Source organism: Sceloporus occidentalis, unplaced genomic scaffold, assembly GCF_023333645.1.
Source record: "Sceloporus occidentalis isolate IW3139 unplaced genomic scaffold, rSceOcc1.0.p SCAF_92, whole genome shotgun sequence".
Classification (NCBI taxonomy): domain Eukaryota; kingdom Metazoa; phylum Chordata; class Lepidosauria; order Squamata; family Phrynosomatidae; genus Sceloporus; species Sceloporus occidentalis.
This window is the reverse complement of record NW_028317072.1, coordinates 3,148,195-3,272,714: the sequence shown is the minus strand read 5'-3', so window position 1 is coordinate 3,272,714 and position 124,520 is coordinate 3,148,195. Positions and strand designations below refer to the sequence as shown.

At 42.3% G+C, this 124,520-nt stretch overlaps 3 protein-coding genes across 3 annotated transcripts; 2 read left to right on the top strand and 1 right to left on the bottom strand.

Annotated features, from left to right (window-relative positions):
- The first annotated feature begins 4,939 nt into the window (after nt 1-4,939).
- On the top strand, nt 4,940-90,664 carry LOC149284484 (SH3 domain and tetratricopeptide repeat-containing protein 2-like). The gene is made up of 18 exons (XM_089496674.1): nt 4,940-5,006; nt 42,440-42,559; nt 46,244-46,348; nt 48,012-48,139; nt 49,086-49,191; nt 50,453-50,596; nt 53,801-53,996; nt 55,192-55,265; nt 57,276-57,471; nt 64,680-64,828; nt 65,820-65,861; nt 65,961-67,676; nt 67,930-68,110; nt 75,490-75,640; nt 78,872-78,994; nt 81,269-81,419; nt 85,405-85,601; nt 86,564-90,664. The coding sequence occupies exons 1-18, from the start codon at nt 4,940-4,942 to the stop codon at nt 86,753-86,755; spliced, it is 4,038 nt and encodes a 1,345-aa protein (XP_089352800.1). The 3' UTR covers nt 86,756-90,664.
- A 4,274-nt stretch (nt 90,665-94,938) lies between these two features.
- LOC149284483 (uncharacterized) lies at nt 94,939-96,653 on the top strand. The gene is made up of 2 exons (XM_089496672.1): nt 94,939-95,200; nt 95,540-96,653. Exons 1-2 carry the CDS (start codon nt 94,939-94,941, stop codon nt 96,451-96,453), a joined length of 1,176 nt encoding a protein of 391 aa, XP_089352798.1. The 3' UTR covers nt 96,454-96,653.
- Nucleotides 96,654-98,105: 1,452 nt separating this feature from the next.
- LOC149284482 (uncharacterized) lies at nt 98,106-99,623 on the bottom strand. The gene is made up of 2 exons (XM_089496671.1): nt 99,429-99,623; nt 98,106-99,257 (listed from the first exon to the last, which is right to left on the bottom strand). Exons 1-2 carry the CDS (start codon nt 99,621-99,623, stop codon nt 98,553-98,555), a joined length of 900 nt encoding a protein of 299 aa, XP_089352797.1. The 3' UTR covers nt 98,106-98,552.
- Between the last annotated feature and the right edge of the window lie 24,897 nt (nt 99,624-124,520).

Here is a 124,520-nt window from a genome sequence, read left to right as displayed (position 1 = left end):
GTGTTCTTTGTTGAAGACTAATAAGGAGTTATACATTTCGTTTAGAAGACACTGGTGTTTATCACACAGAGGTTTTTGCAGCTCAGATCCGGGGTGACTCCTGTTTCAGCTATGCAAATTCACGTTATAACATGAATGTCTTATCACACCTGGTTGCCCTTCTGTTGCCCTTCCAAATCGAGGGGGAATCGAATCCAAGGTAAGTCACATGATGCGGATTCACGCAAAGCAGAGTGAGTATACATGGTATTACTACACCGGTGCATACCATGTGGATTCAACAATTCCAATTGACACCCTTAAACATGCTCAATGGGGTTCTGAACGCATTGTGACCTTGTATGTTTCTGGGGTGAAAAGGGGCACAAGTTCTTGTTCCCTGTTTCATGTAATTGCGTGACTGCGTGAATATTTGCCTCATGAATATTTCTGTGTTTTCTTCATCCCCTTTTTTAATTTCCCTTCCATTTCAGCAATTTCAACACACACATAGATAGATAGATAGATAGATAGATAGATAGATAGATAGACAGACAGACCGACCTGTATATTCACATTCACGCACATACACACACACATATATATTCCCCAAAAATGAGTTGCCCTGAAAGTTGCCCTGAAAGTGAAAGGACCACTGAAAGGAAATGGGGGGAAATTGCAGCACTGCATCATGGGAAATTTGCAACCCAGGGGGTTTGAGGTGGTGTACCAGAACAGAAGCAAAGTTGCATTCCACATCAGACCAATTCAGAGTGAAATCAAAGTGAGCTTGAAAGTGAATTCTGTGAATTCACTTTTTTCCGAATTCATCAAAATGAGGGGTCACTTTGGAATCACTGCAGAAGTGCCATGGAAGGAGCCCCCATAGAAAGGAATCACCTGAGATAACACATCACGCTATCGCGTGAATTTGCATCGTTGGACCCGCAGTCATGTCGGATCTGAGATGCAAAAAGCTGCAAAAGCCTCCGTGTGATAAGGCTCACTGAGCCACTGCAAGTATAGCAAGAAGTGATTAGCTACAAAGATCAGTCAGTGAATCTAGGCTGGGTGGAGAATTCTGAATCAGAAATGCTGGGAGAGCTCCTGGTCATGTACAGAGTAATGAGACAGCATAGAATCACTATGTCCTCTTTACTTTTTCAGTCACAATCAAGGAGGGTTTACAAAGATCAATGGTAGAACATATATTTTGTGTGCAGGGACCAATGAGCCCAAGTTTTATCTGTGGTATCTCTGCTTTACAAAACCAGGTATCATATAATACTACTATTATCGTCTCATCTGAATACTTTTGTTTAAATCTCATAACCATGTTTGCTGTTATCTCCCTTCAGGTAGTTGCCAACTTATGGTGACCCTAAGGCCACTCTATCATGGGGTTTTCTTAGTAAGATTTGTTCAGAGGAGGTTTGCCATTGCCTTCCCCTGAAGCTGAAAGAGTGTGACTTGCCCAACATCACCCAGAGGGTTTCAATGACCAAGCAGGGAATCAAATCCTGGTGTCCAAAGTGTACTGTAAGACTCATGTAATAGTGATATTTGGATTCATTCCTTCTGTTGTCTGTTTTGACTCACATGATACATGTGAATGCTTGTAACAAAGATTCTGGAAGGAATCAAAATAGCCCAAGAAGTAGCAGATACGTGATTATTAAAACAGCCCACAACATCTACTCTGTAAGCCTGGTGTTGCTAGCCTGCTCTCGCCAAGCCCTAAAATCTCCTGACTCCATTCTTATGACTTAAGGAAAATCGGCTTATTAGAAAAGAAGGCAGAAATCCAATATCCATTTACCTGGGAATAAGCTTCACTGAACTCAGTGAGGTCTACTTCTGAATAGACATCATTGTCATAGTCAATAACAATAATATACATTGAAAAATAAGTCTCATCAAGTTCAGTGAGGCTTGCTACCAGGTATGAGGATACAAGACTTTTAGAAAAGATAAAGGCATGGGTTTAGCTAATAGTAGCTGTTTCATTTTGATTCATTTTCATTTTGATACTAAATATCTTGTTCCATACTAAATACCTTGTTCTCCAATTGCTCAAAATAAATAAATAAATAAATAAATAAATAAATAAATAAATAAATTAGCAACTCCGACCAAACTCCTCAGAGTCTGTGACTCACTGAAGGAGGGAATTCAGAATAAGAAGGGTGTGGAGAGAAAGACACAGGATGAGAAGATGAATGTTTGGTCTGAGGAATAGTTTTTACATAATATCCAAGTGTGTATCACTACATGAGCAGGTATTCTAAAGAAGCATAAATACATTCATTGCAACTCACCCCAAATAATAATATACAGAACCAGAAAATACAATAAATTTTAAAAAATAGAGAACTGAAGTGGCTCACAATCTCCTCCTTCAGTTGTCACCCTGAAAAACTTCAGTAACTATCATATAGCCTAATAATTCAGCCTTCCACTGCAAATGGCTTGTCATTCTGAAACAGGTGCTTGATGTCTTCCTGCAAACACCCTATCACACATTTCAGGCAGGGGCTTCTTGATCTCCATTCTCTTGCTTCTAAAATCCATGAACATCTAACCACCTGCACAGAACCATGTGATAACATGCCCTTCTATCCTAATCTTTCTTCCTCTGAGGCCCTCCTGTTTTAATGTATCTTTCAGAGAGATCAACCGCAGCCTCTAATGAATTCAACTAATGTATTAAAGTCCAGGAATAATTACAAGGCTATTCAGGCAGTCTATGGAGTTCGGCCATACTGGGGGAAATCTAACAAAGTAACAATCCAAAAAAATAATTTAAAATTGATTTTTTTCAAGGAGTGGTCACGTATAATGATAAATTTGCAGGAATGCATTTGATCAGTCACAGTTATTAGTTCATCCATTATTAATGATCAATTACTTAATGCAATAAATTTTCCCTTGAATAAAAAAAAAATAAACCATAACATCAATGCAGTGCTGGCCAATCAGATCAGAGGTGTCTATTTTATGCGTGAAATGAACATTTTTCTAATATATGATTCAGCAAGATGGTGCACATTTGGTTAGATTGTGGATGACCTCTGAGCCTCCAAGCCCAGTGACCCAGGTAGCCACTTGGCCATCCATCTCTAAATGCAGTCACTGTTCAGACAGAACAAAGGCATCATGACTGTGACCTCTTCCAAATAGAAACTTGATGAAAAGGTGGTTTGCTTCAAGCTGAGTTGGTGGATTGAAAGGAGAGCTTTGAAGCAGATTGGAGTCTTGTGCTCAAAATCAGAGCTACAGCACCATGAGAGTTTTTAATTTAATGGGAGTCCTGCGGAAGTCCCATGTCAGATGACCAAGGGCTTCTACAGCCCTGGTGGCGCAGTGGTTAAATGCCTGTACTGCAGCCATTCACTCAAAACCACAAGGTTGCGAGTTCAAGACCAGCAAAAGGGCCCAAGCTCGACTCAGGCTTGCATCCTTCCAAGGTCGCTAAAATGAGTACCCAGACTGTTGGAGGCAAATTAGCTTACTTGCTAATTAGCTTACTTGCTGTTCACCGCTATGATCTTCAGAATAGCAGTATATAAATAAAAAAATTATTAATTATTATTATTATTACCTCACTTTTTAGAGCAAGCTATAGCAACATCTTACTTATATACCCTGAAATCATAGCATCATCCTGACTTTAGAAACCAAACAGAATGTCCTTCATCTGCCCTGATACTGTACATATTTCTCTTGCATATACAACTCATGCTATTATGTACTTTTAAAATGAAAATACTAGAATGAACAGCTGTAGCAATATATATAAAATATAAAATGGTTTAAAAATAATACCCTAAAAAATAAGAAGAAAGGACGCTAGAATAAAGAACACCAACTGCTGGTATGGGACCTTTTTGCCTCTGCCAGCACATGTTTTGCTCTCGGACAGGTCATTTGAGAACCCTCCCCAAGACTGTGGGACCTTGGATCTGGACATTGTAACTTCTGGGACTGGGTTGATAGTTACAATGACTACTCCATCTGCATGCTTCAAGATAAAAGTTCCCTGCCCCCATCACCACTTCTTGGCTTAACTTCTATATCATAAATCTCTACCAATCTTTGCTCCAAAGGAAACTGATGTTCTGAAGGCTGCCATGAACTTCCCATAGCTCAGGAAAGAGGAAGCAAAACAAATAACAACCCTTGAAAATAAACACTTTCAAAAACTGACAGTGTGCCAGCTTTTGACTAAATCTAGATTTTGTGAACATTGGGGGCGGGGGGAAGGGAGTAGAGAAACTTGAACAAAAACAACCAAAAAAAATTTCCCCCAAATACTCAGCAGGAAGCAAAGGCATGGCGCTCCAGGTCCAATCAAAGCTCTCTTTGAGATGTGGTTTATGCGTACAAGAACTGAGAACTGAAATTGAAAGTGTATTCATTTTGCAGATAACCAAAGTGAGGGTTGAATCTTTCTGAAAAAGTGACCTCTGGTTTCCTCAGAATTTCTCTTAGCAGGTCTCTATTCTCTCCCCCCCCCCAACCCCACATATCTTGCACAATGTGTAAGAATTGGCTTTTTGATTACCTGCCAATGGATTCAAAACAGAGATCAAGGTGAAGATTTATTAAGTTATTTTTATAATATTTCTTGCTTATCAGAAATCCTGTGAAGGTTGTCTAAAGGGAGGAGGTACCTTCTTCTCAATACAGGAAGCTGCAAACAGATTCTGTTCCTCTCAGCTGTGGAAATCTACTCTTTGACAAGTAATTCCTCTTTTACCACTGAGTGATATCCATTTTTATGTTGTCTTTTAAAATGGTAGGTAGGGACCAGAGCACCAAGCTTTCTCCAAGGCTTCTTTGAGATTCATTTTATCCTACACATACAGCTGCTAACCATCTGTACCCCTAAAGGTTTTTTTTAAAAATGTTGAAAATGGAGATCCTTCCTTAATGAAACTATTGCTGATTGCATGGACAAATGGATTTACTACAAGACGTCTTGCCTATCTCTTCAGGAAATATTCAGATACAGGGCATAGCAGCAGGTAAGAGGAAAAATTGTATCTTATTTTAAAACATTAATATGTTTTGATATTATTTCACTGATTCTGCAGTGAATATTTCATATTCTGCCTTTTTTATTGTTGTCATTGATGTTATGTGGCTTCACGTTGACTCCGGTTTATGGCTTACTCTCCAACTGTCCCAATCTGAGAGGCACAGACCAGATAAAATCTCTGTTTATCTCATTTTAGACCTGGTTTTAAAGTGTCCCAGTTTCTCTCTCTCCCTCTTGCTCTTCCCCCTCTTCCCACTTTCCATCTTTCTTCTCAATTGCTGCATAATGAGTTAAAACAGTTTGCACCCAGGACTTTATCACAAGACCCCTGTTCTCACCATGATTCTGTTAATGAAGGGAAGTACATACAGACTAGACTAGGAGCACTCTTTACCACACATTCCTTCCTTACTAGGACTGGCTGTTGCTGACCCCTGTGCTTAATTCTGACCTTGTCCTTTACCCTCCCTCCTGGCCCGGTGTGCTACCCACCATGCCTTTTGTTTTCATGTGTGTTTGGGTTTTCAAACACAATTCCAGATTTGTGCTAATGTTGTTTAATTTAAAAAATAATAAAAAAATAATAAAACAAAGTAAAACAAAACAAAACAAAAAACCTGACTGTTCTGGAATAGCGAAGGGGTAGGAGGAGAGGAGGAGACACTGACATCACGTGACTGTGCAATCCCAAAGATGCCACAGGTTAATTGACTGCACCTGAGGACTAGTGCTATACCAGTGTGTTTGGGAGCTTATTGATGGTTTTCCCCATCAATGGCATGGTGCAGGCCTTATCATGATTGGAAGACAAGGCAGTGACAAGAGGGAGATGGCATCATGCAATAGGTATCACCAAAGGCACTATGATCAAACTTTTGTGGCAATTTAAAAGCCATATATCATAAAGCACTCTGTTAATTCAGGAGGCGGAGAGGAGAGGATCTTGGCTTTTTAGTAGGCTCAGGCAAAATCAAACTGCTGCAACCTCTCCTAGCTTGTATGTTAGCAATAGCAGCTTCATTTATATACCACTTCATACTGAACTAAGCAGTCTCTAAGTGGTTTACAACTGTAAGCTAATTGCCCCCAACAAGCCAGGTACTCATTTTAGCGACCTCAGAAGGATGCAAGCCTAAGTTGAGCATGAGCCCTGGCTGGTATTGAACTTGCAACCTTATGGTTTTGAGTGAGTGGCTGCAGTACAGGCATTTAACCACTGTGCCACCAGGTTATATTCTTCCTCATTAACAGCTTTTACCATCTTGGCCACACTCTGATGTTGTTTGGCCTTATGTGTTCCATTTTCATCTGTGAAATGTTGGAGGGTACATCATTGTGACCCTATCCTAGAGTTTCTTGGTAAGATTTATGCAGAGGAAGTTTGCCATTGTCTTCCTCTTGAATGTAACATGCTGTAGTACTTCTGCAGCTGTTTGATGTGTGGACAGTCAAGGTTCCTTCCCCCATGTGCCAGGGAGTGGCACCATATTTGTGCCTATTGTGTACAACTGTTTCTTTCCTGGGAACTTACACCAGAGTTCCAAGGACCACTGCTTTGAGTAGTATTGGCCTATTGTACCTTGTATTCCCCACTGATTTTCTTTCCAAATACTAAACGGGTCTGGCCCTGCTTAGCTTTCCAGATCAGACAAGATCTGTTACTTGGAAATAAACCCCACTGAACCATGTGGGATTTACTTCTGAGTAAATGCCATAAGACTGGACCATTGAAAGACTTCTGTTTCCATATTTATGAAAGGTAATGTAATTTATTAGAATTACTGATATGTTACTATTCTTTAAAGGAACAAGTATATACAGACAAAAGGATACTAGGGGAAAGGAGGGAGACAGCACAATTATTTTTAGCCCTCTTCATTTGCAAACCATGGCTCTGGCATGTACCAGATGCACTTAAATATTCTTAGGATGCCTCTAGGTGGATGATTTAGAGTTCTACAGTCAAAAGTCACTGCATACCCATTTTCTCTTTACTTCCATAATGGATTTTCTGTGTAAAGAAAAACAACAAAAGAAGCTGTAGGGAAACATGAGATGGTTACAAATGTTTGAACACCTTGTACACACAGATGGAAAATTCCATAAATTAGGAAGGGTTATATAAACCGTCATCTGACAACACTTAGAGTCTTTTCTCCAGCTTCTGTTCTCTTGCTTCAGTAGATTGTGGATCTTAAACATCTGAACTGCCTTGGGCCCAGCTCCTCAGGCCCAGTAATCAGTGCCTAAGTACCAATAATTATCGCTCAACTCTTTTGCTGTCATTTCAGATGAGTTCCCTTCTCTCAACACTATCACATGGCACTTTCTTCTGGCATACATCACCACCATACAGACAACTTTTGTTGTGTCTTTAATGATTACATAGTAGTGGTAGCAGTAATTCTCACTTGTTTGTGATTTTGAGAAATAACTTTCTTTGTACTGTTCTTTGTATGAAAAGGAAGAAGGCTTCTTCTTCTTAATTTTATCTTTTAGCTAATATATATATATACTTGTGTATAAGTTGAAAATCTTTAATTGACCCCAAAAACCTGGGTCGACTTATATACGGATCAGTATGGCAATTTCCCCAACCCAGCTGTCTTCTGAAGAGACAACTGGTCTGGGGAAGAGGAGGCAGGGTGAGTGCTTGCCCTCCAAGCCTCCTCCTCACCTTGGCTGGCTCCCTGAAGGACAGCCGGGGTGGAGAGTGAAGGGCAAGCACTGGCTCCCCAACCCTACTCCCCACCTTAGCTGCCTCTTGAGAGACAGCCAAAATGGAGAGGAGGAGGCAGGACAAGCACTTGCCCCCCAAACCCTCTCCCCACCTCGCTGTCAGTCGAGGGAACAGCTGGACTGTGGGAGTGGGGAGGAAGTGCAGGCACTCACTCCTTAAGCTTCATCCCCAGCCCAGCTGTCTCCCAAGGAGACAGCTGGACTGCAGAAGAGGGGAAGGAAGGGTGGTGAGTTTTACCCTCTACTTATCCATGGGTCATATCAAAATCCCTCGTTTTGGCTCCCAAAAGCTATCCTCGACTTATACATGAGATAGACTTTTAATTGAATACGTATGATAAATGAATTTTTCTGCTTCAGTAGCTCTTGGTGTCCATCCTATTCCTGCTGCTTACCTCTAAATAATTTTGGCAGTGATTTTTTTTAATTTTCACAAGCTTAATCTTTTGCAAACTGCTCTTATGGTGCTTTATTTTCTTTCTGGGCACTGCTTTTCATTTACTCTTGTGTTTAACAATTTTGTTTTGCTTTAATTTTAATTCTTGTGATACCTGCTCCAGGTAGTTATTAAAAAGGTGAGAGTAAAGTAAATTCCTAAAGTAAATAAACAAGCATATAAAGAAATCAATAGATGTAAACCAACATTTTATCTTCAAGTACTGATATTTCACTGTAAAGATTACAGTTCCCCCCAAAAAATATAATAGCACTTTGTAAAAGTATTAAGTTCAATAGACTATGGCTGTAATAACTATATGGTTCAGTTTGGTTGAGCCATATACTACTACCACTCCCAACTTATGAAGAGCCTCTGAAGAGCGCCACAGAGCCATTCCCTGCCTTGTTGGGAGCAGGTAGGATTGCAAAAACTTCTGGTTATGTCCCTGTAACCAGATGTGAAATGATTAAAGCAGCAATGAGAATGCTAGATGACCCTAAGGGCACTGATGTCATCATTTTGCATCTGACTATGCAATGATACATTTGTGATTCTTCCCACACTGCTTAAACTGCAGCATGGTATTTGGTAAGTCAGGGGAAGGTTTTGGGTGTTGTGGTAGGAGAAAGAGAATACCTACTCCCAAAGCACTCAACAAAGGACATAAGGGAAATGTATGCATGTATATGTCCCCAACAGATTCCAGCTATGGTTTGGTAAATTAAAGTTGCTATTTGAAGACAGTCCCATCTACTATTTGCATGTGCTAGTGATTCCCAATCATTAGGGATTTTTTTTATTAAAATATATTTATTACAAAATGTTACATATATTCATTCCATTCCATACATCAAAACTCAAGATTATCTTTCAATTCCCCCCCCTTTGTTTCCCAACATCATTTATTTACAACAAAGGGAAAAAAACGAGATCAATCACTAGGTTTTATCTGCCAGGGCTTTTAGACCTCTCCTCTGAGAACTGTTGGTTATGCTGCCCTGGGCTCCTGATAATGGTCCAAAATTTTGGAGGACTGAAGTTTGAGAACCCCTGTACTAAGGAATCCACTTAGTCAAGATAAATGCCTCTCATCATAGTGAATATGGAGACTGCTACAATAGTGGTACAGAAGAGCAGCCCAAAATTTGAGGGAACCCTGGCTTGATGTCAGCAAGTGGTGTGCCAATGCATCTATTTCATTCACACCTGCTTCTGTCCTCCCACTAGCATGATTGACTAAACAAACCAGACATGATTAGCATGTTGTCTGCACTTAGGATCTTGACTTGGTTCTTCCTTTGTGAGCCTAGATCATATATCAGAATTTGTTCTTGATATATGAATCCTGGCTATTGTGGAAAGCAAAAATCAAGGATCCTCAGTTCAGGTGATTTGGCTGAATATGCATAGGACTATGCTATCTCATGTTCTCTGGTTTGTCTTGGGCAAGAAGCAAATCATTCCATTGTCTTTCAGGACAATCTGACCTTCTTTCTGAATTGTGGATGTGGTTGATCCCTGACTCTTAAGACAAAAAGTGTATCTTGAACCCCTATCCCATATCAGTTCCCTCTGTTATATCTGTTTACCTGAATAATGAAGTTACTTCTCACATGAACCATAGATTAAAGAAGTCAGCATCAGTTTGTTATGTGTACTGGAAGAGACTACAGCTGCTAGGTGGAATTGTTATTCAGTGAATTTCTATGTTTGCTTTATTTCTCATTAAGCAGCAAAATTCTCTTGAATTTATAAAGGACATGCTATGAATATGTGCATAAACTGGAATGTTTTAAGTCTGCATAGTGTTCTGGTAAAGTTCCATTTCATGCTGACCCTAAACAAAATGGGCCTTTCCCTGTCACTGTCACTTAGGGTGCACCTTAAAAAAGTTCAGCTATGCAGGTTATTGCCTGCATTCTACCTGCATCAAAAGGCCATTGATTACCCTGAATTATTTATGGATGTAAGGGTACTTAGCACTGTTGAAGATGCAAGATAGGGATATTTCTAGCAAGGCTTCATAGGAAAACAAAATAGCCCAAGAGTGGGAAATGCTACTATGTGGTGGGGCCAGAGTGAAGGTGGGACAGAGCCTCCTTTCCTTGGCAGCTGCTACTTCAGCCATGGGAAATCAACCAGTTGGGAGCGATTCCTCATCCACAAGACACTTTTTCCCTTTTCAAGCAAGGCAAAGGTTATCTGAGCGCTGGAGGGGCCCCATGTTGACCTGTCCCTGCCACCCAATGGATGAAAGCCAGGAGGAAGAAACTGAAAGTGGAAGAAATGGAATCCACCCTTCTCCTGAGAGGAAAGGAATTGACACTCTTCTTCCCACTGAAGGCAAGGCTGCCTGGAGTTTTCTTTCCTTCTGTGCTTCCATGCCTGTTGTGGCCTAATTCTCTTTGGAGAGGAAAGGATGTTCAATGTGCATATGTTCTCCTAAGGAGAGGCCTGTTCTGTTAGAGAACCAGCTATTCGGCAGCTGGAATATAAGAATATGGAAGCACTGGAATGTTATGTGCATTCGGGAGAGTTCAAACATCTGTGTATGTAATAAAGGGTGGTGTCAGGAAGCTCTGTCTGAAGATCATAGTACCGTATTGAAAGGGAGGTGCTGAAGCTACAGAAAAAGAGGGTGGGGGTTGCCCTGGTCTGAACAATTTGAGTCAAGACAAGGGCTCCATTTTAGGTTTCTGGGAGGAGGTTCAGCAAGATTCAAGGTAGGATTCAAAGCTTAAACTGATAGATACATTCAAGCTTTAATTTCCCAAGAGCAGTGCACTTTGAGGGCATGTGTTACATTATGGCTACTTTTTAATATTTCATAATAACTGAAGATATAAGTGCTCCTGAGGAAGAATAATCAGCTGTAGGTTTGGAGCATGTGCTGAAGAGACCATAACCTTCTCTCTCAAGGCATTATTCAGTTTGGAAAGGCTGTGTCAGGTGTATTTTCTGCTGATTAACAAGATAAGTGTGCAGCTTTCCAAACACTCTATAGTGGTATATATACACTCACTATTGATATTTATGCGTCAGTCACCATATTTGGCAGCAAATTGTCCCAACCATCACTGCAACTCGTGTGTAGTGTTTGGCTGCACTTTTTATTTTTTGCAGTATCTCAATATATTTGTCTGAGCAAGGGGGTCTGCAGACTTTCACCTTGAACTTTTGTAAACATGTTTCCAAAAGGAATCTTTGGTGTGTGCATGTTTGATGGTAATAGCAGTAATAGTTGTTTAAAGGGTCTATATTAAATGTTTTTACACACTCTTATCCCAGTTATAGATTCAAGTATACAAGGTACACAGAAAGACTACTAATCTCCTCTAACATCTTAATTTTCAATTGCTTTAAAGATACTATTTATTTAATTGCTTGCTTAAAAAGCAATACATAGTGAGTGAAGTAAGTAAAATTATATTCAGTCATTGACCAATACAAAAATTGACAGTATAACAATTACATAGTGAGTGGATATATGTGTATATGTGTGTGTGAGAGATGTGGATCCTCCACAGCTTTCAAACCTTTCCAAGATGGGAAGGGCACATGCTGTTGGTTTTTCACTTCCATGACCTAAACAGATTTTTGTCCTCTCACCATCACTACCAGTGGAGAAAAATTAAATATTAAAAAGAATTTCCTGGTGGTAAGAACTATCCATGAGCAGGATGGACTATCTTGGAAAGCAGTACATTCTCCCTCATTGGAGGTTTTCAAAGAACAGTTGGATGGACACCTGTCAAGATTTAGCTGTGTGTTTTTGTGCTGGCAGGGTTGGATCAAGTGATATTTGAGATCCATTCCAATTCTGTAATTCTATGATTAAGTTAAACTCTTTCATTTGGACTACAATTGGCCAGTTTTGTCTGCACTCTCTATAGAAGTGGGCTTTTGAGTATTAGAAGGAAAGAAATATGTCTACCAATGGGTTCATATTAATGGGGTTTTTTTTAGATGACTCCATCCAGGAGAACCAGTGAGAAGACATATGATGCAATCTGTCCCCAAAGGTGCTGCTGCTGTTGTTAACTGCCCTCAAGTCAACTTTGACTTATGGCAACTCTGTGGATGAGATATCTCCATGACCTCTGTCTTCCACTGCTTGGCTTAAGTCTTGTAGATGCTGTGATCTCCCTAATTTTGTCTAGCCATCCGGCTTTATACTACCCTCCACCTTTCCTAATATTATTGTCTTTTCTAATGGGTCATGCCTTCTCATGATTTGGCCAAAGTATAACAGCCTAAATTTTATCATTTTGGCCTCTAGGGATAGTTCAGGTGTAATCTGTTCAAGGACCCATTTATATGTCTTTTTGGCTGTCCACAGTATTCTCAGTACTACATATTAAATGACTTGATCTTCTTTATATCCTCTTTTTTCACTATCCTGCTCTCACATCTGTATTTAGTGATGGTATATTGAACCATGACTTGGATGATTCTAATTTTAGTGCTCAATTGCATATATTTGCTCTTTAAGATCTTCTATAGCTCTTTCATCACTGCCCTTCCAGTTCCTAGACTTCTTCTTATCTCTTAGTTGCAGCCTCTGTTCTGATCAGTATTTAATCCAAGGTATGAGAAATCTTTATCTATTTTGATTTCTTCATTGTCTAGGTTGAATTTAAATAAGTCCTCCATGGTCATTATTTTTCTTTTCTTTATGTTCAGCACCAAGCCTATCTTTGCACTTTCTTCCATGACTGTCCTTGGTAATTGTTCCAAGTCTGTGATGTCTTCCATTAGTAATATGGTGTCATCTGCATATCTTAGACTGTTTATGTTCCTTGCTGCTATCTTCAGTCCTCCTCCTTCTGCTCTTCATATGAAGTTTTCTGTATACAAGGTGAACAAGTAGGGTGGTAAAATGCAGTCTTGTCTGACCCTCTTGCCAACTGGGAATCATTCTGTTTCTCCATTCTAACAGTGCCTTCTTGTCTTGAGTACAGATTTCTAATCAGAACTATTAAATGTAGTGTGACTCTCATGTTTGAGAGCATTCCATAACTTTTCATGATCGATGCAGTCAAAGACTGTGCTATAGTCTATAAAACACAGGCAGATTTTCTGTTGGAATTCTTTGGTGTGCTCCATTAGCCGTCATATGTTTGTGGTGTGGTCCTTAGTGCCTCTGCCTTTCCTGAACTCTGCTGGCAACTCTGGTATTCTATCTTCATATGCGATTGGAATCTGTGTTGCATAATTTTAAGCTAAATTTTAAGCATAATTTTAATTGTGTTGGAAGTTAACAGTATGATACTATAGTTGCTGCAGTCTTCTATGTCTCCCTTTTGTGGATGGGGATGTATATTGAACATTTTCAGTTTGTTGGCCAGCATTTTGTTTTCCATAGTTGTTGGCATATTTTGCTTAACACTAGAGTTGATTCTGCATGTATGAACTGTAGCAGTTCAATAAGAATATCACCTGTTCCTAGTATTTATTCTCCCCAATTTTCTTATTGCAGTTTCCATCTCACTTTCTAGATTTTGGGGTTCATCATCATATGATTCTTCAGTCCATGTGTCATTCATTTTTTCTTCTTTTTTGTATAACTCTTCTGTGTATTGCACCCATCATCTTTTGATTTCTCCTTGATATTGTAGTATGTGCCTGTTCTTATTTTTTTAAATATTTTTTATTGAGAATTCAAACAACACAACAACACAACAAAACAACACAATAAGCTTTAAACTAAAGACATCTCTAACTAAATCTAACCTATATCACACACACACATATAAACACAAAGACTAACAAATAACGTCTACTCTAACTCTACACATTCTATTGCCCTAATAGCTACCTAAACACATTGTATTACTTTTGACTAAAACAATCCTTCCAATCTTGTACATGAGAATAATATTTATAATTTCATTTATGATCCTTTTTATCTTCTCTTCTGAATTCTGTATTTTGTATGCTACATCTTAACAAAACCTATTTTCTAATAAACTCTAACTTCATGTCTGATTTCTTGGCCATTCTATCTAAACATTAATCTATATACATATACTTGTCTTGTTTCTTATTACATTTGTTACTATTTCTTTAAGTCCATTAATCTTTAAATCCTTCTGTAAATAGTTCATCTCCTTGTTGTTGTAAGAAGGCTATCACATTTTCCCAGTCTTTAAAGAAGTCTTCCATATTCTCATCATTCAATAACCGTGTCAGTTTGTCCATTTCAGCCAACTCCTATATTTTCTCTATCCATTCCTTTAAATCTGGTATATTTTCTTTCTTCCATTTACGAGCCAATATTATTCTTGCTGCAGTGATTAAATAAAATATTATTCTACCATGTTTTTTTTCTAACTTATTATCTATTATATTCAACAAATAAATTTCTGGTTTAAATTCCATTTTTATTTTCAATATATTACAAATTGTTTTATGAATTTCTTGCCAATATTTTTTGACTTTTGGACAAGACCACCATGAAAAAAGGTTCCTTTTTCTTTTAAGCATTTCCAACATTCATTATTAAATCCATATATTTTGGCCAATTTTTCTGGTGTTAAGTACCATCTATAGAACATTTTATAGTAATTTTCTCTGATATTTTGACTTTGTGTATATTTTAACCTTTTGTTCCAAGTGAATTCCCATTGGCTTAATTCAATGTTATGTCAGATATTCTGGGCCCAAATTATCATGTTGCTTTTAATTACCTCTTTTTCCAGTTCAATTTTTAGTAAATATTTGTATAGTTTTGAAAGTAGTCCTTTATTATTAAAATTTAATAATTTCTCAAGTTCTAATTCATCCTTTACAATTAAATTTTCCTTCTGATCTACTTTGAATCTTTCCTTTAATTGCCATTTTAAATACCAATGTATTTTATAGTTTTGGTTCATTATCCCTTCTTCCGATTTAAATCTATAATCGTTAGTATCCTTAACTAATAAATCCTTATATCTTAACCAGTTCAAATCTGACAAATCTGATCTCTTTCTTTGATGAAATTACTAGCTTGCTAGATGAAGGGAATGCTGTGGATATAGTATATCTTGATTTCAGTAAGGCCTTTGACAAGGTTTCCCATGACATTCTTTCAAACAAGCTTGTAAAATGTGGGCTAGACAAGGCAACTGTTACGTGGATCTGTAATTGGTTGACCGGACGAACCCAAAGGGTGCTCAACAATGGCTCCTTTTCATCCTGGAGAGAAGTGACCAGTGGGGTCCCACAGGGGTCTGTCCTTGGCCCAGTACTGTTAAACATCTTTATCAATGACTTGGAGGAAAAAATTGGGGGAATACTTATCAAATTTGCAGATGACACCAAATTAGGAGGAATAGCTAATACTCCAGAGGACAGGATCAAAATTCAAAATGACCTGAATAGACTAGAAAGCTGGGCCACAGCTAACAAAATGAACTTCAACAGAGAGAAATGTAAGGTACTGCACTTAGGGCGAAAAAATGAAATGCACAGATATAGGATGGGGGACACCTGGCTTAAGGAGACAACATGTGAAAGGGATCTAGGAGTCCAAGTAGACCACAAGTTGAACATGCGTCAACAGTGCGATGCGGCAGCTAACAAGGCCAATGCGATTTTAGGCTGCATCAATAGAAGTTTAGTGTCTAAATCAAAGGAAGTAATAGTGCCATTGTATTCTGCTTTGGTCAGACCCCACCTGGAATATTGTGTCCAGTTCTGGGCGCCACAATTCAAAAAGGACATTGAGAAACTGGAGCGTGTCCAAAGGAGGGCGACTAAAATGGTGAAAGGTCTGGAAACCATGCCCTACGAGGAACGACTTAGGGAGCTGGGGATGTTTAGCCTGGAGAAGAGAAGGTTAAGAGGTGATATGATAGCCCTGTTTAAATATTTGAAGGGATGTCATATTGAGGAGGGAGCAAGCTTGTTTTCTGCTGCTCCAGGGACTAGGACCCGGAGCAATGGATGCAAGCTGCAGGAAAAGAGATTCCACCTCAACATTAGGAGGAACTTTCTGACAGTAAGGGCTGTTCGACAGTGGAACACACTCCCTCGAAGTGTAGTGGAGTCTCCCTCCTTGGAGGTCTTCAAACGGAGGCTGGATGGCCATCTGTTGGGGATGCTTTGATTGTGATTTCCTGCATGGCAGGGGGGTTGGACTGGATGGCCCTTGTGGTCTCTTCCAACTCTATGATTCTATGATTCTATGATTCCTTACCACTCCTTTCTCTCTCCAAAGAAATGCTTCTTGTGGGGAAGTTTCTAATGTAATTTTTTTCGCCAATTTTTTCTCTGACTCTTTTCCAAATCCATAACAGCGGTTTCCTTACACAATGATTATTAAATTCTTTGTCAACTTTTTCTTTGTTGTAATATAGGTATGTGTGCCATCCAAAAGTCAGTTGCTTCCCTTCTAATCTTAACAATTTTCTGTCTTTTAATTCTAACCATTCTTTGATCCAAACTAGACATGTTAATAATAATAATTATAATTATAAAAACTTTATTTATATACTGCCTTTCCACAGTGATCATAGCGGTTCACAATACCATCAAATACAATGTTGCATGGAAATAGATTTTTAAATCTGGAACAGCCAATCCCCCCCTTTCTCTAGCGTCTTGTAATGTTTTCATTCGGACTCTAGGTTTCTTTCCCATCCAGATAAATTTTGTTAAATCTGTATGTGCCTGTTCTTATCATAAAGCAGCCATGGCATACCCATGGCACAGAGGTGGCATGCAGAGCCTTCACTGTGGTCACATGTGCTGGGCTTCCAGGGGGGCCCTCAACTTGTTGCCACACACCATTTTTATTGCCGGTAAACCGGCATGTGTACAGAGCACCCTCCCTCCCTTCCAAGTGCTGGTTTATTCATGAGTAAAATGGCGGTCGGGAGGGAAGAAAGGTGCCCAGAGCATCCTCCTACCCTCCTAAGCACCAGTTTATTCGTGAGCAAAATGGCGGTTGGGAGAGAGGGAATGTGCCCAGAGCATCCTCCTACCCTACCAAGCACCGGTTTACTCATGAGTAAAATGGTGGTTGGGAGGGCAAGAAGGTGCCCAGAGCACCTTTCCTCTCTCCCAAGTGCTGGTTTACTCACAGGTAAAATGGTGTGCAGCAACAGGGGGCATGTCCTTTTGGCCCTTATAATTTGCCTCCATTTCTGTCAATGCAGGACTGAAGGAGAAGGGCACATTGGGGTGGCATGTGGAGAAAAAGTCTGACTTATGGCGGCCCTAAGGTGAAACTATAATGGAGTTTTCTTAGTAAGTTTCATCAGAGGGGGGTTTGCTTTGCTAGCCTGAGGCTGAGAGACCATGCCGTGTGTGTGTGTGTGTGTGTGCGTGCGCACACCTTCAAGCCATTCCTGATGACCTTAAGGTGAAACTATCATGGCTCAAGCTTCATCAGAGGAAGATTTCCATTGCCATCCTCTGAGGCTGAGAGAGTGCGACTTGTATGTGTGGTGCCTTCAAGTTGTTTCTGACTTATGGGGACCCTAAGCTGAAATTATCATGCAGTTTTCTTGGCACGTTTTGTCAGAGGGGGTTTGCTATTGGTAGCCTTAGGTTGAGAGAGTGTCCCTTCGGTTTTTCTCCCAGAAATCCCATCCCCCAGAAGTCCCACCCCTGTAAGGTGGAAGTCCTGCCCTCGAAGGCAGAAGTCCCACCCCTTGGAAGTCCCACCTTTCCTGGAATGCCACCGAGTTTGAGCACTCGGTCTCTAAAAGTTTCACCATCACTATCATAGAGCATCCTGGCTTTTGGTTTGAACTTCCCTTATCTTGTAGAAGAGATCTCTCATGCTTCCTTTTTCGTCATTATCTTCATTTCCTCTGCATTGTTATACGTAGTAGTCCTCTTTACCTTTGTGCACTAGTCATTGAACAGTTGTGTTTATGATTCTGATTTGGTTCTATTGCCCTTTTGTTTTGTTCTTTCCTTAACTGCTTGAAGTATGAAGCCAAAAAGAAAGAGAAGAGACAATGGGGAACAGATGAGTTATCTATTGTATCTTCTCTTCCTGCATTCTTTCTTTAATTGGTCACTGCCTTCTGACCATAGTTCTTCTGGTTCCTGATTGATTATATTTAATAGGTCAAATCTATGCTGAGATGTTGTTCAGAACATATTTTGGTATGATTACTGTTTTTTGCTTTCTTCTTCAGCTTTAATCTAATTTTTGATATAAGTAGTTCATGACTCATACTGTAACAGAAATTTCAGGAAACTTAGATTTCTAGGATTTGCAGAGCAATAGGATTGGCAAGGATTGGCAAGAGGACCTAGTAATTGAAAATCCATAAGTTTATTTCCAATTGTCGACAAAGGAAAACAATGAACTCAGTGGAATTCAAGTTCCAAAAGCTGAGACCCCGAACAAGACAAAATGGCTCTTTTTATATTATTCAAGACAAAGAAGCTTCTTCTATACACCTGATTGGCTAATTACAATTTAAACATACAGAATTCTTACAATCAGAACAGAAATACATGCATACATTAAAACTGCATCATCACTCCTTACCCCCTCCTGTAGGAATTCAGTAGCTTTCCTCCTAACCTTGCTTCTGAATGTCAACTATGTGTCCTTATCTCAGTAGTTTATGTTATGTCTTTTTACTGGTGCCAGCTTCCATCCAGGTCAAGATGCACTCCTTATTCCTTTGCTCTAGTTTCTCCTAAACTCCAAGCCTTTATTTCAAAAACCATCTCTCTGGCTGACAAAGGTGACTCCATCTTTCTATAGCTTTTTATTTCAACAAGGAATATTTCCACCACAATACCACAGTCTCCACCTGGTCTAGTTTTGGCTGCAAGAATAGAGCTTCTTCATCTTCTGCTTCCAATTATATAGCCCATCTGGTGATGTTTCCTCTCGTATGAAGTAATCCCCCGAGTTACTCAGCAAAGTTTTCCCTAGCTGAGGCAATAGGTTTAAAAAGTTACCCAATCTTAACCCATTTATTCTAGATTTTTATATTAAACATTGTATTTCCATATCTTCGTTCAAACCCCTTAATGTTAAAGTTCAAGTTTCAAAATCCATTTATCACTTTCCTCTTTTAAACAATTCTAAATTTTGCCACATAGCCTCTCCAGTACCAAAAAGCATGGATCAGTTGTGGAATATTTTATTTGTTCAAAAGGACCAACTAGAGGGGATTCTATTCTTTTTTCTAATTGGACAAATGTTCTGCTAGTCTATGCTTGACTAGTCTTGATGTTTTTCCAACATATAATTTCTTACATTTACATTAGGTGGCATAAATTACAAAATGCTGTTACAAGTACTGAAATTGGACAGATTATACTGTTTTTGGTCTACAAAATTATTAATTTTTTTCATTTTCATTGTGTATTTGCATTATACACAATTGTTTTTGTTTTGTTCCTGTCCAATCTCCAGATATCCAAGAAGGGGAGAGGCTTCTGCCTGCATCGATATTCCTCCAGACCATTTTAACTGGCAGCAGAAGTAACATTTGAAACAAAATGAAGGCCTGTGACTCTATCATCACTTTTCCCCTCTTTTATTAATTTTAGCATCTTATTTTATTTTATTTATTTTTATTTATTTTATTTTTATCCCACCTTTCTCCCAAAGTGGGATCCAAGGTGGCTAACATACATAAAACACAACAGTTAAAATTGTACAATTAAAATCGTAAAAATATAAAAATTACAAATATAAAATTTAAAACATACAAAGTTAAAATTAACAACCCAAGACCATCCCTCTCATTCCTCAATAAAACCAAGCCTGACGAATCTCAAAAGGCCTGTTTAAACAAAAATGTCTTTGCCTGCCTACAAAAGGCCAACAGTGAGGGGGCCAGCCTAGTATCCCATGGAAGGGAGTTCCACAGGGTGGGAGCAGCCACTGAAAAGGTTCTCTCTCATGTCCTCACCTGGTGAATCTAGGATGGTGGTGGGACCGAGAGAAAGCCTTCTCCTGAGGATCTCAGGGCTCTAGGTGGTTCATATGGGGAGATACGGTCTCTCAAATAGTCTGAACCTAAGCCATGTAGGGCTTTATAGGTCATGACCAGCACTTTGAACTGTGCTCAGAAATGAACCGGTAGCAAGTGAAGTTGTTTTAATACAGGAGTTATACGCTCTCTTTAACTGACTCCGGTCAGCATTCTAGCCACAGCATCTTCACCTAATGAAGAAGCCAGTGAACCTTTGAAAGCTTTCATGATGTATTTTGTTCTGTTGTGTTTTGTTGTATAGTCACACACACACACACACACACACCGGGGATACCAAAATCTACAGATGCTCAAGTCCCATTGTCTTCAATGATGATGCAACCATGCAACCGCACCACCATTAGGGACAATGGGACTTTGCTTCACTGGCCAAACAAAGCCCACTTGCTGCTCTCATCACAGTGGTCTGCAGGGGGCTGCTTCCTCTTCCTCCTCTTCTTCCTCCCCCACCATGGCCTCCTCCTCCTCCTCTTCCTTCCTCCTCCCTCTTCCTCCTTCTCTTCCTTCCTTCCTCCTCCTCTTCCTCCTCTTCCTGCTGCCACCTCCACCTCTTTTTTTCTCCTCCTCTTCTCCATTGCCTCCCCACCTCTTCCTCCCTCCCTCCCTCCCTCCCTCCCTCCTCATCTGCCACCCCCCTATGTGGGCTTGCCATCCACGGATGCTGGAATCTGCAGATGGCAGGTCCACAGATATGTATTGCTTTGTGAATTTTGGATTTTGTTGTATTATTAGGTACTGTATGTCATGTTGAGGCTGGTATTGAAGAGGTCCCTATCTTTCCCTTACACAGATTTTAAAAAAACATTTTTAAACCCAGCTGCCCTTAAATTAAATGAGTTTAAAAGCCAGATTAAAAATGAGTTTTAAGGTAAAAAAAAGCCATACATCTGTGAAAAGTGTTGTGTATATAATAAGGATCTTTATGGAACACAGTCCCCTCCCTTTCCTGAGAAGACTCTTTGCAGATAGGGGTGGGTGAGACATATGGACTTCTACATCCTCCTCTTTGGATCAGAGAGCCAAAATTGCTCTGTTAGTGCAGTTATGTGCTGAATTGTCTCCCAGTGCAATCTACACAGTTTATCTTTTATAACAGTGATTTACTGATAAGAATCATGTTGTAAAATAAAGGAACAAGGAGCAGAGAAGTAACAAGGAAATTTAAATGTAGTACTGTACTCTCATATATTAGCCAATAAAGTCAACATGCAGCAAACAAATGAAATGGCTGCTTCAGGAACCAGTTCTGGAAAGGGAGGAGCAGTAACTGAGCAAAGGGGAGGGGGAGGACTGCTTAGTCTTTGTCTCAGGTTCCTCCTTCACTGGGGAAAGTACTTTAGAATGGATGGAGGGGGGAAGAAAGAGCCAAAAGGTAGATGGTCCCAGGTGTGCAGATGGAAGAGGCTTTGAAGACAAGCCAGTACTGTATCTTCCACAAAGAGAAAAAAATAGCAGACTAGAAGGTTGTGATTTATTAATGGGACGACTATAATATTTGAGTATTGGATTGGGACTGCTGCCACATTGCAGAATTAATACAGTTTGTCACCGCTTTAACTGTCATGGTTCCACCCTATGGAATCCTGCGATTTGAGGTTTGTTGTGGTACTAGAGTTTTTTGACAGAGAAGACAAAATATCTCACAAAACTACAAATCCCAGAATTCCATAGTATTGAGCCATGGCAGTTAAACTGGCGACAAACTGTATTAATTCTGCAGTGCAAATGTAGCCTAGTACTCTTGGGAGAACTATGTGAGGTTGAAATGCAACTGCTTGTTCCCACTACAATAGACACATTGACTCACTTAGTGAATGGTAAATCAACACTTAAGAACCTCTTATTGATTCAGTAGATTTGCTTTTGTTGAGACTAGCAAATGGATTTAGGCCAGAATCTCACCCTTATGCTTCCTGAATAGGGGCAAAATAGTTTAAGCACCATTCTTTTAATCAGTTTTTATAAAGCTTTTTATAAAGCTGAAATAAAAAATTGGTTTGTATTTATGAAATAGAAATCTTCTGACCTTGTATTTACAAAATTATTCAAAGCAGTTGTGATGTTTTAAGTCTTTAATAATTTACTCCAAACTGACTCACTGCTTGATGAGATATGACTGCCTGCAAACATCAGGCTTCACCACCGAGATTATCTGTCTGTCTGTCATCTATCTATCTATCTATCTATCTATCTATCTATCTATCTATCTATCTAATCGTCTATCTATCTTACATGGACACTTTGTTTCCCAGCTCCTGCACCAGATGGTACAAGTGCCCACCCTCATCAAAACAGCAAGATGAATTCTAAGGTTGTTTTTGTAATGTTTTTGATGCAACAAAACAAATAGGTTCTCAGCTCCATATAGGAGAAACAGAAATGTTAAACTCAGTCAAATTTATGTTTGAGCAAACATTCTGTTTACTAAGAGGTAAATAAGTTTAACATTCCTCAATCTCTAGTATGTCTGCCTACAACTGGAGCCTTAATGCAGGAATAAGAAGAAGATCCCTTGTCTGCACCTAGCTCTTTTGACATATGTGTTACAAAAGATTTAGATTTACATGTATGCTGTTTTATTATCTTTCCAACTGATTTGAGTGGGAAGCATCATCATCTAGCTTGGTAAGACTGCCTATGTGTTGGGGGAAAATGCCCCCAGTTTGTTACTAAAGAGAATTATGGAATCTCATGCTTCAACACAAAATATTGCTTAAATGTGTTTTATTTCCCAGTAAACTAGGAGTGGACATGGTGTGGCCTTCTTGATATGGTTGAACTGCATTTCCTGACAGCCCTAGCTGCCATAGTCAATGGTGAGGAAGGACAGGAGTCCAATACCATCTGTATGGCAATGCATCTTCTAGCACTGCTGCAAACTCTGTATATATTAAAGATGTTACAGCTAACATGGGAGCATGGCAATATTTAAATAATAGCAGAAGCAACATGTGTACAGAATTAAAGAACACTTCTTGGTGTCCTTTAAATAAACAACCTTTTATGGCATAGGCAGCTTGTCAGTTCTTCAGTCCTTCAGGATACTGTCACCTTAAATTACAGGCTGTTCTTATATCTGGTCTTTTAAAAGCTGTCAGGAAATCCCTTCCCCCTTTGAGTAATCAAGGGATATCTTTCCTGTTTCCTCCCCTTTCCCTTTCCCCTTTGCTCAATCTTCCAAGCAGCTAAACTTACCCATGTTACTGCAACGTGTGCAATAGATATGATGAATGCTGTGTTGCATTCTTTAGATTCCTCCTGCAAATATGTCTGCCAAAGGTCGGAATGCCAGGTGAGCCATAAATCAAACAACCAGGCCCTGCTCTTTTTCACTTGCAATGCTCTTGCAGTCCACTACAGAATCTCCATGGAGGACAGGGAACATTTTGGAGCACGTACATTGCCCAGCATCAAATGATACTGGATTTGACCTGCATGAATGGTAGGCTTGTTTTTGTATATAAATTTAAAAACAGATTCATGTATTTTGAGGATAGACAGGCAAATGCTGTATTTATAATGTTTCGGTTCAAAGAGATTGTGTTAATTAATCTATTTTTCATACTTTAAACTTACAGTTTTATGGGGGATGGGTATCCTAGCTACAAGGCAGGATGGATGTATTTTTCCTCTGGGATCAGAGGCAGTATACCACTGAATACATACCACTTGCTGAGGAACAAAGCAGGAGTATTCAGTGAACAGTGAAATTGTTGGCTTCAAGCCTTTGATTTCCCATGTTCTCAGCCACTCCTGCAGAGCTACTGACCCTTCAAGGGACCATCCAGAGCAATTAGGGGATATCAAGCATCATTTTAAGACAAAACTATATGCAAAATATGATGCAGTAGTTTGAATATTGGAGAACAACTCTGGAGAACAGGATTCAAATCTCCACTCTGCCCTGGAAACCTCCTGGGTAATCTTAGGCAAGTCATACTCTCTCAGCCTCAGAGGAAGGCAAAGAAAAACCGCTCTGAACAAATATTGCCAAGAAAACCCTGTGATAGGTTCACCTTAAGGTTACCATGTCAGAAATGACTTAAAGGGACACAACAACAGCAGCAGCATATAATAATTGGCATGCATAATGTCCATGCTCACAAGTTGCTGGAAGAAACATCAAAAATGAAATTTGCATATTGATTCTAAAATGACTACTCCAGTAATGAGTAAACAGTGCAATTAACAGCTGTTCATGGGATTTTCATATTCATTAAAAGTAGTGGCAGAAGCGATAGCTACTGACCAGCCACAACATTGTGCAATAGGATCCTGCCATTACAGTGAGAATCCTGCTTTTATTCCACTATTTAAGAACAGTGCGATAATCTCCATAGTTGCCTTAGGAATGCTATAAGTCAGAATTCACACATAATGACAAAAGGCAAAACCCATTCAGAAACAGGAACTCATGACAGTATGCTATTTTACAATATTTGAGGTGAGGGAGGCTGTAAGTGCTTTGGCATCCTATATATCAGTAATATAAACGTTAACAGCATTTCCAAATGAGCGTGGCTTAACTTTAGAAGAGATTTGGGGTTATATTTGTTTGGTTATAATCATTTAGTATGATGTTTGGGTAAAATGATTGTTCTAACTAGTATTGTTTCAAGCATTTGTTGTATGGCTTTGATTTAGATTTCCTGCATGGCAGGGAGGTTGGACTGGATGGCCCTTGTGGTCTCTTCCAGCTCTATGATTCTATGATACTTCAGTAGTGCATGGTTGTGAATGCTTGTGACAGCAGTTAACCACATTGATATACCATCAGTATTGCAACCTAATAGGATGGTATGCTATTGCAGAAATTCCACAGAGGGTCTAAAATCAAGTGAAATCTAGTGGTTATAGTGGTTGATTTAGCATGGGTATGTGTGTCTGGTGTGCACATTGTTACTCTTTCATAACTCTTAAGTGACATTGGCCCAGTTGTTCCCTCTCAGCCTAGATAGCAGAACTCTCTCCCAAAGGAAGTCAGGTTTCCATTTCTGTTTTGACAGATGTTGTTTTTGTGCACCTTCAAGTCATTTCTGACTTATGCTAACCCTAAGGGGAACCTATCATGGGGTTTTCTTGGCAAGATTTGTTCTTAGGCGGTTTGCCATTGCCATCCTCTGAGGCTGAGAGCACAGGACCGGCCCAAGATTATCCAGTGGGATTCATGGCTGGGCCAGGAACTGAACCCAGGTCTCCAGAGTCACAATCAATGCTCAAACCCCTACACTACATTTTCTCACTTTCTAGCAGGTAGCCTGAGATATATTATTTCCTAAGGCTCACTTTTAATCTGGCTTTTAACATCATTTAATTTAAGGCCAGCTGTTTAAAAATCTATTTTAAAATCTTTTCTTGGGAACTGGTGTGGTGTAGTGGTTTGAGTGCTGAACTAGGCGACCAGGGTTTGAATTCCAGTTTGGCCATGTAAACCCACTCAGTGACCTTGGGCAAGTCCCACTGTCTCAGCCTCAGAGGAAGGCAAAGACAACCCCCCTCTGAAGAAACTTGCCAAGAAAACCCCATGACAGAGGGTCACCGTAAGGAGTTTATCACATGAAGGAGATCGGGAGTTTGTCCTGTGAATATCCTGGAAAAATTGTGTAATTATGCAAAACGATTTCACACAATGTCACACAAAACCTGCCATTAAAGTGGTCATAAAGAAGCATTAACGCACATCTTTTTACTTGTGGGATTTGAGAGACAATGCATTTCCGATACCACTTCATTTGCGCAGTTGTGTGCGATAATCATTTGCACAATTACTTGCCGTTTTTGCTTTATTTGTGGGATGCTTTCAATGTGCTTTGATCTCTCTTTAATGCCGAAATGACCCCCGTGTGATAAACTCCTAAATCAGAAGCAACTCGAAGGCCCCTTCCAACAACCGAGCCTTTTCTATTTGGGGGCCCTGCTTTGGGATGGGCTGAAGAGCAAGCAGGAGAGAGGAGTAATACCTTTCAAAAAGATATGTTTCAGAGGGTTGTTAGGAATTCTGGGAGTTGGAGTTTCTTGTGGGACACAGAGCTGTGTCTTGTTAACAGGCAACAGGGAAACGGCTTGAACTCCTGCCCCACCTTCGCAGACACCCACACCCCCCTCCTGGGTTCTTTCCTTTCCGAGCCAATGGCAGGGAGCAAAGCCAGCTCCGCAATCTCAGTTGATGGTTAACCAGCAGTCAAGGGCCCGCTTTGCTTCAAGGGCAAAGAGAGAGCGAGATGGAGATTGGGGACCGAGCAGGAGCAGGAGCAGGGAGCGCGCAGGTGGCAGCTGGACCAGAGGCGCGGCAAACTGCCTGCCCCCCTTCGCTCAGGTAGGAAGGGAGCCAGAGGAGCAGAGAGCCCGGCTGGCTGGGGAACTCGGCTCTGGCCCTGCCTTGGCCCCTCAGCCTCGCTGGCCCTGAGGCGGCTTCGGCCTCCCTCGCCTTTCCTCTTCAGCTCCGGGTTCTTCTTCCTCCTCCTCCTCCTCGTCTTCTTCTTCTTTCCTTCCTTCCTCCTCTTCCTTCTCTTTTCTTCCTTCTCCTCCCTCTCTTCCTCCTTCTCACTCTTGGGTTCCCCTTCCCCTCTTCAGGCAGCCTCAGCGAGCCTTCCTCCCTGGTCTTCCTCTCTCCTCAGGCCAGGCGGGGCAGGCCCTCCTTTTGGGGAAAGCACTTCTGGGCCTTGGCAGCTTGTGCTTTGGCAAACGCCAACTCCCAGAACAACAACAAACTCCACAGCCTTGAGCCGGAAAGAGTTAAAGCGCTGCCAAAGCGGGTTCATTTCCCAGTCTGGATGCAGCCCTGGTTCCTTCTAACTCAGCCACATCAAGCCAGAGGAGGGAGCTCTCCTTTGGAGCCGGGTGGCCAGATGGCCTGCTGCCACCGAGGAGGACAAGGAGGCGCCAGAAAATGGAGGACGGTCAAGGGAAAATGTAGACCCTTCCAAAAGAACAGCTAAAATGCACAGATGAATCTAAACTCATTCCACGGGGTTTATTGACAGCTGCCTTACGCAGAGACTGCATTTTGGCAGCCTTTTTATTGTTTTTACTGTATCGGATTTTATTGCCCTGCTGCCCTGTCCATCCCCTCCTCCTGTTTGCTGCCAGGACAGGCTGCCAAGTCGATGCATTTCTCAAAGGGGAACAAGCAAACCTGGTGTTACTCAGTGGGCTTCTCAGCCATGCTCAAAATGGAGGACATGCCCAGGATTCCTCCTGGACCAAAGGTTGAAATGTAGGACATGTCCTGGAAAAAGGAGGATGTCTAGTCACCCAGGAAGTCACTGGATGAGAGGAACTCTCCTGGAGCAGCAGGGTTTTGTGTCTCCAGACTGCAGCCCAGGCTCTCTTTTCTGGCCTTTTGCATTCTTTCTGCCAGGGAACTTATGCAGCTACTGTATTTCCAACTTTTGAGCCACATGCATGTCCTGTGTTGTGATCTTCCCCTTCTCTGGACTTCTTCACATGGGGACCTAGGTGCTTCCATCCTGAAAATGGTTAAAGTGCTGGCATCCCGGCAAAGCAAATCCATTTGCTAATGGTTATCACACACAAGAGCACAACAAGGGGTTAAAGGTACATTAAAGTGGGTCCAATGTGAATTTGGGTATCAAACGGAGGAGGACAAACCCCCATTACTAGTAGAGAAATACCTTTTCTGTGCATGCTCCAAACTGTCATTTCCACAAGTGCATACACACCCACATGCTCCAGGGAGGGAAGAGAAACCGGGAGGAAAAAACTCTTTGCCCCCAAAGCCCCAGAAGCTGCATCACAGGGAGGCAGGATGAGGCTTCCCTTTGCAAACTCTGTAAAACCACACAAAGACATACACACACTTACACTTCTCTCTGCCTTCTCCCAGCAGCTGTTCCCTTATTAGATAGAGTCTGCAGGAGGAAGGAGAAAGCAGCCAGGCGAGGGAAGTGTGTGTATCCCTTGAAGAAGAAGGCTTTCTCCTTCTCCCTGGCACAGCAAAGGACCCTAGGAAATCTGGGAACAGGAGGCATCTGGAGGCTTGGTTTTCAGATGGCTGGCATTACGTGAAGAGAATGAATTCACAAGCAAAATGTAAATGTAAATACGGTAGTTTTGCAAATTTGCTTATTTCCTGATTCACCTCACATTCTGTCTGGAGTCTGTCCTGATTGTGTGCAGCGTCATGTGGAAAGCAACTGCAAACTTGTCCCTGATGGCCTGGATGATCCTGCATTGGCATCAGTATAACCTTCCAATTTTCCCCGTGTGAAAAAGTGATCTGTACAGTTGGCAGTGAACCCTCCAGGTGTTGTTGGACTCCAACTCCTATCAGGGGTAATGGATGATGGGAGTCAGCATTCCTCAAACCCTGGAGCACTGCAGGATAGTTAGAGTAGCAAATCAGAAAAGAATCTCAACTTGAAGACATTCCTCCTCATCACTGAATCACAGGCGTATCTTTCAAGAAATCAGATTGGTATACAGGAAGGCCTCCTTACCTCTGTCCCCAGCCTCAACAACCCTGGGACCCTTCCACACTACACAGTTATAGTCTTATGCATCCACTTTCATTGTCTTGGCAACATCCTGGAGGATTTGGGGAATTGCAGCTTGGGGAAGAGCTTTTACAAATCTCAGCCAGAAAACTCCTCTGGAGCCTCTGACTAAACTATGACGATCAGAATTCCATAGAATGCAGCCATGGGAGTTAAAGTGGAACCATAGGCCCTTATCACATGTGAAATTTGAACTAAAATCCAGAGCCAATTCAAAGTGAAGGGGAAGCAGAGTCAGTTCGAATCCAAGGCAATTCACATGATGAATTATCACACGTGAAGAATGAAATTGTGGTCATTCCTGAGTCAAAGTGGAGCAAGTGCACATTAAATTACCACACAAGTACATACATGCGGATTCACCAATGCGAATTGGGACCCTTCGCATGCTCAGTGGGGGTCTGAATGCATCGAGAACCTTTACACTTCCGGGGCAAAGAAGGGGGCCACTTCCTGGTTCCAGTTTCACGTGAATGCTAGCCTCACGTGAATGACAGCTTCATGTTTCCTCTTCCCTTCTATTTTATCCCCCCTTAAACATCCAAATGTGCCATCCTTGCCAGCCGCCAAAACCCTCCCAGCATCAGTCCGGCCAGAGAGAGGAGAAGGAGAGGAGCTGCTTGGCAGCCATTTTGAGACCGTGTGCTTGAGACCGTGTGCTCGTTCCTGAAGGGGCGGAGCTTCTGTGAGTCACATCTGTGAGTCACAAGGGGGCGGAGCTAGCAGACTAGCTTTATATACCACCTTCCAGAGCCTTCCAGAACAGTCCGGCCAGAGAGAGGAGAAGGAGAGGAGCTGCTTGGCAGCCATTTTGAGACCGTGTGCTTGAGACCGTGTGCTCATTGCTGAAGGGGCGGAGCTTCTGTGAGTCACATCTGTGAGTCACAAGGGGGCGGAGCTAGCAGACTAGCTTTATATACCAACTTCCAGAGCCGTGCGCCGCTTTAACTCAACAACTCTGCTCAAGTGGCATCAGGTTAGAATCAGATATTGAAACAGAACCTTCCCTTTAAGTGTAAGATAGCAGCCAGTACTTACCTTTAAAGAAGTATTCCCAGTAGATTGACTGTTATATTTACTACTAAAGACTTTGCAGTATGGACAATGAGGGATCTGCCGCAGTCACCTGCAACTCTTGTGGGATGTTTCTCTTCTTGCCTACAGAAGTGGAGAACTTCACATGCACCAAGTGCAAGTTGGTAGCACTCTTGGAGGAGAAAGTGCAGCAGCTGGCGTCCAGAGTAGCTACACTTCAGCATATTCGGGAACAAGAGGATTTCCTGGACACAATAGAACTAACCATCTTGGATGAGTACCACGCAGAGGAAGATGCTAGGGTGGAAGAGGTCACTTGCCAAACAGAGGAGGCAGACAGCTGGAGGAATGTCACAAAGAGAAGTAAGCCAAGAAGGAATTGTTCGGGGAGCTTGCAGCTAGAGAATTGATTCAAAGCTCTTTCCCTTATCAAGGAGGATGAAGAAGAGCAGCATGGACAGACTTCAGGGACAGAGCAGGGGAGCCTGAGAGTCCCACCCGAGGGAACAGTCGCTGCTAAGCCTCGGAGGAGGCGTGTGGTCGTAGTGGGGGACTCCTTGCTGAGGGGTACAGAAGCAGTGATTTGTAGGCCTGACGATGTCTCGAGAGGTGTGTTGTCTTCCAGGTGCAAAGATCCGTGATGTGACAGAGAGGCTGACAAGACTGGTCAAGCCTACTGACCAATACCCCTTCCTTTTGGTCCACGTGGGAACTAATGATACTGCAAGACACAGCATTCAGAACATCAAAAGGGATTACGAGGCACTTGGTAGGAAGCTGAAAGGAATGGATGTACAGGTTGTCATCTCATCTCTTCTGCCAGTTGAAGGGCATGGTCCAGGAAGGGAGAGGAAAATAGCAGATGTGAACAACTGGCTTCACAGATGGTGCCGCCGAGAAGGATTTGGATTCTTCGATCATGGGCTGCGGTTCCATGAGGAGGGACTTCTTGCAACAGACGGGTTGCATCTCACGCCAGTTGGAAGAAATGTTTTTGCCAGCAGTCTCAAGAACTTGATCAGGAGAGCTTTAAACTGAGTTCCGAGGGGAAGGGAGACAATATTAAGAAAGGCGAAAGGGATGGCGAAAATAGTCAAACTGACATAGAGGAAACAAGGCAAACAGTGCAAGGACCCAACAATGGGAGGCAAAAAAACTTGCACAGGCAGCAAGTAAAAGGGAACCATGGTCTGCGATGTCTCTACACTAATGCACAGAGCATGGGAAATAAGCAAGATGAACTCGAACTCCTAGTACAACAAAGCAAATATGATATAATAGGCATCACTGAAACCTGGTGGGATGAGTCTCATGATTGGAATGTGGAAATAGAGGGGTATAACCTTATTAAGAGAAATAGGCCAAACAGGAAAGGAGGAGGAATAGCACTGTATGTCAGAGATATTTACACCAGTGAAGAGATCCTGGACATCAGTCATGGAAGCCAGGTGGAGAGCATCTGGATAAGAATCAAAGGGGAGGGAAACAACAAGGGTGTTACGGTGGGAGTCTACTACAGACCCCTAAGTCAGACTGAGGAATTGGATGATGTCTTTCTAGAACAGATGACCACACAGTCAGAAAAGAGAGATGTAGTAGTGATGGGCGACTTCAACTATCCTGATATTTGCTGGAAGTCAAACTCAGCAAAATCCTCAAGGTCTAGCAAATTCCTCACTTGCCTGGAAGACAATTTCATGGTCCAAAAGTTGGAAGAGGCAACAAGGGGGTCAGCTATTTTAGATCTGATCCTAACCAACAAGGATGACTTGGTTAATGGGGTGCAAGTGGTGGGATCATTAGGTGGAAGTGACCATGTTCTCCTGGAGTTTGTAATACAGTGGAAAGGAGAAGCCAGGCAGAGTCAGACACGCATCCTAGACTTTAGGAGAGCGGATTTCAGTAAACTTAGAGAAGTACTGAGGGCGATTCCATAGTCAGAAATACTAAAAGATAAAGGAGTTCAGGACGGATGGGACTTTCTCAAAAGGGAGATACTGAAGGCACAATTTCAAACAGTTCCAGTGAGAAAGAAAAACGGGAGGTGTCTCAAGAAACCAGGATGGATGACTAAGGAACTTTCAACTGAGCTAAGTTTAAAACGGAACATGTATAAGAAATGGAAAAAGGGGGAAATCACGAAAAAGGAATTCAAAGAAATAGCAGGCATGTGTAGGGGTAAAGTCAGAAAAGCTAAAGCGCAGAATGAACTCAGGCTTGCTAGAGAGGTTAAGAACAACAAAAAGGGGTTTTTTGGATATGTCCGCAGCAAGAGGAAGAAGAAGGAAACAGTAGGGCCACTGCGTAGAGAAGATGGCAAAATGCTAACAGGAGATAGAGAAAAGGCAGAATTACTCAACACCTTCTTTGCCTCAGTCTTCTCAGAAAAGGCAAAGGGTGCTCAACCTGAGGATAATGGAGCAGAGGACAGAATAGGGGAATTTCAGCACAGAATAAGTAAAGAGATAGTAGAGGAACACCTTGTTAATCTAAATGAATTTAAGTCTCCGGGACCAGATGAACTCCATCCAAGGGTATTAAAAGAACTGGCAAAAGTAATATCGGAGCCATTGACAATCATATTTGAAAACTCCTGGAGAACAGGAGAGATCCCAGCAGACTGGCGAAGGGCAAACGTTGTCCCCATCTTCAAAAAGGGGAAAAAAGAGGATCCTAACAATTATCGTCCAGTTAGTCTGACATCAGTTCTAGGAAAGATTCTGGAGCAGATCATTAAACAGAGAGTCTGTGAACATCTAGAAGGCAATGCCATAATCACAAAAAGTCAACATGGGTTTCAGAGAAACAAGTCATGCCAGACAAATCTAATCTCTTTCTTTGATAAAATTACCAGCTTGGTAGATGAAGGGAATGCTGTGGATACAGTATATCTTGATTTCAGTAAGGCCTTTGGCAAGGTTTCCCATGTCATTCTTGCAAACAAGCTTGTAAAATGTGGGCTAGACAAGGTAACTGTTAAATGGATCTGTAATTGGTTGACTGTCCGAACCCAAAGGGTGCTCAACAATGGCTCCTTTTCATCCTGGAGAGAAGTGACCAGTGGGGTCCCACAGGGCTCTGTCCTGGGCCCAGTGCTATTCAACATCTTTATCAATGACCTGGATGACAGAATTGGGAGCATACTTATCAAATTTGCAGATGACACCAAATTAGGGGGAATAGCTAATACCCCAGAGGACAGGATCAAGATTCAAAATGACCTGAATAGACTAGAAAGCTGGGCCAAAGCTAACAAAATGAAATTCAACACAGAGAAATGTAAGGTATTGCACTTAGGGCGGAAAAATAAAATGCACAGATAATAGGATGGGTGACACCTGGCTGAATGAAACTACGTGTGAAAGGGATCTAGGAGTCCAAGTAGACCACAAGTTGAACATGAGTGAAAAGTGTGATGCAGCAGCTAAAAAGGCCAATGCTATTTTAGGCTGCATCAATAGAAGTATAGTGTCTAGATCAAGAGAAGTAATAGTGCCACTGTATTCTGCTTTGGTCAGGCCCCACCTAGAATATTGTGTCCAGTTCTGGGCACCACAATTCAGAAAGGACATTGAGAAACTGGAGCGTGTCCAAAGGAGGGCGACAAAAATGGTGAAGGCTCTGGAAACCATGCCCTATGAGGAACGACTTAGGGAGCTGGGGATGTTTAGCCTGGAGAAAAGAAGGTTAAGAGGTGATATGATAGCCCTGTTTAAATATTTGAAAGGATGTCATATTGAGGAGGGAGCAAGCTTGTTTTCTGCTGCTCCAGAGAACAGAACCCGGAACAATGGATGCAAGCTACAGGAAAAGAGATTCCACCTGAACATTAGGAGGAACTTCCTGACAGTAAGGGCTGTTCGACAGTGGAATGCACTCCCTCGGAGGGTGATAGAGTCTCCTTCCTTGGAGGTCTTTAAACAGAGGCTGGATGGCCATCTGTCAGGGATGCTTTGATTTGGATTTCCTGCATGGCAGGGGGTTGGACTGGATGGCCCTAGTGGTCTCTTCCAACTCTACGATTCTATGATTCTATGATCAACCAAACATGCCCTCTTTGACAGTCCTCCATTCCTCCCTGAAACATCCAGCACTCTATCTATGGGCTTTGGAGTCTGTTTTTTCATCCTAACCAGCAGCCTTTTCTGTGGGCTTTGGAGTCCGTTTTTCATCCTAACCAGCAGCCTTTTCTGTGGGCTTTGGAGTCCATTTTTGTATTCAAACCAGCAGCCTTTTTGATGGGCTTTGGAATCCGTTTTTTGTATCCTAACCAGCAGCCTTTTCTATGTGCTTTGGAGTCTGTTTTTTCATCCTAACCAGTAGCCTTTTCTATGGGCCTTGGAGTCCGTTTTTCTATTCAAACCAGCACCCACTGCCCACCCTCAGCTCTGTCCATGTTAAAACGTGAATACATTCATTCCCCAGTAGCTCTCTGCCCTTTCCCCAGCTGCATTTCCCCCTTGGCAGCAATGGAAGCAGATGGAGTATCGGAAGCAAATGGAGTAAAATTGCAGCGCCACATCATAGGAAATATGGGACCTTGGAGGTTTGGGGGGTGTACCAGGATGGAAGCAAAGTTGCATTCCACACCAGACCAGTTCGGATTGAAATCAAAGTGAGCTTGGAAACAATTTTTGTGAATTCGCTTGTTACCGAATTCACAAAAATGAGGAGTCACTTTGGATTGACTGTGGATCTGCTCAGAATGATCCCCCTATAGAAAGCAATCACGTGTGATAACACATCACGTTTTAATGTGAATTTGCAGGGTTGGACCAGGAGTGACTCTGGATCTGAGCTGCAAAACCCTCCGTGTGATAAGGGCAACAGTGCTACAATAAGTAGTGTTAAAAGGCCCTCTGTGAGACAGATTAGGGTTCAGAAAGAGTGTACCTGTTGTTTTTTTTTACTGCCACCCACCAATGAACTACTTCATGCCAACCAGCATCCTTCTGCCCTAACACTTCCAACAATTGTTGTAGTAGTAGTAGTAGTGTGCCCTCAAGTTGTTCCCAACTTATGGCAACCCTAAGGTGAACCTATCATGGAATTATCTTAGCAAGATTTGTTCAGAGGAACTTTGATAAAGAATTTCGGGAGAAATCAAAAAGTTGCACACTTTTGTGCCAATTTGGTTAGTCCTAAGAAAGGTACTTCCCAATTTGAGGTTTTGATAGTTTTTGTTGTTGTTGTTGTTAATGGGTCAGCATGATTATACCAATTCAGAAATTATTTTGCTACTGCTTACAATGGTGATGCTTCAATGATTTTATCTGCATCAGTATTTGTCAGCAAATTGGACGTCACAATTTCTCTAAATTTTCTCTTTCTTTTCCTTATACTTCACATGGAGAAAATTGGATGGTTAAACTGATCACAATGCAGGGCATTAGAGACAATTTCACAATTGCTTTTCAGTTTACGCTGTGCACACACCGGTCAGAATCCATATAGAAAGTGAGGTTTATTGGGGAATAAGCATTTTTGCAAAAATACTGTGTTTTCATTTCCAGTTCACAAATTTGCCTTCTTCCTGTAACTGCAGCAGTCTGAAAACCATGTCCTCAATTCTCCCTGTTCCCAGATTTCCCAGGGTTCTTGCTGCACCAAGGAGAGGGAGGCAGCCTTGTTCTTAAAGGGATACACACACATGTCTTTCCCTCACGCGGCTGGTCTCCTCTAATGGAGCCTCTAAGGCAATGCTTCTCAATTATTTTCTGTCATGCCCCCCCTAGGAAGAAGAAAACATTTTGCGCCCCCCGCATGACTGTAAATAGTATCATTTGTCTATAAAATTGTTATACGTACACCTCTGCATAACACTGTATCCTGAGCCTTGTGCCCCCCTTTACGGAGCCTCGCGCCCCCCCTGGGGGGCCCGCCCCACTATTTGAGAAGTACTGCTCTAAGGGAACAGCTGGTGAGAGAGCAAGAGAGAGGAGGTTTTGGAATTTCTCCTATACAGGAGGGAGAAATGGAGGCTATGTCCGGGAAAAGGAAGGCATCTGGGAGCCCTCACTGAAACCAGGCAAGTTTATGGACCAGCCACCTCCTCTTTCTCTCTAGTGTGTGTTTATGTGTGGTTTTATGGGAGTTTGTAAAGGGAAACCTCAGCCTTCCTTCTTCTGAAACAACTTCTGGGGCAAAGAGAATTTTCCTACCCATTTCCCTTTCCTCTCTGGAGCATGTGTGTTTATGCACTTGTGGAAATGACAGTTTGGGGCATGCACAAAAAAGTTATTTCCAAGCTAGCAACTGGATTTGTCCTCATCTGCCTGAACCCCAAATTTGCTTTTGACCCACTATCTTTCCTAAGTAAAGTGCTTTTAACCCCTTGTTGTGCTCTGTGTGTGATAAGCATTAGCGAAGTTACTTGCTTTTCTGGGATGCTAACACTTTGGGATGGAAGCTCATAAGTCCCAGGAAAAGTCCTGAGGGGAGAAGAGTAGTGTGGAAGTGGCTCTGAGGTTCTAATGCCCATACTTGCAGCAGAGAACCCGAACACAAAAGGGAAGCAGCATCACTATATAGTCTACTTCCTCAGCTGCATGGAGTGAACTGTTTGTTGCCTTTGAGGAAATAGACCTAGTCTATGAAAGCTTTTGCACATAGTCCCAAAGGTGCTACAAGATCTCTCTGCATACTGAGATGAAGGAATTCTACTGAATTAGGTTTGCATTGGATTGGATTTGCATAAAAATTGTGCCTCATTTGCACAATGTTACAAATGTATGCTACTGGGACACGTGGTTTATCTATGCCTGTCTTTAAGTAGAAGCCAAACCAGACTCACAAGGGATTTTTCTCCACCGCCCACCATAGCTCAGAATGCCAAGAATGTGTTGCCTGGCATTTGTGATACAATCTGAAAAGGTGGCAGCATGGAGGGGAAATAAGCCATTGAGTTTGAAGAGTTGACATTGGGCAGTCGCTGCTTCTTGGTAGATGGGGCCAGCTGCACCTCCCACCTTCCAAATGCAGAGCAGCCATCAAAAGATGCATTGTGCATTGAGAGGCTGTTTCCCAAAACTAACTAACAAAAACACTTTTGAAGGACTGTGTGGTGGACGACACTGTTCTCATCCTGGTGCTTCTAGAAAGGATAAACTGCTGGTTTGGGACTGGATTGGATAGTGAACCCATGGGCTGTTGTTTTAGTATTCCCTTCCACAGGAAGTTTTCACTGTGGTCTGCTGGTGAGTTGCCCACAGCCTTCTTCTAACTATACTGCTCTTGTCTTTCTGTGTATATGCTGTATAATTACCCTTAAGTTTCCTACAACTAGTTGATACGAATAGCTAAGCAAAATTATAGAATAAGGTCTAATAGGATCTGTCATCTTATCAGTCTGCTCCCCTCCCCAATCTTATTTCCTGTGTTTTTACCAATACTTAAGGGGGTAGAATATTCCATAAACAGGAAGTGTAATGTATTTACTTTATGCCTGTGATGCAGGAAGCTTACTGTTTCCCTAATGGAAAAAACACCACACACTCCACTTCCATCTTTCCTGCCTTCATGCTTCTGTGCCTCATAATCTGGTTTGCAGAAGGTATTTTGTAATGAGGCTAGATTTTATTTTACTTTTTATTTAATACCAGTTATGTAGAAGAATTTAGTTTCTTGTATGGTGGAATGATGGAGGTGTTCTAGAGCAAAAGGAGCTGTGCATTATAGTGGTTTACACAATTATGGATTGTGCCGACATCTGCACACAATATTCTAAGTGTGCAGCCACTTATATAATGGTGTAATGGTGTATACCATTTTATTTTCACCCTGCCTCTGGGTCATTACCAATGCTGAATTTTCTGTTTTCATGACAGTAGCACAGTGATTTGTGTTTTTCGATTGTGTCTTGACAGTGAGAAACTCATCCCCCCGCTTTAATTTATTGTGGTTTATAGTTTATAGTTATAACCTGAAAGATCCTGGGATACTGGCTGTTTTCCCAGTTGTAATTAAAGTTGGGCATGTGAGTCAATTATTAATAATCCAGATTAGAGAATAGTAAGGATACCCTGTTTGTAATATGTATCATAGGAGTTCTACTATTGGAAAGAACATGGTGCATGGGATAACAGTTACTTTGTTTTGTGATTTTTGGATATAATTCAAATACAAGTTCAATTCTGTTTGCTTTGCCTTCTGTTTCACTTCTAGCAGTGAGAAGGGCTTGGATCAAATTATGGTTCAAGTAAGGATGTGTTTACATATGCTTGCTCATCTCTTGATTTAGAAACCATTTCGGTGGTATCTGTGCAGTATGAATGCCCCTGTGAATTTGCCTTCTTTCTGCCACTTGAGTAACATCAGAAGCCTTGGGCCAAGTGGGAGAACCAAGAGCAGGGGTCGGCAACCCCTGGCCCGCGGGCCATATCCGGCCCGGCGAGGTCTTGGGACCGACCCGAGCCCAGTCCTGCCGCCGATTGCCAAAGGCCCTGCGCCGGTGGCAATTGGCGGCAGGACCGGGTCTCTTGCGTGGGGTCTTTGGCCTCTTGTGCAAGAGGTCAAAGGCCCCGTGCCCTCGTGCGAAAGGTCAAAGGCCTTGTGCGCGAGCGGCCCTCAGCTGGCAGACAGGCAGGGCCAAGGAGCCTCGCTTCAGTGAGGCTCCTTGTCCCTGCCTGGTCCCTTCCGCTGGTGGGCGGGCAGGGCCAAGGAGCCCTGCTGAAGCGAGGCTCCTTGGCCCTGCCTGGTCCCTTCCGCCGGCGGGCGGGGCGGGCAGGGCCAAGGAGCCCCGCTGTAGCGAGGCTCCTTGGCCCTGCCTGGCTCCCTCCGCTGGCAGACAGGCAGGGCCCCTCCGCTGGCGGACAGGCAGGGCCAAGGAGCCCCGCTTCAGCGAGGCTCCTTTGCCCTGCCTGTTCCCCTCCGGGCAGGGCAGGAAGGGGGCGGGGGTCCTCCTCCTCCTTCCCTCTCTTCCCGCGGCTGCCAGACATCTGCGGGCAGGGAAGCAAGGGGGTGGAGGAAGAGGAGAAGGAAGAGGAGCAGGAGGAGGAGGAAGGAAGGAAGGAAGGAAGGAAGGAAGGAGGGAGGGAGGGAGGGAGGGAGGGAGGAGAAGAAGGAAGGAAGGAAGGAAGAGGAGGAGGGAGGGAGGAAAAAGGAGGAGGGAGGAAGGAAGGAAGGAAGGAGCAGGAGGAGGAGGAGGAGGATGAAGAAGAAGAGTAGCAGCAGGAGGAGGAGGATTTCCATTCCATTTCTACAGTTCTGCTTTGTTTTAACAATGATAGTGGTGATGGTGATGGTGATGGTGATGATGATATCAGTCAGTTTCTGAGACATGCACTCACTCTTTCTGAACGTGAGACAGTGTGACTTTCCAAAGTGCATTTCTGTGTATTTTCGGTGCTTTTAATGCTAAAAGGTCTGCTTTAACAATGATAGTGGTGATGATGGTGATGGTGATATTGATATCAGCCAGCTTCTGATGCCCAAATGTCCTCCATTTTAATCATGCCTAACAAACATGCATTTATATTAACTTTTTAAAAAAATAATCAAATTTTTTCGCATGTCCTCCATTTTTGAAAAAGTGTCCTACATTTGAAAATGTCCTATATTATTTAATTATTTATTTTCTGGCTCCCCCCCCCCCCCCCCCCCAGTTGTCTGAGGGACAGCAGCCTGGCCCCCGGCTCAAAAAGGTTGCCTACCCCTGACCAAGAGCAAGGAAATGTTACCTTTTTGGTAATATCGTAGGAAATCTTCTCTGGCTTTAGTCCAGACTTTTAAAAAGACTGCCCAAGGTGCTGAAGCCAATCTCTCCAAATAGATATGACATGTTTGAAAGTTCAGACTTAAAACCCAGAACAGATTCATAGTCCTACTGACATTGGAGCCAGCAGCCTTCTTTGGATGACAACTCCCCAAATCTCCCAGACAGCATGCCCATTGGAAGTGCTGGTTAGGGTTCTGGCAGTTGTCCAACCAGAAAGGAATTGACTTCTCCTTTCCATCCTTGACTTGCCTCAGTTTTTATAAGAGGTGTAGTTTGCATGGGAAGGAGCTGTAGCCTTCAGAGTCTTCTTGTGTCTGATTTAGGGCCTTAAAGTTACCTGAGTGTCTTAATCAGGACCTAGTGGCTTTTGAATTGCAAAGGTAATGTCCAAACAGATCCTCTATTGAGCTGAATTGCATGTATGAATGAATTATCACATGTGTAACCACAAACCCAGATTCTCCATATCACCCTCAAAGCTCTGGTTTTCCCTTTAGTCTATTGACACATCCAGTTTCAAGTCATTAAGTCCACAGTGACTGATTATAAAGTAATCTAGAGTAATCTGATTATAAAGTAAACTTAAGAACAACAAAAAGGGCTTTTTTGGATATGTCCGCAGCAAAAGGAAGAAGAAGGAAACGGTAGGGCCACTGCGTGGAGAAGATGGCAAAATGCTAACAGAACACAAAGAAAAGGCAGAATTACTCAACACCTTCTTTGCCTCAGTCTTCTCAGAAAAGGCAAAGGGTGCTCAACCTGAGGATAATGGAGCAGAGGACAGAATAGGGGAATTTCAGCACAGAATAAGCAAAGAGATAGTACAGGAATACCTGTCCAACCTAAACGAATATAAGTCTCCCACACCAGATGAACTACATCCAAGGGTATTAAAAGAACTGGCAAATGTAATATCGGAACCATTGGCAATAATCTTTGACAATTCCTGGAGAACAGGAGAAGTGCCAGCCAACTGGAGGAGGACAAATGTTGTCCCCGTCTTCAAAAAGGGGAAAAAAGAGGAGCCCAACAATTATCGTCCAGTTAGTCTGACATCTATACCAGGAAAGATTCTAGAGCAGATCATTACAAAGAGAGTCTGTGAACATCTAGAAAGCAATGCCATAATCACAAAAAGTCAACACGGGTTTCAGAGAAAGAAGTCATGCCAGACAAATCTAATCTCTTTCTTTGACAAAATTACCAGTTTGGTAGATGAAGGGAATGCTGTGGATATAGTATATCTTGATTTCAGTAAGGCCTTTGACAAAGTTCCCCATGATATTCTTGCAAACAAGCTTGTAAAATGTGGGCTTGACAAAGTAGCTGTTAAATGGATCTGTAATTGGTTGACCGGCTGAACCCAAAGGGTGCTCAACAATGGCTCTTTTTCATCCTGGAGAGAAGTGACCAGTGGGGTCCCACAGGGCTCTGTCCTGGGCCCAGTGCTATTCAACATCTTTATTAATGACTTGGAGGACAAAATTGGGGGCATACTTATCAAATTTGCAGATGACACCAAATTAGGAGGAGTAGCTAATACTCCAGAGGACAGGATCAAAATTCAAGATGACCTGAATAGACTAGAAAGCTGGGCCAAAGCTAACAAAATGTACTTCAACAGGGAGAAATGTAAGGTACTGCACTTAGGGCGGAAAAATGAAATGCACAGATATAGGACGGGGGACACCTGGCTGAATGAAACTACATGTGAAAGGGATCTAGGAGTCCAAGTAGACCATAAGTTGAACATGAGTGAACAGTGCGATGCAGCAGCTAACAAGGTCAATGCGATTTTAGGCTGCATCAATAGAAGTTTAGTGTCTAAATCAAAGGAAGTAATAGTGCCATTGTATTCTGCTTTGGTCAGACCCCACCTGAAATATTGTGTCCAGTTCTGGGCACCACAATTTAAAAAGGACATTGAGGAACTGGAGCATGTCCAAAGGAGGGTGACTAAAATGGTGAAAGGTCTGGAAACCATGGCCTATGAGGAACGACTTAGGGAGCTGGGGATGTTTAGCCTGGAGAAAAGAAGGTTAAGAGGTGATATCATATGATGTTTAAATATTTGAAGGGATGTCATATTGAGGAGGGAGCAAGCTTGTTTTCTGCTGCTCCAGAGACTAGGACCCGGAGCAATGGATGCAAGCTCCAGGAAAAGAGATTCCACCTCAATATCAGGAGGAACTTCCTAACACTAAGGGCTGTCCGACAGTGGAACAAACTCCCTCAGAGTGTAGTGGAGTCTCCTTCTCTGGAGGTCTTTAAGCAGAGGCTGGGTGGCCATCTGTTGGGGATGCTTTGATTGTGATTTCCTGCATGGCAGGGGGGTTGGACTGGATGGCCCTTGTGGTTTCTTCCAATTCTATGATTCTATGATTCTATGAATCCAGTGACACATGTGACTGAGTGACCCAGTTGTTGGACCGATGTGAGGTTGAAGATATTATTTTCAGAATATCAACTCCCAGAATCTCCCAGTTAGTATGGCCATTGGTTGGGGGATTCAGGTAATCCCAAATATGACAGTACCAAGCTCTTGTCTAAAGCAATGGCATATGTGTCCTCTATCTTTTCCCTCAAGTCACTCTTAATGTTTAATTCATATAGCCAAACAGTAAAATTAGACCATGAATGCTTCATAAACCTGTTTCAGGAAGCAATTGCAAAATCCAATTTCAGTGTGGCCAGCTTCTAATTGCTTGTGCAAACTCTGAAACTAGTTTCAATTCATCTATCTAAACATGACTACTTAGTTCCCCCTTTCAAGGCAGTCGGAACTGAACTAACTGTGGTTGGCAGAGGTAACAGACAGCCTTAATCCTCTTGGTCATACAGTCTTCCAGCGGGAGCGGAAGAAAAAAATCACACTCATTGTGACATCAAGCAGTTAACACTCTTTCTTTTGTCATTGCTGATGTATGAGAACAAGACATCCTGAATGTTCTCTATTCCACACAAGCTTTTATCCTAGGTGTCATCTGTTGTCTGGCTTCATGTCTTCCCCAGGTGAAGAGTCATCCTCTAGTTCATCGGCCCAGCCTGCATTCCTGGCCAGTTGGTCCAATTTGCAACAGTACTCAGTGGAACCCCGAGAAAAATGTTTCCAAAAGGAGAAGATGGCCTCAGGTACTGTTTAAAAAAGCAAAAGATTACTCGCTTCTCAGGAAAGTGTGTTTCTTTCAGGGGGAGAGGGTACTTTTGTATACAGTGTGCCTGTGTCATACACGGGTGCGCCATACGTGGCTTCCAGCATACGCTGGAAACTACGCCTGAAAGACTTTTCCCACACTCCAGAAGAAGCAATGGGGTGCGCGCTGGGTGCACGCCACAAAAACAAGCTCCACTAGTTGTAATTGGGGTTAAATTTATACGTTTTTCCCTTACGTGGTGGGGTCTGGAATCGATCCCTCGCGTAAGGGAAGGGCCAACTGTAGTAGCAAAGCTGGGACTGCCCTGCTGGTTGGTAGATCATGTACTGTAGAGTCATGGCTTTCAACCTTTGACCTTGTTGGTGTTTCAGACTTTGACTTTCACATTCCCTAGTTAGCAAAGCAATGGTCACGGAACCTGTGAGTTGAAGACTGAAATATATGGATGACCAGCAGTTGAGAGCTACTGCTGTTGAATAAATCTGAAGGTCTAGCATGGGACTGGTTCACTCTGCAGAAAACTACCAGTCTTTAGAATGCCTAAGGCACACACTAAGAAGACAAACTGACATTGGATGTGTTCAGGATGTCTTGTTCTCATACATATATATAAATATACATATATTTATATACATATTTATATACATACATCTTTATATACATACATATACGTAAAATGAAAAACTTAGAATGATGAGTAAAACTACTTTCCTGCTATGGCTGTGAATTTAATGACATGCTATAGCCTTATCAAGATTTAGATTAGGGCTATACCAGTATTATACCAGTTTCCTGTAGTACATGCACCAAGTGTGAAAGGCAGGGATACATCATTAGATATATGTGAGCAAATACTGGGAGCTTGGTTTGTCATGGCTCTGCAGTGTACATTCAGTACATTTTTAGGGAAATAGTATGCCCTTAATTCCTGTACTGGGAAATATCAGATGTTACTCCAATCTAGTCCCAGCAATCATAGTTGCCACATAATACATAAAATCGCCTTTTGGCTCACAATTCAGCAGTCCAGGTTCTTTTTCTCTAGAAGGTGACAAAGAGGCAATGTGCCAAAAGAACCCACCCTAGCAGTCTTGGAGTATGTCTTGCTAGTTCTCTTTCAGGCTCTACAACCAGCCGATTTCATGTACAGCCAGCCCTTCATATTCATAAATTATTTATCCATGGATTCAACCATCCATGGTTTGGAGATATATATGTATATATTCCAAAAAGTAAACCTTGATTTTGCTATTTTAGGTATGGGACATCATTTCACTATCCCATTGTATATAACAGGACTCGAACATCCATAGATTTTGGTATCCACAGGGTGGGGTGGGGTCCTGGAACCAAATCCAGATACCAAGGACCCACTGTACTTGACAATATCTCCCATCTGTAAAATGAAAATGGTGTGAGCCACTCTTGAGAATCCCCATAGGGGAAGCAAAAAGCAAAGGGAAATTCCACGCTGTTGTAAGAAAGGTCTGTTGAATGACCATCCACTAAGCTCTCTTTTTCACTTTGGTGTTGTAACATGGTTCACACTTCCATGTAAATCAAATCAGTTTGTTTTACAGAGTCACAAAGTTCATAACAGAGAGGGAATGTTTAAGTGAATCTACTTACAAAACCAGTGCCACTATTTACAGCCAATATTTCCTGGCATATATTTTGTCTTTTAAATCCCCTTTCCCTGGCACAGCTGGAGAGAAGAACCTGCTGGGTTTTTAAAAAATGGGTTACTGTCACCAGTAAATTCTTATGATCTGATTTGTCTTTATTTATTGAAACCATTCACATCACATCTCCACCCTTTGCTCAAGGCAGTTTACAAGAAGAATATATTGTATATATCAAAACAAACAGGAAAGAGTGAAACTAAAAAAGTTCAGCAACTAAAATTACCACCGCCATTGGCTACTGTCAGCTCTGTTTAAATCACCTTTAGCAGCCATAGCCGGTTCAACTTACAAACAATTGCTTAAATAAATAGAACATAGTATGCCTCCTTAATTTTAACACAGGACTACATTGGGCATACACTTTTTCTGAAGAGTTTGTTCTAAAGCCTTATGGTACAGTATGGACAAAACTGCCTGTTCCTGGGTGTTGTAGTGTTGCAGCATTTTACTCATAGTTCTGTTTCATTCAAGTTCTGCATAGATTGGGAAGCTGCCTCAAAATACACATTTAAATAATAATTTTAAAATATATTCATATAATATTTTAGTACAAATTTAAATTCATATATTTATGGAATATGTATTTAACAGTGTAATTCCTCTGAAGATCCCTATTTAAATGTATGCATACATTCAAACAATCAATGTAATAGAGAAGCGTGAAATCTAGTGGTCACCTAAGCTGTGATCCACACATTAGCCTGAGAGTTAGAGACGTTTCCCCACTCCTGCTGTATGAAATCTCCAGATTTTGTTGGACTGCAGCTTCTGTAATACCTGATCATTGGCTATGCCATCTGAGGCTAATGGAAACTACAGTCTATCAACATTTGGAAAGCCCACGTTCTCCTGTCCTGAAATAGAGGAATTCACGAAGGTTGAATTCCTTAAGCATTTCTGGGCTGAGTGGAAGACCTTTCTTTAACAGATACAAGTTATTTGTTACCATCCTTCACTTATATCTCCTTGCTCCCATTCTTGGCAGAGTACTTTAATGGCCATTATAGGTGTTTGAAAGAAATGTAACAGCAGCTAAGGCAGCCTCATCTTTGCATTTACTGAACAACCACCAAATAGCCATCGTTTTTAAAAAAATACTCTGAGAAATCTGGGAGCAGTAGTGGTAATATTATAATAATAATAATAATAATAATAATAATAATAATAATAATAGGATTTATTTATATGCCTCCCAATCACTGGGAATCTGGGCAGCTTACAACAGAGGCGATAATAGATAGTTCCCTGCCCTCAGGCTTACAATCTAAAAAGACACGACACAAAAGGAGAAGGAAATGGTGGGTGGGGAGGGGATATAATCTCTTTACATCCCCTCAGGCTGCCCTGGGTGCTGTGTTGAAAGTTTTCCAATTCATGAGTGCAAAAGAACTGTTAAGATAAGGCTGAGAGTCAGAAGAAGAGACCCTTTTGGAAGGGATGGGACTGGCTGAAGAAAATTTTACTCCTGAGGTATAAATCAAAGTCCTTCACAAATCAAGGTCCATAGTCATAAGAGTTACTTCTGGGGCAGAATGACCCACAAGCACCCCTCCTGGCAGTAAAAATACAAAAATAGCATAATAAATATCATTTTGCTGTCCTTCTATGACAATCTGTGTCGCCTCATTTTTCTAATAGTAGGCCTGGGAGGGAACAGTTTGTTGCATCTGTGCTTTGATAAGGGATACAGTCCCGGGCTACCGACAGGATATGCTTGGATTTATATCTAGGCTCTAGGTTCCATACCCATCTTCAAAGTCCTTATGTTGAGAAAGACGTCTGCTTCTGTTTGAAAAATTAGGGAGTTGTTGCCACCCCAGTGTAGAATCTCTGGACTTGATTGCCTAACTGGACTTTTGGCTGTTTGGCAGTTCGTTACATATCCCTCTATCCCCTTTCATCACATCCTTGCTTTCCCTCCTCTTAAGAAAAAAAAAGTTGACAGTGGTCCTTCTGCCTGCATGGTGACTTCTTAGGTAATCCCAGGGAACTGAATCCAGGAAGTCAGCCTGCACAGATAGGAGAGGGAATTCTGGAAACTGAATCGGTGTCACTGGCTGTAGGGGAAGGGTTTCCAAATGGTAAGTTTTTTGTCTAATTGCTGTTTTATATTTTTAACATATGTAAGAAAGAAGCCAGTCCTCAGCATCATATTCCTGGAAAAGATTATGAACACTCAAGATAGCTTACATTATATTGTTATCAGCAGAAGATTAATATTAAGATGAGAAAAAGGAAGAGAGCAAAGAAGAACAGAGTTTCCAGAGTCTTTGATTCCAGATGGTGATTCAGAAGATACCAAAAATGAACAAGTGGTGTGCTGCTATCCTATACTAACCAATGTATTTCCAACAATTAATATCATTTGAAGCTTTTATGTAAAGACCATGTAGGTTTACTGGGGAGCCTGTGATTTGATATAGAAGGACAACAGTCTCAGATGGATCTTCAAACAACCACCATTTTCCTTGTGAGGATGTTCTATGAATTTAGCCACAAAGAAAGGTTGTGTGCAAGAAATGTTAAGCAAATCTGTGTTGACAAAGCTGCATAAAGAGTGTTTCTGAGTGCTGGTGATGGTGGGAAAAACATATCAAAAGCTAACAGGATTCATTTGGAGGTAGGGGGAGAGATCAGTAGCAGTGACCCTTGATGCGGATGTAATACTAATCAGCTGATGTAAATATTAATCTCTTAAAATGGCTCACAATAATTGTGAGAGGTTAGAGGAAAATACATGTCTAAATGGCCCTCATATGACTTATGGTACCTTTATAGTTTATTTCAGGAGAGGTAGGAAAAGAAGCTCTTTGTCATACAGGATATAGTACCCATTGAATGGACCTTCATGTGTTGTGTTGCTTCAGGTTGACATGCCCTTCTTGGGCCCTGGCAGGCATTTCATGAAACGGTCCCTTCTGCCTGTTACCCAAGGGAGAGGTCTTGTTAGTGATTTAAATTGGTTACAGAATGTATTTCAACTCCTAGTGCATGAAAGTTCTGAAACAAGTGAAACACTGAAAGTGGCAGACGTCCCAATGTAAGCACTGACAGAGGACAACCCTACATGTATCTAGAAGCTATTCCAGCTATTTTCATACTACAACTGTCAAATTCACCTCACATCTTGCCTACCAACATTTGCTGCATAAAGCATGTCATCAACAAAGTCTTCTAAAGCATAGTATCCAGCAGTTTGAATGCGTCCCAAACTTAATTCTGTACCTTTCAGCATGATAAAATGTCTTATATGATGACCATTTTAGAGCCATCATCTTCAAAATCCTCACTAGATCTCACAATTACAGTGAGTGAGGGCAACTACATGCAAAAAGATGGGAAGGAAAGAAAGTGGGAAATGGTAGTTCCAAATCAGGAGTCTGCAGTTGATGAATTCCTGCTGAATTCCTGCCCACTGCCAGCTGGGACCAGTGTGTTTGCACCATTAATGGCAGTTTGGGGAAGAGCAATCACAAATTGAGTCACTTAAAGCACAAAGGTTTAACAGACTCCTTCCCCACTTCACTCATTTTAAGCAGGATCCTAGGACGGTGTAGGGTGAACCCCATCCAGCAATCCCGAGTCCCCTCACCATGTGTTCTAATCTGTCTCTGTTAACAGCCCTCATTTCTCCAGCTGAGGCTGGCTATAACCATTGAGACTGAACAGACTGTATCCATGATTTAGATAGAGTATAGTCTCTCCTTTAATTGCCCATTTCTATTTCCATTTTGAATTTTGAAGAGATCGCCCTCTCATTTACTGTCAAGAGTCGTTCTGGACAGGGCCACAATCCCCAGCTACAGGAAGCAGCAAGAAAGAAGCTGTGGGCCCTGGAAAATGACAATAAAGATGTCTGTGCTCTTTTCAAGGTAAAGCTATTATCATTATCTACTTTGACCAGTTCTTGAATAGGTCAAGCAGAGATGCTTCTCAAGCCTCGGATCTTAGATCTTTATAGTTAAAAACATCAAGTACTGGACACTGTCATAGTGCTATTATTCTATTTTTACTGCTACAGCTGCCTCCTGCAAATCCTGGGATTTGCAGTTTAGGGAAAGACAATTAGAATTCTCAGCCAGAGAGCTCTTGGGCCTCCTAAACTACAAACCCCAGAATTCCACAGGAGGCAGCCGTAGCAGTAAAGTGGAATAATAGTGCTATGACAATGTAGTATGAGATTGACCCTAGTCTTTAGTGTTTGTAGTTGTGCATGCAATGCATAAACCAGCCAGAGATGTGGTGTCATTTGCTTTCATTCTTTAATGTGTTTTTTGTGCCTTCAAATTGTCTGTCAACTTATGGGGACCCCATGAATTTCATAGCATTTTCTTAGGCAAGGAATTCTCCGAGGTGGTTTGCTTGTGGGAATCCTGAGGTATCCTCCCCACACACCAAAAAGTCAAGGGACCAAACCTAGTCCAGCTGTGTGCCCAAGGCATGAGAGAGGGTAATAGTGGGGAGGAATGTAAGGAGATGTAAGGAGAATGATTTAAAGTATTTTGAAAAGGGACTGGGTTGGTATATTGAAGAAGAGCACTCAACATTGCAATATTGTGGTGCAGGTCTCACTTTTGGGACTGAATTGTTAATTTTCCATTACATGTAGCTGGACTAAGTTGCATTGTCCCTGCTGTAGCCCTGACCTTGGGCATAGAATCATGTTCTAAAATCCATGTTCCAGATATGAGGAATCAGGCAAAATAGCATTATGAAACATGATAATTATTTATAATTTAATGTGCCAAGAAAAGTATTGTTTCAGGATCTCTCTGCTGAACATCTGGAACTTCTCATCCTTTTTTCTTTGTTTCACAGGAGCTGTCAGCCAGGCTGGTGAGCATCCAAGCCCAGGACAACCGCTTTCTACTCTCCTTCAAGACTGTAGAAGAAATATGGAAGTTTTCAACATACCTGGCTCTTGGTAGGTCATATCGAATTGAGGGATGACTGACATTCCAGTAGGTTAGTAGAATGGTGGTGATTGTAGGGGAAAGGTGAGTTTTAAAATAAGACCTCCACTGTCATGGAAGAATAGACTGGTCCCCTCTCAGTCTCAGCTCTCATTCTACCTCCTGGCAAAGCCCCTTTTATTTAGTCATGCTTTGGGCAATTAGCTGGTTGATTGAGAAGGGTTTTGTAGAACGGTGGCTTTATTTTATTTTCATTGTTATGTTTTAAATGCTTTTAAATATTTTTAACATAGTGCTCTTTTTAATAGAATAGCTTACTTGTACAGTGGTGGCCCACTGTATTGTTTCATTATTATGATTGTCGTTTTTAAGCTTTCTTTTATTTTAATCTATGTTGTGAGCATCCTTAGAGCCCATATTGGAGAAAAGTGGAATATAAATGAAATCAAAAGAATAAAATAAAGATAAATAAATACTAATATATGCTTTAAGTCAGGTGTGCAATATCAGAGCCATGGGGCTTCTGTGTGTCTGTTTCCCTGATTTGCCTTCTAAGGCCTGGTTTAGCAGGCTGAATGCCAAGAGCCAGTAGATCAAAGTGACATCCTGGGTTTCTTGTATCAAAAGAGGTTCTACAAGGAAAACAGGAAAAAGGAGACAGGGTAACAGAGGGCTTCATCTATAGGAAACTTGAAAAAGAGAAAGACTGATGGCCCAAGATTATGAGTTTCATCAACCAGGTCTATGAGGCTGAATGTGTAATTCATTTATTGATTAGTTAATTGATTGGATTAGTCACAGGAATTTTTAAAATATCTTTGAAGTTTATCATTTATTCATTGCTATCCAGTTTGGAATCTTTTAGTCTTGAAAACTGAACAGTATCCAGTTTCAGCTCTAATGGTGTGTGATGTGGCCAATTACAATTGCAGACATTCTGTCAGATGTTTATCTCAGACTAGTGTATGTGTGAGGATTATAATATATGTTTGAACATACCTGAACAGTATAGTGGTTTGAATGTTGGACTACAACTCTGGAAACATGGGTTCAAAACCCTGCTTAGCCATGGAAACCCATTGGGTGACCTTGGACTCATTACAGTCACTCAGTGTCAGAGAAAGACAAGGGTAACCCTCCCCTCTGAACAAATCTTGCCAAAAAAAACCTCATGATAAGTTTGCTTTTGGGTTGCCATAAGTCAGAAACGAATTGAAGGAATACAACAACAATATTACATGTTTTCTTTCTTCCTTTGGTGTGGTGAATTAGGCTATGTGGGCTGCTGCTTGGAGCATCTTCTCTTCACTTCGGATTATTGGTTGAACTGTGCTCTGGTGGAGGACACTGAGATCACTGTCACTGTAGATGAAGACCACATGACCACTATGTACCTAGGTCTTTTGCTCCAGGAAGGTGAGAAACATGAGCCCAGTCTCCTTCCTATTACCATATTACCAATTAGTAATAACTGTGGAGCCATTTGATGTGATAGTGATGTTCATAGAATCAGTTGGAAAGGTGTAAGGGCCCTTTAGTCTACTCCCTGCCATACACAACTACAGCATTCCTGAAAGATGCCCAACTATGTTACTTAGCTATATAATGACTTTCAAATAGAGAGGGGTAATAAGGAGGAGGAGAAGAGAGTGGATTCCTGCTGTGGATTCCTGTGATAGACCTTGTAGTGGGATTATATTTGTTCACGAACTTCCAAAGTAGATCTTGGCAGTGGGGGGCATGTGCACACTCCCCTGCCCAGCAAGGATTCTTCCTAGCAGCAGAGGGCAGTTTGCAAATACTAATTCAGAGTTAGGAATATGGGAGGGAAGGGATTCAGTTGTATACAGTTGGTATCCTTCAACCAACTATATGGAGGCTCAGCTTCATTCCACAGCAGTATCTTTCAAGGAGAGTCCACCCTGAAGCAATCGTTAAAACAGTCAGGATCCTCCTGACCCAGACAGTTCTGCCTCAGATGACCCCCAATTGTCCCCTCTCAAACGACAGTTTCATAACAGGGGATGATTCTGAACTAGCTGAGCTTCTCTTTCTCCTCTGAAATAGTCACCATGGGGAGATATATGCCTCAAGTGCTTTAATTACAAACCTTTCTCTAAAACATTACTGCATTTAGTAATGAAGCTTCACAGTGCAGTATTCTGAACATAGTTTGACATCATGTTGTGCCACATTGAAACATTAAAATCCACACCATCATGTAGTGATACACCACCTGCTCCTGAAGAACTCAATTTGGGGTATATCTGAATGTTCAACCAGTACCACATGATGTCTGAATCAGGTTTTTATTCCTGCCGTGCATGTGATTGTATATATTTCTGCATCAAACCTCCTCTTCCACTGGCTGTTGAAAGGCTTCTGAAATGGAGGTGTCCCTTCAGAACTATCATTCAACGGCCTTGTTCCCACTAAGGTTTAAACCGGATCAAGATTTTAAATGATCCGATTCAAACCACCATGGTTCCCGCTCAATTTGAATCACTGATGCATTTGAAAAGGGGGCATGGTTTTTACCCATTTAACCCGCATCAAAAAGATGCTGGTAAAATGGAGTGTTTTTGGGGCTGAATCAATTTATTTGGGAAATAAATTGATTCAACCCAGTGGAAACCACGTGGATTCGAATCCGCACCCCAGTGCAAATGGGAACCAGAGAGGTGGATTTGAATCAGCAGGAGGGGTCAGCTGCAAGGGCCCCAGCCGTCTTCCCTGTCATTGGCCTCCCTGCCTCCTTTGTCTCTCCTTACCTGGTCCACCGGTTTCTCCTTGGCTTTCTGTGTCCTCCTTCAGCTTCCCTGTGGGCTTCTTCCACTCTGTGACCTCCTTCCCAAGCTTCCCCACTCTGCGACCTTCTTCCTCTTTTTGTGGCCTCCCCACAGCCAGGGAAGCTGGGAAAGAGGTCACAGGAAAGTTGCAGGTCTTTCCCGGCTTCCCTGTGGCCTCTTTCCCAGCTTTCCTGGCCACAGGGAGGCTGGGAACAGAGGAAGAAGGTCACCGAGCGGGGAAGCTTGGGAAGGAGGTCGCCAAGCAGAAGCAGCCCACAGGGAAGCTAAAGGAGGACGCAGAAGGCCGAGGAGAAGCCGGTGGCCCAGGTAAGGAGAGGCAAGGGAAGCAGGGAGGCTGGTAACAGGGGACATGGCCAGGCCTTCCCACTACATTTGCGTTGCTCCTCTTGGTCCTGTGGAAACATAGTGGGAACCATACTTATTGCTGAACCGATTTCTGGATTCAGTCACAGAAACAAGTTCAGCAATAAGTGGGAATGACCCCAATGTGTGTATGGGGTGGGAGGTGGGAAAAGATCATGGCAGGAAGGGTCCAGTGTCAACAGTTTTTTATTTCCTTCTGTGAATGTGAGTAACTGAGCCAATAAGCGTATGCACTCTCTCTTCCTTTCCTTCAGTTTATGCCACATTTAAAGTTCCCCACATGAGCTTTCCTCAAGATTAACAGGATTCTTAAAAAACCTTACTGTTGCTTTTGATGGGCAAACTGGATTTTAACACCCATTTCTTGTGACAACCCACCACTGAGTAAGCAAGGGGAAGATTGTTCTCTCCCCCAGTTTGAACAGGTGCCTTTCCCTTCTGGGCTGCTCACAGTGAGAAGACTTTCCAGTGGGGATAAAGGGGAGGCCACTTTTCAGTTGCAGGAACAATCACCTGACCACCTGGGGAAGTTAACACCTACAGGGCCCACCTACCATTTCTAATTTGGAACTCAATTTGGAATGAGGCACGCATATCTCAAAAACCTGGGTTTTCAGTTGACATCTGGAGTATTACAGGGGTTATTTAAAATCAGTTTAGGACCTAAAAGGAGTGGTTTCCCCTTGAAAATGGCTGAATGTTGTGTGTTCCAAAAAGGCCAGAATCAAATTGAGTACTCAGTTTTTTTCAAGTGCAGATCAGACCATAGATACAAATCAGGTTTCAAACCAATGTAACAAAACTCATATCCACTAATATAGTTATCAAGAATAACCATAATTAACCATCAACCATATATGAGTTCAATTTGAAATGACCATATGAGATATTTTCCAAGAATCAAGTCTTCATGATCTTCATGGAAGAAGTATCAAAGATTGGACCAAGCTAGTCTCCTAGGATTCAGGAAATTCTCTCACTGTAGCATATGATAAAAGGAATCTTACTTTCTGTGGCTAGCCTTTAAAAGTAACAGCACATGGACTTCTTCCCAGGAAAATCTCTGAGTACTAGGAGGTTCATCCATCTGGAATGGGTAACATATAGACCCCCAGATGTTTTTGGGCTGGAGTGCTTGTCATTCCTAGCCAGCCTAGCAAAAGGTGAGCAACTTTGCAAGTTGAAGTCCCAACAACATCTTGATGTCTATTCCTAGAGGTTGCCAGCATCCTGAAACTTGGTATCTTTCATGTTTTGGACTTCTGTTACTGTCAGATCCAGCAACCTGGGCAGTAATCAGGGATTTTGGGAACTGTGGTCCAGAACAATTGAAGGGTGTCAAGTTAGAGAATGTCAGAAGGACGTGCTCCTGTACTGTTGGCAAGATTTTTTAATAACCATGACTAAGCTTTCTCCCCTCCCCTTCTCCTTCTCTTTTTCTGCACAGGAAACTTCTTTGCCAGGGCAGTGTTCAGTGTCTTGGTAGAGGAAGAGGAGGAGGATCTGAAGCTCTGCAAAAATGAGCTAGTCCATGTGAAAGATGTTGGTCATGAAACAAAATGGGAAGGGATATCCCTCTTGACTGATCAGAGGGGCCTGGTCTCTGTCACCGCCATAGAGCCGTTGGCCCATCCCTTTTACCAGTAAGTAGGCTGGCTCTTTTAGTGTGTAAATGGGACTGATGTGTTGGGCCATCATGGCTATATGTGAGCTTCTCAGTGAATAAAAAGAAGGTGCCTTTCATATCTCTGATATTAAGATGGGCTGTTTTTAATCTTACCATTTTGGGGTCATAAAAATGTTTTATTGTAACCTTGCTTTAAAAACTTATTTTCCACCTCCATTTCAGGCCATCATACCCAACACCTTCAGCAACTGTTTTCTTAGAGGGGTAATTTTGGATTTTGCTTCTATACACAAGAATTTATCTAGGATTTTTTGGTGCTGAGTTTCTAGCTCTTCATCTCAAATATGCAGCCACAACACAGTAAGAAGAACTTCAACAGCAGACCCTGTGATATTCCCAGAATGGAAATCCCTCTTGTAGTGTGCCAGATTCATCAGAATCGAGGAGACTGTGCAAAAGGCCATTGTTTCTATATCCATTGATAGCACATTCTCTTTTCTCTGAATTGTCACAAACAATGTGTACAAATTACCTTGCTAGGTCAGACCAACATTCTTTCCATTAGTAACTGCCTCATACCAGCTGTAACAGTTTACCTATCTAGATCAGCACTGTCTATTTTGACTGGCAGCTGCTCTCTAGTACAGGTCTTTCCCTTCCCTTGCTACTTGATTTTTAAAAACAAACAAACAAACCAGGAGATGATGGGGATTGATTTCGGGACCTTCTGCATAGAAAGCACACTTCAGGACTTAACTATAATCTGAGACCAAGGGTCCTTTCATACTGTACAATTATGGAACTTGTGATTCCACTTTAATTGTCATAGTAGTAATATCCTGTGGAATCCTGAGATTTGCAATATTGGGAGGCGTATGTAGAATTTTTAGCCAGAGAAGTCTACAGAAACTTATCTATCAACAAACCCCAGGTTCAATAGGATGCAGCCATGGCAGCTGAAGTGAAAACATAGTACAGTAATTGTGTGAATAGTGTGAAAGGGCCCTGCTGCCTCTAATAGTGGCACATGGGCTAATTTGGTGTTTTCTTACATCCTGTGGCCATGGATTCCATGTGTGAATTATACAAGCTGCAGCATGAAAATTGGGAAGCACTGAACACACCAAAGGACCTGTTTCTCTCTAACATTGAACTCAATGCAAGTTGCCCTCTGAAAGAATGAGATGGTTCAACACTGTTCATCTTTGCAGGTGGTTTCTGAAGAACTATCCTTTGAGCTGTGGAATCTCCAACCAAGTCAGTGGAGCTGATTTTTTACAGATTAGTGAGTAAGACTCATTGAGTAAGACTCATTGAGACGGTGGTGGTGGTGGGGAAGCCCAAGCTCACCTGCTCACCTTGCTTAAGACCTCTTGTCTTTCCTTTATATATGGGCAACCCACTACTCATGGCATGCAGATAGCCGTCATGAGCCTTCCCTGTGGGCTAACTGGGGCAGGTGCTCAAATTGCTTCCTGCTACATTCCTCACTGCCAGTGATAGTGAGGATGGTCCTTAGGGAAGTCATTTCTATACATCTTCCAGTGAAGATTGCACACCTCTTCGTACACTAAACACTTGCTCTTTTGTATTCCAAAAGGGGCAGCTTATGAAATGCACAATTACATTGGTTCATTTCGGTGTATAAGATTTTAGATTTTAAATATTCTTGTTCCTGTGTGCTAAGATGTGGAGAGATGTGTGTGTGTATGTGTGTGTGTGTGTGTGTGTGTGTGTGTGTGTGTGAGAGAGAGAGAGAGAGAGAGAGAGAGAGAGAGAAAGAGTGTGTGTTTTAGGGGGGCAGATGCTGACAGGGAGGGCTGTTCTTGCATGTGCAGCCCCTAATCTGAGAGTGAGGAAAATTAAGCAGTTAGAGTACATGTGACTCCTTGACCCTACTTGTGCACCACTAACCCCCAGTCATAAACCACTCCGTTTTTTTTCATCCAGATGTGTACAAACATGCCAAAAACTAAAACAAAACAACAGGCAGTCCTCCCCAAACCCAACAACTTCAAAATATCCACTGCCTATCAACATATCCACTGTCTTTTCTCTCTGTTCCTCCTTCAAAATCGTGGCAGAAAGTGAGATGGTGTAATTTCTGGATATCATTTTGAAAGAGAAATGGAGGGAGAATGAAGTATTTTGGTGCCGCCTGGGAGGCTATGGCCTTGGGGATGAGGGGTGGATAAGTGAAGGAAAATTGGACCACGCAATGTTGACCACCGCCAGCCTAATCCAGTACCCATTACATCATATACAGAGGCAAAAATATTGCATGCCCCAGTTTTGTTTGTTTTGAAAAAGGGAGTGGAGTTTGTAGAAATTGTACCATATGGAATTTGGAGTTGTACAATATGGAATTTGCATTATTTTTTACATTATGGAAAGGGGGAACAGATATTGTACAGTCCGCCCTCCTCATATGCAGGGGATCCATTCCAGACTCCCCTGTCTAAGGGAAAAAGAGCATATGCTCAAGCCTCATAGAAAATAATGGAGCACGTGTTTGTGGCGGCACACAGGCTGCACAGTGTGAGTATGTGCCCCATTATTTCTGCCAGGGCTTGCCTCCTGCATAAGCTCAAAGCCACAGAAGGCAAGCCCGCCTATAAGGAGGCCTGATTGTAACATGCTTGGGAACTGCACAATAAGGAATCTGCATTTTTTTTGGGGGGGGGGAGGGGTATTGTTTAAATTAAAAATGGACCCTTCAGGCTAACCTAGTTTTAAGAAAACTGAGGATTCTTAAAATCTATAAAGATCCTGAAAAAAAAGTTTCAGTATTGTCTAGATAGTGTCATGACATCATCACATTTACCATGTATTCCCCAACTTACTGTGAAGAAAACAAACTAAGGAGGCAAATGGTGCCAAAACAGCAGAGAAAAGAAGTGCAGTAGGAAATAAGCACAATAAAGAGAAAAATTTCTCAGTGAGGCAAGGGTTTTTTTAATTATTATTATTATTATTATTTTGAAAGGGAATAATTCATCCTATTACTCACGCTATTTTGACCATGAAAACTGAAATAAGTGCCTTGTTGGTCCTCTCAGAAATCTCAGTTGTCTATGGAGCAGCCAGTTGCTTAGTATTAAGAAAGACAAGCTGTGGTTTCAGGTGAAGCCCCCAAACAAAACAAATGATATATGACACAAAGGGACCTTGTTTTCATACTCAAATCATAAATTTGCCCTTCCTTGTCACTGTGCACTGTGCTTCCAGAAAAGAATGGTACAGTTGTTCAGGGTGCTGAAGTGAGGGCTGTTGCATTTTGTTTTGTTTTTTTCAGGCCAAGGGAAGTGCACTGCCATAGAGGATCACAGAGGGAGAGGATGGGACGAGCTGAGCTTCTACAAAGGTGACATCATAGAGGTCATTGGCTTTCTCATTCCAGGCCTTCAGTGGTTTATAGGAAAATCAACATCCAGTGGGACAATAGGCTTTGTCCAAAGCAAATGTGTGACTGCCGAGACTGCTGATTCAATGTAAGTGTGATGTACCCATGTAAGCTGGTAAAAGGGAAGTGGGTAGACTGAGATCCAGGCAATGTTGGTATTCATTGTGTGTAGAGGTTCCATTGGGTTTCATTTTTGCGTGTGTGTGTTTGCATCTGTGTGTGTATAGTGGTTATGGGGATGTAGGGAAGAGTCACGAAAATAGTTCTCGCTTCTCTTTTTGTTTTGTTTAAAACATATGATTAAAAACTGTAACGTAGGAAAGATTTATTTTGACTTGAATGTATGGCGTGGTACACATCGGCCTTTTGTGCCATACCGATGCTGATTCTAGGGTTAGGGACCGTGCAGCAACCACACGGTCCCTAACTCTAGCACAGTGCGACGGCATAACAATGGCGGCGCCCTGTGTACATGTAAGCACTGGGCGGCATTCGCATGTTGCTGCGCAGCCCTTATGTTGTGAGTGTGCCATTGGTGTACTCGCGAGATCATTGCGGCACCGGAAAAAGAACCCGGTTTTTCCTGGCTCTTTTCCCTCCGATGGCACGCCATTTGCGGGCTATGCTGTCCCTGTGGATGAAACTCAGTCGCTGACAGGCCACCGTTTCTCAGCAGTCTGTTCCGGGCCTATGTTTGTTTAATAGACTAGTATTCCCTCCTCTTCTCTAGTCACAAAATGACTTAATGATCCGACCATTCCTATCATTGATTTCTCTGAGAGAAATCAAGTCCTTGAAGAAATTGAGAATCCTGGTCAATGCTCAATGAATAGCTATTTACTTTTTAATCTAGTCAGTTACATTTTAATTCCCTTTCCCCAGTTTTTGTCTCTTGTTTCCCTGCCACCAATGTAAAAAACCTGGGCTTTGGTTTCTTTGGTTTTAGGAGATTTTATTTTCATTTGTGTGTGTGTTTTGCTTTTGCTTTTTGTTTTGTAGTCTCAGTGGTCTCCCATGTAAGTGCTCTGTATTTCTCAGAGCTTTATTGGGGACTTTCTAACGAAAGAGGCAACATTTTAGTAGACCACTTACTCCCATCCTAATGGGTGATCAGATCGTTCTCTTTTCTGATAAACAGAAAGAGCTTCTGTCTTACTTCAGAGCCCTTTAGTGACAATTTCCCCTGTGGCACAAAGCTGCATGAGACATGGATATAAGCCTTAAATGCAATCTTTGTAGTAGTTTGAATTTTGGAATAGCACCCTGGAGAACAGGGTTTGAACCTTCACTTGATCATGGTAACCCACTGTGCAACCGTGAGCAAATCACACTTTCTCATCCTCAGAGGAAAGTAAAGGGAAACCCCCTCTGAACAAATCTTGTCAAGAAAACCCTGTGATAGGTTTGTCTTATGGCTTGCCATAAGAAAATGACTTAAAGGCACACAACAACAAAGGCACCCTACTCTCAGTGAATTCTCAGAAAATGAGTATAAGATTATACACTTCAGCCTTCAAAAAATAACTATGGCGACTGAATTTGTTCCTTGTTAAAGTGAAGATGGAGCTTTAGCATGTTTATGAAATTATCAATAATATCACTTCAGGTAATGAGAAAACAGATTTTGAGATACAGTCATCACAGTTAATATGTATCTTAGGTTGTTTTGAGGCAACTTTAAATGATCAAGATATGCTAGTGCAGGTAATGATGCATCTTGCCCTCAATTCCAGTTAACTAACAGACAACAGTGTACAAAACCAGCAGCATCTGCTCTGTACAAAAACTGGCATAAGGCCACCATAATGCAAAGAGGACTGGGATAGTTGCTCTAGTCCAACACCTCTGTTGTTGATGTGGAAGTTCTGGAGGAAGTTCTATATCAGCAAACTATGCCTGTATCACTTCAGTATTGGGGACAGTTCTGTCTTTATGCATCTCCAGTGAATCCATGGCATCTGCCCCAATATTGATCAGAATGAGGGAACCATCCACGGAGGGCCATCCCTGGTGCAACAGACTCCATGTGGCTTTGGCTTTACTTGTTATGTCCACAACTCTCAAGGCTAAATACTGGGATGATGCCTCATGGATGGCCTTGCAGCTGAAAAAGTACCATATAGTTTAGGGATCTCCCAAGCTTTTGAAAGTGGAACTAGAAAATAAGGATGTCAGAAAGAAATGGCTTGGCATGTGGTAAATGTTGCCATGTGATGGTGTTAGATATTGGACCAAAAGTTGTTTTCAAGCCATCATTTGCTGTAGGATGACTGAGACAATATAAAGTACACCATGAAGATACTATCATTTAATAGCAACAGCCTTTTGTTTGTAAGACGTTAAACTTATGAGTGTGAAGATTTATCATGAAAAAATAAGTTGTGAGGGAGAGAGATCGAGCAAATATTGCTATAGCACTCTGGCAAACATTGCTCCTACCAAAATCTCATAAACTTGCCACAAAGGCTAGTTAAAAATGCCTCAAAGAAAGATATATCTGAACTATTACCATTTTACAGACTTTCAGGGCAGAAAGTAAAATACTGGAAATTGATTGAATCCACTTTACTGTAAGAAGTTCACATAACTAGCAGCACTCTTTTCAGATGAGATAAAGGCTTATATAGGAGAAAAGAGTGCAGCATGGGATTTTGGAAGAAGCAAGATTTGCCATAGTGCTCTAGTTAGAGCCAATATGCACAATCTGCAGTTCTGAGGCCTCATGCAATGTTTAACCCTTCAGTCTTTGTTTCTCAACTGCCCATCTCACTTTCCCTCTGGAACTTTCCCATTAAAGATTGTTGAAGAACTTCAGAAGAGGCATCCTTTTTCAATTTCTAGCAATCCCACTGCCAAGGTTACGGTTTTCCCACCATTTGTACAGTGCATATGTGTGTGTGTGGACACATGGATTCAGATTTTATTCATTGAGGGGGAATTTGGAAATGGATTTAGTGTAGGAAGTCAGCAAGTATTTTAATGCAGTATTTTAATGCAGTTTGTTCTGGTTTTTAGCTTTTCGTCTCTCCTGTAAGAAAAGGTGAGCAGTAACCTTACTTTACAGAACTGTCATATGAGACATATGTCTAACAGAGCTTTTCAAGTCCAGTCAGATGAATCTTACCTCCTTACTCCTCCTCTTTCTTTCTTTTCCTCCTCCTCTTCTCCTTCATCTTTTTCTGCTTCTTTTTTCAGATTCAGTTAAAAACTTGGTAGATAATATATAGATTTCACAGGCTTTTGATAGGGTCCACAATGATATTCTTGCAGACAAGTATAGGAAAATGTACGCTAAAGATTCTAAAGTTAGATGACTGTGTAGCTGTCCAATGGACAAAACCCAGTGAGTGTTCATCAGTTGTTCCTTGTCATTCTGGAGACAAGTGACTAGTGGGGTGCCATAGGGTTCTGTTCTGAACCCAGTTTTGCTTATTATCTTTATAAATATTTTGGGTAACAGAATAAAAGGCATACTCATCAAATTTGCAGATGACACCAGAATGGAATGGAAGTGTTAGCTAATTCTTCAGAAGACAGAATCAGGATTCAAAATGACCTGAACAGATTGAATTAATTTCAACAGGCATTTGAGTAAAACAGAGATTTGAGTAAGGGACTTGAGCATCCACAGATTTTGGTATCCATAGCAGGTCCTGGAACCAAACACCAGCATATACCAAGGGCCCACTGTACATTTATCCAGGAAAATCAGATGCAAAAATATAAGGTAGGTGACATCTGCCCTTGATAGCAGTGCTAGTGGAACATGTTTAGTGTCTTGGTAGACCAGATGCTAAACAGGAGTCAACAGTGTGATGCAATAGCAAAAAAGACATTACAACCGAAGTATACTGTCCAAATCAAGGGGAAGTATTCACTCTATTCTGCTTTGGTCAGACGTCACCTGGAATAATGTATCCTCTTGTGGGCACCACAGTTCAAGAATGATATTGACAAGCTGGAAGATGTCCAGAGTAGGGGGACTGAAATGGTAAAAGTTGTGGAAACAGCGCTATGTGGAATGATTGAGGGAAATGGGTATGTTTATTCTAGACAAGAGATCAAAACATGATGTGATAGTCATCTTCAAATATCTGAAAGACTGTTATTTTCTGCTGTTCCGATATAACTAATGCAGTGGTATTCAGACTTTTTTACCCTTGAGACCCCCCCCCCCCCCTTTTACATCTATAAGTGGACATCACACACACCCACTAGACGTAGTATTTGAATTTTTTTTGTTTATTTAGTGTGAATTTTTTCATTTGCACATTCATGTAAATTCATATTTTAACATTTTATAAAGAAATAACATTGTTCAAATTAGAATAGTTTTATTTAAGTAAATTCAATATTTAACTCAACACATGTGTAATTTTCACATATTAAAAGGTTTGGGAAGAGGGGAATTAGTACCTCCAAGTTTTGCATCCTCCTTGAGCAACTCTCATACTCAACTTAGGGTGCCCGCCCCACAGATTGAAAACCACTGGACTAGTGGATTCAAATTACAAGAAACAAAATTCTGACAATACATTAGGAAGAACTACTTGTTTGACATTGTTATAGACTACCCCAAAAAGTGATTGACTTTTCTTAATTTTAGTTTGTTTGTTTTTTTTAAAAAACAAACAAACAGGAGATTGACCATCTCTCAGGTGTGCTTTAGCTGTGGATTCCTTCATGTCTGGAAGGTGGATTAGATTACCCTTTGACAAAGGGGAAAGGCATTCATTTTGCTCAGAGCTACTTTTGTACAATTACCTAAACTGGACTGGAAATTAAAGCTCTCCTTGGAGTTTATCAGTCAAGGGAAATTGGAAGTATAATCCAATGGCAATCTGAACACAATCATGAGGTTTCACGTTATTACGTGATAGACTACCACATGCAATTTCAGGCAATAGGAAGTCAGTCCGAGCACAATCATGGGGTTTCACGTTATTGCGTGAGAGATGATCACACGCAATTTTGGGCAATGACAAGCTATTTTGGGGCAATGAGAAGTCAGTTCGAATACAATTCAAATTCACGTAAAGTCACTGAACTAGCGAATTCACGTGAATGTGTTCTGGCCCCACTTTCTTTTCATTCGAAATTAAGAGAAATTCCTCCCGTGTGATAAACTCCCTTGTTTCACTCTTACACCTGAAGTGAAAACATTTGTGGACACTGATGTTTATCACACTATGCTCTTAAAGAGGTACTATTCCAGTGTGACTCCTCTAGCTGCCTCCTGTTGCATGCTGGGATTGGCAGTTTTAAGGAGGGGTATTTAGAATTCTCAGGCAGAGAAGTTCAGCTCCTTAAAACTGCCAATCCCAGCATGCAACAGGAGGCTGTGTGATAAACATCAAAGTCAGATTCTTATTCAGAATTAGAAAATGTATGAATATTCTTCACATCCCTAATGGGAGACAAAACTCCAGGAAAGGTAGAATTTGTTCTCAGTTGCTCGACTTTAATTGCAGATTGTTACCTTTTACTTTAATTAAAGTCTCTCCTTTTCTTTGTAACCACTTTTTCCTGTTGGGCTGTATAGAATCTTTCCACAGTATATCTATTGTGATTGTATTTTGTGTCACATGAGAACAATGTTAATACAGAAGATTGATCAAAAGAAGAATACACATGCCACGCAAAGCAGGTTTATATTTGTGCTGGGAAGTGGTCTTAGTTCTGCCTTTTTGTGAAAACGGTCATTGAGTATTTGCTTATAGTGAGACATGTGTAAGTTTGTAGTGTCCACAAGATGTCACCATTATCTTCTTCAAGATTTCAACCACACTAAATATCCTAAATATCCGGAGACCAGTGTTCATATCCTCACTTGTTCATGTAAACCCCCTTAGTGACCTTGGGCAAGTCACATTCTCTCTACCTCAGAGGATGGAATTGGCAAACTTCCTCTGAAGAGACTTGCCAAGAAAACCTCATGATAATTTTGCCTTAGGGTTGGCATAAGTCAGAAACAACTTGAAGGCACATAACAACAACAAAATCCTAAAAGCACAAGATCCAATCTGAACTTGGAAGCTAAGCAGGGTCAGTTCTTGTTTGCACTTGGATGGGAGATAGCCAAGGAATAGCAGGTGCTGTGGGTTATATTTCAGAGGAAGGAACTGGCTAAACCATTTCTGAGAATTCCTTCCCTGAGAAAACCCATATGAAACTAATGGGGTTCACATCAGTAAACAGGTCTCTCTGTCACACACAATTTTCTTTTTCCTCTTGAAATTATACTTTTCCTGCGGTTTAAATGGGTGGCGAGTGACATAACTACTGATTGTGCTCCTTTTCTGCCTACTCAGAAGTAAGACTTGTTGAACTGAGCAGGATTCACTCCCAGTTGAGTATGGAATTGTAGCCTACATGACTGAGGCTGAGAGTTTGAGGTTGCAATCCTATACCGATATATCTGGAAGTAAGCCCCATTAAACTCAATGGGACATGCATATTACTGTGCTGTAAGGGTGTGATCTTAAATGCATTTCTTTGGGAGTATCCATGATTGGAAACAATGGGATGTAAAATGCATAATAAATGTGAACATACTATACGTGCTCTTTCTGCTGCAAAAGGGACCCTTACTATATTTTTTTCATAGTCATGCTATTTGATAAGGTGTTTTAACAGATTATAATATAACACAATAAATTTTAAAAATCTCATAAAATTCAAAACAATTAAAATATCTATATCCAATATAAAATCACATAAAATATATAAAAGTTAAAAACGTAATCTAAAAAAAACCCCAAATAAAAATAAAACCGAGCTTGCACGATTTTAAAAAGCTTGCTTGAATAAAAATGTTTTTGCTGGTGCAGCAAACCACAAATGATGCCAACCACAAAGGAATTCAGCTTACCATATGTATTGTCTCTTCCCTATTTTATCTTCACAACAACCCTGTCTTGGTTGGGCTGAGAGATAGGAATAGGCCTCGAATAAAGCACTGACCTTCATAGATGTGTGGGAAATTTGAACCTGGAGTTTCCACCCAGTCCTAGTCCTACATTCTAACACTGCTATTCATGATACAGTAATTATCCAGTAGTTTTTCAGAATACAGGCATGCTGTTCCTTCTATAGTCAGAAGAGAGACCTGTTGCCAGTTCTGTGAAATGCACTTTTGTTGTCTGAACTGGAATTGCCCTGGAATGCAAGACAATTTCATTACATATACCATTTCATTGTTAGTGTCGAATACTCTTCTACTTCCAGTTCCTAGCAAGAAATAACTAGACAAGATTACAGACCTGAAGCACTGATTGGCTTTCACCCATGTTTCAGTCACCAACATAGGAGAAAGAGCTCTGTATTTTTCAGTGAAGAAGAAGCCAGCAGCTTTTTGCAGGTTCCTTGGAATGGCAGTGAGATGCATTACAGTAATCTTCTCCATGAATGGGCAGAGACAGACATTACCTCCGTGTACAGGCTTGGTGAGTACATGCTTGGTGGACACATGCTTGATTCTAGTACAGGTGTGTACAACTTTCTGGGACTGTTGTGGAGTTGTATTCCCACCTGCCCAAGAATCTTTTGGAAGCGACATTCTCTTGCATGTTCTGCAAGCTTGATGCTCCTGTGCTTCCAGATATGCTTATGGTGTGTGAGGAGCATGCACCTTGTTTCTCAACAAAGTCATACTGTCAACAATCTGCTGTAAGTGTGGTTGTTATGGGAAACAATATGCACATCATATTTCCCAGGAAAACCTCTGAGATTCTTATGGAGGTGACAGAAACTCTGATGGGAGAGAGGTCCGGGGGGGGGGGGGGGATATAAATACAGAATGACCCCTGTTTTAATGTCTCACTGCTCCCATCATTCCTGAGTTTTCTGCTTCTGTCTGTATGTTCACTCTATTGCTGTTGAACATGAGAAGTAAATGTATAAGAAGTCACACTGAAAACTTACACATGTCGTAGCTGTACTTTTACGAGTACAGTCTAAGAGTGAGGTGAGGTACAGTAAAGTATGGATGCAAATCTTTGCAGCTGTATGTTCTTGAAGTTCTCAATTCGTTTTGAGCTGTATCCTTTCCCGAATATAAGTTGAATTTTTGGTCCTATAGAGCTCGAACAGACAGGCCAAAATAAAGCTGCTTCTGGTCACTTTGGAGGTATGCTTTTTAAATGTTGCATGTGTCCTAACAGACCAGAAGCCACTCTAAAGCCACGCTCCAGTCCTAAAGACTGGAGCACAGCTTTGGTGCAGCCTCTGGCCTCTTAAGATGTGTGTGTCATTTAAACAGCATACCACCAAAGTGACCTGAAGCAGTTTTATTTTGGCCTGTCTGTCCCATAGTCACATAGTGTCTTGTAGATGAGTCAACAAAATCTCTTGTTGGCCATGCAAGATTTGATGTATTACTTTAAATTTCCCATGGCTTCCTTTTCCATGTTTTCCCCATTTCTCTTTGTCCTATAGATGGCTTCGAACCTGTGGCCATGTACCCACAGACACCATCAGGTGAGTATGTAGGAAGGGGAAAATGGGAAACTTTTTGTGTTCCTGCAATATATCACCTTGAGGAGAAGTATCTCCTTGTGCCTTATCTGTCTCTTTCAGATGCAGTTGTAGAGGGACTTAAAGATGGCTGGATGTTCGAGGGTTGGGGGAAGCAGTCTAGTAATAACTTGTCCACTCCTAGTGATTCCGAACAGTCCAGCCCAGTGGGTGAATCTTCACCTTCTACTCTGGAACTACTTCTGCCAGAACCAGATGACCTTGATGACCCCAAGTTCTTTATTGACCTGAATACTGGCCACATGGAAGACTCTGATGTATTTGACCCTATACTGACTTTCCTCAACCAAAGCAGCTATGTGACCCATTTCCAAAGTCTGTATGACCTCTCTTTTTCATTCCTTAGTTCCACCTTCTATGGCTTCTCCAGTGAGGAGGAGCTGGTCTTATACCTGGAAACATCCAGGAACTGGGCCAAGAGGGGTCAACTTGATTGGGCTCACATCCGGATATGTTTTCTCCTGGGCCGACTTTGTGTCAAGAGGGCCAAGTTCTCCCAAGCTCGGGTCTATTTTGAGGAAGCCATGAACACAATGGACCATGGGTTTGAAGATCTGCCCCTCCTCACCTCATTGCACATAAACCTTGCTGCAATTTATCTGAAGCAGAAGATGAAGCAAAAGTTCTTATCTGTGGTTGGGAAAGGGGTGGCCCTCCTGGCCTGCTTACCTGGGCACTGCTTCAGCTCAGACATTGAGCTTGAGGTGGTGCTGTACATCCTAAGGGAAGCCATGGCTACGGGCAACAATGCTTTGGAAGCTCGTGCCTGTCTCCTTGTGGTCAAACTCTTCCTGCAGCTGGGCAAGTATGATGAAGTCTTGCCTTTTGCAGAACGTTTACAATGCCTGTGTGCCAGTTTCTCCAGTCAGGACTCCACTGCAGCCTCCTTAGACACCATGCCTATTCTAACCTACCTGTATGACAAGAAGTACTTGCCACACATTGCCTTGGCATCTGCAAGACTGTTTTCCCCCAACAGTATTAAGGGGGCACTGACTCCCATTTGGAGAGCTGGATTCATCCTTTTGAATTCATCAAAGCTTCTTAAAGTCCAAGAGAGAAGCACCACAAGTACTAGCACCCCTGCTTTGGCTTGCCTTTATTTAAATCATGCATTGGCCTTCTCCCGTGAAAATGGTGCTATGTCCACAGAAAGAGCCCTGTGTGCAGTTTTATCCAAAATGTACCTCAAGCATGGCCTGCTGCAGGGAGCAGTGCATTATTCAAACAGAGCTGTTCTTCTTGGCAAAGCAATGGGTGAGGAGGAAGCGTTTGAATCCTCCCTTTTCTTGGGGTGGATGCATGCTTTGAACAGTCAACCAGAAAAAGCAGTGGAGATCATGATGCACCTCCTGCATTCTTTGCAACAGACAGACAGTGTCACACAGGATGGGGTGGTCCACAACCTTTTAGCTATTGCCCTTAAAGGAGAAGGACACGTGCAGAAGGCAGCAGAAAACTACTTATGGGCCTTGAATAAAGCGCGAGAGACTGGCAACAGGCGGAACCAAGCCATTGCATTGTCCAACTTTGGGTGTTTGGCTGTCTCTTGCAGGGCAAACTGCTTAGCAGGGCACTATTTTATCCAGGCCATTGAGTTGTACTTTGACCTCCAGGGTGGAGATGATGTACAGTTGGAGTTGGTGCAGATTCTGCTGTGGTTGGCCCAAACACGGGTTGTGAAGCATAAAGTGGAAGAAAGCAAACTGTTTTACGAACTGGCCTTGGCAGTTGCCTTGAAGACACGGAGTGTGATGAGTGAGTAGTTTGCTTTTAAATAAGTATGGGTTGCGGAAACTGGCTCTTTCCTTCACTCCCTTGGAGTGTAGTGGAGTCTCCTTCTTGGAGGTCTTTAAGCAGAGGCTAGATGGCCATCTGCTGGGGATGCTTTGATTGGGATTTCCTGCATGGCAGGGGGTTGGACTGGATGGCCCTTGCGGTCTCTTCCAACTCTATGATTCTATAAGTATATGTAAATGTATCGTGTAATGCAGAATCCCACTTCACACAGGTCAGCTTCATGCAACTGAGTCTCTCTGCCATTTCTATAGTGAAATGTGTCCAAATACTGAAGCCTCTATTATCTACCATGAACACCAAGTTCTTCTAGCTCAACAACTCCAGGACAGAGAAATGGAAGGGCAGCTTCTGCAGTCTCTCAGACAGCTCTACCAGAGTGTAAATACAGCCAGGTGAGTATGCATTGTGTTCAGCATGAAACCCTGGAAAGATGATCGACATTAAAGCTGAAAGAGGCATTTTGGATATCTGTTTCCAGACTTTAGGGGTGTTTTTAAAATCTCTCAAAATTTAATTAAAATGTATTTCAGTTAAAAATTAATAGATAAGGGTACAAAACACACTGCAGAAATAATCCAGTTTGAGACCGCTTTAACTGTCCTAGCTCAGTGCTCGGGAATCCTGGGAACAGTAGTTTATTGTGGCACCAGACCTCTCTGACAGAGAAGGCTAAATGTTTCACAAAAGTACAGTTCCCAAAATTCCCTAGCATTGAGCCAGGGCAATGAAAATGACCTCAAACTAGATTATTTCTACATCATGTTTTGGACCTTAGAATACTAAAATACCTCAGAGACCAGAATAGGATTGTTGTTTGAGTGTTGGATTAGGAATCCAGGTTTGAATCCCCACTCGACTCTAGAAACCAGTGCCACACTCTTTCAACTACAGGAAAAAAGCAATGGCAAGCTTCCATTGAACAAATCCTATCATAGGGTTGCCTAAGGGTTGACATAAGTCAGAAATGACTTGAATGGACAAAAGAGCAACAAAATGCCTCTGTTATGTTGAGAACCATGTGACATGGTTCTGCACAGTGCATTGCTCAATATATCCTAAACCAAACCTGCTTTAAAACATATCCAAGCATATTTTTAATGTCTTCCTTATTTTCTGTGTGTATAAACTGCTTTTAGCATTTGGAAATACTTTATAAAATAAATAATACTATTTTATTGAAGGTTTACTAATATGTGTTGTTTTAGAAAGATGATTAATTGCAGAAGGGGAGCCATCTTGGTCTCTTCCATAACCTGCAAAGATTAGCACCTCTAATACCTTACATATGTTTTGTTATTCTGGTATAATTTTTTGTGGCCACCTAAATAGATAAATGGAAGGAGATATAGATCTTAAATACAGAGAGAAAAGGAGAAAATATGCACAGCAAACTCTTGGTTTTAAAAATATGTAATGGATTAGATGTTTTCTCGATTTGCTTCAGGTCTTAAACCCGGTCCTGGCGATCAGATGGATGTGTTAGACATGCCTTCAACTTGGAGAAATGTATTATAAAACAATGGAATGGCCTTTAATTTAGATTGTTCATTCTTGCCTAGGAGAGGAGAATTAGTGAACACTTACATCTTTTTAAGAACTCTAACTTGTCTCTCTAGGAGTAACAAAAATGTGAGGATGTAATATAGTTATTGTTATATTGATCTAACGATGGGACTCAAAGTGGATTACAAATTATAAAAACCAGTACAGATTAACTAGTACAGAGCCAGTGTGGTGTAGTGGTCTGAGTGTTTGACTAGGACACTTGGAGATCAGGGTTTGAATCCCTTGGCAATGGGACAACCCCTCTGAACAAATTCTGCTGAGTAAACCTTGTGATAGGTTCGTTTTAGGGTCACCACATATCAGAAATGATTTGAAGGCACGCATCAATGACAGATTAAAAACATCACTAATATATGCATATATAAATTATTAAAAATATAATTAAAATCTATAGCATTAAACCCAGTGAAAATTAATAAAAATACACTATTTTAAAAATCAACGAAACAGCAGACCATAAAAATCCATCACAGTCAATCCTGAAAAACCTGCTTGAATAGGAACGTTTTCGTTTGCCAGTGGAAGAAGAGTAAGGAAGAGACAATGTGGCCTCTCCAGGGAGGGAGTTCCAAAATCTGGGAGTAGCCACTGAATAGGCCCTTTCCCTTGTTCCTACCAACCAAGCCTAAGGTGGTAGGACAGAGTGAACAATCTCTCCCAAAGACCTTAGAGCTCTAAAAGTCACATATGGGGTCAGTTACTGGTAATTTGAAGAAATGGCAAAACCTGGTGAGGATATGTTGCCCTGAGGTCTTTGAAGAAAATGGTGAGTGGCACATATACTAATCTTATATACTATGTAAGATTTTTTAGTGGTGTGTGTGTGTGTATGTCAGGAAGGAGATGCGTGCTGGATTCCCAACCCTTGTCAAAGCAAACTCAAGCAGAGTTTCTGTGCGCAGACAAGATGCCCAGAAGAAGGTCTGTGAAGAATCTTAGTTGCATAGGCAGACTTCCTCTCACACAGGAATGAATCTCTGGATAACGAAGTTTCTCTCAAGAAGGGTTCTTTAATCTTTGTTACATAACTATTTATGAAGATTACATTGAGTATCAGACATCTGTCTTGGATACTCCTCAAGTTACTCCACCAACCAACCATAAACACAACCTCTGTGGCAGCCACAGTAACACCACCTGTCTCTCTCTCTCAGTGACAGTTACTTGGCGGTTGGCAATTGCATCAACATTTCAATGACGCACTGTTTAAATGCTGACACATATGTCTGCCACTAGGACTATAGTACGTCTCGCTACAGCTCCACCTTGTGGCCACATCATTGTCATTTTATCAGACCTGTTTAACATGGTCCTGACAATATATATACAGTGGGTCCTCGCCTTACGCGGGGATCTGTTCCGGATCCCTCCGCGTAAGGCGAATTCCGCCTATGCTCAAGCCCCATTGGAAACAATGGGGTTCGTGTGCGGTGGCGCGACGGTGCAGCAGCGTGCAGGGCGCAACGGGCGCGCACGTCCATTTAATTGAATGGGACGCGCCGCCCCTTCCGCCCCCGTGCGCGCCCCCGCAGCTTGAGCATGTATGCTCAAGCTGCGTAAAGCGCGCCCGTGTATGACGCGGGCGTGCTGTAAAAGTAAATGTGACTGTCCATTTAATACTTGCAAAGTGTCACTGCCCTGCCTGTAACACTGATTGTGATTGCTCAGTCATCTAGATGCTAACCTTCCATAGCAAGGTCAGAGTGAGCTCAGAGGGAAGGAATGTAAAAAACAGATGCCTCTCCTGTGAGCTCAATTTTTCATGTTTAACAGTAGTGCCTTAGTCTTTGAATGAAAACAACAGCTGGAACTCACCAGCTTTGACACTTTGTGGCCAGACAAGCAAACAAGCAAAACAAACAAACAGGGCAATAAGATTGTCCAGCACACTAGTTAGTAACATGGCATGGCAGTGTTGTCCCCTCCTCTGGATAAACATGTGTATCCACTTGATTTTGGTGAACAAGAATGTTACATTCTAGGGGCTAATACTAATGGAAGATTTTTGTCTTTGGGGGAAATTAATTAAAAATGGCAGAGGAAAGATATAAATGTGCACAATAAATTAATGAGGAGAAATGACTTTCTGGTCAGTTTCCATGCTTGATTGAAGGTGTTTCTGCTTAGCCTACAAAGCCCCAAATAACTCAGGACTTAGTTGTCTGAATGCAGATGTCTCCTACATCAGCCTTCCTTGCATTAATGTCATCTTCCAGTGTTCTCATCCCAAAGCCCCACCATCTTTAGCTAATACTGTTTTTCCCCCCTCCTCATCTCTAAAAAGGCTCACTTGATGCCCGTGCTTTTTGGCACCAGAAGAAAAAAAAGCAAAGATCCCTTTCTCAGGCTTTTAGAACTCACTGTTAAAGTTTATGTTGCTTTTAGTTTTCACTTATGCCTTTTATATGGAAGAGTAGGGTTTTTATTGTTGTATTTAATTTTTATTTCCAATTTTTAAATGCCCTAAAACTGGTGTTGATTAGAGACACAGAAAGATTGTAAGAAATGCAAGTATAAGAAGACAGTGATCCTTAGACTGTTTTCAGGATTTGGCAAAGGTATCAAATGAGGCAGAAGGATGACCTGTGTTCTTCTCATACCTGATACTGTTCAGTTTTTCAAATTCAGCTGTCCAATTGATACATGCAAAGTGACATTGCTCTGCCTGTAGTGCTAGTTGTGGTTGTTTTGGCATCTAGATGCTAACTTTCCTGTTCAAGGTCAGAGTTAGGTGAGAGGGAAGGAATGTAAGAAGCAGGTGCCTGTCTTGGGAGCACCATTTTTCAAGATTACAAGTTTCACTGGAGAAATCACACTATAAATTTCTTACCTGTTTTCTCCTGCCACTTCATTTTCATTTTCCTGCCCTCTTTCTTCACTGTTTTCTGATACGCTTCCTGTGAAGGATCTATATCTCTTCAGTGTAGTATACCACAGTTGTTTACAGCTTGTCCTCCAGATGTTTTGGATTTGAACTCCTGGAATCCCTGACCTTTGTCCATGTAGGTTGGGGTGTCAGGGTACTGAAGTCCAAAACATCTAGAGGACCAAAGATTGAAAACCACTACTGCCAAGCACTTAACACTGTGTTAAGTTCAGTAGTCATACTCTCAACCAATATTAGTGCATAATATATATCCAGTTAGTGCATAGTGATATGCACACCCTCATAGGCATATTATTTAAAGTAGGAGTGGGAAAAGTGTGGTCTGTGGGTCACAGGCAGCTGTGGTGACCCGAGTGTGTGGCCACAGAAGCCCCCAGGCCCCCAATTAAAAATTCATTTAGTTTCAGGTTGTTTGGGGTTTTTTGGTTGTTGTTTTTTCACCTGCAACCCAGCCAAATGCACCCCAAACCCACTGCCCATAGCCTTCAACCCTCCGCCCAACACAAAACTGGCTGAAATTTGCCCAAAAGTGCAGCCAGTTTTGTGTTAGGCGGAGGGTTGAAGGCTATGGGGAGTGGGCTTGGGGTGCATTTGGCTGGGTTGCAGGTGAAAAAAATGGGGAATAGGTGTGGTGGGAAAATGACCCCCACTCCCTCTATGGTTGCTCTCTCAAAGGAAAGAGAAAGACTGATGGTCTATGTGTCCATGTATAGCTACCTACCTCGATGTAAAAAAGAGATGTTGTACCCAAGTCTTCTTGCATAGAAGTAACAGTTATGTCCATGTGCTCCTGGCTGCCCTAGTGAAAGAGGGCCTCTGTTTCTTTATAAGAAACACAGACTGCTATCTGCTTCAATGAGAAAGGAGGTGGGGAAAGAGAGAGAAATTGCTGTGCTTCCATGTCAGTGCTGCCTTTCTGAAGGATTGAAACAGACTGGCCTTTGAACCTCATGGTGATGCTGCTTGTCTGAAGGTGAGAAGCCAACCATTATGATCTCATATTAATGGTTCCTGGCTACTGTGCTATCTGTCTGAAAGTGAGAGATTCACCATTATGACCTCATGCTGATTCTGCCTGCCTATCAGCAAGAGAAAAAACTAGCCATTTGCAATTATGGTGATGCTTGCCACAAAGAGAGAGAACGGCATTGTGATCTTATGTTGGTGATGGTTATCTAAAATAGATTGGCCACTGTAACCTCATGATGATGCTGCCTACTTGTTATAGAGAAATTGTTCATTGTGACCTGTGCTGCTGTTCCCTGCCTGCTGTAGACAAACTGGCCATTGTGGCCTCATAGTGATGTTGTTCAAAAGTTAATACAGCCAAAATGAAGAATGTTTCCCTTGCCTATGTATTACACATCACTTTGTTGAGAAAGTGTCCTGTTTCACCCAAGATCAGATGAATTTCTTACCTTATTTCTTAGGCCCCATGGACGTAGCCAAGGGGGGGGGGATCTTGGGGTCCGGACCCCCCCCCCCTTCCATTAGAAAAATGAATGGTGTGTGCTGCTGCGCTGCTGCACCCAAGCCCCATTATAATGGTGGCACTTAGTCTGGACCCCCCCCCCCCCCTTCCTAAAATCCTGGCTACGTCCCTGTAGGCCCAAAGTAGATGGGCCAAATAGAGCAGCTTCCTGCCACTTCGGGGGCATGACGTTAATATGACGCATGCCCCCAAAGTGGCCTGAAGCCTCTCTGAAAATGGCTAAGGTGGCCCAAGGCCACCAGCAAAAGGCATGGATTAAATCTGCTCCTGCCGGCAGTTCATTTGGGATTGTTGTGGTGACTGGCTTCGGGAATGGGCCATCTGATCACTGCAGTCCCGGACTGATCAGGGCCAGAGTGGCTTCTGGCCGCTCCCTTTGACCCTTCTGCTTCAGCCCTCAGGATTTAAAGGATCTGGTGCCCCTGCTTCTGTTGACTGCCAGTAATGGTGTCTCTCTGTGTTCTGACTTCTGTCTATTTTATGGGTTGTCACTGTCCCTTTGACAGTGTTAGCTGTCACTGAGTTAAGTTAGCTGTCACTGAGGCAAGTAATTTCCACATGGTTGGGTCTAACTAGACTCTTAAGGACTAACGATATTTCTTATTATTTTTTCCTCTTCCACAGTAGAATTTCCTTGAAGATATGTGTTTTGGCAATTCAGAATTGCTAATTAAGTTGAATGGGCAATCAAAAAAACAAAATAAGCACATGAGGAAGATCATGTTCTGTGACAGACAATTTTCACTACATGGGGAGCACTTCTTTAAAAAACATGAGAAATGTATTGCCTAATTTGACAATTAATCTATTGCAATAAACAAAGAAGCTTGTGGCATTTTAAAAAAATAACACATATATTACAGTATAGATGAGATGGTGCCAGTGTATATTGAATGGCAACTATTTCATTGAGGAACAATGCAAAATTTAAAACAAAATTTTACAAGTCATCTTAACTTTAAAAAGAAAAGGAAAGTCAAATATTGACTAAATCCAGACTTTTATTTTCTTCTGTATATCCTAGTATACACCCTTGCCACTATGTGTACAATCTTTTCTTTATTCCTGGACCTTTATGCATACATTGTGTATCCTTGATCCATTTATCACGATAAAGAGGTAATAGATCCCAGGAGAGTTATGTACCTTTATGTTCCTTCACATGTTATGTGCAGTTTCTGCCTGGGCACCTGAACCTGAGATTCACTTCTTTATATATTGAGGTTACTCACTATGAAGGATATGTGTGATGTTAGCCCCAGTGTGGAGAGGAGGAGAGACAGATGCTCCAGAGTGCGTGTTCCTTGAGGAATGAAACCCTAAACAGCAGCCCCTATTTTTCTTGCATACAAGTACAGTAATTCACATAGGGGAGTGGTTGATTATGACACAACTGGCCTGTGCCATCTATTTTGTATGAGCTTCTGTGTTGGGTTATAAGGTGGTCTAAAGGAAATCTTTCAGACTGAATGGTAGGGATGCTTTCAGAAAAGGTTTTCTTTTTGTGCATGGATTAGTCATATAATTTACTGGGGGCTGAAAGTGGGATTCAGCAAATTCAGGTGATGCTCTCCACTTGTTACCTTTTTGTTTTCCCATTTTCACTCCCTGTTATAGTTGCTTGTCTTTGTTACTTGCTACAGCAGAGCTGTTAAAGAATAGGATACATACACAGTAGCCTTGCATTTTTATTTCATTTTGAGTGCAAGGAATGGAACATCAGGAAGCATCCTAACTTGCCAGAAAGGATTGATTCATTGGCTTTCACTTTGTACCTGAGCTTGCATATGTTCTTTGTAATAATGGAGCATCTGTGAACCCCACAGATCTTTGAAGCAGGCACTGGATTGTACCAAGCAGAGTCTGAAGCTCTTCATTGACATGGAGGAAACAGTCAAGACAGCACAGGCCTGGTTACAGGCTGGGCAGCTCTACTATCAATTGCAAGAGGATGAACTTGTGGAGATGTATTTGCAGGTAGAATAAAAACAAGAGGACCTGCTGGGTCTAACTATTAATATTTCTGCATAGTTTTCCTTTGTTATTTGTACATTCTGAAGTGTTTCAGAAAGCTGGTGTGTGCAGAAATGCATATCACTTTTTTGCATGAAAATTGTGTTTTGTTTTGCTTTGCAAAACACTCATTTTTCATGCAAAAGAGCCATGTGTATATCTGCACATAATAGTTTCCAAAATGTGCCAATGTCAGGTATTATTTTTCCTGTCCTGTTTTCCCAAATAGTGAAATGATTTTTCATCTAGGAGGCAAATACTAGAAAATGTTATTTCCAGTGATACTTTTTAAAAGGGAAAGAAACCATCTGTAGTTATTTATTTATTTGATTTGTAAGCCACCTTTCTCTCACAGTTGGATCCAAGGCAGTTCCCTGCTTGAAGAAAAGCCTGTTAAAATTTTAAAAAAATGTCTTTGCTGGCAAAAGGAAAGTGTGGAGAAGCCAGCCTAGCCTCCTATGGAAGGGAGTTCCAGAGGGTGGAAGCAGCCATTGAGAAGGCTCTCTCTTCTGTCCTCAACAAGTGAGCCTGTGATGGTGGCAGCACTGCCCTGTAGCTCTGAAGATTCTGGCAGTTTGTATAAGGGGATACAGTATTTCAGATACTCTGGGTCTAAGCCATGTAGAGATTTATAGGTCATGACCAGTACTTTGAATTGTGTCCAGAAATGAACCAGTAGCCAGTGAAGCTGTTTTAACAAGAGAGTTATATGCTTCCTATAACTGATCCTCATCAACATTCTGGCTTCAGCATCTTGCACCTGCTGAAGTTTCCAAATGGTTTCCAAAGTCATTCCCATGTATCATGTGTTACAATAGGCCAAATGGGATGTAATGAAGGTAGATGAAGGGAATGCTGTGGATATAGTATATATTGATTTCAGTAAGGCCTTTGACAGGGTTCCCCATGACATTCTTTCAAACACACTTGTGAAATGTGGGCTAGACAAGGTAACTGTTACATGGATTTGTAATTGGTTGACTGGCCAAACCCAAAGGGTGCTCAACAATGGCACCTTTTCATCCTGGAGAGAAGTGACCAGTGGAGTCCCACAGGGTTCTGTCCTGGGCCCAGTGCTATTCAACATCTTTATCAATGACTTGGATGACAGAATTGGGGGCATACTTATCAAAGTTGCAGATAACACCAAATTAGGAGGAGCAGCTAATGCCCCAGACGACAGGATCAAAATTCAAAATGATCTTAATAGATTAGAAAGCTGGGCCAAAGCTAACAAAATGAATTTCAACATGGAGAAATGTAATGTACTGCACTTAGGGTGGAAAAATGAAATGAACGGATATAGGATGGGTGACAGCTGGCTGAACAAGACTGCATGTGAAAGGAATCTAGGCGTCCAAGTAGACCACAAATTGAACATGAGTCGACAGTGTGATGTGGCAGCTAACAAGGCCAATGCAATTTTAGGCTGCATCAATAGAAGTATAGTGTCTAGATCAAGGGAAGTAATAGTGTCACTATGTGCTGCTCTGGTCAGGCCCCACCTGGACTATTGTGTCAACTTCTGGGCACCATAATTTAAAAAGGATGTTGAGAAACTGGAGTATGTCTAAAGGAGAGTGACTAAAATGGTGAAGGGTCTGGAAACCATGACCTATGAGGAACATCTTAGGGAGCTGGGGATGTTTAGCCTGGAGAAGAGAAGGTTAAGAGGTGATATGATAGCCCTGTTTAAATATTTGAAGGGATGTCATATTGAGGAGGGAGCAAGCTTGTTTTCTGCTGCTCCAGAGAACGAACTGGAGCAATGGATACAAGCTACAGGAAAACATTAGGAGGAACTTCCTGACAGAGTGTGGTGGATTCTCCTTCCTTGGAGGTCTTTAAACAGAGGCTGGCTGGCCATCTGTTGGGGATGCTTTGATTTAGATTTCCTGCATGGCAGGGGGTCGGACTGGAGAGCCCTTGCGGTCTCTTCCAATTCTATGTGTTACCATAGACAGATCTGACATCTCATGGAATGGGCACTGCTGGTGGTCTAGTTTTAGCTGTGCAAATGAAGTCCTAGTCAGTACTGAAAACTAGGCATCTGGGCTCAAAGCTCAGTTCAGATGATAAGAGAATGGCATTAAACTTTAAAATGCTTTAAAATCAAGCTATTACTCATTACATCAATAAAGTAACTTATATTTAAATTTGGTAATTGTAATTCATTACCTCCAAGCTGTGGGTTTCAGTCAGTGATAAATAGCAGGCTACAAACATGCCAGGAAAAAGAATTTTCTTAGTCATTTAGAAATCTGTAAAAAAAATAACTGAGCAAGTGCCTGGCATACAATGAGTGCAGAGTCAAAATCCGTGTGTAATAATAAAAAGAGTACCACCAGCAGTGGCAGTAAATTTTCTCCCAGCTACTATATAGAGCTTAGCTGGAAAAGAGATCTAATTCCTGTATATTGAATTGGTGTGCTCAGACTTAGCACTTAATTTAGCAGCTACTTTGGCACATTGTTGGGCTCTAAAATACTGTACTAAAAACTTCAAATTTCATGACTTAAGCTAATAAATTGAATACTATTGCTATTTTAAAATAGGCAGTTATGAACAAATGTATTGAAATCTCTCTGCATTTTTGAATTGATTTGTAGTCTATTGGATCTGAATGCTAGGAAGGAAGAAGGGGTTTGTATACAGTTGGCCCTTCATACCCACAGATTCTGCTTCCACAGATTCAACCATACATACACACACACAAATTCCAAAAAGCAAACTTTGATCATGCCATTTTAGATAAAGGACACCATTTTACTACATATAATGGGATGAGCATCCACAGATTTTTTCATTCATGGTGGGGTTCTGGAACCAAACACTGGCAGATACCAGGGACCCACTGTAGAAGAGTATTGGGGCAACATATGTCATTAACAACAGGCGAAGTCGCTGAGTGCTATGGAGTGACCCTTTAGCAAATCTGATCCTCATTTATCACTCCATAATTCCAAGGGTTATCAGCTACCTTTTTGAAGAAGTCTTCATGCTGTGTAATAGAAATCCTTTTCTGATATCTGTCAAGAATGTCAACTATGCGCAGTTCTAGATTCAATTGTGCAAAAACCTTACCATCAATTTTATTAGATTCTCAACTGTTTATATGGACGTGCTTGCACCAGGCACCATTTTTGCCTGATAAGTACAGCATAACCTTCTATTCTAACTGGATTTCTTTTGCAGGCAGCCATAGAGACCGCACTGAAACCTGAAGAGCTTCACTTGGCCATGGAACTGTATGAAGAAGCTGGTGATGTCTTCTTCAATGGGATCCGGAACAGACAACGGGCAGTGGAATATTACAGGGTAGCCACCTTCACCACAAATGTACTCCAGTCCAGATCCATGCAGATTTCCATTTCAAGACTTTACATGGATACTGTTTGCCATTGGTTGACAAGACTATACAGAAGTAGATGGAGGAGAGTTAAAACGCATTATAATGTCATACATTGATTGGGAGCAAAATCTATAAACTGCAACTGATATACATAAGTCAGTAAAGTCTCTCTCCTTTTCTCTTAATTTTTTAAAAAGTATTGCCTCTATTTGAGGAAGCAATTTGCCCCCCCCCCCCCAGGAAAAGAAGAGATACATTTCCAAGTATTTAGTGGAGCACTTTGGGAAAAGCCCAGTGAGTTTCAGCCTACCATATATACTTGACTATAACTTGGCCTCATGTGTAGGTTTTGGGGCCAAAATTAAGGATTTTGATATGACCCATGGATAAGTTGAAGGTAAAACTTAGGGGCATGTAATGAAGTATGTAAGGACAAAACAAATGAAAATGATACCACAAAACGTACTAAATTCCAGCAGACATAATGGTTTCTGCTCACCCTAAAGACTGGATGGATGGCAAGTGATGTGTGCAATGTGTGGAGAAGGTGACTAGGCACAGGTGGGGATAAGAAAACGTACACATGCCAAAAAGGATGAAAAGGCAAAGCAACAAAAATGTTTACTACTAACTATGTTAGCAGTTATGGTAGGCTTTAATTTTAATGTGATAACAGTGCCTAATTTTAACCTAGTAAAAGTGTCAAACGTACACAAATGTCTTATTCAAATCCTTGAAAGCCCAATTCCTCTTGGCGCTCGTTTCAGAGAGAGTGCCAAAGAGCTGCCACTGCTGCCATTCTCCTGCCCAGGCATTCAAAAAGGTCAGAAGCAGCACCATGGCAGAGAGAGTAGAGTGGGTTGGTGCTTCTTGTAGGTGCTCCCGGAATGGATTAAATTCTTGCCTTTCACCACTGTTCAGAGAAGAGGATGGTTCCATTTTGATAAGAGTTAAAGTACAGTACTTACATTGACCCATGGGTGAGTCAACCCAGATTTTATGGGTCAATTTTTGGACTAAAATTTCTTGACTTATACATGAGTATATATATATATATTTCAGTGGCCTAGAGCTGCATAAAAATAAAAAATAAGTTTACAATTAATAAATATCATAATCTTTGTAAAGTGTTTAAAGTCTATCCATACCAATATGAAACCTAATTGCAGAAATTTCTGGAGCTGAGAATCTGATTCCATTTGTTGGACTGGGAAGAAACACATGAATTGGGTTCAAGGTTTATTTTATGTTTGCAGATGGTGATGAGATAGTGTTCAGGTTTTGCCTGGTCATTTGGGAATGTGAAGCCCACACCTGCAATAATTTTACCAAATACTATTTTGCTTCATCTTGCTGCCTAAGCCTATCATTTGCTGATAGTGTTAAAGCAGAAGCTAGCGATTGTGACAGAATTAGCCTTATGCTCCAGTGTAGTATAGGGTGAAACTACAACCCTGATGGCAGACAACTTTTTATAGCAGTCTTATAGAAAACCTGGGATGCATAAAATATGGGTTACCCTAACTGCAGACTTAGTTGCTTTGGTGTCTCATCCTAAAGTATTGTTTTCAATTCGGACATGTACACACATTGTGTTCTCCTTACAGTAGCAAAAGATTGAATTGAATTGTGTTGATGTGAAATCTGAATGAAAGGCTTTGTGGTTTCTCAATAAGAGCCAAATGAGCAGAATTTGCTGTTACAACACCCAGCACCAAAGAGTATCTAATTCTTCCAGAAGCTCAAGGGACAGGGCAGGTTAAGGGAATATTACTGCATTAATGCCCATTAGAATTACAACAAGACACCTGTAAGCTTTAAGGTTTGTTGGCTGGAAATGGTGGTTTGTAGAGAGAAAATGTGACTGCAAAAGTGGCCACTACTATACTGCAGAATTAATGCAGTTTGACACCACTTTGACTGTCATGGGTCCATCTTATGAATTCCTGTAATTTATAGTTTGTTGTAGCATCAGAGCTCTCTGACAGAGAAGGCTAAATATCTCACAAAATTACAAATCCCAGAATTCCATAGCATTGAGCCATGACAGTTGACGTGTCAAATTACATGAATTCTGCATTGTAGATGTAACCAGTAAGTACTGGGAATAGATATGACGGTATATCTCTTTTGTTTTGATTATCTTTTTCCCCTTTTTTTCTGAAAAGTTTTTAGAGGTGATGTGATGGCATGGTAGGAACTTTTCAAGTAACGTGAAAACACTTCTCTTTTTTCACCAGGGAGGAGCTGTACCTTTGGCTAGGAAGCTGAAGGACCCATGGACTGAACTGAGACTCTTCAACAAGCTGGCTGAGCTGCAGATTGGACTCCAGAATTATGAGAATGCACTGGAATTTGCTACATTGGCAGCCAGGCTCAGCGTGGATGTAGGTAGGAAAGAACATCAGACTAATGGTATAGTCATATCAAAATCCATAGCGTGGAAAGAAGACTGGGAATGTTGTACTGGGCCAACAATGTAAAAGATGACAATTACAAAACAGTTGCTGTCACAGAAGCCAAACTAATGTTCTAAATGCCCGGAACAAAGAGTCATAGAACCATAGAGTTGGAAGGGGACTCATGGGCAATCTAGTCCAACCCTCTGATCAGTTCTGGATCTCCAGCTAAGGGAGGGAGAGAAAGAGAGAGAGCAGAAAATTTAACCAAGGATTTGAATAAAATATTTCTTTTTCTGGATACAAAGGAAATAGGTCTGTATTGATTTTAGGTAGGAAAGAAGGAATTAGGCGGATGTTCCATCCTATATAATTGGGAAGAGTCAGAGTAATACATGCAGAGACTCTAAGCTTTGTCATATTTAAAAGGCCCCATAGCATTATAAAAAAAATGCTATGCAAAACCTGAAATTTACATAGTTTTTTTTAAAAAATGGCATTAAAATATATTAAGAGGCCTCCTCCCATTTGTGTCCCTAAACTTGGTTACCTAACTTCTGCTTATGTGGACACAACCACTGAAGTAGAATCGTTATATGTGTTAATGCTGCTTTACCAACACTAATATCCCCAGACAGAAATGATTAAACTAGGATTATGTCCGGGAATGCTGCCAGCAGACACTTGACAGTAGCCGATAACAGAGCCTTAGCACAGTGGAAGTGAAAGTAAAGCAGACCTTGCAAGGAATCAGTCTGAGAGCAGTCCGAGAAAACAAGCCGAGTTCAGAATTCCAGAAGTCCAAACGTTCCGAGAGTCAAGCCGAAGTCAGGATACCGAGAAACAACGTTGGTCAAACAGTCCAAGGTCAAACAGCCAAGAGATAACGAAGTCCGGTCCAAGGTCAAGGTAACAAAGAATCCAGATACTAGGAGCTAGTGCTAGCAGCAATCACACCGAGAGATCATGCAATAAACTCTAGCAACCAGCATTAGTCTCTCTCCCACTTAAGTAAGGGAAACTCTCCCTCGTGCCACCTGAGGCTGGTTGGCTAATTGCCTCTCGGCAATTCTCTGTGATCTGCGCCTGCAAGCACTCTCGGCTCTTCTCTCTTTGAAAGAAGGCACCTGCATGCAAGCTTCGTCCCCAGAATCCCCACTAGGCAGTGGTACCATAGAAGGCCTCTCTTCGGCACTAGGACCTGGTTGAATCTCCTCCTCTGGGGCTGGAGGATCACAGCTGGGACCTGGCAGGGCAGGAACAGCACCTGGCGTTGCCTCAATCAGCCCTTGCTCTGGAGGAGGCTCATCCTCCTCCTCATCCTCCGAGAGCTGATCTTGGCTGGCCATGACAGATTATGCAAAACATTTATTATTAAGGTAGTGGCTTTATATTCATGCAAATGTAGGCAGGGTTAGCTCTAGAGCCTTCAGTAACCCCTTCCTTTTGCCAGTTTCACAGTGTGCCAAGTGCTGTGACTTGTGCAGAATTATTTGCTAGTTGTTAGATTTCTAAAACAAAAATTACATTTAAAAAGAAGAAAAATGATTGATGGATAGTCATCATGAGCACCCAAGCCCGCTGTATCACTTAGGTCCAAAACACACTGCAGAAATAATCTATTTTCAGCCCACTTTAACTGCCCTGGTTTAATGCTAGGAACTGTAGTTTTGTGAGACATTGAGCCTTCCCTGTCAGAGAGCTCTGGTGCCACAACAAACTACAAATCCCAGAATTCCCTAGCACTGAGCCAGGACAGTTAATGTGGTCCCAAACTGGATTATTTTTGCAGTGTGTTTTGGGCCTTTAATTTTTTTTTTAAAAGGTTAAAGACACTAACTGTTTTTTCGTCTCTTGACCCACAGCAGACAGATAGGCCTGTTACAGACTGCCAAAATAAAGCTGCTTCGGGTCTCTTTGGAGGTATGCTGTTTAAATGATGCATGCATCCTAAGAATCCAGAAGCTGCACCAAAGCTGCACTCCAGTGCTTAGGAATGGAGTGTGGCTTTGGCGCGACTTCTGGACTCTTAGGACCCATGCATCATTTAAACAGCATACCTCCAAAGAGACCCGAAGCAGCTTTATTTTGGCAGTCTGTAACAGGCCATAGTTTCTCAACCAGCCTTTAAATAAGTTTAATGATGCTACTGTTAATCATGGTGCAGTTGTTGGTGCATGTGTGACACCAAGTCCACACACTGAAGCTTTGTGCCAGGAACTCACGCCATAGAAAGCTTTGCTGTACAGTTTGTGCAGGCTGGAGAACTCCATCTCCTTCACACAGAGGCTGCAGGCACGACAACTGCTGAGTTAATCTCAAAGAGGCTTTCCAGCTTCGTTCCAATATTTACAATTACACCGACTGACAAAATGCTCCATCCACTATATACAACACCACCGCACAAGGCCTTGGAGTTCCTCCCTTATATATCTCACTGATAGAGATCTTAGTCCAGCCCCCCATTGGTGTGATACACCACTTTTACACCTGTTTTACGTGTGCTATGACTTTGCAATATTGAAACATAACATCATATCCTGCCTTTGTGTCATCACCTTCCTGTGATTCAGCACCCTTCAATCTGCTAACTCATCATAACTTCCTTTTGAAATTGGGCTACCTTTCACCCATGGCCCATATTGCTACATCTAGGACATTTTTCTTCTGGATGCATCCATCCTGACAGCAATATGGATTCTTTTATGGATGAATAGATGGAGTTATGTAGTCCTACTTTATTAATCTGCTACACATTGGTTGTGCCTCTTATTCTGCTCCAGATCTCCTTCTGGAGTAGAAAAGTTATGTGATTACTTTTGGAGGTGGCAGTTTTGGGGAAAGCTATACATTCATTTTCTTTGTAGGTATTAAGGTTCTCGGGTGGAAGTTTTCTTTCAGTCCTTTTTTAATTTTTCTCCTCTTTTCTTTCACTTCCATTCTTTGTAATTCACAGAGTGATCTTCTGTACAAGTCCCTTCATATATTTTTTTAAAAAAGCAGGCAGTCGTATATTGTATCAATAATTCTTTGAATAAATGGAATAGATCCATTGAATTATGGAATAGATGTTTGACAAGATATTGGCATGATTTCTCCCCAACCCCCGATCACCTCAGATTGGCACATATTTTTTTAGATTATAAGGAGTAAAATGTGTGTCATTGATAAAAACCTGATTACACACACACACATATATAAATAATTTCACAGTGCTTCAGTGCACAGGATTGTTAAGGCACATTTACTTTCTGGGCAGCAGGGGAAGAGGGTAGAATTATGGCAGGGATATCATAGGTGCAGTCTTTCTAACATCCAGAAATCAAACTCCCCCCTCTCTTTCCCAATATGGGATCCAAGGTGGCTGCATTGGCAATGCAACACAATACAGTTATATTGGTATTATTCTGACACCAGAACACTGTATGTCAGAGAAACTGAGGAACCGTGGGGTAGCTTGAAAGAGAGGGGAACTGAGATGCATCCTGAATTACTACAGCTGTCAAAGTCACTGCACACTCATTCATTATTTTTTTGTGTTATTAACTTCCTTGAGTCAGAGCTGTGGCTTTCTTGAGTTAGACTATCCATCTGAAATGTGATCTTCCCTTTTTCCTACTGCCTTTTGCCTTTATTATCTTTTTGTCTGAGCCATGACTTCTCATGGTATGGCCAAAGTACAACAGCCTCGATTTAGTCATCTTGGCATCTAAGGAGTGCTCAAACCTGGTTGCTCTTGGACCTATTTATTTGTCAGTATATGTCCACAGTATCCACATAACTCTTCTCCAGCATCACAATTCAAATGAGTTGATCCTCTTCTTGTCAGCTTTCTTCACTGTCCAGCTTTCGCAATCATACATAGAAATGGGAAATATGATAGCATGGACAATCCTAACTTTAGTATCCTGTGAAATATCTTTACACTTCATGATCTTCCTTAATAAGCTATCATGTTGCTCTTTTTTTCTCCTCAGGAGACCAGTGGCAAGAAGTAGTTGCCTTCCACCGCCTGGCAACTGCATACTACCTTCTGCAAATGTATGAAATGGCTGAAGACTGTTACCTGAGGACACTCTCCCTGCGCTCACCATTGTTGCAAGGCACTCAGGAAGCCATGTATTATTCTAAGGTCTATTGCCGCCTGGGAGATCTGACCCTGTGCAAATTAAAGGTGAGAAACAGCAGGCTGTAAAACATGGCTATGATGCTTCTCACTAAAGATCTGACAAGACCAGATGCTGAGTTTAGTCTGACTTTGTGCTTAAATTAAGACTTTCATTAAAGCATTAAATCAAAGATGGTGGGAGCAGTACTCTCCATACATCTGGAGGGCATCAGGTCAGGCAAGGCTGTGTTAAGTTATCTGGCAGCTCTAAAGGCATCTGGTGACATGAACTGAACCACTAAGTTCTTGTCTCTAGTAATGCATATGTCTAGCTTCTGCCTCACTCCAGTACCAGAGCTTGTTATGGCTTCTCTGAATATCCAAAACCACCACCCTTAAATATCTGCCCTTTATTTCTGTTTGCAACAGGGCTGGGGACTGTACCTCCTGAAGGCAGTCTACAGCCTGTGTGGGCCTTTTGTATGGCTCCTAGGCCTCTCCCACACCGCCACTAGAAAATTTTATATCCAAAAATAGAGAATCATATGTCCAAAACCCTCCAGAGGATATAATTCTCTGTTTAAATGCAACCCACCACCCACATCTTGTTTAGGCCCAAAATTCAACTTACTAATTGGAAGTCTTTTTCAGTTTTGTCAAGATAGGAGGCTATAGCTTACAGGTGTGTGTGTGCAGAGAGCAGGTGTGCCTTGCAGCTTCTACAGATTTCCAATATACAGTCTTTTTTCTTGTTCTCTTATTCCCTTTTCTTGCTTTTAGCATGTGTGTCACCTCTTGAAGAAAAGGAAGGTTAAATAACAAAAGAAGTGGGTGGATAAATAAATAATAAATAAATGCAGAGTCTGAAATTAAGTGATCCATGCTGATCAGCTGAAGCAACTTTTTTGTTTGTTTGTTTGTTTCAAGCAACTGATGGCCTTGCATGGCTTGCTGAAGCATTCTGATGGGCATCCCATTCTCTTTTTCAGCTTCCTGCATTTACTCTTTGTCTTGTTTTTTATTCTCAGGATGAACAAGATGCCACCAGCTATTTCCTCTTAGCCTTGGCAGCTGCCACTGAGCTTGATGACCAGGCCTGGCAGGGCAGGATTCAGGCCAGGTTGGCTCAAATATATAATGCTTCCCAGTCAGATAAGAGCCCAAGAGGATGGACTACATATCGGGCCCGATGGCTAAGTGAAGGGAGACAGGATGTATGACAGATCACCTTATGGGACTCAAAAGCTCCAAAGAACAGCAGTGCCCATCTCCTTACCTTACTGCCAAAGAGCTTCCAGGTGCTTCCTAGGCCGTGAATGAAGGGGTAGTTCAGGTCTCAATACTTCCATGTTCTGTGTTTTTAAATTCAGTGATGAAAGAAACTTACCTCTTGCCAGGTAGGCTAATATGAAAGAGGTTAAAGGCCAATCCATCTTCTCTTTTTAGCTTAGTATTTTGGCTACAGTCTTACTGGTACCCTTTGCTGATATAACAATCTGTTATGCTGAAATAAGGCACCTGTTGGACTGGTGCATAGCATAGTATGGTAGAGAACGATGTTGCCAGAGAAAGCTGATCTGTCACCCCTCAGCAGCTTAAGAACTGAAAGGACAGCTTTCTTCCTGACAAACACAGCTCTTTTATGGTCCTTTCTCTCCCCCCCCCCCCATCATTGCCACAATTGTGACCATTTTATCCCTGCTGCACTGCCATCTTTGCCAGCATAGTTATGCCAGTTCACAAGATTATGGTCTTCATTAGCCTCTGTGACAAATACAAAGAGAAGGCTCCATTCATTTATAGAGAGCTGGCTGTATAGGAAAACACTGTATAGTGTTCAGTAAAGTGTAAATGAACAGCGCAACATAGGAGGTAAACAGAAGTGATTTTGCTGAAGTACAAGTTGGTGAGGTCTAAGAAGATAGATGAACTGTGGAAAAGATGTATAAGAAGGATTTTCAGCTTGTAGCCAATAAACCTCAGTGCCAAAATGCAGCACACCCTTTTGGATTCACTTCAAGCCCAAGAGAACCTGAAAGTCCCTGAGACTGAAAAAATATCACTGGCAGCGAATGTGATTCTTTGCTGATGTGTCTTTTAAGCACACCAGTTATCTATAATTATATTTCTATGTGGGTTACTTCCCCCCAAATTTGTCTCTGCCATCAGAGTTTCCTGAGCTGTATTATGACTATGTAAATATTGATAGCATTAAAAACAGTTTGCAAGGTAACCTGTGCCCCCACCCAGATGATTTTGGAGTGCAACTCTCATCAGCCCCTCACCATTGATGATATTTGCTAGGGCTGATGGCAGTTGTAGTCCTGCCTTAGACCAGCCCATTTCAGCCCTGTTTCAATGAATCCATCCATGGCCTTCATTCTTTAATTGCTAGGATTTCAGTGTCCCTAGAGCTGAGAGAAAGTGGTTCCCCATGTGTGTAAAGTATGTGGGGTGTGACCTTGATTCTACCTGGACCACAAGAAATGTGCTTTTTAAGGAGCAAAATTCAAGCAGAGGTTACTAAGCATGCCTCATGTTCAGCCTAGTCTGGAAACCATGCCCTATGAGAAGCAGCTTAGGGAGCTGGGTATGTTTACACCGGAGAAGAGACTGCTAAGAGGTAACATGATAGCCATGTTTAAATATTTGAAAGGATGTCATATGGAAGAAAGAACTGGCATATTTTCTGCTGCTCCAGAGACTAAGACATGGAGCATAGGATGCAAACTACAGGAAAATAGATTCTATCTAAACAATTGGAAGAACCTCCTGACAGTATGAGCTATTTGCCAGTGGGATATGCTGCTTTGGAAAGTGGTGGAGTCTCCTTCTGTGGATGTTTTTAAACAGAGCCTGGATGGCCATCTGTCAGGAGTCTATTAATTGTGTATTCCTGCATGGCAGGGAGGTTGGACTGGATGGTCCTTCTGGTCTCTTCCAACTCTGTAATTCTACTTTGAGATTCAGCATTGGTTACCACACTCTATTTTATGTGGTTTAAAGGTGTTCATGTTCTGAATGAACACCCGGATTTGGCTAGGAGTAGAAGTAAATCTAGTTAAGACAGCTTCTCCCCCCCCCCCTTTTTCTTTCTTTCTTTCTTTCTTTCTTTCTTTCTTTTTTTTTGGGGGGGGGAGTACTATGGCTTGGTTTTGTTTTGTTTTTGCTTTGGTTTCACACTAGTTTTTTCTGTGTGGAATTTGTTTGATGAGGAAAGAGAGTTCTTGCACAAGGAACAATGTCTTTCTGGCAGAAGGTAAGGAATTCAGGTTCCTGGTTACTGAACAATCAGAGCAACCAAAAGACTCTTCTCCCTCCCTTAAACTAACCTGCTGAAATGAAGAAAGCTTGGGGCAGTTGGGGAGGGATTTTTGTGAAGACTGTAAGCTTCGTTCAGTTTTGGTCCTCATTGCAAATTCTTTGTCTGAGTAGTTCTTTAATTCTCTGTCATTTGCACCAGTCACTGCTTGGTGCAGTCTCAGGGTTCTAGAAAAACAAGGAGAAGAGGTAGACTACAAGAATGAAGTATGCCCTCCCCTCCTTGTAGAAAGCAACGATGAAACAAAAAGTGTAGACCCAGCTTCTTGGTTTTCTATGTTTTTACCCAGGCGCTTTCCAGAGAAATTTGTACATCTATCCCATTCATAGATTCATAAGCTTGCCTAGGATTCAGTCTGGAACTGTCTCCTGTGGAAATACTGGTCCAAAACACACTGCAGTAATAATTCCATTTGAAACCACTGCTCTGGCTTAGTGCTAGGGAATCCTGGGAATTGTAGTTTGTTGTGGCACCAGTGCTATCTCTGACAAAGAAGGCTAAATGTCTCACAAAAATACATTTCCCAGAATTCCCTAGCATTCAGCCAGCGTAGTTAAAGCGGCCTCAAGCTGGATTATTTCTGCAGTGTGTTTGGACCACTGATAGTTCATTTGAGCATTTTTTGGGCAGGCATGAGACTGAGTAGCAGGAGGTGTATCATGAAGGAAACAAAGGAATGAGGCTTCATGTTATTTATGGAAACCCCCTACTCGCCTACACCATGTACCATTATGAATCAGAATTCTGAGCTATGCCAGCCACTACAATGGGCAGATGGAGGTACCCAAGATGTATCTCAACACAAATGTCTCAGCACCTCAGGAGCTAAAGGGTAAAGGCCATATAACACATATTTGGCAGTCAAAAGACCTCAGGCTTCAGTCCTTGGAATCTTCCAGTAAAATGGCTCTGAAGCAGCACAATGGAATATATTGCCAAAGACTGTGTAGAGACACTGACAGGCATCGGGATGTGATAGATAGATGGTTGATGGTCTGACTCACTATAAAAACCTTTTTCACATGCTCTTACTAGAAAAACCTATGCTTTTTTACTACAGCTCACATGTTGAGAACATTACCACATGAGGCCCGTTCTCACTGTGGTCACATCAGTTAATAAAAATGGAAGCACACTGGTTTCAAAGCAGTCATTATTGCACATCTTGTCAACCCCATCACTGGGGCTGCTTTTGCCATTGCACTTTCTTTCTGACTGCCCCTTAATCCCCTCCCCAGTTCCTTAACCAGCCTGCCTTTCGGGGGGGGGGGGGGAGGGTTGTTATCACACAGTTCTGGAGGTCTACTAATGCGGTTTAAGATTTTAAAAGAAGGAAAAACATAAGGAAAAAAATATAAAGGCAATCAGCCTGTTTGGGATAGTGAGGACAAGTAGGGGCAGCAGTAAAGGATTAGATATTGACACTATCTGACTGCCAGTATCACATCTGCCATAGCAGTGACGTTTCACACCTGGGGATTAGTGCCACCAATGGAAAGGGACACCCTAACCATACTTCAGGGACACAGCAATTACGGTCAGAGATGTTTTCATGTGGTAAATATTGCCAGAGGTGCTTTTTTTCCAAGCTGAAACCACAGTGTAAAAGCCAGGTGTACTATCAGGCAGCATTAGCCAATGTAAGTAGCTGTCCAAAAAACGTAAACATGTCAAAACTATGATTCTTATTATAATGATCAAGAACTTAAATACTGATTTACCAGTTTGCAGTGTATAATTTTGCTTTTCCCTTGTACTGCATGTGGACTCACCACTAGAGGGCAATAAAGACAGTACTTACAGATAATATTTACTCTTTGGTACTTACTATCAGAAATATTCAATTTCTAAACAGATGACAGCTTCTTAATATTCTGAACTTTTCAGATTCATCTGTGACTGACTCACTGGATGGACAGAGACCCCACCTTCAACCTCTACTGTGCGTGTTATTCTGCTTTGAGTCTAAATCCTGAACAGGTCACTTCAGTAATCCTAATAATATTCATATTTATTGATTCATTCTCAGCCACCCACCTGTCAGTGATATTTTAAAAAATGGTTGAAATGAAAAAAAAAAGATGCTTACAAAAATGGTAAAAAGTGTTGGGTTCTGGTGTTTGAAGGAGAAAGTTTGCAAATAAATCTTTGCAGACTTTCTTTGAACAACCTTTCAGATTATTATAGAGAGAAACTCAAATATGTAATGACATGTGTAAGGATGATTGCTCAAATTTGGGGGAATATTAATTAGCTCAACACACCAATATGGGGCTCCTTACAAATCCCCTTTCTGGGACCGGATCCCAGCCTGTATACCAACGGACCAGAGCTTCCAGGAACTGACGCAAAGGCAAAGTCTTTGAATTTTAAGCTAGTTTATTGATGCACAGGGGGACACACACTCACACACATACATTCACTCAAGGCTAATAGAAGAAAGGGAGGAAAAGTGGAGAGAGAACACAAGGCCTTCTAATGGTAGATACTTGCCTGAGATGGTTTCCCTCAGAATCAAGGTAGTTGCAGCAACACAATGAAGGGAAATGGGAAAAGGAGTGTGTGGAACCATGCCAGGAAAAGCAGACTGACAGAGTGCCTGCCTGCCTGCCACCAACATGGAACCCAGAACAAAGGAAAAACTGAACCTTAAATAGGTTCCTAGTCACGTACTCAGTGGAAGCTGTTGTCCTGTATCAAAGCAAAACCAAATTTACACATCACTTGATCCATAGGCATCCTCTGCCATGGGAAAACTATAGATACTGGAATGGCTTATATCTGTGAAACATCTCCCAGTCATAAATCTGTCTCATAGGTGTGAAGGAATCTTCCTGTTTGCAATTCCTAACTAAGGCTTGCTGCCTACGTGGTCTCTCCGCTTTCAGATCATGGCAGCCAAGGGGCATCTTCCATAATGCCTTTCCATTAGGGTCATAAGGAGACATACCTTCACACTATAGATGCAGGACTTACTTAGAGGCCTCTATGATCAAGCGATGCCAAGGAAGAAGGGCCACCTGATTACCTCCGCAGATGAATTTTGGAATAGGGATTTGTGGGGGTATTTTTATAAAATTCCAGACTTGATAACAATGTTATAGCCTAAGATAATAGAAATTAATTTGAAACTGGAAAAGTGTTATTTGAATAGTAAGATCTTTTATAAAACACATCTGATTCAGTATTCTGGATTCAAGAAAACACTCAATTGTACACTTCGGGGCTTTCTACATTGCCATTTGGGACGTCCTCCGGACGTCCCATTTTAAAAAAGGGGCGTCTCTTTACGTATCGGACGCACAGCGTCCAGACGCGTCGCGCCGCTGCTGACGTAGCGAGCGCGCCCCTGGCGCCTCGCTACGTCGCAAACGCGACGCAAAAAGAAGCTCCATTTTGGAGCTTCTTTTTTCGGTCCGCGCGGGAGTCGGGCCGTCTGAAGGCTCCGGCTCCCCCGCGGACCTTCTGGCGGCGGCGGCAGACCGCCGCAAAGCGGCGGTCTGTACCCCGCCTTCATCTTTTTCTTCATGGGTCTAAGGAAACCAAGTTAAAATAATTTGTATGTGCTTTCCTTAGTAATTAATTATGCCTTGTACGTATATGCCCCTTTTGTAGATGGGCTTACAGGCATAGATATGGCTTTCTCTGCAGAGTTAAGTGTGTCTTCATATGAACTACTGATGGGGAAACCACATGAATTATCTGGATAAGTGACAGGGTACTAATTTGTTTCCCTTTGCTTGTTTTAGTAGATCTTATTTTTAAACAACTCATACTGTTTTAACATTAATATATGGTTTCTAAACATATGGGTCTGCTAGTGCTAGAACTCTTTTTATAATAGCATGAGGTTGCAGTTGTCTGCACCTGGAACAGGTAATGATCTGACCAAGAACTATGTTCTCTTTCTCTCTCTCGACTTCATAATAGTTTCCTTTCATGTGTATTTCAGCATACATTCCAGCTATTGAATTAAAATTTTAAATTCTTTCAGACATTCAGTTTTTATGAACAACGTTTATGTTTCCTTAAATTTGTTCTAACTTAAAAGAAAATGGAGTTGAAAAAATATTCTTTTTAGACTGGTGTCCAATATGAACTCACTAATTTGACACATGAAGGAGAATCCCAATCATGTTTACTTAGAAATAATTGTTACTAAATTCAATGCCTCTTGCTTTCTAGCAAATCTGATTTGGACATGGAGCATTTGCTCTATTTAAATACACTCTTAGTTGTTGGAAACTGGCACATTTCCAGTAGAGTAAGTGGATGCACACACCAGCTGAGAATGTAACCTAAGAATGTTAACCTTATGTGGCCCCTTTAATTCACAGCAAAGTATCCTCTATAGCCTGGGAAAAATCAACGACATGAATTTCCCATTTGGGAATGTACCACGTGGCATTGTTTCCCTCTCTGTCTCCCTTGACATATCTGAGCTGCCTTCATAATGTGATCTGAGATCTTAACTGACCAGAGACCAGCACATATGATAGCTATTATAATTGCTTGAAAACAGATTGGACATTCACTAAGACACTATGTATGCTGGTTCTCCAATCACTCTTCTCCAGACAGAAGGTTTGGTAGCATGAAAACACTGAGTTCTTTTATGTGCCATTTGTCATCCCCCCACCTGAAGGAGGTGTGGGGGTAAGGATGGTGTGGGCCTCATAACTCCAGGACTGTGAAACATGGATACCAGAAATCTCTGAATGAATACTAAGGGAAACTCAGGAGTGTGTACACTGGGGTTGTTTTGTTTTTAAAATGGATTAATTAGTTTTAGTTGATTACAATCTGTTTCAGTACATCTTCAGTACATCATTATTCACTAGGCAGCAACATCACCTAGCCTTCCAAAATCACCAGAGGCAAACCTGGAAGCAGGCCTGGGATAATTATGGCGGGATACAGACGGGCAAAAAGGGGTGTATACATGACGTCATGAAGGTAGAGCCTTCAGACGGGCCTTACCTGAATGCCGCCATGAACACGCCCCCCGCACGCCCCAAGCGGGAAGAAGCGGCATTAAAAAGGTGCTGCTTTTTTCTGCTTCTTTTTGATTTGCGGCGTTCGTGCGCAGCTGCGTCTGTAAGCTGCTGCACCGGTACGTCAGAATTGCTACGCTGCAAATATAAGTTGCCCGTTTAAAAGCTCCGTGTCAGCTGCGTCGCATAATGGGTCGGGGTCCGGGACATGCGTGGTTTGCAGTCAAGCTTTAATTACAGCGTCCGCTGCCATGCAGCTGTGGAAGCTGCGGCACAGCTGCGGCGCATTTTAAGTCTCGTAACCCTAACCCTAGAGCCACTTGTGCGCATGCGTTGGTAGAACCGCGGGAAGTTGTAAGTTTTGCCGGCGGATGTTTTGGTTGTAGAAAGTGATAAGGGAAAGTTTGGAATTTAAAGTGACCCCCTACACACATTCCTGCGCCATTTTCACCTGGGAACGGGCACAGTTCGGCTGCTCCTGGCACAGCTGTGTGGCGGCTCCCCTTTGGCACCAGGCAGGATGGCACAGCCATCCACCAGCACCCCGAAAAAAGGCAGGGGGACGTCTTGGTCTCATAAAGAGACGGCTGACCTCATAGCTATATGGTTCCAGCCAAACATTCTGCAAAAATTGGAGCAGTCTTACCTGAATGCTGACACATATCGAGAAGTGGAAGAAGCCATGAGAGCCAAGGGCCACAACAGAACTTTGGAGGAGTGTCGCCGAAAATGCAAGTCGCTGAAATCTCAATATAAACAATACAGAGATGCCCTGGCCAGAGGTACTACGAAGGGCGCCCCCCCGCCCTTTTACAAGGAGCTGCATGCTTTCATTAAAAGTGATGGAAGCATCAGGCCCAACAGACTAGTCACCAGTGGGGAGCGTGTGAGGGTCCCGGAGGGCCAGCCAGCCAGAGCCGAGCCTGTGGTGGTGGAGGAGGAGGACGAGGACGAGACCCCGGACCTTGAATGTGCCCAAGACCTTTTGATGCCCCCTCAGGGTAAGATGCGCCAGGGCCCCTGGGGGGAAGGGAGGGGGAAATGGGAGAAGGGGAAGATGTGGCCCTGGGGTGGGCAGAGGGCAGAGATGACCCTTGTCCCTTGTCACACAGATGAGGAGCAGGAGGAGGAGGAACACCCCGACTCGGGCGATTCCTCCAGCAGCCAGAGACCTCTGGACCCCCGCGCCCTGCTCAGACAAATGTCTGCTGGGGCCGGGAGCTCCAGAAGGAGACCACCATCTCGTGCTGGGTCCTCTTCCACGACCAGCAGCTACCGTGACCGCTCACCTGTCTCCCGGGCCAGTGCACCCGCCAGCGATGGCAGTGAGGCCGAAGAGAGTATGCAAGGTAAACCCTATATTTATGTTTATAACTGCATGGCTCAACTGCGCAATTGTGGCATGTTTCTTTCACTGCTTACTGTGCTGGTATGTTTGCAAGGTTGCTGTGGAAGTAGGATTGTGAGTGTCCCTGGCATGGTCATGTGCTGCATGTGTCCCACATTCCTAAGGCACCCCTCCCTTGCATGTAAATCTCTCCTTTCCCCATGCCCTTAGTTTGAAGCTGTACCCTTTGCCACAGCTTCGAGTGAGAGTTCCTGCATGGCAGAATGGGGTTGGACTAGATGGCCCTCAGGGTCTCTGCTAACTGTAGGCTTCTGTGACTCTCTGCTTGTATGTCCCATAGTAGGAGGACGAACTGAAGCAGAAGAAGAAGGAGAAGGAGAAGGAGAACCACCTCCAGCTAATCCCATAGCTGCCATGTCAGCAGAGGAGAGACTTGCCACCAAGAAGAAAAGGGTGCGTCCGTCAGCAGCTACTAAAACTGTGTCGGCTGTGGATAAGCTCAAGACTTGCTCAGAAGAGCACATGGCAGCACTGATGCAGCAGGGGCAGCAAGCCTTTGAGGACAGGGAGAGGGGCAGACAGTCCCGCAAGGAGCTCATGGAAAGGGCACTGGGATTTCAAGAGACAGCACTAGGACTTCAAGAGAGGACACTGGGAGTTCATGAGAGGAACCTAGAAGTTAATGTGAGGGCACTGGGATTTCAAGAGCGGAACCTAGAAGTGCAGGTGAGGGCAGTGGAAGTTCAAGAGAGGAACCTAGAAGTTCAAGAGAGGGCCGTTCAGAACCAGGAGAGATCAATGGACAGGTCAGACCAGGAGCAGAGGCGACTCAACACCACCTTGGAAGCCCAGACTGTTCTGATGGGGCAAATGCTGGAGGTCATGAGGGGAGGGCAGGGTGGCCCAAGACGCAGAAGGGTACGTAGGGAGCAGGGTGGAAGAGGCAGGGCTGCTGTCCCTAGGGTCGTGGAGGAAGTGGTTGAGCAGCAGGAGCCCCCAGCAAGAGCTGGAAGAGCCAGGGCTGTCCCCAGGGTCGTGGAGGAAGAAGTAGGGCAGCAGGAGCCCCCAGCAAGAGCAATCCCTCCAGCTGAGGAGCAGGGAGTTGCCATGGAGGTGGAGTTGTCTCAGCAGCCTCTTGCTGGGCCATCCTCCAGCCTCTTCAGTGACTCTGTAGCAGTCCCACCGCCCACACCCCGCCCCCAAAGGCAAAGGGCAACTAGAGGGGGCCTGGGATCAAGGGGCAGGGAGCACTGACAAGGCACTAGGTCCCATGATGTCCCATAAAGACATCATTTCGCCTCCCAGGGCATGTGTTCCCTCCCAGCCCTATCTACTCTAGTCTACCCTTCCTGTTCTCTCCTCCCACCATGCCTGGCTCACTGGTCCCCAAACCAGCAATGTCCAAACTCTGTCCTTCCAGGCGTTTGGACTTCATCTCCCAGAATCCCCAGCCACCTTGCCCTGTGGTCTGGGATTCTGGGAGATGAAGTCCAAACGCCTGGAAGGACAGAGTTTGGACATTGCTACCTCCCAGCACTCCTGCCTAGCTTTAGACTGCACAGTTGCGCCTAAGCTGTCACATTCACACTCACAGCCACACTGCCGCAGTTGCGCATAATAAACCACACAAGTTTTTTTAAAAAATAAAGTTTTTTATTTACAACAACAACAATAAAAATTTTTGACTATATACAATATTTACAAAGGGAAGGGGGAGGGTGAAGGGGGTGGTGGTGAAGGGAGATGGCAGAGGGGGCAGGGGAGGGCAGCTGCTTCAAGGAGGGGGAGGAGGCGGTGGGGCGGGAAGCCGGCGGAGGAGTTCCTGGAGGGTCTCTTCGATGGAGGAGACTCTCTCCGCCAGCTTGTCCACCTTCTCCTCCAAGGCAGCGAACCTCCTGTCCGTCCGGTTCTCTGTGGGGGAAAAATAAAGAGGATGGTTAGGGTCAGCCTGTGGAGCCCATCACCCACTCCCACGCTCAGGGTTTCTGGGTGCCCCCTCTCCCCTCCCTGGGTTCACCTCCACACTTACCTTGCTGCCGGGCTTGGAGGACCCGATCCAGGGTCCTGGCATCCAGGGCCAGGTCCCCTGGCTCCCCTGGCAGGCGGCGGCTCGGGCCAGGCTCCTCAGCGGCGGCGACAGCAGCGAGGACTTCAAGCCCTGCAAAAGAGGAAGAAAAGGCCCAAGTTACCATGCTGGCATGGCAGACGAGGGCACAAGTGTCGTGGGGGCTGCAGTCAGGCAACCCCCACCCCTCACCCTAGGGACCTACCTGCCGCCAGAGGAGCCTGCTCTGGCTGCGGAGGGGCCACAGCAGCTGGTCCTTGCTGTGGCCCACCCTCGGGGACATCCTCGTCCCCCGAGGATGGTGGAGAGGGTGACCTGGCACGGTGCCCTCCCTCCCTCCGCCTCCGCCTCGGCCGCACGCCTGCAGAAGGGAAGAGGAGGGATGGCATTGGCACCATGCAGGAAGGAGAGGAGGGCAAGGGAAGGGTCAAGGAGGGTAGGACAGGGCATGGCAAGAGCTCTGACTTACCTGGAGGACGGCGATCTTCTGGTCTGGGCCGATCTCCCCTGATCCACAGGTCCTTCAGCCGCGAGAAGAATGGTGGCCGCCTGTCAACCGGGGGCTCCTCTCCGAAATCCTCAAGGGTTTCAAAGAACGCTGCCTTGAGAGTTTTAAACTTCACTCTACATTGGTGCAGCGTTCTTTGAAACCCTTGGTTTCGGAGGGAACGAGAGGCCTCGAGAAAATGCCCCCGGTTGGGCTTGTTGGTGCTGGCCATCACCCTCCTCGCAGCTGCCTGTGGCATCAGGGAGTCCAGGAGGATCCCGACCTCCTCGTCGGTCCAGTAGGCGATTCGGACCGGGACCCTCCTGCGTGGCTCTGCCATCTTGATCGCCGTCCTGGGGTCTTTCACAGTTGCGCACGGGTATATATGGGCACCTGTGGCTCAGGGCCGTTAGGCCAAGGTGGTCCTAGGCCAATGAAAGCTCTCAGAGGAGCAGTTTGAATCTCTCCCCCAATAGATGCCCTCTGGGTGCCCTATTGATACATTCAAATGGGCCATTAGGAAAGCTTGAATTTGAGGGGGATTGATACATTGTCAAAGGGGCAATTGGCAGTTGGAGCTGATGTATCTTTTTCACCCAGGAAAACAGGCGCCAGGAGACCTTTTGTGTGTGTGTGGTTGTGTGTGTCCCCCTCAGGCACGTGGCAAAACATGCCCACAGCACAGATCAGGAATGATAGGCAGACTCAAACTGTGGATAATGGGATACATTTATTCATGTGCTTATGGTATTTCAGAACAATGCACTCTGACATCACAGATGATGGCATAGGAGCCATGCTTCAGATTCTCCTTGTCAGAAAAAAATCTGCCAGGGCATTCCTCACAGTCTCCCCTGCTTTCTTCTTCTGTTTCTCTTGAGCCTCTGTGATTGGTGCCAGGGTGGGCAGCACAAAACGGCGCCTATATCGCATGCCCTCATCCAGGACCCTGCCCTTGGTCTCACAGATGTTGTGCAGAATGACGCATGATACCAGGATGGGCACCACGTTCTCCTCTGCCACCAGGAGTGGGGCAGTGAGACAGCGCCATCTCGCCTTCAATCTGCCAAACGATCTCTCCACAGCCCCCCTCACGCGATTCAACTTCTTGTTGAAGAGCTTCTGTCTGGGAGTGCGGGGGGTCTTAAACGGTGTCATGAGCCACTTCCGAATGGGGTAGGCACAGTCAGCCAGTATGAGGGGCCCGATCTGCTGGCCTCTGATGTTGATGCTGGGGTTCCCTTGCACATAGATGCCAGCCTCCATGGCCTCGTAGATGAGAGAATTCCGTGCCACCCTGGCATCGTGGGCTGACCCATGCCATCCGAGCTCCACGTCCACGAACCTTCCTGTGTGGTCACATGTCCCTTGCAGGATGACAGAATAGGAGCCCCTTCTGTTGACATAGGCATTCCTCAGCCCCAAGGGTGGTATGATCAGGCAGTGGCACCCGTCCATGAGGCCAACCACTTGTGGGAAGCCACGCCGACCAAAGGCATCCATAATCTATGGGGGAAAGAAAGGGAGAGAAACAGAGGAATTGAGATGACAACTCTTTTACACATGCGCAACTGCACCATAGCAAGAACAGCAAATGTACAGTGAGGGGGTGACACTTAACACAGAATATCACAGAGCTGCCAAAGATGAAAGGGAAGGTGGTCTGGCTGTCCCTACCTCACGTGCGTTCCCCAGGTACACGGTCCGTGACAGCAGCAGCTTCTCCATGGCCAGGGCAAACTCCACCACGATCTCCCCCACGGTGGAAACGCCAGTCCCAAACAGCGCCCCCGTCACAATGTAGCTGGACTTGTGTGCCAGTGAAAAGACACCAATGGCCACTCTCTTTTCCACCGGGATGGCTTTCCTCATCACTGTGTCTGCCTTCTCCAGTTCTGGGCGCAGGATGCCCACTAGCCTGTGGAAGAGGGCACGGGGCATTCGGAAGAAATGCCTCCATTGCTCATCAGACCATATGGTTGTCACAAAGTTGTCCCACAAGTCTCGGGATGCAGGGACCGTCCAGCATCGGCGGAGGCGTGCCACTCTGGCCAGGGCCATGGCACCGCCAACAGTAGCCAGATGAAGTGCTATGGCAGCCACTGCCGTGCGCTGTTCTGTGCCATCATCATCATCACTACTGCTGTCATCCATGTCTAAAGCTGTTATGGTGGTGGATGATGGGACCTCCATTGCAGCGGCAATGGAGGCGCAGGGGCCGGAGGGGCCAGAGAGAGCGGAGGGGCCGGAGGGGGCGGAGGGGGCAGAGGAGGCGGAGGAGGCTGAGAAGACGGCGGTGGCACCGGCGACAGCTGTGACTGTGGATTGCAGCTTCAGGAAGACCACAGGGAACAAAGGAGAGGAGGCATCCATGATGCCAGTGGTGGCACTCGCAATGCGCAAGCGGGCAAGGATGCCAACACCAGCTGATCACCAGCTGGCAGGAGGCCACCTTTGTTCTTGGGCAGGGCGGGGAAAAAAGTTTAAAGGGGCCTGGCGCTTTAAATGTGCACATGCGCATTCCGCAGCCGGCAAAAGGGAAATTTGCCGGCTGCTGGCAGACTGCCGCAGCTGCGCACTTCTCATGCGGCAAAAGAAAAAAAAAAGCCGCGGTTTGAGCCGCCCGTGCGGAAGCTGCCTCTTTCTTTGCGGCGTCCTCCGAGGCGGCGGTATAGAAGCTACGGGTCCGAAACGGACCCAGGTGAGGCGTCTTCACTGCCCCCCGTGTGGAAGCCCCGACACCTGAAGCACGTCCCCGGGGCGGGCGGTCTGGAGGCTCCGTATTCAGCAGAATACACCTCCAAGACGTCTTCCCCTGCCCGTCTGTATCCCGCCTATGTCTTCACAGGGCCTGTGATAATTTTGGTATGTGGTACTTTTCTGCATTGCCACTTAGTTCTTCAAGGGGTTGCCAGAAAAACAGAAAAAGAGGGAAAGAATGGCCTACTGCCTGAAAAGCTTAGAGCAGGGAAGGTCATGAGCAAGTGGAAAGCATGAATAAGTATGAGGAGATGGAGAAAGAGAAATTCAGCAAAAAATTAAAAGAAAATGGAAGGAAAAAAGCCAAGAGAAAGAGGCAGAGCATCAAGATGGGCTAGGGACAGGGACTAACCCTTGGAAATCTTGTATGTCTGTTATGTATGTCTGAATGTGTGGAAGAGGAACTAATGCCCATATCAGTACACTGTTCAGTATTATAATTTTCTTTGTTAACGATATGATGAAAATGAGCTGATGAAATTACTGTGATAACAGCAAGAATTTCTCTGCACCAGTGATGACTACAAAATTGAACAGCATGATTCCGTGAACTGAGTGGTGGACACTGTGGGAATGGAATGAAATTTAAACCTGAATATGAGATTTCTAAAAAGCACTTTTGTGTCTGCTGGGGAATCCATCATCTGGAAATACTTTTTATTGTTCATAGATCATGGATTCCCTAGAAGAAGTAAAAGTGCTTTTTAGAAATTCCATGCGCAGGTTTACGTTTCATTCCATTCCCCACCCCCATCCCCTGGGGAATCCATCATCTAGGAATAATATCAAAGTATTATTAGTGTTAATATTTATATGCTCCTTTTCTGTTATATCGACAGCAGCATACAAAGAATAGAATGTGCAATAAAAATGAATAGAATTATGGTGCCTGCATATACTAGCTATATAATGGGTGGTGAAATCTGAGGCCCTTCAGATTTTGCTGTATTTATAAACATTAAACGTTCACCAATATGGTGAAAATGTAGAGAAAATTGGTGCAATTTTATTGTACTTTGGACATTTTCATTCAATTTTATCAGTCACTTATCACAATTTTCTCTTTTCTTTACTGATAAAAGAAATGATAAGGAATATTTTAAAAACTTTGAAATTCAGAGAGCCCAGTATAGTATGTTCTTATGGTATAAATGTATGCAGAAGGAAGAAATGGCTCATTAATAATCAAATTGCTTTTGCTGTTTGTTAGTTGTTTGAACTCTGAACTCACACCTTTTATCTTCATTCAGGTAAGTACAAAAATGAGCAGGGGAAAAAAGCTGCTGGCACAGCGTAGAAAGGAGAAGAGTTATGTATTAGTTTGGCAAGTAGCCAGATAGACCATCACAGCAGCTGCTGCTTTGGGGGAAATACAGTTGCCATCATCAAAGCATTCCAGAAAGGCATCCATATCTCATTATATTTTTATTAGGTATGCCTTCATATAAATATCACATGCTCCTGGAAGGCCAGTTCCAGGAGTTATGCTATCCAGCCATTCAAACTTGGATTTCCAATCCCCATAAAATTAGCAGATAAACCTGTATATTAAATCCAAACCATATGCACATTTTTAGAGCTTACAGAGCTGTGATGTTAGCAAAAAGAAGAGAATCAACCAACTGTGTCCAGTAAGAGTTTAATTATGTACTTGTTTCTTCCTGTAAACCATAACAGTTTAGCTGTAGTACATATACGGGCATATAAACGTATGGGTGGGAGAAACCTTCAGCCTTCCAGATGTTGATGAGCTCCTACCTCCCTAATTCCTTATCGTTGCCCAGGCTGACTAAGAATTATGAAAATTGGGAGTACCCAATTTAGTCTCTGGTTTTGCCTCCCAGTTTCTCAAGAACCAGAAATATTTAATAATTTAATTGGATCAACTGGGAAGAAGGACAATCAATTTGCAGAAGCACCACTTTAGCATAGTGTGAAAGCATGATTTGGAATGCCTAAACATGGTTCTATTGATTAATACATTGCCAGTTGCATATGGAAGATTTCTACAATTACATATCCTCATACAGCAGCTGACAAAATAGTTTACTTTGAAATATTTTACAAACAAGCTTCTCCTGTTCAATCAATTACCAACTTTTATTCTGCTTAATGAATGACAGATTGACTCTTACTCTGAAATACAAAACAGTGCAGCAATTCTAATTCAACATGTGTACAATCTTTTTCGAATAGGAGTGTGTATAATTGACAAGGAAGAACATGAATAGATTGGAAAGACTGCAAAAGGAAAAGTTACTAGAAATTGAGAGTTTTAAGGATCTATAGATTAGGTTACATGGCTGGAGGTCCTAACTTGTCTGCATCTGAAAAGAAAAAAATAGATGTGCTAGTGTGAGCAGAAGCAACTTGGATTAGGAACAATTGATCCACTGGCAATATCTAATTCACATCAAAACCACTGGTATGCAAAGATGCACCATGCAAGATGGAATATCTTCAAATCATTCCCTTATAGAACTTTCTAATGAGTACTTGATAACAGGTGCATTTTCAAATATTTGAAAGGATACCAGAAAGAATAGTGTGGAACCAAGACAAGCAAAAGACTGCCATAAAAGGAAGATGGAGTTGTAGGATACTCATAAAGTCTCACAACTGTTGGTACCTTTTTCTAAGGCAAGGAGATACTTAATTTCTGCCAATCCCACCCCACCCTGCTGCCTGCCTGCATATCTGACACTGTTGTGGAACGTCTTTACTCCACAAAGGTGGTTTCATTTGACCACAAATGGCTGCGGAAGGAAGGAGGTTGCAAGAAAGCTTGAATATGTGAGAAGAAGATCATTCAGATATGTCTGGATCCAACCCAATGTAAATATTTGAAATAGTGTCTGGTCTCTACAAACAGTTCCATATGGAACAGGTGACTTACAAAGGCTCTGGAATATCCTTCCTTCCTTGGCTTAAAAAATATTTCTGGTACTTGAGGCAGTTGAAGCAGAAGAAGACATCCTCCCATAGGCAAGATGTGGCCTATAACTAGGCTTTGTCCTGATTTCCATCATTAGCTTGATTTAATTTTTTTGTGATCACTTCTGGTCCATGGCATTCCCTGGGGATCTTTCTTGTCACAAAGCAGGAAGCAAGGACCAGAAACTTGGCAACAGGAACCTTTTTTTTTATAGTGATAGGAAGTAGCCTATGTGCCAACAATTCTTATAACTTAATAACATCACACTGTGACAGGGTTGGGAAGTAAGAGCATTTAAACATGCAGCCTGTCATGAGACAATCCACGAATGGGAATCTAAACTGAAATTAATGCCCAAACACTAGGAGCAAAACAGTGAGCTTGGCTCCAGACCAATCTCTAGAGAGCTTACTTTCTTCTAATTCAGCAACAGAGCTAAGAGCTCACCGGCCCAACACTAAAGGCGATACGTTGGTCTACCCACCAACGTCATCACTGACCTTTCTGAAAATAAATCTTTACCTCCGTCTTGTAGATGGAAGACCAGTTTCTGGCTGGCTTAAACAAGTTGTGCATGTAGGGAAGGCTACAAGGCTTCATATTTCATTGCACTTTTCTGAAAGGTCAGCCACAGCAGAAAACGGGAGCATAGCTCTGAAGCAGAGTGTTTGGATTGGAAGTGTGGGAGCAAAGAGGAGGCCTTAGTCCACAATATGACAGCTGTCTCTGGGAACCTTGATGCATTGTTCAGTCTTGGTGCTTTTGAGTTTTTCTATGAAAAGCATTGACACAGCAGTGTGCAATTTAAGGAAAATCTAGACTGGTGATTGACAATCAGTCATGAAGCTGGCACAGATATGAAAGTCCAAGAAGTTACACCTTGCTGTGTATGTCACATGGTTTCTTCTTTCATATGTCACACTTCCTCTTCAGCTCAGTGAGCTTTTGGATTCTGTGATACTGAGTGATCATTAACAGAGCTAATGGGTGCTATTTACTATCAAAGATTTAAAAGATGACCATGTGATTCTTTTACTAATTTATACCTTCATGACATTCTTAAATTATCTCTAGTAATTCTGCCTCAACTCCACCATAGGTGACCCAGCAGAGCTTGGAAAAGTTTCCAAAATCCCTCAACTAAAGCAGCCAAGCTGGGGGACACTAACATTTCCAAGCTTCAGAACCCAGACATTCAGATGTTGATGAGCTGTTCAAAGCTGTCTAGGCCTAAATGCTTTAGCGTGCAATCCTAGACATGTCCATACAGAAATAAACCTTGCTGGATTCAGTGGGAATCACTCCCAGTTTATTATGCATAGGATTATCGCCTGAGGTCTAACCTTCATTGCAGAAATTTGATACCACTTTAACTGCCATGCCTCAATGCTATAACATTCTGGGATTTGTAGTTTTGTGAGCTATTTAGCCTTCTCTGTCAAAGAGAATTCCAGGATTCCATAGGAGGAAGCTATGGCAGGTAAAGTATCAAGCTGCATTATTTCTGCAGTGCAGATGCAGTCTGAATCAGCATCATTTTTCTCCACTGTACCTTAGAATATAGAGCCTGGTTCAGCTTAACTAACTGCTATGACAGTCTTAAATAAGTTCATTTTGGTGCAGGTTTGGGTGCTGATTGTCTTCCATCAATTCCATACAGTGCCCCTAAGTGGAAATGTATGTCCTCTCCTAAGCTATTTGACCTCAGTGAGCCTACAGTAATTCAGTATGTATGCAAATAGCTCTGATTTCTTGTTAATCAGGTAGTGTAAATCAGTGTATGCCTTATTTGTGGCTATATGGCATAGAGGCACACACTTGTACTATGGGACATGGAGGTTAAATTAGAGTAAACACAATAGGACTAACTCCCAGTTGAATCCTGATTGACAGCTACCTGCAATAAATGGCAAGGCTGCTGTTTAACTAAAGATTAAATGGTACTTTATGACCTTAGTTCAGGAACAACAACTGCCTTTAATAATAATAATAATATGTTTTATTTTTATACCGCTTTTCCGAGGTGATCAAAGCGGTTCACAGAATCAATAAATTTTAACACATCATAAAAACAACCTCAAAAAACAACCAATAAAAATAGAACAACATGCAATAAAGACAAGCAAGATGGTGGTCGGGAGGAGGGCTTTACTTCTTAGCAGGCAGAGGCCTGTTGTTGCTGGCCTGCTTCTCTCCTCCTCAAGATGGCGCTCGGGAGGAGGGCTTTACTTCTTGTAAACTACATTGTAGTTGCTGTGTGCCTTCCTGACCTGTGGCAACTAATATGAATCTTTGGGGCTTTCTATATTGCCATTTGGGACGTCCTCCGGACGTCCCATTTTAAAAAAGGGGCGTCTCTTTTAGACGCCCCATGGCCTAGTACGGACTCCGTCCGTACAAGATGGCGGCGCCCCTTCTACATGGGCGCCGCCATCTTTACGCATCGGACGCACAGCGTCCAGACGCGTCGCGCCGCTGCTGACGTAGCGAGCGCGCCCCTGGCGCCTCGCTACGTCGCAAACGCGACGCAAAAAGAAGCTCCATTTTGGAGCTTCTTTTTTCGGTCCGCGCGGGAGTCGGGCCGTTTGAAGGCTCCGGCTCCCCCGCGGACCTTCTGGCGGCGGCGGCAGACCGCCGCAAAGCGGCGGTCTGTACCCCGCCTTTATTAAAATCAATTGAGGAAAAATAGCACTTGCGCACTGGTTCCAATTTCTCTATGAGAATGTATGTCAACCGGGGGGAAAAACTTTTCCTGAGACAGAGCAGTTTGAGATCAGCTGGAGAAAATGGATGGATGGTGAAATGTTTAATTTAACTATGGTATAATTTGAAAAGCAGATTCTGGGTTCTATCCTAGGAGACATTTAGCTGAGCATTAGATCGAGCCAGGTGCTCCCATCCAAATATTGTGTAAACAGCAAGCTCTTTTTCCTGTAAAAGGTGGATGGACATCCTATAATGCCAAGATGAATTTTTTGTATGAAGTATGAAAAATACAATGTTCTGTATTAAAGTGCAGAAACTACTACTTTTTTTTCACATGCTCTCTCTTTAAATGCGGTTAACAAAAGTGAAGGTGGCTGAAAAGTGACTTGATGTTTCAACAGCCTTGGTCATGAGATAGCATAGCTAGAACAGAATACAGGGAGTGACCTGAGGTGTATAAATAGTTATGGCAATGTCATTTCATTGTAACTTTCAGAGCTCTGTCCTATGGAATCCAGTTATTAGTTGTTTGATGAAGGATTTAGAATTTGCTGTAGTGGCACAAGAGTTTTCTGGTGGAGAGTCTAAGTCACTCACCAAATCATATATCCACGTGCTCTTAGGATGGAGCTGTGACACACTCCTATAGTTGTGTAGTTCCAGATGAAGCTTTTCTCCAACCTTTGCCCTGCCTCACTCAATTGTATTGGGGCTCTACATGTTATAGTCCCTTGCATATTGCCTTTCTTTGTTTACCCCACTGCTTCTTCCATCTTTTTACTTGTGGGGAAAATCTGTTGAGGAGACAAAGATGGAGTGCCTGCACAATGCTTTCTAACTGCTAACTTGAGGAGCCATCCATCTGGAAACCGACTGTAGCAGAGCAGAGGCTGGTGTTGGGAGAGTTGGGGGAGGTGAGAGCGATCAGGTGGAAGAGATACGGGGGAAGAGCCCAGGGGAGGGGCCAGAAGAAAGAGAGGTGGAGCTGAGGAGAGAGATAAAAAGGCAGGAAGAGACTTGCCTGGGGGGAGGAGGAAGACGCGGAAGAGTTGGATGCGGTCGAGATAGGGATAGTCAAGGTAACTCGCAGCCCTCACAGGGCTGGGAGGCCCGTGTCCTTACAGACAAAGTCAAGCCCTAGGCCGCCGAGACCCCACGAGGCCCTTCGGCTAAGAGACCCACGGGAAGAAGGAGACTTCTCATATCCAGGTGAAGGGAACTGGATAAGGAGGGACCCTAGAGGATTAGAGAGTGAGTGGTGGGATGACAAAGGGAGCTGTTGGGAACAAGGACCAGAGCCCCAGGACTGGGAGAAATCCGAAAGCAGGCCCCTGGAGAAGCATTCTGGTGGTCGTTCTACTGGAGGTAGCCCGGCGGCCGAAGATGCCGGCGAAGTTACACCTGCCTGAAGAGTAAAGCTGATTCTTTTGTTTGCCCAGGACTGGGACAGTTGTTTTGTTTACTTGAACACTGTTATTTGTTGCTATTAAAGAGGCCACAGTTACTGCAACACCTGCCTTGGAAAGTTTGTTTCCCACGTGCTTGGATAGTGAGAGAGGGCCTCAGCTTCCGCCATGCAGCCTGCTGCCCCAGCCCCGCCCACACCGACCTCGAAAGAGGCATCAGATGAGCTGGCATCTGCTGATATCACATTTGCCTATTGTCTGTGTTACGCAAGAAAAATTAGCAACTGATTTATAAACATTTCCTGCTGCACAGACTATAAGTCAGTGGCCTCAAGCTGCAGGAACTCACAGACAAGTATTCAGAGGTATCCTGAAGTCTTCCTGCAGCCAAGCCCTCATTTCAGTGTGGCTGAGGGAAACAAGGCCCTTCCTCATCATTCCCTCCAAATGCATAGGGAGGCCTTGTCACTTAAGAAAACAAATACATATTACAGGAAGAACAAAAGCAGGACCCATTGCCAGGAACTACTGTAAACAACACATCCCCTTCTCTTCAGCCAGCCATTGCATTGTCTGAGCCTCAGAGTATGTATGAATTTTATAGTTGACTTTTTAGTAATCCATTTGTTCACTTAATTGCAGGTTTATAACTTCATTGTTTATTGAGATAGTGGAGGAACACACATGTGACCTTATTCTAATATGCTTCAGGTCCATATACCAGCTAGTCTCCTGTACCTGTTTGCAAAGCAGAAACAAAAATGCCAAATGCACAGTATGACATCTCTCTGAAGGTACCTTAAGCTTTCTTCAGGAAAGTAGATGTTGGTGTTCAGGAAAGCATTTTGTATTTTAAACTCAAAAACTAGCTTGACTTCCATATCAAGGAAAGGTTTAAAATGTAGTGCAATATCCTGAGGCAGCCTCTTCAGGGAGCAAATTTAGGCCTAAATCCTATTGGTAATACTCCCAAGAGGAAACCTGTTGACTCAGTGCAATTTATGTTTGTGTTGAATCATAGTTCAACAATTTGTAAGCTGCCTTGGGTCTTATATCTGTTCATTTCATTTTTCCACCCTAAGTGCAGTACCTTACATTTCTCTGTGTTGAAATTCATTTTGTTAGCTTTGGCCCAGCTTTTTGGTTGGCTAAGAAAACCCTATGAAATGAATAGAGTTGTCCTAAGATGACAGAGAAGAAATTCCCTGTGTGAGTTTTCTAAATGCCCCTCCCTAAACTGCAACATCTAGGATATTGTAGGATCTTGCCATGGCAGTTAAAGTGGAATCGTAGTGCTATAACTGTGTAGTGTAAAATAGCCTCTAGGTAAAGATCCTCTCTTTTCTCCTTGGGGTCTTATCTAGGGACACAAGCACATTCAAATTTAACAAGACAGCTTTTGTTAGGCTCATAAAATGATTATTTAAAAGGCTACACATGGGTCACCTATGAAGCACACATCTTTTCCCTAGTTATCACAAATCTACCTTTAATTACAATTTTTATTTGTTTCTGCCCTATTAGGTTTCTTGACAGACAACTGAAACCTCAGAGAATATCTTTTCTACAGGTTATCTGATTAGCCGATAACAGCCCTTTCAGTGCTGAAGATTGAATATATTAGAGCAGCTACACCTACGGCAATCATTCGTAAATATAAATAGATAAGACAATAACCCAATTTATACACAATTTATAAAAAATGTCTGTAATGTATTAATAATTACATAATTACATCCATATGCAGTGGAACCTTGGAGTCAGAGGACCACAACCTGTGCGCAAAACAGAAATGTATTTTCACATCCACATCTCACTTCTTGGCATATTTTCTCTGTTGCCAGCTCAGCACCTGGATAGCAGGGCTACTAAAGAGGCAGAGTTCTATCTAGCTTGGCTCATTTGTCAAGCTCCAGCCCCTCTGAAGATGGGCAAGTGGGAAACACTTTCCAACCAGCCCTACAGTAGTCTGGGTCGTAATAATTATTTTTCCTGTTCTGCAGATATACACGTCATGGAAGCAGGCAGCCATGTCCATGTTGTGTAGCACTAACTGGAGAGATGCATATCTCCAACACACTGTACTACACCTGCTAAAATCAGAGCCTTCTGCCCCATTGTGAGCAGGAGCTTGTGGTATGCCACCTTGTTCTCTTGCACCACTTATTTTCAGTGGTTTTGAAAGTTTCATGGGAGATGAAACTGGAGCTCGGGTGACAAAGCAACGTGAACAGCAAAAAGAAGTAAGTTGTTAGAGGGGGCAGTACCACCCTAGGCAGGCTGGCTGACTTGAGAGATGGTGTCAACAAATGCAGAGATGGATGTAAGAGGGTTGACTAGGCACTGTGGGGGGCTGAGTAAGCATTCAGCTGCATGCATTATCACTACTGCCCAGCGCTCTGACCATATCTCTCCTGTCTTGGCATCCCTTCACTGGCTCCCCCTCCCTTTCCATATTCAGTATAAGCTCCTGCTGTCGACATTTAAAGCCCTCCATGGTCTGGCCCCTCCTTACTTATCAGACCTTCTTTCTCCTCACCTTCCCACTCAGGCCCTCCGTTCTGGTAGTCAAGATCTGCTGTCTCAGCCCAGGATTTCCTCTGCCCCATCCCGGATTCATCCCTTTTCACTTGCTGTCCCTCACTCCTGGAACCTTCTTCCCCCACAAGCAAGAGCCATCACTTCTTTAACCAGCTTCAAAACGGAGTTGAAAACCATCCTGTTCAGAGAAGCCTTCCCAGGCATTACATAATTGTCGTTTACTTTTTGATGTTCTTTTGGTGCCTGTTTATCGAACCATTTCCTGTATTTCTATGTACTGTATATGTATTATCCTACTTGAGAGTATGTATTTTCCCTGGAAGAAGGTTAACCATCCATTATGAAGCCAAGCCCTCCCTCCAGTCCATCTGCCTTGGTCCAGGCCTCGGAGGTAGAGAGTAACTGCTGGACCTCATCCCCTTTCCCTCCACCACTTCCTTCTCCTTTTGTGTCATGTCTTTTTAGATTGTAAGCCCGAGGGCAGGGAACCATCTAATTAAAAAGATTGTATGTACAGTGCTGTGTAAATTTACAGTGCTTCATAAATAAAAGTTAATAATAATAATAATAATAATAATAATAATAATAATAATAGTTGTATACATGAGCTTGGAGACAGACTAGAATGATTTACTGACACGTTCCATTCTCAACTGGCTAACACTCAAGAAGCCATATCCATAAAGCAAGGACTTTTAGTTGAAGGCAACAAGAAAAGGAATCCTGACAAGGGCTCTGGTGACTGTGGTCTTTTTCCCAAGCCAGAAATGAGTTGTTATTTGTCATCGCTTCCCCTATTTCCTTTCCTATAAAAGCTATATTGGCAGTGCTGCCCTGCCATTACTGAGAATTTGGTGAGATGGTTGAGTATGAACACTGTATGTTTTTAAAGATAGGCTTGCTAGCCACTGAAGAAGATACATGCACCAATGAGAGAGAAAGCCAGGATCCTGTGGCTTCCATGTTTTGGAAGGGTATCCACAAATAGCATATAAACAAGCCTAGAAAAAATATCTGTTCACCAGCTCCTATTTGAAAAATATATATATTTTACAGTGCTTTTCTGTCCTGTAGTGTTTTTCACACTACACATAGAATCATATAATCATACAACCATGGAATCGTAGAGTTGGAAGAGACCACAAGGGCCATCCAGTCCAACCCCCTGCCATGCAGGAAATCTCAGTCAAAGCATACCCGATAGATGGACTTTGCTTAAAGACCTCCAAAGTGTGTTCCACTTTTGAACAGCCCTACAGCCCTTGCTGTCTGGAAGTTCCTCCTAATGTTTAAGTGGAATCTCTTTTCCTGCAGCTTGCATCCATTGTTCCGGGTCCTGTTCTCTGGAGCAGCAGAAAACAAGCTTGCTCCCTCCTCAATATGACATCCCTTCAAATATTTAAATAGGGCTATCATATCACCTCTGAACCTTCTTTTCTCCAGGCTAAACATCCCCAGCTCCCTGAGTCGTTCCTCATAGGGCATGGTTTCCAGACCCTTCACCATTTTAATCACCCTCCTTTGGACACGATCCAGTTTCTCAATATCCTTTTTGAATTGTGGTGCCCAGAACTGGACACAATATTCCAGGTGGGGCCTGACCAAAGCAGAGTACAGTGGCACTGTTACTTCTCTTGATCTAGACACTATACTTTTATTGATGCAGCCTAAAATTGCATTGGTCTTTTTAGCTGCCGCATCACATTGTTGACTCATGTTCAACTTGTGGTCTACTTTGACTCTTAGATCCCTCTTTTCCCCCCTTTTTGAAGATGGGGACAATGTTTGCCCTCCTCCAGTCTGCTGTTTTCCAAGAGTTTTCAAAGATTATTGCCAATGGCTCTGATATTACATTTGCCAATTCTTTTAATACCCTTGGATGTAGTTCATCTGGTCCTGGAGACTTAAATCAATTTAGATTAACCAGGTATTCCTGTACTATCTCTTTGCTTATTCTGTGCTGAAATTCCTCCATTCTGCTCCATTTTCTTTAGGTTGAGCACCCTTTGCCTTTTCTTAGAAGACTGAAGCAAAGCAAGTGTTGAGTAATTCTGCCTTTTCTCTGTATTCTGTTAGCATTTTGTCATCTTCTCCATGTAGTGGCCCTACCATTTCCTTCTTCTTCCTTTTGCTGCGGACATATCCAAAAAAGCCCTTTTTATTCGTTTTAACCTCTCTAGCAAGCCTGAGTTCATTCTGCGCTTTAGCTTTTCTGACTTTACCCCTACATATGCCTGCTATTTCTTTGAATTTCTTTTTTGTGATTTCCCCATTTTTCCATTTCTTATACACGTTCTGTTTAAAACTTAGCTCAGTTGAAAGTTCCTTAGTCATCCATCCTGGTTTCTTGAGACACCTCCCATTTTTCTTTCTCACTGGAACTGTTTGAAATTGTGCCTTCAGTATCTCACTTTTGAGAAACTCCCATCCGTTCTGAACTCCCTTTTATTTTAGTATTTCTGAAAACGGAATCACCCTCAATACTTCTCTAAGTTTTCTGAAATCAGCTCTCCTATTGTCTAGAATGCATGCCTGACTATGTCTGGCTTCTCCTTTCTCACTGTAAAACAAACTCCAGGAGAACATGGTCACTTCCACCTAATGATCCCACCACTTGCACCCCATTAACCAAGTCATCCTTGTTGGTTAGGATCAGATCTAAAATAGCTGACCTCTTGTTGCCTCTTCCACCTTTTGGACAATGAAATATCAGGATAGTTGAAGTCACCCATCACTACTTCCTCTCTCCTTCCTGAGTGTATAGTCATCTGTTCTAGAACGGCATCATCCAATTCCTCCATCTGACTTGGGGGTCTGTAGTAGACTCTCACCATAACATCCTTGCTGTTTCCGTCCCCTTTAATTTTTATCCAGATGCTCTCCAGCCGGCTGCCAGTATTGATGTCCTGGATCTCTTCACTGTTGTAAATGTCCCTGACATATAGTGCTATTCCTCCTCCTTTCTTGTTTGGCTTGTTTCTCTTGAAAAGGGTATACGCGTCTGTTTCTACATTACAGTTCTGAGACGCATTCCACCAGGTTTCAGTGATGCCTATTATATCATATTTGCTTTGTTGTACTAGGAGTTCGAGTTCATGGCACTTAAAGTGGGATCAAAGTGCTTTAACTGTGTAGTGTGACAAGTAAACTTCATTTGAGATGGTTTCCATGAACATGTGGGGAATGTGTGGTGTGCCAGATGTTGTTGACAACATGCTCCATCCCATCCCATTTTCCTCCCAGTTTAGTATTTCCTAGGCCAAGAGTCAATTACTATTTTGTACACATGGAGTATGTCTGGTCTTCATTGGGCAGTCTGGGGTGTTGTATTTTGGTGTCTTTTACCTCCTGTCATGATGTTTCATGTCTTTGCAAACGTTATGGTTCCATGCCTGCTTATACATCTCTCCTGTATGTACGCAATGGTATTTTGGCTGCCTAAGGACTAGTACTGGGAGAATGGCAAGCTGTATTAGTAGGTGTCTTTGTGTGATTGTCTTTCATATGTGTAGATGTGTATTCCTAAACAAAACATGTTCTTGATCAAATAGTATATAATTTGGGAGAGGTGGCTGAAGTATATAATTTCAGTTGCTTTTATTCAATTTATAATGTAATTTGAGAGGTGTTTAGAAAAGCTACATTTCTTATAATCATTTTGTGTTTTATTATGTGGGTGGGCTTATATGCATGGATGTGCAATCCTACACACTTTGTTCCAGATGAAAAAGCACAGTATTTTGGGGAGGTAGTTGAAATAGACATTTTTAATTCCTTTTATTCAAGTTACTATGTAATTTGAGAATACTTTAGAAAACCTAATTTTTTCATCGTCTTTAGTTTTAGTTTTTTCCAGGAGTAGAAGCTAGCATAATGTATGTACTTTGTAAATTTATCCAGGAATGAAGAGATGGAGTAACAATGAGAGCCATGCTGGTTTCTTCTCTACCTTTCATAAAATACTTTGAAATGACTTTTATCTGAACATACATTAAGGCATTTTTCCTAACCCACCTGGAGTTGCTTTTTGAAGCAGAGGCTGCACGGGAAGGCTGGCAATGAGTTAGTGTACTTCATTGGAATTCACTGAGCTGCCTTTATTATAATTGTAGTTTTAATTCTTGTAGATTTGTACTTTGTTGATGCTGCTGCTGAACTATCATCTTAGTTTATTTATTTAAAACATTTTATGCATCCTTTGAAGCTTGAGAAAGCAATGTTTTGTTCTGCAACTTCCAGAATCCCCCCATCAGCAGAATCTGTGACTAAGCTGGATGGTGGAATGATGCTGATACTGGGTATTAAAATAGATTTTTTCCAAGCTCTGATTTTGGGGCAGTATCCACCTAGAAATACAGTAGTGCTACTTACTCCATATGGTTCACACAACAGTTGGTTGTATAGTGACAGCCAAAGTGGTGTTCAGAGTGCAGCTGAAATTATCTTGCCATTTTTAATTTAACCGTAGGTTACTAATTAACAAGAAAACATCTGCCATATAGTGGTGACAAGAACAAAACTTTTGCATGGCTTTGGGACAATTAAATTATGGTGAGTTGGGTTAATAAAGCAGAAGATTTTAGGGGGGTTTGAAACCTGCAATTTAAATATCTTCTTTTGTTCTTGTCATCACATCCTCCAATACTGAGGCAGAAAGTTGAGAAGTGAACTACAGAACTGTGAGACAAGTTGTTCAAATCTGATAAAATAATGTGTCTTGAGAGGCAAGGAAAGAATAGAATTGGAAGCTAGGAAGGGACTTGAAATTCATGAATCACCCACGGCATTCTGCAAGTATAAACTATCTCTGACAGTTTTGGCCAATTTTCAGACTTGTTGAACTCCTCTTATTCCTTCTATCCAGTTTCATACCAATGCATTTCTGAACTGATGTTGACCCACCCTAGAGAGCATTTTAACCTGACTTTCTTTCATCACTTTATGAGGATATCATACAGAAATGTATAAAAGTTTTTATATAGGATATATACACTCTACTCTTCAGTTCCCAAGCTTGGCTGTAATATTAGAATGAGTGAAATGATTGCTTCAGACAGGACTTGCTGGTGGTGGTGGTGCTGGTGGTGGTGGTAGTGGCCTGACCATTACTCGTGACCCCCAATTGTTTCTATCTGTTTCTTTATTTATTTGATTTGTCTCCCACTTTTTGCCCCGAATTGTACTCAAAGTGGCTTAAAATAGAAGTGAAAACAAAATAGCTGCAGATATATGTGACATAAAATTTTAAAAAGTATAAAAGTATGCTTTCTCAATAAATTCTTCCCAAATTCCCTCAAAATTGTTTCTTTTTTTACTTTCAATTTACATGTCAATTTATCATTAATCGCTAATTTCCATACCTCTTTATACCAGTCCTCCACTTCTACAGTTATTTTCGTTTTCCAATACCTTGCTATAATTAATCTCGCTGCTGTAAGCAAACCTGTTACCAAGTCTTCTTCTTCTTTTTTCCTTTTCTCTAACTTATATAGTGATAACAAAACTATACTTGGTCTTCTTTATTCTTATTTTCCTTTCCTTTAATTCCTTATCTAACAATCCTCTCAAATTTTGGGGGAATTTCTTTTCCATTATTATTGGTCTTATTATTGAGTCTTCATTCATAAAGTCCTTTTTATGTCTATACCATATTTCTATTATATTTTTCATAAGTGGGTTTCCAATCATTTTTATTTCTTTCCTAGTAAAGTTCTTTAAAAAAATCCATATTCTCATATCTACTTCCTCTATATCTACTTCCAGCCATTCTAAATCTGTCCCACCCAACATACCTTCTATCACATATCTCAATTGATTAGTCTCATAATATCCTCTTATATTGGGAAGGCCTAACCCTCCCTCTCTTTGTGTTTTATACCAAAATTGTTTTTTTCATCTCGTTCTTTTCCCTCCATTACAAAATATATTCATCAATTGTTGCCATTTATTCAATTCGGTTTCCGACACTTTTAATGGTATCATTCTAAATAAAAAATTTAATTTTGGTAATATTTCCATCTTGATTAATGCTATTATTCCAAACCAAGATAGTTGGATTTCCTTGTATTCTGCCAATTTTTTCTCCACTTCTTTGCTTAATACTACCAAATTCTTACCTTCCATTTCTTTTAAATCTTTCGTTATATTTATTCCTAAATATTTATACTACTTTAGTCTTATCTCTAAGCTTTTTTGTTTTATAAATTCAGATTCCTCTTCTTTTGTATAATTAAATATCATCATTTCTGATTCATTCCAATTAATCTGCAACTCTGTCAATTTGCCAAATATCTTTAAATGTTCTTTTATTTTTCCCAGTCTGTCCAATAAATCTTTCATAGTTAATAATGTATCATCAGCAAATTAACTAATTTTGTGACGCCCTGACTCCGCCCCAAGGCCAGCCTTTCAGGCTGGTCTGAAGAGGGCCCAAATCACCGTAATCATTTGTAAGATAGCCCTTCGAGCAACATTTTTCTTGTACAGGTGTGGAAAATTACAGGCACAGAAGTGCAGCAGTGATCCCATTTTCCTGGTATTTAGGGGCTGAACAGACAACCCCTAAGAAGCAGCCTGCAACTGCCTCTTTCATCGCTGGATCAGGGCCATGACAACTACACGCAGTGGCCCTGATCTGGCATTTGCGTGGCAGAAAGGGCACCCTAACCGTGGTTGTGGCAGCTTTTTGCCATTTCTCTGCATATAAATGCTGTGCCAAAGACATGGCATGACACCACCTGCCATCTGGTTAGGCCAGCATGCAGACGCCATGCACCCCACTCCATCCCCAGGCCGACTCTTTATACCGGTCTGTTGAGGCCCTCAGATGCTTTGGCTCTGGGCAGGATTATGGACTTATTTTCTGCTTCTCCAAAGACTAAGATTTGGAGCACTGGATGCAATCTACAGAAAAAGATACTCCATCTCAACATTAGGAAGAACTTCCTGACATTAAGAGCTGTTCAACAGTGGTACACACTCCCTCAGAGAATGGTGGAGTCTCCTTCTTTGGAGGTTTTTAAACAGAGGCTGGATGGCCATCTGTTGGGGATGCTTTGATTGTATTCCTGCATGGCAGGGGTTTGGACCTGGTGGCCCTTGAAGTCTCTTCCAACTCTATGATTCTATGGGATGGTGCTCAAAACAAATTAGAAAAATGGGGGAAGGAATATGTGGGGGACTCCAATTTTATACCTCCCAATATAGCTCTGACTGTGGTCACCTGCAGCCTGAATAGTGTTAGGCATCCCTGTAACATTAAAAATCCAGATCTAGCACAATGCAGATAGTTGGATTGAGTGGACCTTTGCATTCTGAGATGTGGCAGTCTATGTAGAGTTAGTAGAAAATGCCAGTGTTGCATTAATACCAGGAGAATGTGACTCCTCATTCTTGAGAGTTCTTGTATATAACAAAAAGATACATAAAAATGTATGGTTATAAATTATTGATTTGGCTCTTGTCCCTATTTTTCTTTATTGCACACAAATACCTAATAAATCTGCCTGGCTTTGGATCAATGCAGCAACATAATGAGAAATAGGACAGAGGTTTACTTGGCTGGGTCAGGCAGTCATAACTCCTTACCCTGCTGCTTTTTACAGGAGGTCAGTTCTGTGGTGTTCACAATGTTTTGACCAAATTATTCCACAAAATAAATCACTCTGAAGAAGGGTAAGTTATGGGTGTTTTGCAGGACCCTTAGGATTTAGGTTCCCATTATTTTTCTTTTATTGGAGGAAAATACCAAGAGAGTGTCATCTTAATTTCTGATCTATCTGTAGATCTCTATCCCTGGCACTTCTCTTTATTGACTTGAGCCATGCGTCTGACAATATTATGTACAAATTACGTGGCAAAACAATCATCAGGGCTCCTGTGAACCATCATTTAGGATCACTCCTCTAGAAGTCCCAAGTAGACATATTTTACATTCTCTTTATTTTCTCACATTTTATGTGCTCTTATGAAATATGTTTCAGTGTCTAATAGCCTGACAACACTTAAGACCATCTGCACTGAGAAAATTGCTCTTTTCAGAGAGCATCCCAGATTTAAAGGAGAATGTGGAGCTATGGCTGGATTGTTTTGCAGGACCCTTAGGATGTAGGTTCCCATTATTTTTATTTTATTGGAAGAAAATATTGAGCATTCTCCTCTTCACTTCCATGGAGTCATCTGACCCTATGCTCTGAATACATGTAAGTTTTGTACACAGTATTGTTCCTTGTATGTTATATGCCTTCAAGTCATTTTCAACGTATGGTAACCCTAAGGCAACCCTATCACAGGGTTTTCTTGGAAAGATTTTTTTCAGAGCAGATTTGCCTTTGTCTTCCTCTGAGGCTGAGAGAATGTGACTTGCCCAAGTTCACCAAATCGTTTTCCATGCCCAAGCAGGTATTTAAACCCTGATCTCCAGAGCTGTTGTCCAGGGCTCAAACTACTAACTGTTTAAAGGCCCAAGCAAAATCTATGCCATTTCACTGACTAGTGCTGTTTCCAGTGATATCTTCTTTTGAGCTAGAAATAACTCAACAAATCAGGCAGCCTCTCCAACCAGGCAATTGAATGCTCAGAAATACTTCATTCGACTGAGTTTGCATGCTATGGACAACTTCTTATTGAATCAGGAAACATATGCATTCTCCAGAATTTTAATGAGAGAAGGAAGGCATCAGGATAATGTAAGGAAGAGGGAAAGCTTTGAGGGAAGATCACAGGAAAAATACATACCATCCACCAACCTAATGGAACATTGGGAATGACAGGCTCTGAACAGGAAAGGGATTTAGGGAATACTGTGGAAATTGCCTGATTGCATTTCACTGGTGATAAGATATTCAGGATGCTCATGTCTAGTGGGCTTCCTCTGTATGATGGCACGCAAGGGCGAGGAAGATGCTTTGTAGATCTGCTTCTGTAAAGGAACCCTTTTGAAGTTGTGAACAGAAAGATGCTTCTGTATGATTTAAATATCCGTTTAAAGCTTATAGGCATTCTCCCCCTCCCTCTGCTCCACTCAAGTTGTTCCTTTGAAAGAAATTACCTCTTTGTACTGTTTTCTTTGTTATCATTGTCAGAAAGAAGAGGGTTTTGTTTTTTTAAAAAAAGAAAGATAGAAGCCTCTCCTGCTACTAAATGGTAGGAAAAGAGCAGCACTAAGGATAAAAGGAAATGTTTGCCATGGGGAAGGCAGAAAAATATATACAAAACACTCATCAGTTTTGTCATTTGCTTCCTGTGGAGTAGTGCTTTGGATGATAGTCTTCTTAACTCAGGACCATTTCATTCAACAAAGGTACAGTCTGTATACACAGGCTATTGACTTGTGCAGAAGTAGAGTTTTTCTGAAGCAACGTTCAGTTCACATAAAGTGTATTTAAATACCCTTTCACACTACACAAACACAATGTTATGATTCCACTTTAACTACCACAGCTACCTCCTGTGGAATTCTGGGGTTCACATTTTGATCAGAGGCATCAGAGGAACTCCCTGGTTGAGGATTTTGAAGGTCCCTCCCTCTAAACTGCTAATCCCAGGATTCCACAGAAGGGACCTATGGAAGTTCAAGCAGAGTCATTTCTTTGTTGTTGTGTGCCTTCGAATCATTTCCAACTTATTGGAACCCTGTCATGGGGCTTTTTTTTTTTTTTGCAGTTTTCATTAGAAAGAGCTTGCCATTGCCACCTTTTGAGGCTGAGAGAGTGTGACTTGTCCAAGGTCACCCCAGTGGTTTCCATGACTGAGCTGGGATTCAATCCCTGATCTTCAGAGTCATAGCACTGCAATTATGTTGTGCAAAAGGCATCCTGATTGCTGATCTAATCCCCAGTACATTTATTCAGATGTAATGGAATATAACATGTTCCTGCAGGGGTTTCTGGATTTATGTTTTGTTCCACTATTCAGACTTCTTATGCTGCATCCACACTGCAGAAATAATCCGCTTTGACCCCATTTTTAATGCCATGGCTCAATGCCATGGAATTCTGGGATTTGTAGTTTAGTGAGATATTTTGTTTTCTCTCTCAGAGAGCTTTGGTGCCACAACAAACAAAATTACCAGAATTCCATGTCACTGAGCCATGTTCTTTAAAGTGGGCTCAACATGAATTATTTCTGCAGTGTGGATGCAGCTTTAGGTAACAAACAGGAAGGATAGCATTTGGAGCCTATGTAAAGTGATTTTTTTAAAAAATTAAGCATTATTAATAAAAGTAGTGCTGCTGCTTAATGTATGCATAAGTCCTAGCATGTTCAGTGGTGCTTGCATCAGACTGTGGTCTCCGAAAATTGTTCTACTTAAACAATTGTAACTAACAGTGGTTCATCTGTGCAGAATGCTCTCAATTTTCCCCCCATCCATCAAATTTGTTTCTTTTCTTCTTCTTTTTTTTAAAGATACTGAATTATTAACAAAATGGCATGGTAACCTAACAATTTTTTAACAGAACCACACCATGCCATGCATATTATATCTCAAAAATATTTTGAATATTGTTGTGAAGTCTTTGGTTCTCAGCAGTAACAGTAATTTTTTTAAAAAAATGAGTCAACGAATGTAATCCTAATAAAAGTCATTCTTGCAGACAAGAATGTAATTCTTAAGAGGGAAAGACACAGAGAAAGCAATAGGAACAGTTCAAATAACTATACAATGTAAGTCTCAAAATGAAATGAAAAATTGGTCTGGATTGGAGTCCAATGAATCAGAAGTCTTCTTAGGGATTTAGGCTTCTTTATGCATCACAGCTCTGGGCTAGAAAGTAGCAGTCAGGTGGGTGCATCTACACTGTAGAAATAATGCATGTTGACACCACTTTAACTGCCATAACTCCATCCTACAGAATCCTAAGGTCTGTAGTTTTGTGAGACACCTCTCTGACATAGTCAAAATGCAATGCTCAAACCACTACACTATGACAAGGTACAAAAAGCTGTCACAAATAATCTTTTAAGAACTGACTGTTGCAATTTAATCTGGAAAACATCCAAGTGGAAGAACTTTGACTTTTGCCCTCCACTCCACTCCACACCAAAACAAGCAAACCTAAAATAGGATTTCTATGAATCAGCTTTTGGAATATACTCTATATGCTCTGAGGTTGACTTTGAAGAAGTGCCTCCTTTAGCTGACAACCCCCAGAATCCTCTGGCCAATCCCCCAACTCTGTTTTAAGCTCTGTTTTGAAGATACTATGCCATGTTTCTCCCTTTTGTGTGCTTGTTCTCCACAATATCTCACAGTACTTGTTTGTTTCATGGTAAGGTGCTTTGCCTTTTTGCTTTTGGTCTGTCCACCCACATGTAACAAAAGTGGGGAAATTAACACCCAGCTTTGCTTGAAGAACAAAGAACAGAGGGCATGTGACTTTGGCAATGTGAATTATTTTGTAATAACAGCCATTTACTTAAGATGAGTTGATAGGGGCCTGGAGAGCATTCCCAGCACTTCATCTTAATGGCTTCAGAATTAGACATTGATGTTGGAAGAGGCATTTCAAGAAGAGTAAAGCAACTAGACATCTGGAGTGGAGCTGAAGTAACTGCTATGCAACAGGTTTCATTTTGATTTGCCTACAATCAAAACAGACTGTTTATTAAAAGTCATTTTTATAGTGTTGATTTTTTAAATTGCCCTCATTACAGATGATGAATACTTAGCTTTAAATTTTCTTTTTCCACCTCTGTTTTTTATTTACAAAGTCTTTCTGTCAATATGTCTATCTATCACCTGTGATGAAAAATAGGTGTTGAAGATGTCTGAAGACTCACTATACCAGAAACCCACACTTACTATACCGGAAGGCTCACTATATCGGAAACCTTTATCTGACAGATTAGGGACTGGAGCACTATCAGAAAATTGAATCAGTTGAAAAATGGAACCCAGTTGTTGGGATTTTTAAAACTTGCAAATGGATTTTCCCTGCCAAAAATGTAAATAACACACTATATATAACAACTCAATGCGTGCAAAAGCTTAATAACTGCTATATATCTATCTATATCTATATCTATATATCTATATATACTGCATTATATGCATAAATACTGTACAGTGAAACTGTAAGCATGGTGTAGTGGTTTAGCACCCTCTCCAGCTTTCTTTGCAAGCAGCATGAGTGCATGTTGCAAGCACTCTAAATTGAACCTCCATAGGCAGTGGCATCACTATTGGGGTGCAGATTGCACCGGGTGACACCCCAGAGGGGATTTTCACCTGAAGGGGGCTGCCTTCCAAGTCTGGCATGGCCTGGAATGAGGGGGGGGGGGGGCACTGGACTTGGAAGGCTGGAATCGTGGTGGTGTTGGACTCAGAAGGTGGGGGGGGGGGGCAAGGCAGTTCTCATACACACACCAGGGGACACCAACCCTAGTGACACCACTACCCATAGGAAGAAAATTTGATACAAGCCCACTCTTTCATTGCTTGCAAAGTTCTATTAATTCAAGGAGGAGTCCACTCTTTCTGTAGGCAAGCCTTGAACCAGATGCATGCGTGTAGGCAAGCAGTCCCAAATGAGCCTTGTAGGCAAGAATAACTGATTAAAGAGCACATCCTGCTTGAAAAAGCAAGTCCTTGAAAAGTGAGATGTTGAAAAGCTGGGGCTTCCCATAAAGGGTTGTAGCTAGAAAATTTCCCAGTGTGCACTGCAATAATCTGCAATGTCTTGGTATTATATCATAGTCATCACTCATTCATCAGTACTTACATAGTGATATGATTGTACTGCAGTGATGCTGCTGTGTCAGGAGCAGAGAGATACAGATTTACTTGCTTTGCTCTTGTACAGAAGAAAAATAAAAATCTCATAAGAACCATGCTATGATAGATTTTGAGGGTTTTTTTTGTTTTGTTTTGTTTTGTTTTTTTTTTTTTTGGTAGCTCAGGAGAATTTTGTGTGAATATTTTCCAGAGGCTTTTTTAACCCCCAAAGTGTATTTTATGAAGAATATGGTGAATTGTTTTATGTTTGTGCATGTATGCACACAAACCCCAGTGAAATGGGGGAAAGCACAGGTCTTTTCACTCTCACATATGGTCAAAAAAGTTTAAGGAAGTTGACAAATTTCACACGGAAGGTGTGAAAATTTGCAACTGTTCTTTGCATTCCAGATCAAGAGTCATGTTGGTAGTTGTTTCCCCTCATTATGTTATGCTTCAAGAAGGTACATTCCATCACTCATTCTATATACAGAGAGAGCTGTTGTGCGAAGAACCTCTGGGTCCTGACCAAATATGAACAAACGAGGATGGGTCAGACCCAAAGAAGAGCAAAATATTAATGTGTGTTTCCTAGGGCAGTATTCAAAATGAGACTGGTGTGTTATGATAACACAGTCTTCACATTCTAGTGTCCTCATGCAAACCCACACAGGGCTCCTGCGATGGGCTGAGAACGGTCCAAAAGGGGCTGGGAAGGGAATGGAATGAGTGGGGGATGCATTTTACTGCACACAAGGAAGTCCTTCACTCGTTCCGTTCCCCTCTCTTCCATTCCCATTGCATTCCAGAGGAGGCGATTTTTGATAACTGTTCGGAACAGTTTTCAAAATAGCCCCATCTGGAATGGAACGGAATGGAAGGGAAGGGAACAGAATGAGTGAGGGAGTTCTGTGTGCAGTAAAATGCATCCCCCACTCATTCCCCACTCGTTCCAGGCCCCTTCCATTCTGTTCTCAGCCCGTTCCGCAGAGCTCCTGTGCGGTAAGGTCCCATATCACCCCAAGACTACAATCCAACAAATTTGAAGGGCATCAAGATATAGAACCAGTGTGGTGTAGTGGCTTGAGTGTTGGATTACAACTCTGGAGATCAGGATTTGATTCCCTGTTCTGTCATGGAAACCCATTGGGCGACCTTAGGCAGGTTTCAGCCCCAGAAAACCCCATGATAGGTTTGCCTTAAGGTCACCATAAGTCAGAAAAGACTTGAAGGCACACAATAACAATAAGATGTGAATGACTAATTATTATTATTATTATTATTATTATTATTATTATTATTTGAGCCCTTAGTCTGTTTTCATAGGCATTTAGTGCTAGACAAATTTGGAGATAGATGTTGAGCTAAATGCACTACTGGTCAGTCTCAGATAACCAGCAAAGCAAGACTAAAAGCAGCACATCATGAGGGATGTCCCAACACTGACAAGGTTTTTGTTACTTGTTTTAAACTGAGTTGGGGATGTCTAGTATAGTACCCTCCAACCTGATGCATACAGATTTTGCTGAATTATAACTCCTAGCTGAAATCCTGCATCAAAGGCTATGAGTCATAACTTTACTATGACATAGGGACTTTTCTGATATGATATGCAACCCTTTTAGTGAACTGTGATTGATGTATATTGGAGCATGGAATGTTGTTGCACAACTGGCCTCATAGTGCAGTGATGCCCATTGTGCAGT

Bases quoted from the DNA above. Each gene is read 5' to 3' on its own strand.
- LOC149284484 (XM_089496674.1), top strand. From the start codon at position 4,940: ATGGATTTACTACAAGACGTCTTGCCTATCTCTTCAGGAAATATTCAG. The intron at 5,007-42,439 runs GTAAGAGGAAAA...TGTCTTCCCCAG, and splicing joins GATACAGGGCATAGCAGCAG to GTGAAGAGTCATCCTCTAGT. The intron at 42,560-46,243 runs GTACTGTTTAAA...GTGACTTCTTAG, and splicing joins AAAGGAGAAGATGGCCTCAG to GTAATCCCAGGGAACTGAAT.
- LOC149284483 (XM_089496672.1), top strand. From the start codon at position 94,939: ATGACCCTTGTCCCTTGTCACACAGATGAGGAGCAGGAGGAGGAGGAA. The intron at 95,201-95,539 runs GTAAACCCTATA...TATGTCCCATAG, and splicing joins GGCCGAAGAGAGTATGCAAG to TAGGAGGACGAACTGAAGCA.
- LOC149284482 (XM_089496671.1), bottom strand. From the start codon at position 99,623: ATGAGGAAAGCCATCCCGGTGGAAAAGAGAGTGGCCATTGGTGTCTTT. The intron at 99,258-99,428 runs GTAGGGACAGCC...TTTCCCCCATAG, and splicing joins ACCTGGGGAACGCACGTGAG to ATTATGGATGCCTTTGGTCG.